Raw genomic sequence first — 144,179 nt, forward strand, 5'->3', positions numbered from 1 at the left:
AGAAAAAAAATAGCTTCTAGGTCTCAAAGTTCTTCACAGCAGACAAAACCCAATTACTGCATGTGCATTCTTCCTTTACCAGCGCTGTGGCTTATACTGGGAGTGCTTCCATGGATAAGAGGGAATACTTTATACTCCTTCCAATAAAAAAAAGATCATATGGAAAAGTGTGTCTTACTACAAGATGCAAATAAAATATGAAAACCACACTGACAAAAAAACCACAAATTTACATCAAAGTGACACTGCTCCGGCATTTCCCAGAGGCAGAAAAACGATCAAACATGAGAGAATGAATAACATATGGCTGGAGGGTCCATAAATGTTCTTAAATGAGCACAACAGATCATAGGTTGTTAGGCAATTCACAATGGCAATGAAACTGTCAATGTGATTACAAGAGGTAAAGTACAACAGTAAGTTACATCAGTTGCAAAATGAGCATATTTACATCCGGGGCTAACATACAGGGCTGATATATACTGTAGTGACATGAGCTCTGTGTTGTGCAGTGTCATCTAATAGATCATGCTCTAGAAATACATAGAGTCTTACGCTGGCAGTTTTAAAAGACATACTGCAGATTATGCCAGCAGGTCCTAATTAAATTTGACTAGGTATTACAGAAAAGCACGGAGACAAGCGTGCATTATGTCTTTAGTGGGCTTCATCCAATGCTAGATGCCAAATGTTCCCTCTCTATCAATTCTGACTTACCTGCTTTAATTGCCTGTAGCCGTGTTAAGACAGAAAGGCGTTTTTGCAACTCGTAGAGGAACATCGCAAAGACTAATCCTCTAAGAGACAAATGCTTAATGGTTTCATGTTCTCACAATGAGAGACTATGAGCCTCTGTCATCAATGGAAAAAAAAAATCAAAGCCATTTAAAACAGCCTACAACAAGAAAAACAACAGTATATCGTATAAAAACAAACATTTAAAACAGCCACAACCAATGTACAAAAATAACCTCATTAATCTGCTTTTGTTAAAACGGCGTTAATCCCGGCATTCTACAAACACGAAGGAACGTTTCCTCTGACAAAACCATGAAATCTGGGTGACAGTGGCAGAGCTGAAGGGGGGTTCACATGGAGGAGGAAATGTCAGAATGTCAGCGGAGTCAGACCAGTCAGGGGCAAAGAGTTTGCTTGTGAGACAGACACTGGATTTGCTTTATTCCACATTTTCTGTGACATCCGAGGTTAAACAGTTCTCCGCCCGGTGCAAGATGAAGCACCACAGCAACATTTTTGTTTCTTTTCCGAACTTGCCTGCAGTTAGCGCTATAATGCAGTCTGATTAAGGGCACAGCTGTATTTTCCACAGTGGCAGTGCTGCCAGCTACTGTATATGTAGCTCTGGGTGTCTGCAGAGCCAGGCAGTAAATAAGAGACGTGCGGAGGGGTTTGTGGAGGCAGCCAAGCAGACGAGATGTGACCACTCGTGCCTGCGCTGTACATCAGCAGCTGTCATGTTCCCCCCGTGGACACAACAAGAAGAGTCGGAGCATATGGGGACAGGCAGTGAATCACAGCCAGCAGGGTCGGTGCACAGAACAGCCCAGATCTGCTGCTTCCTGCAGCGCGGACCTCTTCCTAAAAACGTGTCTCTCAGATTAAGTCGTTATCAAACCAATAAAAAAAACAAAAAAACCTGTTAAGAATTACTTCAGGTGATACTCGGAGGCATACAGGCTGACAGACTGGAAGAGTGTCTGATGGGTGAATCTTGGTGGGTGCCGTGTCACTGGTTAGCCCATGTAGCGACAATGCACAGTGTCTGAGTTCCAAGGCTTCATCCAAAGCAACTAACTCTCCTGTCAACAATTACCTTGGATATAATTCAGAGCACAGAAATTTCTGGTCCCAATGATTTCTGTACTCCTGATAATTCCAGTATATTACGACTTGGGCCTTACTGTGGTAGTTTCGGCCATCACTCTTATCGGTAATGGTACTGTAAGTTCTTTGCAGAGATCTGGAAATGTGGCCTCTAAAAAGAAGTCTGATGGGGAAAGAAGCATAGAGGCTGGCCTCTTGGATTGCTGCCCACATCTCAGACTTTTTCTAACAATTGACAAAAGGTCTTGTGCTCATTGACGAGTGTTTTTTTGGTTATTGGAGGAGCAAATGAGCCAACGAGATCAATGGGGACGTCCTCCTGTGCCATAGTGAGAAGAACAGCCTGTGTCCGAAATCACTCCCCAAACTGCACAGTGCATTTTTTTTTTTTTTTTACAGTTCCACACTTTCAGTATCCGAATTCCGAGTGTGGAACTCATGCCCCACACAATGGCCTCCAAGTTCCCACAATGGATGGATCTAATCAGCCAAGGTAATTGAAAACACCTGTGTGGCTGACTGTGCAGGGCTTTTGTATCAGCATCTGTCGACCGTGGCGAAAGACGGCAGCAGCTCCTCGCAACCGCGTTCGTGAGGAAATGACATTGTCACATCAGAGAGGAAAGTCAGCCCTCCCTCCCCAATGGAGAACGGCCAAAATGAACACAGTGTCACGATGACTGTTGAAATGCTAAAGCAACATGGCAAAAGGCCTTTCTCACAGGAGACATTTTGACTTTTCATAGAAGGAAAAGCACACCACTAACGATGGGTCTGTTCGTATTAAGTGTTCCAGTGAGTGAGCACAAGCAGTACCAGGAACCTGAAATCAAAGCAGCTGAATGGAATTCAGCCATCATACATTTCATTACTTAGACCCGTGCTATTTCCTACTGCGACAAGTCAAAATGTTTTCTGTGAAAAGGGCCAATATGTCATCTGATTATCAGCCTAAAGGAACATGAGCAGTCAGACGATCGTATAGGTTTTTGAAAAAACTCCCACATTAGATTTCACAATTTCACTCTTCACAAAGGTGAACAAACTGTCTGTTGAAAACATCCGTCAGAGTTTCCGGTTTACCTTTGTGTTTTCTGAATAAGATGGTAGCTAATGTGGTTGGCCTGTTCACAACCTGTTGGATCGTCTAACTGCTTGTTTCTTGCCTCGTTTGCCTCACTTGAGTTTACTGTCACAACTGATGACCAATCGCAACCAAATGACGGCCTGAACTGCAGTAATTCTTTAACAATACGCTGTATTTTCAGTCTTAATCAGTGGTAAACAGGCATAAACAGAAATGTCCTATAGGCTTTGTTGCCATACCTATCTGTCTCAGCTTTGATCCTGCTATACTCAACCCCCCCCCCCCCGCCTCCCTCCACCGTGGCTGCAAGAAAAGGAAGCTCACGCAAAATCTCTGAAGTTGCAAACCAGAGTATCTGTGTGATGAGCAGGAATGTCAGCTATTGTGGGTACGTATTGAGCTCATTGCTTTCTGACATGTGGTAAGAAAATTGGGGCGAAAAAAAAAAGAAACATGGAAAGAGGAAGGAGTTGTCAGCCAGAGAACAGAAGAGTGAGAAGGGCAGAGCAAATTGATGGGATCTCAAGAATATAGAAGAGAAGGTCTCTAGTCGCCTCCGCAAACACAATTGAATGTAGCAGGGAGACAACATGTCTGCTCTGCTTTCGCCTCTCGTGCCCTTTCTTTACACCGTGTCCCCCCCCCCCCCTGCAGCTTGGACAATGTGATAAAACCCACCCACACACACCCACACACACACCCACACACACACCCACACACACACACACACACACCCACACACACACACACACACACACACACACACACACACACACACACACACACACACACACACACACACACACACACACACACACATTTGAGTCTGTATTCTCGAAGGGGGAACTGAATCACCCAGATCTCTTCACTTGACAGTCCTGGTGGAGCCCTAATAAACAGCAATTTTACACCATTTGTGTTGTCTCATAGGGAATTGGAATACTGCTGATGTGTTGCAGTGCAAAGTGTGTGTGTGTGTGTGTGTGTGTGTTCACTAGTAGATTTGCGCATGACAATTCATCATTCAGAGAATACTGCAGAATTTGGTGTAAAATAAATCCTCCGATGATTTCTCACACCAACATGACATTCCTCCATCACGCTCGTTTTACCAAAACATCTATAGCCAAAAGAAAAAGAAAAAAATGAATCATGTATTACATTAAACAGTCCCCACATGTCCGTGTCCCTCCACAGCAACATCACGTCAAATCCATCTGAGAGCTCATTGCACTGATCTGTTCCACACTTACACTTCACAGGAGCCTCGACGACTTACAAAAAACCCCCAAAATGAAGACGTTTGACATTTCAACGACAAAGGTAAATCAGTAAAGTAGAAAACTACCATGCCATGTTGAAACTTTTCCATTTACAAGTGAAAAGGAGGCTTGACTTTAATCAACATGAGGGAAAAAGAAACTCCACAAATGTTGAAGGGTATTATCAGTTGTATCTGTTCTCTTTGCCTCAGAGGAGGCTGTGTGGGCATTAGTAAAGTCTTCATTGTCTTAAAGTCTGTCCTTGCTTCCTTTCCAGCAAATTGTTAGTCTAAGCAAGACAAAAAAAGTAGAATATGTAATAGAAATGTACTCAAGAGAAGTGACAACCAATGGGATTCTCTTCCTTGCCGAAAATAGGTGTCCCTTCTCTTCCACTTGTGTTACTCTTTGGCAAAATGAATGGAGCGAGAGGAGAGAGCAGAATGGAGCGGGGAGACAGCTGGGATCTGTACAGAAGGTCTGGGAAGTGGGGGGTGGGGGCAAAGAAGGTTGTAAAGTGAAGGGGGGGGGGGGAAGCTGTATAAATCAGAGTCTTATCCCATCAGGCAGTGGGGCTCCTCTCCATTGGGAGCCTCCCTCCAAGGCTAAGCATCGTACTTCTTCCCTGTTCTATGGATGTGGTGGAACAGCGTCATGGAGAACGCCATGCCCAGGAGCTGTGGAAGAGCGGAGAAGGAGATGGTGAACTTGTGTGTGTATATACGTACATAGAGTCTGTGTGTGCACGTGTTCACGCATGTTGATGCGTTAGGCTGCAATGAGTTTCGATGCGCTGTATATCCTGTGGTGAAGCGCAAGCACTTTTTCGTTGGTTTCACTTTTTGTTTTTTTCCTCAGACGGCCTTCAAATGGGAGCTCTGGAATCTTTGTGGTGGAAAAAATGTAAAGCGTGACCCAGCATTAAGTCAATGAAGCAAATTGAGATGCCACTGAATCAACGTAGCCAGCCATCTCTTTGAAGTTGCCATTACTCCCGATACTTCAACATCAAACACAGTCACAAGGCTGATCATAAAACCATTATCTGGCAAAGTCAGGATGGCAGGGGAACTGCAAAGTATTGTATGGTGCACAGTCTTTCGTGAAAAGGCATCATGGACTTCCTGCAAACAGCCTCCACTGGGGATTCCTACGGGATGCGATTAGCCTGGGAAAGCTTCCGATTCGCTTCCTTTAGTTGAAGTCAAAGCCTAATTCGTGGGGCTGCTTCAGAGAAAATGCTACCTTAAGCCGCTGCCAATCAAAACATGAAGTGACATTTGAGGTAAACATTCAGCTGAGAGCGAGTTCAAACCAATTAAAAACCAACCCAGTTATTTACAAGTGCCTCATCTGTCAGTCTCACAGTCTCAGAGCGGTTTCTTTGCTGTCGGATTCATTCAGTCTGAGTGAGACAGCACGACAGTCGCTCCTACAGGCTCTTCAAAGCTCCATCATCCTTCCATGCTTAAGAATATATAAATACGACTGAGATTCCTGAAACCATTGTGGATGAAGTTATACATAAGGGCTTTTGCCCAAGTCTGGCATATATGCTGCTGGTCTAAATCATTCATAAGCCACTTCCCCCAGTGCACCTGGCAGTTATGTAAAATTGCAGACTTGTAGGGCATCAGCTTTTCATGATGCTCACCTCCATCATATCCCCCAACTTTCCTTAGAATCTGCTAATCTGACAGCTCAAGGTCTGTTCTCCGACTCTCACACATCCCACCTGACGCAGTATGTGGAGCATGTGTGTGTGTGTGGGTGTGTATGGAGAGGGAGAGAGATCATTAAAATGAATGGAAGCCGAGTAGATGATGTTGGGTTTAATTCTGCACAAAGACTTTTATCAGTCTCCAATATAGCGCCAATATTTGTCAAAGGTATGCTGGTGCATACTGTGGCTACGGTCGAAAAATCCAAAAGTTACCTCCTAACGTTTATTGCTATCCACTTTTCCTTGACCATCGATGGAACACGTCATGAGGTAAAGAAAATATGTGTAGGAAAATTCATAAGGCTTTAGGAAAAGACAACCGTGGAGCTCAGAATGGTCTGCAATCGCCAAACTACACCGAAGAAGGTATCGTAGGAGGAATATCTATGACCCTTGCCTTTAATCTGAGACTCGATACTACTCCTCCATATTCAGTATCTCCGCTGATCGCTCCTTATATGTGACTACAGCCTGTTTGGCTCAAATCCAGGAAGGCTTTGATTCTCCCAGACAGACAGGATCAGGGTGCAGGAGACAGTGACTTCAACATTTCAAGATGTGTGGATGCCCAGAACGCCTACTGAGCACAGTCCTCATAACTTCCACGGGAGCAGATGGTGGCACAGAGGCCATGGGATGCACACGTTTTTTTTTAAAAACATGTTGCCAGACAGGCAGACACAAACAAATGCACCTTGACACAAAAACCAAGAAACAGAGAGAAAAGAAAGGGGAGAGAAGCACAAAGAAATGGAGAATGAAAGAGCCATTTATCAATAAGCCTCCTACCTGCACCACCAAGATGACCATGCCTATGGTTCCCAGCAGGTGCTTGTTGTCATCTAGCCATTCCTCCACTTTCTCGAAGCAGCCCTAAGATGGAGCACAAGCTTGTAAAGATACCACTAAAGAAATGTGCATTTTCAGTGCTGCAGAGGAATCATGCCTGTTTGGTCAAGTGGAAAAAAACCCAACCATCCTGTTCACGCCGTTCCACCGGAATGCATCTCTTGCATACGGGATATACCCTTGGATGAATGAACTACCAGGTGAGGTGTTAAAACAAGTGAATTGCCCATGAGTGGTGACTTTTATCTGCAGACTTATGGGCCATATAGACCGTTAAATATATTACCACCTGGGTTCATTCAAGGGTCACTCACTGTCAGGGAAGGTGGGGTGAAGGACTTAATGGTGGTTTCAGCTGCAGAGCGGCACCCCGTCTTGAGTGTGGGTGCTGAAGCGGCATGTAAAGCGAACTGTATAGTGTGTGGCCGTCTCCTCTGGGCAGCATGACGCACAAGCTTTGAGTGCTGCGCTTTCCCAATGGGCCAGCTCAATGTCTGCCTATTCCCGTTTCGGCAATTCGATGAGAGTTTATTACAGTTTTTAATCCCCTACTTTGGACCTGCTAACAAACCACATGCCAGACCAAATATAGCAGATTAGACTTGTAATGGAGGGAGATTGTTGAACGTTGTGCTCCAAGCCTTTTGAGGGAAAAAAAGGCGACTGGAAACAAATCCTGTGTGATCAGCAATAAGACAAAAAAATGAAAAACTACTGAACAGATGGACCGAAGATGTATGGTTGGTATGTCCCTTGTGAATGTACACACTTTAAAGTCTGTGTGTAGATATATATATATATATATATACATACACCCACCAAAAGAAACACAAAACATGCGTCTCTTTGTGGTCGTTTAGCGTCTCTGGTCGTTTTCCATCTCTTTGTGGTCGTTTAGAGTCACTTTATAGTTGTTTAATTGACTTTCCAATGAGAAATGTTTACAGTCACCTCAAATAGAGCCTCTAAGCTAAGGGGCTCTCTGACCCATTGAGCCCCAGTAGACACATTCAATATTTTTGAACATATTACTGCCGATGTGAACTCACCCTGTTCCAGAACATGGTCGTGGAGTTATGCCCACAGTTCTGGTAATGCTCCTGGCAGCAGCGGTCAGGTACTACCTTCTCCTTCAGGGCCTCGTGCCAGTCGGTGTATGCTATCACACCGCAGCACTTCCACTGTGAATGCCACACACACACACACACCGGAACAAAATATGAGTTAATGCTTCCCGCCAAACTAACTTTAATGTAACCAGTATTGTAATTAGTCCCTTTGCTTTAAAGCACTGCAACAATGGAGTGAAGCGTACTTCAGCAGTTAGTTTTAACTTTACATTTGCATTAAAGCCACTGCCAAGCCAGGGAATACATTCGCTGGAATATTTTAGTAAAACTTTGCATTTATGCGTCTCTTCTAGGGTTGCGAGTGAACATTCATGCTAATCTTTCTAATATTTGATGTAATGCATGGCGTGAGGTCTGCTTACCTCTGCCTGGATGATGTTCCAGGCATTTCGTAGGCCTATGTTGTTCTCTGAGTTGTAGAGCGCCAGCCCGTCCTTCAGGTCCTGCTTGGCGTTCTCACTCACCTGAAGACGAAGAAGAAAACAACAGCCTTTATTGGAGACCTTGGTTCGAAGGGGTCGGTTGAAGAAGTGTTAATTGAGTTTTAATATCGATCATCGTCTTTATATTGGAGCAGGTATAGCTTAAGTGTTAGGGTGCATTCAGCGTCTACGTCTTTTTCACACAGATTTACATGATCATCTGTATGATAATGGTGGCAGAGAATGATGAAAAGGGTACATAGACGGCTGACTGCAGATCTGACACATGTCATGTGTCACTTGGCTCCACACACTCACGGCCTTCAGCAGAGCAAGCAAATCGTTTTCCTCTTGACTGAACCCCAATAATATGCTCAGGGTCGTGCCACGTCTGATGGAGATGAATATCTCATCGGATGTGTTCATGGCATACAAAATCACAGCTTTCGTTCTCAGTTTGCGCTGCCCGTGGGGATTTGGGCAGATTGAGAGGCGCTGCAGATATGGGGTAATTGTTACTGGGGGAAAAAAATGACATGCACCGTCAGAACCATGCACACATCTTCACAGGCAAGCTATATCGCAAACAAAACAAAATGCACTCGCTTTAATAGTTCAAGATTAAGGCCTCAGTCTGTGCCCGGGAACAAAAAACAAGTTTCTTCACACAATAAGAGAAGCGGCATCATGGCTGTCACCGCCTGACACAACACGCTGCTTTTATTCTTCAATTTCTTTCCTCAGAGAGGTGGAACTGGTGTTCAGTTAGACATTGTTTGGAGGCTGCTCAGTGAAATACTCCTTGTAGAGAATGTCTAGCCTACTTTTCTAAAAGAAATAGAATCTTAATGTTACTTGACTAATTACCTGTGTAGCTCAGCAGATACCTGTATTCTGTACTGAATATGAGAGATCGACCAAATCTCCATTTGACCAAACAGAAATCTAAATGAAGCTTTAAATTAAATCGATGGGAAGAAAAACCCCTAAAACCCCTGTTTTGTGAGCTCAATGGCATCAGAGAAGTATTTCCTTAATTAAACATGAAAGCCAAAAAAGTTTTGTTACGGAGTAATTAAAGTTCCCCTGGCAATAAAATGCTTTAGTTATCGCTAATCATGCAAAACCCATTTAAAACATCCTTTAAAACCTTTGAAATAAGATTGGTATCATTTCAAATCGCGCACTTGTTTCTCGCTCGGTGACTTTGCTGATGCAGAGGAGCGAATCTGTGTAGTGCACCTCGGGCTGCAGGCCCTTGCAAATCTGTCCTTGTGCAGGAAAATGAGATGAAAAGCAGCATCATCAATCTCTGCCTCGTACGTTGTTTCTGTCCTTCATCTCTTCCTCTCCATCTGGGCTATATGTGATGCTGCTCGCTCATTACTGACTCCTCGCGCTAACATAGTCACTGGAGAGCATCAACATCTTCTGAGTCGCCAATAAGTCTTTGCTGCAGCCTGAAATGAAACGTAATGATCCAGATTTACTGCTAACGAGAGGAAGACAGATGACTGCAGAACAGGGATTTGATGATGCAACTCTCCTTGCAAAAGGAGCGGATACATACACATTGTTGCATGAGCCTATTTCTTCTGATGATGAAAACTAACTTCTTGACTGAAGCTCATGTTACTGGTACAGGACATTGTTCACAAATAACAGTGCTACACCTTACTTTGGCAACATCTAACCCCAGGTTACTTTTCTCTGAGAGTGGCAGACAGGGCATCAGTGCAACTCCTCAGATGTGGCATATTGACAACACCCTGCTCGTACTTTTCATTACACAGATACGCTTGTGGTTTCCCTCTGGGCTAACCAAGTCCATGCTCAGCAATACAGGACAGCACATTCATCACATACATCTAAAGGGTTCAGCTCGGCCGGCGTAGGTGAACACACAACAGTCAGAAAAAGGGAGCAACAGAGGGAGACAGAGCAGATATACAGGTTGACGGGGCGATTGAAGGAATAAGCCTTCTATCCAACTTGGTGTGTGTTTTCTATCACTGTGCACAAAAGCGGAGAACAGAGAGTGGGTGGTGGATTGTCTGATAAACACCTGTCTGCCTGTCACTTGCGACGCTGTAATAATACAATACAGCCAGTCAGTGCTGAACTTACCAAATGGTAACGTCTTAAAAGTATGTTCTTCATGTATTTTTCAGCTTCTTCTTTGATTTTAAACAACACCATTTATTTTCCTCAATTTTACCAAAATCTGACAAGCATATTTTGGGGGGTTTATCCCACAGAGACATTATTAATAATTCATGTACAAGAACTCCTTCCTGACAGACTCTGGTGACAGGTAAACACCCCGGGGACCAGGTAGACTGGGACTTGTCACCGTGCATATATGGAGCAACACTGCCTACTCATTACTGGAGTGCATTGCCATGACTGAGCTGACTGCTCGTTCCCATTTTGCAAAAAATGTGAAAGATCAGATATTTTTTTCTTGGTCATTCAATGTTGAATATGCACCTTGAATCCAATCTCCCTGGTCAGAATGCAAAGGTGACATCTGTGCCACGTAGGTGACACATTCTGCAATAACAAGTGTAGAGATTATGCAGCCCAGTGAAATTCCCTCTTTCTCATTCGTTTTGCCTCCGAGGACGTCTGGCTAACAACTGGTGTCTCGGAAGGCAGTTTGAGTTCCCCACAAAACAGCAGAAAGTATTGCTTGTTTACAGTAGGTGGTGTAATGGGTGTATAAAAGAGAAATTAGTGTATTGTGTTGAGTTTAATTCACTTTTATCCAACCGCTATTTTTCACTTTGAGGGATTACAATCTTCAAACAATGTTCAATTCCAAATGAATCACAGTCTCTGCAGTACAATTCCACTAAAGAAAAGACGACGCAGGAGGTTCAGTAAACATATTATCACTCTGTGAAAGCAGCTAACGAAATGAAAACACAAGCCGTCTGTGAAATGAGACAAATGGTACATTCAGTGTGTAAAAATACAGCCAGATTAAGTTTTAGTAGTCTGCCACCTTCTGTGCACACTCACAGGAGAACAGAGCTTTCAGAAATGTATGAGCCCACCATAAAGTACATAACTGAGGGAGAGACGAGGCATGAGTCAAAGAAAAGACGCAAAGAACACAAACTTTTCAATGATGAATCTCTCAAACCTCTAATAAATATGATTTTATGGATACGGAGCAACATTATTTCTGGCCATGTGGTGAACATAAGATCAATAATCACTCTTCTTTTAGCTCTGGTTTGGTCCCTACCAGCTCCTGAGAAAAATATCTGGCTCCTAAGTTGCAAAATGCGTCACCATATTCACCAGATAGCCACTGACTTGGTGCGTCTGCCGTGTGGTGCTTGGTAGGGAGAGTAAAGTGGGTTTTTAGAGCTTTTTGGCACCAAAACAGTCAAATTGAAGGCTGGTGGAATCGGTCGATAATTCGATGTGGGTGGCAACTTATTTGTACCATTTAGGTCAAGCTATTTTGGTCATGGTCGAGGTAAGTTTCGATGACCATAAGTTGAAAACGGTGAAGAAAGAAAATAGGAAAACTATAACATGGACTTTTCCATTAAAGCAGGCTTCACATTCATGTCAACTGTAAAACTGTAAATGGACACCAACGCTGATGGTCTTCACTGTAGAAGAAAGAACTGTTGACGGGCAAAATGTCCATTTCCAGATTTCTATTGCATGTTCTACAGTATTCACCTCCTCTCCTGCCTTTCATCCCGTCTTCAGTCTTTAAACATGACTCACTCTCTGAAGTCTTATACAGCTGCACATCTAACACTTTACACTGTGCTCCACAATCATTCAATCATTCTTGGGTGTATATTGTCACACTGGCTGTAATTGTCACGTCCTTTTGACTCTCGAGGACCCGAGGAATCAAACATAACAATATTTTACTGTTGCTCTCATCGCTCAACTCTGGACAAGTGCGTTAGCTAACTGTCCGGAAAGTGTAATAAATGATGTGGAGAAAAGCAGCATCACAGCCAGAGGTCCCCAACAGCACATCATTAAAAAGGATACTTAATTCCCTCAGTTGCTCTGCAAGCCTGTGCCCGGTAGCCTGAGGTTGTGGCACTCAACAGAGCGAGGGGAAGACCCCCACGACTTCTCTGTAATTGGTCTGGAAAAAGATAAAGCATGGCCAGGGACTGAACATAATTCTGCCTGTAAACTAGGAATGTGTGTGCCGGTTTGCTGGGTTGTTAGCTAGATAAGTCATGGATGTGGCACAACCTCCTCTGCTCTCTGAACTCGTCTATAATGTGATTGACCTGCCATCCTCCTCCATGACATCTTTGCCTTTATCACATCTCTCTTTCTAAGACTTTACAGGAATGCCTCACCTCACGTTTGTCCTCTTTTGATTCTCCCTTTAGACTATATTTATGTACTTCAACCTCTTTCCTCCAACACCATGCCTCGCCAACCCGTTCATCTTCCCTGCCTTACCTCACTTTACATATTCTCTCACATGTGTCCACCTGCTTTTCCCCCTTCTCCCTACACCCCCATGAACATGCTCTGCTGCTCCCTTTCTCTGCTTGCCAGGTTCTGCTTTCTCATTCTGAGCTAGTTAACCTAAACTGGTGTTCGGATCGGGCATGTTGGTTCAACGGAGGCACAATGTGGTCACATCGTTAAAGACGGATGACTGTAATCTGGTTTGTGGCCCAGCCATCTGCTGCAGTCAGCTGGTTGCTAACTGCAGGCCCAGCCTTTATTCTACTACGGCCTCTACATGGCATTTAATCAGAGAGCTTAACGCCACTGGGCGGTGGAGGGAATGAGTGGGTACCTATGAGCCATGCCTAGAGGCAAGACTGCTGGGTTCAGGAAGAAGGGAGAGAAATTCTCCATTAAGAAGAAAGAGCAGAACCTCTGAAGAAGGATTCAACGAGTGGAAATGCAGAAAGAAGGGGGAGACTAAATGAAAGCAGTGAACAAAATGTCTTCCTCCAGCAAAACCAGATACTATATGTTCGTTTTCTTCCCTACATATCGTCGGCAGCTTGTCACCCGGAAAGATCACAGTCTGTAGAGGCGTCACTCATGACTTAAAGATGACCTATTTGAAAGACTAACATATCTGTTATGCAGACCTCTGACGATACACATTCAAACGCTGCCAACTACTGTACGTCTTCCAGACTTGTTAATAAATGCCTTGTGATTAGAAGATCAAATAGGAGAAGTGAATTAGTGATTCCTCTTATCACAGCCTGCAGGAGAGGATGAGGAGAGGCTCACACGGCATACTAGATCTCACTGGAGAGAGACGAGGAAACAAAACAGAGCAATGTCTGACGGCCTTGTGTGATGGAGAGCGATTACCCTTCATCCAATCCGGACATTCTTAACATATAATGCAGTCTGAGTATCAGCGCCACACAACTTCCTCAAAATTTGCAGGATGTCTCATTTGGAGGAAGTCTGATAATGCCATCTCCAATGACATACGACTTGCTGTCATGCCCTTGCTTTCCAATGACATTTGAAGACCAATAAAGGGAAATATATTGGGTGGTGATTAACATTATCGTGGTTCCACATCCCATTCGAGTCTAGTGCAGGATAAACACTCAATTTGGCAAGATGGGAGAAACAAAAAATACGTTTGCTATCTACTGGTACTGGTGTGAATCAGACAGTTCTGCCAGAGGAATGCCCTATTCGGCACAAATGCAGACTTTAATTTCACATTTAAGAAATACTCAGCCCAGCGTGGCTATCTTTTGCAGACTTCACAGGTGATGGGAAGGCACTGCTGTGAAGTCAAGAGTCATTTTGGAGATAAGGCAACAGACATATTTACTCCCGACAGGGTGCGCCTCCGAGACCTGATCCAAATCTGAGAATGGATTGGTTGCTGAATTCATTCATTTATCTGCCTAAGAGACTACGTTTGAGCAATAACCTCAGAACAAAGAGCGAGAATTAGCCGACGCCCCGGGGGTCTGGGCGACAGAGACTTTGAATGTATAAATAGACAGATCTATCAACGACGCGTCCTTGAATACAGAAAGAAAAAGTCTTCATTGCTTTCCCTGCGCAAGACATTTGTCACGTTCAGGATGAAACATTTGTGGGGCCATTTGATTAACCAGAGCATAATCCAGTCTGCTCTTGGATGTCAGTAATCTCCAGAGCTTTACATAGCATCATCTGTTGCCACCAGGCATTCAGTCAGCTGACTCGAGCCCATGTAGGGGTCATGGGAAATGTGCTGGGGGCCAACTACAGGGAGCCAACTGGTGGGGATTGGGCTGCATTTTGTGGCCTAACCTTTGACCGCTGCGTTAATGGCTGAATAAAGATATTCAACCTCCTGTCTGAGAAACACAACCCAAAAAAAGAGTGAACTCAAGATACCCGGAAGCAACTGGAGATAGATACGTTTGTACCACGAAGACTTTTAATTGCTTCATGCAGTTGCTCCAGTGTGTGTGCTAGTGTGTGTGTGTGTGTGTGCACAACTTTTAAGACATTAACTTTCCAAGGCTAGGCTGTTCAAACTGTGATGTATGCCAGACAGCCGTTGCACTGCGGCTACACACATATGATGATATATGGTCGACTGCACGAAGAAAACGTTACAGAGTTGACTGGAACAATAACAGACGTTGGCTTTAACATCCAGGCTTAACATGGAAAACGGAACGAACTTACCTTATCGGAGTACACGAAGAACAGGATGAGCAATATCAGCTCTGCCAGGAGAATTATCAGCAGGACAATGAAGAACTGTCAGAGAGAGGGAGGAGAGCCTTGTTATAACAATTGCTTTGTCACTATTGGAATTCTACCTTGTCATGTTGTTGAAAATACATCTGAGAGGTCTCTATTGCAGTCATTTCTGTCTCTGAGTGCTACAAGATGTGAGGAAAAACAGCAATTACATGACTGTAGGTGACATGCATGACAGTTTACAACATACATTTTTCAATGTGCGCTGCATCTGGGATTTGCAGTGCTTTTGATTCAGACTCTACCTTCAAATGCAATGTGTGAGTATGTGATTCCTTCTGTAGCTGTGCATAGAAACACCATCAGTCAATTCAGGTCAAATGAATAGTTTGACATTTTGTGAAATAAGCTTATTTGCTCTCTTGCCGAGAGTTACGTGTGTGTATATATATATATATAAATATATAAATATATAGCTTAACTTAACAGAGCCTGGCTCTGTCCGAATGTAGCAAAATCTGCCTACCAGCACCTTTAAGCTCCCTAATTACGGTAACACATTATATCTTCTTTAAGTACAAAGCACAAAGTGTAAAAAGGAGACTTAGTTTTATTGGAAGTAATGTGCTGGACGGGAGTCTCTGCTGGTTGCCTGACAGCCTTACTAACCGTGACAACAGCACTGCAGGATGTTACTTTGCCCAGCCAAGAAATAGCCCAACACCCAAACAAATAAGATATAACATGTTAATTAGCGAGCTGTAGAGGTGCTGGTATACACACTGTGTTACGTTTGGACAAAGCCTGTTTCCCTCCGTTTGCTGTGTTTGTGCTAAGCTACACTAACTGATTTATTTAGCATACAGAAAGAAGAGTGGGATCGATTTTCGATGTGATTCTCGGCAAGATATCAAATAAGCACATTTTGCTCCGTGTTGGAAGTATTCCTTCAAGGTTACAGCCAATGATCTCAGTTTGTGGGCAGAATACACAGCAAGCCAGATTCATCAATAACAAAAACAAGGCAACAATCACAAACTCTAAAACATTCAAACAAGATCAGGAAAGACAGAAAAGGAGAGATGAAGGAGGAGAAAAGGAGAATCCAAGAGCTGGAGGACGTGTGAGAGGAGGGAAAGAAGGCATGAGACCTCCCTAGATTCATTTCCAGCACAGCCTTGCATTTCATCTACCATTCTCCTCTCCCTACTTGACTCAATAGCTCAATATTTACCAAGCTCTTCTGCGCAGCATGGGAGGAGGCAACCAGACCTAGATTCTAGAAAAAACCCATTAATTCCAAACTCATTTGGGAGGAAGGGGGGTAGGCTATTATTTGTGTCCAGGCCCAAATGAAATGGTAACGGCACTTTGCTGTTGGTTAAGTATCTGGGTTGCCAGTTTAGCGTGTCACTGTTGCTGCTGAGAGTTAAAGTGAGAGCTTCGGTACACTAAATTGGTGGTGATCTGATGACCGTGTGAGAAAGTGTGTGTAATCGTATGCACACACGCAGCTTCGTGGGCGTATGTAGCGATTCACACTTTCAGGGTTTTAAAGAGTTTCTGCCAGATATTTCAGTGTTATATCTCGCCCACTTTTTTTTCCAAATTTGTTTAAGTCAACATTGTTTTGGCAGCAAAAAAGAGAGAATGAAAATTGACTGCAAAGGATGTCTGGGCTGTGAATATTTCTAATCCAGAGAGAGTTGTCCGCAGAGAAACTGTAGGGTGGGTGTATAGACAGCCACATATGTGAGAGGTTGTCTCCACAAGACGTTTCTGTCAATATGTGCATGGCCGACACGGGGGAATATGAGAATATTTCAAAGGAGGAGAGTTAGAGTGAGCCGTGTGTGAATTGGTCGTCTGCGTGGCTCTCATTTGTCACGGGGCACTGCGTAGGTACCGCATGTAGATTGAACTCACGCTCAGAAGCAGGCACTTGTTCTCCTTGATGGCACCCAGGCAGCCGAGAAAGCCCGTTACCATGACGATGGCGCCGACGGCGATGACCATGTTGGCAGCCGACAGCGTGGGGAACGAGGGCGAGAAGGTGGCGAAGCTGCCCTGCGACACGGACAGCCAGATGCCCACGCCGAGCAGCCCGCAGCCGCATAACTGCAAAGAGAGACGGACCACAAGGTTAGCAAACCAGCAGCAGGTAAGTTGTTTCTCAGGGTTAGTTACAGCAATCATTTATACAAAAAAAAAAAGTCATCTTCAGCTCTCTCCCCTCTGGCAGGATTTGCTCGTAATGATAGACCTTCTGAACAATACGGGTAGTCGACAGAGCAATGTCAGCTATAGATGAAGGCAAATCCCAGCTCAAAAAGCCCAACGCAACAGGCTCCACTGCCCACACAGTCATCCATCACCAAACACATGCTCAAAAAAAAAACAAGAGGGTTTACACCAATTAAAATTATGATAAGCCAATAACAGCTCCGCAAGAGATTAGAGGAAAAATTGGACTTGGGCCGCGCTGATTTTGTATGTTTGAGCTGATTACGTTAAATCCAGAGCAAACAGAGATGTAATTACTGCCACCCTCTCAAATGAAAACTTCCAAGCCTTCCAAAAACCACCCGCAGTAGACTCGAACTTCACCTAGAGGGAGCAATTCACTAATTCCCCTCAGTCGCACTGCCGGGCTCCCGCTGATGTGTGCGTGAGGTCCATTGATGCAAAGAAGTGTTTACCCAGAGCTCCGATTGCCAAAGCGTCCCATCTACTGATGTGCTGCTCCATCTATCAGACATAAGAGCCATACAGCGTGCCCACCGCTCCGTGAAATATCGGCTAGGAGGTAAGTGGTGACATGTTTGCCTGCAACTAATAGAATGAAATACCCAGGGCAAGCTTGCCATGAATAAAATAAAAAAAGGAATGAGGTGAAATATGGAACGGCACCATGGTAAATCATCACACCACAGCCCTCGATTCACACCGCTCCCCTCTTCCTTTCTTATCTTTGCACCGCTGCTCCAGAACACTTTAACGCCTGTCAGCAATATGTGAAACAAACACACACACACACCTACACACACACACACCTACGTAAGAGTTATGAATACATCTCTGCTTCCTTTTTCTCTGTTAAAACAAATGAATTAATCCACCACACACGGCGTTTCACCTCTGGAGCTGACAACGCTGAGCTAATGAATGGCACCGACTGACAACAAACCTGGAAATGTGCTGCAGCACTTTCACAACAAACACAAACACTCGCACCGCGGTAAAACAAAGTGACTTCGGATCTGTAGATAAATAAACTGAGTTCACGCAGCCCCCTCTCAGGTGTCAGATGAGTGCAGTGGCCCCTCCCATTGACCTGCAACCTTTGAGCAGTGAGGTTTGACTTTGTGCAGCACGGCCTCCGTGTCCTTCGGTAGGTATGGCAGCACACTCGGGCGGCTGCATGATGCACATGCTCTCCTGAGGACTAAGTAACGACTAGATGCAATTAAAAGAGAGGACACGGAGAGAAAGAATCAGGCCTGAGCGTAAATGAGTCAGGATAGATAAAAGCCCTGTTTGAGAGTAGACTGCGCTGCCCAGGGTGTGATTTTGTGAAAGATTGGAGTCAGAGCTCGAACAAATAAAAGTCTGAGTGCTGCTGTCAAGGTTGAAGGCAAGAGAGGCTGTAAACACTGCCCGCCCAGCAGACTCTCAGAAAAAGACACGAGTTTAGTCACATATTAGATGACAGCAAAGTCGCATTGGATTTCTCACCGAGAGTGAACGAGTGGGCTCCGAGTGGTGCTGGTGAGACTTTGAATCATCTCTCATCTAAATAATTCAGAGACAACTGTATTTGCTGGGAGGCCCCCGCTGGCCTTTTATGCTCCCTAGATTTAAAAAAAAAAAAGGTGGAAAGAAAGCGTAGATTGAAAAGGCCGGTAAAGGTCACGTCCCCCATGCAGGGCGGCTAAAAGACGATATCACTGCTGACACGTTACAGAAGGATAGATTAGGGAGGAAGAGTTGGAGGACGCAGGGGAGGACAGATAGATGGAGCGGTCTTAAAGCTCGCGAGGGGAACAAAAGGAGCTTTAAGAGTCCAAGTGGGGAGGGCCACAGTGCCTTCACTTCATTGTGTTTAACGCCCAGTGAAGGGAGCTCATCCAAGTGTGTCGCTCTCTTAAGTGACTGTGAAACCGCCCAGCCACCGGCACAATCTGTCGGATCTGAGCCTCCCAGGAGTAATCTCTCTGCCCTGCTTCCACTACTACGACTACAACAACAACAACATGCGTTCATCGGACCTTCAGCTCTGATCTCTTTGGCTATCCGACCTTGCTTGGCGTGTGCGTCTGAGCTGGACCTGGAGGCTATCCGCTGAGCTCCTTACCTGCTTTTAATCGTGGGGCGGTCGTGTTGTGATGTCCCATCTGCGGGGGAAAGGATCAAGGAATCCCCAAATAGCGGGGAGGCTTGTAAACAGTCACGGAGAAGGCGTTCTATTAAGGCATTCATTGTGATTACATCAATCGGAGCGGCAGATGCTGCAGGGTTATGATTAACATTTGGGTTTAAGGAATAAATTGGCCGATTACCATATTTTCTAGGGACACAGAGAAAAAAAGTGTTTGTACGATGATGTTTTTTGAACTCACTTTTGATCTGAATGACCGATGAGCGATGAAAGTCAATTCACCGGCTGATGCAATTGACCTTTCTGATTGAAGATCCAGTGTTCACACTTAATACATGATCTACTCAGTACAAATGTCCTAAAGTGCTGCTGACCTTGCAGCTGTTTACACATTCCCTCGTTGTTAGGGTCCCTATCTATGAGCATAATGCTACATGCCAATTTAGAAAATCTGTGCAGCTCGCACGGTTGCTCTGGGCCATTACTCTGCTTTCACAAATCATGGATGCAACTTTGCAGAGCGCGGACCCTATCATCAAACAACTGAGGGTGACACACGACGGCTTGCCAGGTCCACTGCTATTTCAATTTTAACAAGCTTCAGTGAGGGACAGTGAGTCTTTTAGCCCTCTGGATTTAAAAATATGTATTTCTGGTTTGGCGACACTCATAACAACTTGGCTGCTTTGTCTCGTTGACAATGGCTCCCCCGTGGATCCACGCAGCGCAGAGATGTTGGAGGCTGATCGGAACATATCTTCCAGCCGTGATAATGACAAATTATTTGTCTGGAACAAAAGAAACCTGCTGACACTGAATTGAATTTGGAAAGTCAACAGGAAAAGTTGTGACAGGAGGGAGGGATGCTGGGCACGTGTAATATTGTGCTTGAAACAGCAAGATTTATTTTCAAAAATCAATGAAAAAGCATTCGAGCCGACAGCAGGAATGTTTGCCCTTTTCACACGCAATGGGCAATGCTTTTAGAGTATCTCCGTGACAGGACAGAATGGAGTCTGGGTTCTAAATGTCATTTGTGGAAGGAGTGACAAAAGGAGCCCAGCAGCGAGGAGAGGAGTAGAGCAGCATTCACTTTCGAGAAGAGGAAATTGGAGGGCATGAGGTGTGAATCTATCTAACTGGATGAATCAGGCCCTGCTGTTTGTGGCCCTTTAACAAGCTCAGGTGCAATAATAGCAGGTGAATCAACTGTAAGGCAACTTTTTTTCAACCAGGAAAGAGAGGTAAAGGGGGTCAAGCCATAAGATGTGTGGAAGAGGGTTAGCAAGCATTAAAGCCAGAAAGATTGGATGCGCCCGTGAGATGTGTGGAAGACAAAGAGAGATTGAGTTCAGAGTCAGAGAAGAAGAAAATAGAGGCTGACCCTTCATCCGACTGGCTGGCTCAGAGAATTATCAGTCGCTGCAGTAACTGGATCAGTGACACGGAGCCACTCGACACGGGACCCCACTTCAATCTCCCCCAGACAAAGGGGGGGGGGGGGTGTGAGAGCGGGCTGTGCAGTGTCTGTCCACGTCGAGGCTGGATGATATTGACCCGTTAACACCCTGGTCGCTCAGAGAAGTCACAATCCTGTCATAGAGAATGACAGCTTTTGTCAAATTACCACAGTCCTCGGTGGCTCAACTCTCCTGTGAAAGAGTTTTTAAACTTTTACTGAGTGAGTGATACGTATGTGTGTGTGTGTGTGTGGCTGTGAGTGCATTGAGAGTGTGTGTGTTGGAGCCTCTTTACTTAATGCTTTAAAACAGAGGGTAAATAAACAAAAGGCGTTTTACACAGAGATAATAAGCCTCCATAGAAATCTGCTGTGCCATACTGAAAACGAACATTTAGTTTAAGTAATTAGAAAGCACTTCTACCCTTACAGCACAATAAACCATAACATTGGGGAACATGCCAACCGTACTGCACTGCTTTAGGATGGAGCCACTTTATCACTTTACGATCCCCTCTGCCCTTTACTGCAACTCCATCTTTCTTTTTATTGGGATACAACTTTCCTGTCCTGTGGCACACAACACATCTTCTGCTTCAGCATTGAAATGAAGACCTCGGATAAAGGACGATTTTTCATTTCTCATCATGTGATCTCGCAAAGGCCCGTGATTCATGTTGCTGTATAACTACGAAATAGCCTGCCAAACTACAGCACGGGAGGGGATCAGAATCACAGAACAACAAACGTGATGAAGCAAATGTAAACATCAAATAGGAGGCGAAAAAAAGGCTGAAAGTAAACACAGGCTATTTGTATTCATACCCAGCAAGTGGAAAAGGTCTTCTTTGAGGCATGGTGTGAAAGAAAAATGGTTCATTTTGAGAATAGACTCTCAAGGGAGTGTTTGTGTGTACCTGTCAGAAAAAGAGTTCCTCCTAATAAATACGTACTTTTACTGTATTTATCCTCCATGGTGGTCATATTGGAGCAAACAAAAATAAAGTTTTTATAGTTTGCTCAATAAGGAACACGGCCATTTGATTCCCTTTTCTCCTCATTAAAGCTCAGCTTCACCACATAGCAGCAGCTGTATCTGACCCACATGTGTGTGTGTGTGTGTGTGTCAATAGAAGCACACTGACACTTCATTTAAATGGTCATTTGTTGAATTTAAGTACAAAATGTGTATAATAATAGGCAAAATGTATCAATATCAACAAGCCACTTAACAGCTACTGACAATTGTCATGCATACATTCAAATACTCCAAAACACAACTCAGCACACCGCTTTGCTTTGTTGTTTGCTAACTATATTACATCTATGTTGTATTATATTATTGCATACCAGTGGAAGCAAACAGAAGCAGAAACGTTTCTGTCCATTTGTAACAAACTGATGGTTTGATGGCATGCTGCAGTTGTGGTTTAGGTTTCTACAGACATTTATTTTTTCCTTCAGAACCTTTAAGCCTACAAGATAAAACACGTGTTTTTCAGAGGAGTATTCCTATTGGATATCCTTGAAATCTTGTTTTTCTTATATTAAACATGTGAATAAATATGGATAAGACACTTGGGGCAAGTGAAGCTGCTTCAAAAAAACAACAACAAAAAAACTAATTTAAACAAGAACAAATCATGAGTAGGTAGTAAATTGTACATTTGTCAGTGAAGCATGGTTGCTTAAAGTCGAATGAAACCCTAACCCTTCCATTATGAGGCCCATGTGTTTCACTACATCTCTTTACACAGTATTTATCTAGATGATGGAAGACATCTAAGCTGTAGGCAATATACAGTTTTCCAGTAAAACTCCCCGTCCCCGTCTCCCTGGACTTCCTGAAGGCATCTCAGTCACTCCCCATTGAAGAGTGCAAAGCTCATGTCAGTTGTAACAAGTGAATTATTCACAGGGTCTGTGATGGTGGCTGGGGGAAACAGTGCTTTCAGGCCCAGAATAAACACTTTGAATTCATAAGGCTGAGATGGATGCAATGCATGTGATTAAAAAGCTATATCTGCCTGGTTAAGATTTAATTTACTTTTGGATTCACACAATGCGAGAGATTACCTGGAAAATCAGGCTGACGGGTCGACTGATAACGCAGCAGGCAGCTTTCTATTAACACTTATTAGACACTTTAATTCTGAGACAATTGAGCTTTTTAACGGGTTTTACACATCTCAACCAGGCAGCTCCAGGTCTGAAAAGGGAAGCCAAGCTGAAGTGCCTTAAACATTCTTAAGCATTCTTTCTATTGGCCAGCAGGGGGCGACTCCTCTGGATGCAAAAACAAGTGTATTTGTATAGAATTCTATGAGAACGTTACCCTACTTTTCAGTTGATTTATCACCTCAGTAAACATTGTCAACATGAGTGTATGGTCTCAATCACTAGTCACCGCCACCGCGGTGTTGTCCGGTCTGAGAGTTGCTTGTGTTTTCGTTTAACCCTTTCACAGTGTGAAAGAAGGTGACGGTCGAAATGCCGAACTTGATGCTTCAGAACCGGTCCACACACCAATGGGTGACGTTGTGGTGACCACGTCCACTTATATACAGTCTAAACTCTAAAGTATGATTTCATTGACTTTCAGGACTGAATTCGGCAATAAAAAAAAAAAAGATAGACGAAAAGACTTGGCTCGCTGATATGTTTCCATATAGGAAGAGTTCCCACCATCCATCACAAGCCTATAGTCCAGTATCCAGAATGGAGCAATTCTGTGGCGGATGCCTTAACTGGGCACCTTGAACAGGGATCCTAGATTACCCTGTTTAGGATCTGGTATTCAGTGATGCACCCATCAATGATGCAGGCTTTGACATGTCTCCTTCCCTCTCTCTCTCTCCCGCTCTATCTCCCGAGAAGAGCTGAAAGGCCTATTCCCCGTAAAGTGACTAAATCAATTGCGCCAGCAAGGATTAAAGACTGACAAGCCTTTTGCTGCCTGTCCAGAGCCATCCCTGCCGTCTGCGCTGACACATCCACACACTTTCACACCTGACAACAGCCTCTATCTACCCTTAGAGGACAAGACGTAAAAAGAAAGAAAGACAGGACAATGGCCTGAAGAAATGCTATTCGACATCCCTGACAAATTCTGCTGTTAAATCTGTACCATTCCAACAAGACTCTTCAATCAGCCTGGGAACCCACAGGCACTTCAATTATGCATTGAGGACAAGAAGGCGAGCACCAGGAAGGGGAAAGTCATCCCACATTTGCAGCCAGAGAGCGAAGAAGCTCTGCGTTAGTCAGAGGGAGGGAAATGGGGCCTGCAAGTCAAGCACAGAGTACAAAGCCCAGTGCCAAAGACCAAAGCCCTGGTCCAAGTACCGGCAAACACTACCGCAGGAGAGCAAAGCTCCTTTACTTCTTCATGCTGCAGAGGCGGGGTGGATGCAGAGATGGCAGCTGTGCTGTCTTACTGTTATAGCATCTCTTCCCAGTCAGCGCAGGACCGCAGCTTAGAAACCCAAAAGCTCTCAGTCCAACCCTTGTGCTGTCCTGGGGTCATTTTTGACCCCAGAGGACGTTTAAGGTCTCTAAATAAATGAGACATCATATTTTTGGTTTAATATTGAATGACTTTTCCTAATTTAATGGGGACAACTGGGTAAACACAAACTCAACATGTTGATATGTAAAGTGATATTTAAAGCCATTAAAACACCCAAAAAATATCTCTTTCCAATTTTAGGTCAATCAGTGAGATTTGATGGTGATCTGCATATTTCTCCATAGTCCCGTAACAGGGATTCTGGATGTGTACGGGTTTGGGTGCTGGGGGGGTTGTTTTATTTAAAGGGATATTTAGGTAGTCAACAAAAAACCTGACACATACACTTTGGTAGCAATTTTAATTCTAATAATGTTCTGCAGGTTCAAATTGCTGGGGTCAAAAATGACCCCAGGATAACAAGTGTTTGAAGGTAACAGGAGGCTTAAATGTTGCAGAAATGAATGTTGACATGTTTTATATGTCAGGTAATGACTTGGAATAAAGTTGACTAAGGAGTTGAAACACAGAGGTGGGTGATAATTTATACTGTACGCTTTATAAACAGTCAAACCTGACGGGGTCATTTTTGACCACAGAGGACAACAGGTGTTATTATGTGCTGCCATTAGAAAAAATCAAATGATTCAAGAACAGCATCCTCACTAAACTTTGATATGTACCTCTCTGTGATCAGTCAAACAGTAAAAAATTATATAAAGTCAAAATAATTCATTGTTTCATTGTATTTTCACTCAAAAACAGGGTCTACATTTATGTAAACAAGGTCTATTGGCCCTAAATTCCAAAATGAAGGGAAACATTTGTGGTCATGTGTTGGACTGAAGTAAGACTAAAGGTGTAAAACAGAATTGATTGACAATTTATACTACCGGTATATGCTTTAAAAACAGTCAAACCAGGTGGGGTCATTTTTGACCCCAGAGGACAACAAGTGTATGGCAGTCGGGAGGACAACACAAGGGTTAAGGAGATGAAGGACCATAAAAGTCCAGTGATGTTCTAATGAGGACAACGAGATATAAATACATAAACTGACCTGATTACAGAGGGAGACGTTCCTCCACAAGGCGCTAATTAAATGTGAATATTGCCGCTTGCTGTTGACATCAAATGTGCTTATGAAGATGTCTTATGAGGCATTTGCATACAATAAAAAGTCAATGCGTTAAGAAGAATAAATATCCATTCATGTGAAGGCAGTGCCTTTTTTTTTTACGAGAGCCTGTTTTCCTCACCATAAACTGCCTCGCCTGTAGAAGCACACCAACATTTGGCCCGTGTAAATATCTCACTCTGGTCTGCCAGTGCAGCCATGCCGAAAATCCTCAGAGGCAGACAGACGGCTGGACGCTCTCCCATTGAGTTTCACTAGTTGAAGGGGCTTAATGAGAATGCTGGCTCAGCAGAGGTAGAGCATGGCCAGAGACTTGTATATTAGACAGGTTGGACACTCAGCCTGTTCCCCGCATAGCACCTGGAGCAGAGGACCAAAGGGCTCAAGGAAATACGAAACCCCCCAATGCACTCTATGGCAGCTGGAGTGTGCTGGGAGTAAAAGAGAAAGCCGGCGTGTTGCACTCAGCACATTCCTCTGCTGCTTCTCACCCCCTCGAAGTATCGAAATATTCCCAAGAGTCATTGTCACCGTGGAGGGCAACAGCTAAAAAGACTTGTGTGTGAGCTTGTCCATATATTTAATACACCCACACATCGCCCCACTTGAGTTCCCATCTCAGAAAACCACAAACAAAATAAGAACCTCCACTGGCAATATAAACAATTGTCATGTAATTTAGTTTTGCTAATAGGCATGGGGGGGGGGTGACTTTGTGGGATGAACTGAGGTGGCCTTGCCTGGCTATGTTTGAGATTGCTGGAGGAGCAAAACATGTCGTTGCAAATGTATTTCAAGTGTTTGACAATTGCCGGGCCAAGAATGAGGTGGAAAGCAGCCCAGGGATCGTCATCGTTTTATCTACAGGGTCAGTCTCTCTGACTTTGTTCAAAAATAGACGGGCTGCAGGGTTCACCGCGAGCTGTTAGGGGAGAAAGGTGATAGCGAGCGTGCATGTGTTAGTGTCCATGCAGATGTGCGTGTTATCTCATATTTCCTTGGAAAAAGCAGAGAGTGGGCGCGTGGCCTTGCTGCAGGGATGGCCTGAGTACCGCACAGCCCACCAAGATCTGACCTGCCGCTGCTCGAGCACAACATCCATTGGAGACACTGGAACAAGCACACGGCCTAACGTTTCACGACAGCGTGATAAAGGCTTACCCCCCCCCCCCCCCCCCCCCCACTCTTAATGAACAGGAATTAATTTGCCAACGGGTGTAGTGACTGTAAACGACAAATGAGGGGGTGAAGTGAAGCCCAACTGTAGCGGTTGCAAAAATACGCAAACATTCTCTGTTTGTGCTTTCAGATGCTGTGCAGGAGGGGGGGGGGGGGTGGAACTAATTTTTAACAAACACATCAGAATTAAGAATATGTTTATTCCTAGAGCAGCGGTACTGTGAATGGAAACACTCCTGTTATGCAATGCGAGGCATTATGCATCCCTGGAGGGACGGAGGGAAGATGAAAACGCAAAATATGCACATCGTCTTCAGCGAAAACCAAAGCACCAGGCAGATGTCTAGCGAGAAAAGAGGATGTTCAGATTGAACGACGTACAATCGATAGTCACTCTGCCTGCCACGCCACAGGGTACATGACTGTTTCCCTGCACTTATTGTTTAAAGGGCTTCTTTGATACCCCTTTCTCTTCACACTGTAAATTATTCACCACACTTCTAAAGGCAGAGCTAAGGGAACATACGGTGGTGGGAGAGGTTTGCTAATGTTAAGACACATCTATGAAGTGATTAAGTAGCCTGACAGTGTACAACTTATACTTTTATTATTGGCCCTGCTCCCCATCCCCTTAAATCGTATTTGTCATTTCAGGCTGCAGGGAACAGTTCTTTCCCTACTCATTTCTACCTAAGCATGTTGCAGTGCATCCTATTATTCATGGCATAATTCATGCTTTATTGCGACAAAAAAACAGAAAAGCTCCAGGAATATTTGCAGGCCTGCTGGAATAAGGGAATTGTGCAGAAACACAGCATCTCCCTCCTTCTCCCCCCTCTCTCTCAGTCACGAGCTTGCAGCGTCACAAATCCTGGAAGGTTGACCTTATTCCGTGTGCCAAACCGACTTGACTTTGGAGATAATAAACTCGGAGTGTGAGAGAACACGGAATGAAAACAACACCTTGCATTAACCAATACAGAGAGCCAATCTGTATTCACGGGAGGTCCGGCGTGTCCGCGGGCGCCATCTCAATGTTTATGGTGCTCCGTCTGCATCTGCTCCTCATCCGGAGGGCGTCTGGAGTGATTCCATTTCACCTTTGGCATGACAGCCGCACTGCCCGAGTCTTGTCTAAAGGCCAAAAAGCTCTGCTCATCCATCATCATGAAAACCTATTCTTGATTTAGACAAGACCGCCAGGTACAAAAAAGAAAGACGATTGACGCAAGACAAAAGCCTTGACAGCTGTAGCGTCAACAGAACAAATGACACTCCTGAAACTCTTCAGCTTATTCTGAAAAAAAACTCAAACTTCTTACTTTTAATGTGCCTGAAATGACATTGTAGTGCCATATGGTGAAGCACAAATCAGTGTTCCCTCTGGTTGTTGCAGGAGCTACCTCCCTTTATACCTTCTCTCCCCTCAGAATCCTATTGCTTCTTTTTATTCATTCAAAAACAGCTCAAGTGGGACGAATGGGGGAGAATTGGGAGGTATTGTGTGCATCTGGGGCTCTGTGAGGATATGAAACTTTTCCTGGAGGGCTCCCTGAAGATATTACCTTCAGTCAGCACTTGAGAGTGGTAAAATCACACGACATACTCATGCCACAAACCAGTGCAAACCAGACACACGCTGCTAGAAAATACTGTCCTCCCCTTTTTGTCGGGGGTAAAGGTCAGATTTTAGTGGACGTTTGATGGCACATGCAGATAAGCTTCCTTGACCGGCTCTGCCCCTCTTCCTCTCCTCTCCTAAACGGCTCATTGGAGGCGACTTCACAGTTGACATGCTAATTAGCGCAGGAGGGAAATGGACTGTGTAAGTACTCTTTTCTGGTCAGCCAACCTCTGAATCCCCATCAGCCCTTCGTCTCAATGCACTGGACCGCACAAAGACACACATCACTAAATAATAGTGGGGCATCAATCCCTGTTTTAATGTTGTGATATAGTAGTAGCTGAGTTATTCACTGTAAACCACCTCGGGCTGAAAGAGGAGACGAGGGGAGGAAGGATTCAGGGAGAAGGAGAATAAATGAGGCTTCATTCGGGCTGTAATGCATTGCATTAAGGACGCTGTAATACGACCCCATCTGTGACCTCCACCGGGAAGTCATCAACCCACACTAATTCCCACAACTACACTTCCAAAATGCTGATTCAGTACATAAAAGATATGTCGCAAGCGTCAATAAAATAACAGTTGAGTAGACCTACTTCTTTTACGTAACAACAGAGTATTCTCGTTTTCAGGGGACAGGGTAAGTAGCTTGGATGACAAACTGAAAAGGAACATATGGATCAATGCCTGCTCAGAAATAGTGTTGGAATAAATCAATACTCATTAGATCTGCATTAAAGTTTGTCAGTAAAACTGAATCTCTGTAGCCCAATCTATGAACTTGCCCCGAGCTCGTCGTCCTAACCCTTTCAGCACCATATATGTTACTCCCCAAAGAGAGCGCGTGAAAGATAAGGAGCCTGTGTCATGCTGCAGAAATCCGAGAAGTGGCTGCCAGCTGGCGGAGAGTAAAGGTGGTGTTTCAGTTGTTTCAGTTGGCGCTTCAATGCACAGCCCCCATCGGTATGTGCAACTGCAGTAAAGACACACAATCCCCACACCCCACGAGTGTGCATATTCTCATCACACTTATCTATTGTGGGGATGGCTCCAAAATGCCCCGTAGGGACAGTTAATATGTGCATGAAAAGTACCACAGTCATTCATTTATGTAAATGACATCGTCTCTCATCTCCTGTAAGGCCTTGATCACCTCTTAACAGGTGTTCTATACATTTATGACATTTCATTGAATATTTCATATCCTAGAAATCAAGAACATGTCCTCTGGTTTTGTCGTCATCTCTCAGCAACTATATTAAAATTGACATTTCTGTTCAGCAAAGGCACAGTTCACTTTGCGAATGCATGGCCGCACTTAAAATGAAGTGTCTGAATGAGTTACTAAAGCATGCGCAGGGCTTCTTAAGTGTAGCTGCAGTTCAGAAAAAAAACTAAAGGTGGGAGTTCAATGAATTACTGTCATCTTATATGGGACGCCATATGCCGAAATAGAAGTGAACACTAGACTCTCCACTCACCTCTTGAAAAACCTCAATCAATCACTGTTGAGCGTATGCAGAGCATACGTCAACATCAAGGTGGATATTATACATACTGTGGACTGAACAATCAAATAAATTACACAGCTTAATGTGCACAAGACCACGTGTGAGCATATGCAATGATTGCATGTATGTGTATTTCACTTTCCAGCTGCCATTAGTGACCTCCAGTCACAACTTGAAGAATTCTGGCGCCTGCAATGGAGGCCAGTCTGTCATCAGACACAAGTTCAAAGACAAAACTAAGAGGGGGGGGGGATTAGTTCCAGCAGTGTATTGTGTGTAATTTCTGTACGTGATCGCAACACCGCCACGCTGACTGTTCGCTGGGTCTTGCCAAATTCACTTTTCTATATTTACAGCAAAAACTGCAGTGCAGGAGAAATTCACTTTCCAATACCAGTTGAAGTTTTATTTTTCAATCCGATGAGTTTTTTTTTTTTTAATAAAAGGTCTCAAGATTAGATGAGATAAGATAAATTAAGATGATTCTGTTTACTGGGCCTCAACATGTTGTGATGATGTATTTGGAGGCTGAGCGGCTCTCATGTGGGTAAACACTTGGTGGCACCACTGTCGTCTTCATTTTTTCTTTTTAATAACTTATCCATAACTTTCGCTACAGGCTAGCGGCTAGCTGAGTGTCTTCTTCTGCTTATTGCAGCTTGTTAAACAACTGACTGACGCATTACCGCCACCAGGTGGTGGGAAGCTATATTGTAACTGAGCGTCTCATGGATAACAGTAATATCTCTGGTGTCTTCAATTGATAACCTATGCAGTCCCGCGGTCCTCTAGGTGGCGCTCGCGGCCCAATCATGGGCCACGGCCCTATCAAAAAACATGATTACAAAGTAACAGGATGGGAAACAAATCCTTTACAAACGGCCGTCGCTACTAATTCCAGCAATCAGCTTCCTGTTCCTGAGGGAGAAACGGAAAATGTAAGCGAGTGTATATTGAAGCTCTGTTGGGAAGTCTTTTCTCTGGATTAACGATGTAATCTTTGCACCAGAAAAAGCTGCATGTATGGTGCCAATCACCACTGTATTTCTCATGCTGTCTCAACCTCTATCCCCCTCGCTCACTGGTGTCAAGCCAGTACTGTTAGCATGCCGGGGTAGAGGGTTTCATGTTGGAGCAGAGGTCACATTTAACTCTTACCTCATATGTAGCAGGGCAGCCAATCTTCAGATGCATTCACAGTTTATATGCTACTCTTTGTCTATGTGTGTGTCTGAATGTGTAAAAAAAACAACCTTTTAGCCCTTCCTGCTTCCTAGAATAGAGATGTGATTATCAGAGCGCGTCTCATGCCTCTCTGGTTGCTTTTGTTAACAGTGTCCTCGTGGGAATATGGTGGCCCCTGGCTGATTTAAAGACCTGTCAAGCACGCCTGTGGTCCAGGTCAGTGTCAGGAGGGCCAAGCTAGGTCAGGTCCCCGGAAGGGGAATGACACAAGTAAGCAACAATCATCCATATCATTTCCAAGTTCTTCTTCCGCAGTGACAAAAAGTCATATAAATGCAAAGTGAAGCTGCAGGCTGTGGGCTTTATGTGGGTGTCGACAGCTGAAGGGTTCATCATTTGTTGAGAGTCGCCTAGTTATAAATAAATACCTGGAGTACAGCCTGCAAAGTTTTGGAGGAGTCAGGAAACTTCTTTCTCCTTGGAACGTAAACAAGAGTACACCACGTTCTAAGAGATGCTGACCTAAGTAGTTGTATGCCCAGTCAGGGACCGGTTGACCCTTGTCCACCTTGAATTTCAAAAGGGTTATTTTTAAAGATTCCCGAACGCTAAATCTTTCTCAGTCAAGGCGTCGTAGCAAGGACACGGCCTATAGAACAAGGCATGAGCAATGATCAAAGGAAGTGTTGTATTTGCATGTTAGTCAGGTTGCTGGTGTTTTAATGGGGATTTGCAAACCTATAGAAACTACAAAGATGTATTCATTTCCCCATATATCAACTTGACAGCCATCTCTGATTTGAATAATGGAAACCACAACATCTATTAAACATGTTACAAGGGATACATTTCAGTTGGGATCGATTCATGAAAATTGGGTTTGTTGTATTTTTAGTTCAATGGCTTTGAGGTCTGCCATCTTTATGATTTGGAATTTCTCAAGCTGGACATTCTGGCTTTGAAGGGGGGTTGGCTTGCCACAAGTAGTTTATGTCTCTCTTAACCAGTGCTTTTTACATCTGAAAACACTACGCATTGATTATAACTTTAATCACAATGATGAGGTACTTGAAATAACACAAAAAATGGCAGGTCGATAAGCAAGTTTTACTGCATTTCTCCCTGCGCTTCTTCCTTGATTACCTTTTTAATTGACAAGTCGACATGCTAGCAATAATGACCGTCATTATCTAAGTTTCCAGATTGTTGGATAGTAATTCTAGAGGCTCAGTTAAACCATGAGACCCATGATGCAGTAGGGTCAGCTGAAGTCCAACCAGCCGCTGAGATGATAAATGTGGTTAAATATAGATAGCACTGGCTAGGTAACATGTCCAGGGGATTGCGCTCGGGCTATGTCACAAGGCCTGCTGTGATTTAGTGCGAGATCTTTAATCTAAAATCAGCCAATGGCGAAATGGAGCCGGACTGTTTTCGATGACACAAACCAGGACAATATTTCCCCGGTGGTTTGAAGAGATGAAGTGAATCAATTAAAAATAAATGGGAGGATGATGAGACATTAATTGTTGGTGCATTCCTAGACCCTCCACCGCCCTGGTGGAGGGTTTAAGAGGCAGACATCAAAAGCAGGGCAGCAGGGGGAATGGTGACGGGGGTCAACCCTTTACCTCCGTGGCTCAAAGGGAACATGCCAGCGGGATTAGGGTACATGGTTTTAATAGCCCAGTATGTTGGAAGATGTTAATGTGAGTAGGGCTATGCAGTGCATGTGAGCAGAGGGTTTCCCGTGTGACCATCTTTTCAATGTCACAAAGCAAATGTCGTCACACCACGCAGCAAAGTGGCACTGTGGGTTTGTACAGGTTCTTATTCTTGCCACGTCCTTCTTAATCGAGTTAAAGTCAATAAAGTCTAAATGTATTTGCTGAACTGCAGCCTCTGTGGCCACAAGTGAGCCGCTGGCGCGTGCTGAAACACAGTGTAGCAAATGCACAAGTAGAAAAAGTCAGCAAACTAACTCAACAAAGTCAGTTACACAGCAATACATCTCTAAAATGTGCTAACAGCTAGCATTAGCCACCATTGGCTAAGGTGTCATACCCAAGCCCCAAGCACTGGGCTACTAGGCCCAAACATATTCTTTTCTCCATATACTTACATTGGGAGGGAGACGTCTGTAAATTGGCGGACTTCTACATCTTTTTTATTTTCAAGGTAAATCAACTTTCTAGGAGAAAAACCTGAATGGTCCTCATTTGAATCATTAGGTCCTTATAATGAACAAATATCCAAATCCAGAGTTATTTTCCATGGCAAAATTAACTGCCTTTCATGATGTAATCAAGCCGAAACCAAGTGGCTTGAAGGAGGTGTTAAAGGAAACGCTAGTGCGCTTGCTCTACGGAGCCCATGGATGCTGAAGATTCAGGTAATTTTTATAGTCAACAGTCGAGCCATTTAGACTTCATGCACCACTGAGCAACTTTCATGACGAGAGGACAGAGGGGAGAAAGAACAGGAGTTTCTTTCAATCTCACTCACTTTAATTTGAAGCTAGACGTTGCAACTTTTAAAACAGTAACACAGTCTTCCCATACATAAATCGAGCCGTGTATGTGGAAGAAAAAGATATGAAGACAAGTGAGTGTGAAGTCAGATATTTGAACTTTTTGTACTTTTTGACACAAAATAAGTACTTTTGACTTTTTCTGTCCTGATGTGCAAAAACATGTACTTTATATATATATATATATATTACAAAAGCCTTTTTCAACGTAGATGGAATTAAGGTCAGGATTTATTATGTCTTTTTACTGCACTTAAGTCTCTGCTCATTCTTTCTTGCCCCTTTCCATTACAAGGGTACCGGTATTCTTTGATTGATGGAATTCCTTATAATAAAAATGGAAAGAGATTCATGAAGCATGATCGTCACACTCTGGACACACACTCATCTCTCTTGAGTGAGTGCGGAAACGAAATTCCATTGATGCACAACTCATAAATGAAAATGAAAGTAGACACAGAGGGAAACGGCAGCGCATAACCAATGAAGACTTTAGACAGGCTGTGATTTTCTCCCCAATGAAGCAAAAATCAGCTGGGGGATGAAAAGACACCATCCATCTCGAACATTACTTATTGATAAGTTCATTACACAGCACATGCCAGACATAGTATGGACCACACACACACTGGCACACAAGCGTTAAGTGTGCAAAGTAACCACATGAATACGTAACTACCGGTACGTAATCAATGTGTTGTGTATGCTGTACACAAGGACTGGCAGAGCAACAGAAGAGGTGGAGCAGAGGTGCATCTCTCTAAATGTCAGAGCTGATTAATTAACTTAAGCTACATCTGTCATCCATGCTGCTCATAGTTAGCGGACTTTAACAGCAATAATCCCCGTTAGCTGAGCCCAAGTAGGAGGAATTGAGGAAACGCAGATCTACACGGCAGCCAGCAGAAGATTAAATCTGAGTTGGGAGTTAAGACGGACTAAATAGACTGAATGATACTAATCGCCACTGGATGAAATCAAAGAGTTTACCTTAAATTATTACTTTTATGAGCTAGATTGAGTATAACTTGGCAGGCGGAATGGTCAGTGTGCAGGCGTCATGTCAGAGTCCACACGCTCCCTCTTTAGCTGTGACTGCTGGACTGGAGGGCAAATAAGGGCATTACTGTACATGACTGAGCCGTCGAAACCCTTCCTCAAATATCTTTTATTATGTCGGTCGATGGGGAGGGCAAAGGGAACCCTTTCATGTTGCCAAGGTTTCACACGTCTCTTTTCGGTGAATGAAAAGGAGAAAGCGAGTCACATTTCTGCGAGGAGGAAAGCCCAACGGATGTGTTTTGCAAAGTTAAGCCTTTCTTCCATTTGAACCAAGACCAAAGAGGACATTTTTTGTCATCATGCCATATCTGTTGGTTTCTCATGAGCACAGCATGTGTATTTACTAGGGGTGTAACGGTACGCGTATTTGTATTGAACCGTTCGGTACGAGGCTCACGGTTCGGTACGCATGACGAACCGAATACGTTTGAATAAAAATAATTTAAAAAAAAAATCTTTTATTTTTATTTTTTAAAACCTTTATTTAACCAGGTAGTCCCATTGAGATTAAAAATCTCTTCTGCAAGATGTAAGTAACAATACAAGATGTAAGTAACAATACTACATAACATTAAGGAGCAGTTTTTGTTTTTTATGCTTATGTGTTGCTAAGAAGACTCCCCAGAAGATGGGTCACTCAGGTATAGTTCCATCATTGTTCAAAGTCAAAGAATAACTTCATGATGTTAGTTGTAATGAATAAATATATTTTAAAATCAAGTACATTTCTGTTATAGTTTTCTACTGTACCGAAACATACCGAACCGTGGCTCCACTGTATCGTACCCAACCGTGAATTTTGTGAACCGTTACACCCCGAATATTTACTGATGTCCTTCCTGTAAAACTTGTATTCAAACAATTTTCCCATGATGAAAACAGAAGCTTACAAAATATTACAGATAACGAGATTGGCAGGCAGCCTGGTGTGATGAAAGGCCTTCTAGGTTATCTTTTCCAAACACCAAACATTCTCCATAGAAACAGACGTGTTTCACCATTTGGAGTTAAAGAGCAACAACCTTTACTATAAGCCAGAGCCAATAACCAAACAAGCTAATATGCTTTTCCAAAATTGAAGAAATGCCACAATGACAATGCTAATTTTCCAAAATGACAAGGAAAGCCGATTTTCTTTTGCACTTACTTACTGTCATCAGCAGGAAACACAAAGCCTGGAGCTTAAAGACTGCACCACATGAGGAAATTACTCATTTGATCGCTTTGCTAAATTCTGAAGAAATAATGTTCAATTAAGTTGAGTGGTTCCCCCCCAGAAGCCCTGCTTTCGTCCCTTGCAGAATCACCCCTCCATTGATCTGATCGTCTCTGTGCTCTTCCCGTGGCCAATCCTGTGAAATCTAGCGTGAACTCAACACCTTTTTAACGGTGGTGTGACCGATTCCCCGCTGACCCAGGGGGTGATGGAAAGACAACTGAAGAGATGGAGACAACAGGAGAATCTGAGAGAGTGAATACGATGCTGAAATAGAACTGTAAGCATATCAGATGGTGATTAGTGAGGCATTCCTGGCTTTGTAAGTCCCCGAGGTCTAGAATGATGTGCGAGGATTCTCATTAAATCAGATCAATACGGGATTGGGCGTTTGTTTGTTCACCAAGAACACAACAAGAGAGAAAATGCAAAGCAAATACTGCCGTCTAAGGTTTTTTCGCTGCCAGAAAATTCAATTGTTTCCTTTGAGCGGGGTGTTTCTATTGCAACTGCAGAGGTCCCGTTAAAGTCTTTTAAAGATTTAGTCTCATAAAACACGAGCAGCCACTTAAGCCTTTGCTTCACTTTACACATAATCTAATGCAGCACAGAGCATCAAATGTTTAGGGGAAATAAAGAGCACATCTGTGTGCAGGGCACATACTCTTTCGCTGTTATTCCTGCTGTGCTGCTTCATGAGTGGATGCTGTGATGTTTTGTAAGAGCGAACATGCTTTAACCTCCCTGACACATGCTCTATTCAGCTCCATTAAAACAGAGATTTCCTGAGGCACTAACACCGAGTTGGGCTGGCAAGGGGAGTGTTAACCCTAAAGGTACTAAAGAAAAGGTACAAAACCGCCCAAATCTCCCTTACAAAAAAGAGGCTTCAAAATTGGATTTGTGTGGTGCAAGTGCCGAGGGCAGAGGACAGAGATTACACAGGGAGAAGTGCTTAACATGTGCAATTACTGTGAAACCTGAGCAGTGTTGTGGCATCTCGGTGTATGTGTGTGTGTGTGTGTGTGTGTGTGTGTGTGTGACGAAGCTTAATGCAGCGGTTAAGGCAAACCTGACGTGAAGTCACTGCTTATGGATTCAACACAAATTCCTGCTCAGAGAAGATCATTTTGTGTGTATTACAGCATGTCGTCCAGGCTCCGGGACGAGGACTCTGCCCGGAGCTGTCAGTTGGTGAGGTCCTCTGGGTCTCATCTCATTTGACATCGCCGGTCAATAACAGGCCGTTCTATAAAAGCACCAATATCAAGCTTATGAAACGGCTTTTGAACTTTTGAAGCTGCGTAGAAGTCGAAATTTCTTTGTGGCTGAAGGTTTTGTAGCTTTATGTGTGCCAAGATGTTCAGGAAAGTAAAAAAAAAAAGAAAAAAGGGTACAGACCGCTTGCTAGCATGAAAATGAACCACTTAAATTGATGAGGTGGCAATTTAAATTACCGGTATGTGGTGGATGTTGAGGATTAAATCTGTAGAGATGGACCTTGAGTGAGCCGTGATATTTGCTTTGAAAGCAGAATCAACACCATTGTCTATTGTGGAGTCCTGTATCATTCATTAGACGGACGCTAACCATATGACAGCTGATCTGGATGGAGCAACAGGCTCTCATTACCCTTTGGAGATGGGTTAATCGCTCTGGCCTTTGCTATAATGCCAATACTGCGAGTGGGGCTGTATTCTTAGGCCGATAACTCCGCAACCAGAGCTGGTCAGAAATAAGCTTTTGAAAAGTTTTGAGTTTGTTAAAATATGCACATGACCTTAAGGAAATGTTGCTGACAGTCAAAATGCCGACCCTGTGTCAGAGCTAGTTGTTGCTGGAGGTGGGATCCCTGCTCTGAGGTCAGTGAGGAAGCCCCTTTCTGCTGCGGGTTAAATGGCTTCTTGCCTCGCGGTGAATCAGGGGGCGGTGGTGACGGAGGGCCGTTTCTCACAACGTGAGGCCCGATCGATTAGGGGAAACCAGAGCCCTCGTGATTGACGAGTTGCTCAACTTCATCCATCAGGCCTGACACACAGAGGACTGACACTGCCATATCCCTCCCATGTGGCCCGGCCCGCTACAACCCTGAGCTATATTTGCGAGCTGACATTAACGCCTCCCTCTTTCTCTGTCCATGAGGCTGCAAATCTATGGCTACCCAATCCTCTCTGCTGCTCCATTACAGCGGCTTCAAAGGGGACGTCATCGGATTTTAATTTCTCGAAATGAAACCTGATGACTTCCCAAATTCTAGGAAGGAAGAGCAATTAAATGCACAACAGTTCCTCACACGTTCATATTTGGGGTTCTCTTTAAGAAGAGATGTAATTTTTATCCAAAAGGTAATTTACACTGCAACACAAAAATAAGGCAGCCACTGGGACTTTTGGGGTTATTGATAAAAAACTGAAAATAAGTGTGCAGATAAAATGTTCTCCCGAGGAAGAGATAGAGAAATACAGTGGGGAGGGATGCCTGTGTTTTATGGGAGTCGTTATTCATCCGATGATAGCTTTCTAGCCTGTTTACTTCCCCGTCTGTGTCTGTGTCTTTATTAAAGTGTACTTGGCTGTTGAACCATGCTATAATTTTAATTAAAACCCATAAGTGAGCAAGGAAGAGAGCAGGTTTGTATTTTCCACACTTATTTTTACATAAAATGTTTGTAAACTGGGGAGTCTAGAAAGCCGAAAGAGCCTCTTCACAGTGGGGAGTCCTGAATAAGAATTTAAAAACAACAACACATAATGCTGCTGTAAATTCAGGTCAGGACCAGGAAACAAAGCTGCTCACAGCTCACCTTGAGCCTGCAATAAAAAAATCGAAATAAATCATATGGGCCAAGGCAGCTGTCTGCGTTCAAACAGCTCGAATGAGAATCTCAGATGACCAGTCTGATTATCTAAAAAAAACACAGGTTTCCATGGAGCATGGTTTCATCTGGACCCTGGTCCTTCCTCCTACCATGGCCCTGCTGACTCCAACTGCTAATATCACTTTTATTATTACTCACATTACTATTTCATATTACCGATACCATGAATGCACATTATTGACCTGCTTCTTCACCAGAGTCTCTGTGCTTTCTCGCCTCACAGGTTCCTGTGTATCCGGGTTTACCTGGACCAGGTGTTGCCTCCTGTCGTGGTTGTGTCATACATTGAATGTGCTGTAATTACATTGAATGTGTTGTAATTCACTATCCTGTTCTACACATGACATCATTGCACTTCTGTCCATCCTGGGAGAGGGATCCCTCCTCTATTGCTCTCCCACAGGTTTCTTCCTCTTTCCTCCCCGTTAAAGGGGTTTTTTGGGGAGTTTTTGCTGTTCTGATGTGAGGGTTCCGGGACAACAGGATGTCAAATGTGTACATATTGTAAAGCCCTCTGAGGCAAATTTGTAATTTGTGATTTTGGGCCATACAAAAATAAATTGAATTGAATTGAATGTTTTAATCAGTGTATAATCACCTGAAACTAAGATTCGTTATGTTGAAAAGACTAGCCCCTAGTTGTACTAAAATCCTAAAGGTACCTATCCCTACCTGGAGGCCACCGTAGGGCTGAGCTGAGGGGTATTTATTGGTTGCAAACTGTCACAAAACGTACACGCTGTCCCTTTAAAGATATCTAAATGAACAGTAGCGACAGCTGGGCTCACCCAGAACCCAAACAGAGTGAGGAATATTATGAACTGGAATGAGCGAGGAGCTACTCGGTCTTAAGTGATGTTTTATGGATTGTCATTAAGAATCAGACAGCTGTAAAACCCAGCTTAGGCATGCTTGCACTTCTCACATTCAGTGGGAGCTCCAGCTAAGTGCAACACGAGGGACATTCAGCCAAGCAATAGGGCACTAGGTCCACTCCGGGGACCCTTGCATAATTATTTTGCATAATTTCCTTGATAATATCCTCCTGCGTCATCTTAATGTAGTGTAATTAATTAGGGCAACTTTGCCCATGGTTAATTGAAAATCTGCAGAGTCAGTCCCCCCAATGGAAGCAGAGGGAGAGAGTGAGTGAGGATGGGGTTTACAGGGAGCGAGAGAGAGAGAGAGAGCTTTGAGCGGATCGCTATCCTCGAACAAACTCAGCTAAAAAGCCCCCGCAGCATATATCCGGAAAGCTCCTTCTGTATTCGGCACCACCTGAACAATATATTCTCTGAAAGGTTTTTTTTCCAAATCCAATTTGAGATGGCATCTCCTGCCTCGGGCTCGGTGTTTGGGTCGTAGCTCACGAGAAAAGGAGGTGCAATTATGACTTGGCGAGGGAGGATTAAGGGCCGAATAACAATAAAGACTTTTAGTTTAGAGACACCACATGGGAGAAATTAAACGAAGGCTCGTGACTTCTGTCAGGAACACTCCTCAGACGGCCACGTCACTGTCTGTCCCTCTCGTCTTCAGGCTCCACATTACCGAGGTTTTTTTTTTCTTTCTTTCCATTCATCCCAGCAGACAGTTGAGGCGGCAATTTGGGTGATGAATAATGAATGACAATATCAGTACCGCGTGTGAGACAGGTGAAACAAATACGCCGTGAAAAATCTGTTTTGAATACGTCAAAATGACTGCTCCTTTATTTCAATGGGTAAACACTTATTGTGGCGGGGAAATTTGACGAACAATGTCGCCGACGCACTCTCAAACTAATAAAGCATTTTATCATGTCACTCGTTCTACTTCACAAGGCTTTAACCTTTTCTTATTGTGCATGTGTTCCAACTGAATAAATCAAAAATATATTATGACAAGAATGCTGATAAAAGCACAAAGAGATCATATCATGGATTCATTCCACAGACCTGCACATGCCTAAACAAGCGATCTCACGCTGAATATTTAGAAAAATGCAATAAAAGCAAATCCAATTCAGGGCAACAGGAACATTGAAATTCTTTGGGGCTATAATACTGTCTGTTAGTCACATGCACCATGATTTCATCTGGACTTATATTCATTACCAGAGTGAAACACTCCATTTGGCATTGACGTGCACACTTCATTTTCCTCTTGATTGAGACGGCCTATTAGTGCCTTCCAACCGCACCGCAGTCGGGCACACCAGGGACAGAGGATTGCTGAAGAAAACGCACAAGAAAACAAGATGGCACAACGGAGCCAGCCGAGCCTCTGGCGGTCCGGGGCGCACACTTCGACTCCCGGTTCATTAACAGCGTGTTTGAAATGATTTTAGTTTGTATTTTTGGTCTCTTTGTGGAAAGAAAACTTTCTGGTTATGAATAAAACATTGCAGTGTACGTTCTCATGATTATACGAAGAACGGCTGTCGGCCAAGTGGTTCTGCAGGAGGCAGCCTTTTGTTTCATTCCTGCCTTTGTGCTGCAGACGCATGCACATCAGGATTCAGCTGGATAACTGCAGGTCGGGATCCAGGAACATGCCGAAAACGCCGAGCATGATAGAATCACTTGCCGTCACCTAACACTCGCTCCAATCCCCGGATCTACCACATTCAGCTGGTCGATACTGGCGAATGATAAGGCACTGCACACAATAACCGCTTTCTCCTACATCACCTCTGTCAGCTGGACTTCAAGACAAAAGTACATCTAAATTGGCATCTTTTCAGGGCTGTTTTCTGATGCCCAGCCCTGCAATGTTCTCCCGCTTGCTGCATCTCTAGATCCCCGAAAGAAGGATCCGTGTGACAGAGATGATCTGTGAGTCTGCGGGCTGGACCGAGGCTGACGGGGATGCAGGCTGCTGTAGCAGGTAGAACGCAAGAAGGAACGTATACGGTAATGTTGTTTAACATTGAGGGGTGAGAGCTGTGGAGATATATACTGTGGTGATTTGTATTTGGTCATTGTGAGACTCCAGGTAACCAATACCAACGCAGCTCCTCTGGGACACAACAATGAAATGCTTGGACTGGCCATGGAGGATGAAAACGGTCGAGTTATAATAATCTGCATCTCCGACCCAGCAACTCTGCTTGACTATCATCTCATCCATTCTCAACACACACACACACACACACAGCAGAAGATAGAGTACATATAAAGGAGTCTGTGTCAACATGTCAGGACTCTCCTCCTCCCTGTGGCATCCTGATCACAGCTGCACAGTGTAGATAATTGGGTTGTAATTAGATGAGAATACAGTACAGAAATACATGTAGTGTTGAAGTTGGCGCATCGCCGCTGGATATGGGTTGCGAGAAACAGAGCACGATACACTGTAGCCATTCTGCATGATTGCCTCTCGAAAAAGGTCATACGAAACACACCAACAACATACACAGATGTATGCGTACGTGCACACAGATCCTTCTGTTTGTGGGCTGCTGGAGGAAGTTGCTCTTGACGCGTCACTGCATTTGGTTTCCACATTCTGCCCGAAGGGAAATGGCGCCTGGCCAAGCTCCTTCCCGCTGAAATATTAAGGCTACAACCCATTGTGGGCTGCTAATTTGAGAAAGTGCTGAGAAGGGACAGAAAGGGAAGGTAAGGAATTATGCTCCCATTTTCTTTTGCGCTCTCTTTTCCTTCCCTTTCATCTTTGCACAGAAATGATCACCTACATGATTACTGAGATTAGATAACATCAGCAAAACTGCCCTATCACATCCAAAACTCTCATTATCCAGCCTCAACATGGGGGAAAAAAGAGACGGATTGCCTCAGTAAGCATGACTGCACACACATTTACATATTCTCAGATGCTTGAAGTCATACTGTTAAGTGTGAGCGACTGGCCAGAGCTTGTAAACAAACTGTGGGGCAGAGCGGAGGCTGCAGATCTCAGGGTCTTTCATTCAATTTACGTGATACATTGAAGCCCTGCAGGCGAGTTACGCCAGCTGCCTGATCGCTACGATGCTACACAATCTAAAATGTCTGAAATATAAACACTTCCTCGTTGCTGTGCCCGATCAGCCTCATCTTGAAATGAACAGGTCATTGTCAATAACCTCAGTCGGCATAAAAAGGACATAAAAATAGTATCTGACAGAGCGTTAACAAGAACTTTCCGGGCAGATCTCACCTGCACCGACCTTGTTCTCACTTCTCTGCTATCTGCCTGCATGGGTATCAATAATTAACGATCGTGGCTCTGCCCCTGCCTAGTTACATTCCACTGCAGGATAACTACCACTCTGCGGGCTGCAGGAAACTGATGACTGCCTAGAGTGCTCCATTTTTGTTTTTAGGCTTTACGACGTCTATCGTAATATTTCATTATACTTGTTCTCGCCGGAGTGATGAGGCTGCAAGAAAAGCCTGGTCGCTGATATCTCCCCGTTTTGTTTATTCACAAGGAGGATGGGAATTAAAAAAAAGGTGATTTACGTGCCGGACAGTGATAAGGTAAAAGCCTCTTGCCGGTTCCTGTTCATCTCTGTGAGATAACCGGAGGCTGGATGTGAGGAGCATCCCTTCCGGTGCAAAAGCGTTGGCTGCCTAGAATACTCGGTGATCTGTGAAGCTCTCGAGAAGACTGATCAAGACACCCCCATCTCAATCAATACACTCCAAACAGTGTTACTATTTTCTCTCTGACGCTCAAAGAAATCACTATCCGCTGCACCGACACAGAGGAGGTGTGAAGCTAAAGCGTATATAACAGTGGGCGGCGAACGCGGTCAATTCAATTATCCTTCTGTCAAAGCACGTTTTCTATTCTTGACAGCCTGCAAATCCTTTGGGAAAAGAAATGCCAAACACTTTGGATCGCTTTAAATATCAATGTGTGTCAATTACATGTCACCACCTTCATCGAGAGCCATTTTCATGTGAATTCTGTGGGAACGTATTATTTTTGATACATTAGGATGTCAAAATCCAAATGTCAAGGGCTGTGAAACGTCAACAATGCTAATTTATCCGGTTAATAGGACACTTGGATGGATAGGTCTTTTGAATATTTGCATCCATTTATGTCTCTCTTTGTGTGCGGTCGGTGACACGGCCCAAACTCTGTCTCTCTGTTGGGGCATGTCAGGGGAACATGAACATCTGGATTTAAGCAAACTTTAGGGGATGATAATCCATCATGAAATAAGTCGAGATCCATTTCTAAAACAAAACTGTGTCACTGTTTCCTGAACTACATTTGGTCAATGTTACTGGCCACTTTGAGTGCCTGCTCAACAACAAAATAAGTGCTCACAAGTTCGTCTTGCCTCTTGGCATTCCAAGGAAATATATTTTCTCCTACATTATTTATTATAACCAACATATGAATTTCCTGTATGCAAGTTATTATGCGACAGTAAAGCTGTAATTCACTAGCCTGGTACAACCATTTCCCCCTCGGACTTTCTTGTCTTTTGGTTTTTACTTGAAGGATTCTATCATTTCTGAGAACGCTCTTGTACAAAATCTTTGAGTAATGGGCTTGGACGTCAGTCCTGTTAGCTGGAGTAGTGTGTACATGACAGGAGATTCACTCACTGCATTTTAATCAGATATTGAAACTACAGGATGTTAATTATGATTTTGTTTTGCTTTTTATAGAAGCCAAACACAGTAGTGTTAAAGCAATAGTTCAACTGTTTTGGGAAATATGCGTATTTGCCTTCTTGTCGAGAGTTTGATGCGGAGATCGCTACCTCGCTAGTGTTTGTACAGTTAATATGAAGCTACAGCCGGCAACCGCTTAGCTTAGCTTAGCATAGCACCCAGTCTGGAAACAGGGGGGGGGGGACAGTTAGCTTGTCCCTGCTGGTGATACATAGCTAACCCTTAGAGGTGCTGACAGGAGGAGTTTGTTACATTTGGACAGCACCAGGCTAGCCGTTTCCTCCTGCTTTCAGTCTTTATGCTAAGCTAAGATAACAGGCTGTTGGCATTAGACACGAGCGTGGTATCAATCTCAACTAATGTGTGTGAAGAAAGCGAATCACCAAATCCAAAATGTCAAACTTTTTTTTTTTGCAATTGGTGAATAGCACACATTACATTACAGCTGTGGCTGAGCTGTATTATGATTCATCAAAGCTACCATCAGTGAAGACACTGGTTCCTCTGCTTAATGTGAGAGTACAAAAGGTACATCTTATAAATATATAAATAACACGTTTCTATTAAACTCAGGTGCAGCTGCAGATATGTCTTTGTGAGTTTTTAAATGATTCAGGATAAATCTTTCTATTAACTTGTTGAGAAATGTCCTCATGGGAATAACACACGTGGCTGTTAAAAAAGAGGTTTCAATCAACATCAAAGAGGAGCACGTGGTTTTAGTTGCAAAATTTACTCCAGAGCAGCACCAACTCCACATTTGGTATTTGGTAAAAGCGCAGATGGTGGTATCCCAAATGAATGCTTTCTTTCCGTTTTGTGCAATAACTCAAACGAGATGGGGAAAAAGTCACACGGAGGTAACAATCATAATAATTGCAACGAATATGTTTCTATTGTTTGTCGACTTTCAAGCAGATGCTAATCCAGTCCAGGTGCTCTGTACTCCACCGCAGCGGGGTAAAGCAGTGTTTAACCTATAATGTGGTGCACATCAGAGAGGAATTCCGAGATATACAAAGCAGAAGGATGACAGAATGGCAATAGATTTGACTGAGAAGGAGGCTGCTGTAAACACTATATCCGAATTCCCAAAGGCTCTTTATTCCCCCTCCACTATATACTGTAAACACCTGTCTCGTCTCCAGTCTTCTCCTCCTTCCACCCACTCCATACAGGGACAGCTCATCATCCGGTACATCTCATATTCCATTCACGCACAGTGTAAACCCGAGCTTTATGTGACTGGCCTGGGTAAACAACATCTGACATTTTGGCCCGATCTGCAAACAAATGCAGAAGGATGACAAGGCACTGGGATTTATTATTTTGAATTAAACAATGCTTGCCACATGCAGTATTTTGCAGCATTTGGATTCAATGTGCTGCAAGATTGAAAGCAGTGAAGAGCACAAGGTGATGTCATTGAATGTCTTGTTTTGTTTGAGAATGACTTAAACAATGAATTCATTATGAAAATAGTTACAATGACAATGCTAGTATGTTGACGTTAAGCAGGTATAATGTTATTTGTCGTTCAGCGTGTAAGCATTCAACATTTGCCGATTGGCAGAAAACCCAAAAGCACAGAGGCCGATGGGAATGTCATTCTTTTTGCGGGTATTTGGTCATAAAATGAATAATTTAATTCTGATCTGATAGCGGTGTAGGATGAAAAATCATCAAATTAATCACAATTGATCCAGAGGCGGACATGAACGCGAGTACCTAATTCCATAGTAATCAATTTCATAGTTGTTGAGATTTACTGTATATTATGCTGCTAATTACAATGTGTTTACAATGTATCCAATCAAATCCAGATTTTTTTTCCCTCGATTAATTACGCTACTCTAATTGACTGACTTTTCAGATGATTCATTAGGATGTTAAAAAAAACACACAGTTGACACAAAATGAACGGATAAAATTAGCATTTAGAGAGATGTTTTCAGTCTGAACATCGCTCCTAAAGACGCCATGGCTATTTGAATATTGCATTTCTACAGAATGAAATGAGCTCCAACAAGAAAGTGAGAAAAAAAGAGGCTATTTTCTCCTTGGCTAAGCCTGTAGGCTATTCAACACTCAAATGTGCATTTTGTTTTTGTGTGTATATACGTTTGTGACTGTCCGCATCAGTCTCCTTTTAGAGCATGTGGAGCTTGGCGCTGAAATTTCCCCACCTATTTAGAGTCACTGACGGAGAACTAGTTCTGAAAAGGTAGAGCCTGGTGTCTTACCCACAGAACGTTGTGTAAAGACATACAACAAAGCTATCGCACTGCAAGCAAACATGCACCGAAGACGAACCGTGGAAGTGTTGATCCAGAGACTGTAGAGCTAACAAGAGGAGGAAGGGGGACAGTCACAGCACGAGCCACTGAAGGAATAAACAAACAAAGACTTTGAGTTGCTCAGTCCTTGGTCCTGCAGCAGCAGGCCTACTGAGCAGAGAACGTAAAGTTTAAAGTCCAAGAACAAAGCAGAGGTTCCCTGATAGATTGCTCCTCACTGCGGTCGGGGAAACACAGAGATCCCATCTGCAGCCGCAGGCAGCAGTTAATTGAGGAAACAAATCTCTTGGATTTGGTCTAAACGTAATGAAATGTTGCACCTAAAATTGTTTTATTTGCCTGCCCCGACCTGTCTCACTCTTCATTTCCAGTGTAACGGAACAGCCGGCGGTGAGAAGATTGTACCAAGATGTGGATAATATCAGCAGATCTGCCACCACTGCTGAGTCTGGTCGTGCTACAGCGCATGGCGACTGGAGCTGATAACCTCGGCTGCCGCACGCAGGGCAGCACAGTAAATATCAGTTTGCTCTTCATGAGACCTTTAAAGTCTACGCCGAGGTACAATAAGTTACAGTGTCAACTGCCGTTTAGTACAGAAGTTCACATCATGACATTTGAAATATACACCTCTGTAGAGTTCCTTTTTGCTAGATCATCAGAACAAAAGGGTAATTTGGCAAAACTCTGCTTCATGTTTGGAAGAAGCGAGGTTGGGACTGGCAGAGTGAAACATATTAAAACGGTGTGAATTCACTGGATGATACAGGCACATCGGAAGTGCACACGTCGTCTTCATTACACCTGGATTCGTTGGCTGCAGCCAGCACTACAGCCAGCCAACTTTAAAGAAAGGAAAGCGGAAAAAGACCTTTGATGAAAGTTGAGGAAAAACACTAAACTCTCAGGAGGAACGCGGAGAGATTGAGCCAGACTGCTCAAAGCACAGACATCCACCAGCCACTGTTTCAACAGGTATCATGCTTCTCCCTCCTCGCTCCTCATCTTCTTCTGCTTTAGCATGCAAATAGCCCTCCTTTATTTACCAGAGTCTCTAGAGTACACACACACTGAAGCGAGTGCTGTGCAGCGCGTCTCTGAAGTGGGCCACCTCGGACGGATCCAAACTCCTCGCTGAGCGGCCGCAGCGATGCGCACTCTGCTCCATCTGACGCACCTGCGCTGATTGCCAAAGCGACGGGACATATGCAAGAGGTTTGAGCCTGTCGAACCGGGGTGACAACATCAGAGGTGTCGGCCCCCCCCCCCCCCCGCTGTCCTGACGCTGTCCTGTCCAGGCTTTGTCCTCTCATTGGCCTCCATCCCTGGAGTGTGGGCCCGGATAATAGTGGAGTGACAAGTCTGCTGTACTCCACGAGTGCCACACAGCCGATGCTTTCACAGAGCCCATCGCATTGTCACCGTGTCACCGCGGGACGGCTGCCAGCAGAGAGCCGTTGCCTATCTCGTTTGGACAGGGAACAAAAGATAGCGCTCACGCTGATCCATGCCATCCTGACTTATCGTCTGTGTCCAGAGGCCGTTTCAAACTGCCGTCTGCTGATTACACTACTAGCTGCTTGTGTGCCTCATGTGCACATGTTGAAATGAGTCAATAGAGGTGACAAGGTTAATTATTGATCTCTAACAGGCAAATTAAATGCCTCATATAGTATGTAAAAATGTAATTTTAGAACTGCACTCAAATCTCCTGCAACAGTTACCTTACTTTACCCCGACTTTCCATTCCCTTAACTCACCTCAAAGAAGAAGAAGAAGAAGAAAGAAGACGACAGGAAATTAATCAGTAACAACTACTAAGAAAGAGAAGAGCTATTCTACAGCGGATGCATTTCATTGAAAAATGCCGACTTGATGTCACGTTGTAAAAAATGCAAAACCCACACAATTGGCTTTCAGCGATGTGACCGATTTATGTTCCCTGTGCCAATCAATAACAGGACACGTTACCAATGAGGTGCAGACAAAGGTCTGAATTGTACAAGAACAAAGCATGACACCGCGAATTAAAGGCAACCTACTTTTTCACCTTTCCTCCTATCGCACATCCTCTCTCACAGAAGCTTTCGGAACGATGGCAGATCCGCACACCGGCTGAGATGTATTATCAGAATGACTGCAAATGGTGAGATGCCCTGACATCGAACCATTTGTCAGTGACTGACAGCACTAAAGCACAGCCATAAACGGGAAATGCTGTTCATGCGCACACAGCAAATGCAAGCATTTAAATGTACATGAATTGAACGCCATGGGTATGAATATAAATACGCACTTTCCTGACCTTGGCTGCCTTCTTGGCATACTGGAAGTCAAGTGGATTCGTTATGCAGACACACAGCGAACTGCAGGCATCTCTGTGCTTATACTCTCCTGCAATGCCTCCACGCTCACCATCTTCGCGGGAAAAATAGCTGTGAATCTCAACAGACACGACAGCCCTGGTATAACTCTGGTATAATGAGGATCTGGATACCTGCAGCTGCACTCTCCATCTCCCTGTAACCAGCGCTGACTCAGAGTCAACCCATTTCAAAAGAATATTGACGTTTTGTTTTTCCCCCCCTTCCTTGCCAGAGCACATCCTCTGCAAATAAATGCGTCTTTGAATGAAGTTATTCTTGTCTCACCATGAAAATGGAAACTGCTGATCACGAAGGAATCGTATGGGCGATAAAGCTGACCGCCCACCACAGTTAATATGAAAAACAGCCAGATTTCCCAGCTAGAATTGCGTTCTAAGGCGATTTCGGAAAAGCAGCTAAAGCAGGCTAATAAAGCCACTCTGATGTCAGCCAGCGTGAAATGTGATCGCTTTTGCGAGAGATTTGTCACAACAATGACAGAGACGGCCCTCTTGTGGCTCACACGCATTCAAGTTTTGCTGAGACGCATCTTTAAAAAAAATGGAGAAGACGGGGGTGACTTGTCTGAGAAATAGTCCGTTTCGCCTATTTCTCCTCAATGTTATAATTACTTACTTGTTGTTTTCACTTGTCACAGGTGTCTGTGATGATTCATTAGAAAAGACTCACCGACCCTGCCAGGCAATTTTGGATAAAAAAGAATGGCAAGACAGAGAAATCCCTTCATCTCTCCAACAGACGATGCAATAATTTAAGACAGAGTGAGAACATGCTGCAGCACAATATCTTTTCCCCTCACGTCTCTTTTGCAAGGTAAGCACTTCAATGAAAAATGAACTGGGGGGGGGGGGGGGGGGGGGTGCTTTTAAAAATAGGAGAACGCTTTCCAAGTGAAGCTAACGGAGGTATGCTATTTATGTGCCAATTACTGGGCTCTCAATAATATCGACAGAGGCCAGCAAACGGACATGTCAGCCTTCACATGTGAGATGAGGGCTGCCATCGTCTTCATCACGTGGAGATTTCATTCATCATCTGCCTTTGCAACTATACCCTGTTCCCAGTCCTGGAATCCACCGGTGTTTGATTCTGCTGCTTACATGAAATGCACGTTTTGCTACAATCATGCTCAACCATAATTTATAATACAGCTACAGCACGCCTATGGAGACTACACTATGCTGCAGAATATTTAAAGGCTGTTGCATGATTTTTCTTTGTATGGGTAATAAATGAAGGAGGTCCGTTAATTCCATTGTTATTGGCTAATTAGTGGCGTAAAGGATAGAGAGAGACTGGGACCTGAGAGTGACGTCGACTCACCTCTCGGGGAGCTGTCATCAAATATCAATGTGTTCACCTCTCTTGCTCTTGGGAAGAGGTCCTTCCCCTCCCTCCCTCCCCCCTCCCTCCCTCCCTCCCTGCCTTCATGCTCCGCTTCCTCCCACCCAGGGAAAGGACAGCGTTCTGGGTCTGCCAGTCTGTCCTCTCAGAAGGGGACTGGGGATAAAAAAAATCTGGCCGAGCCCATCTGCTCAAGAAAAGACTGTCACAACGCTGTCACATGGAGACTGTAAGAAATTTGAGTAAAAAACTGTAGTTAGAAGATATAATAAAAGTGTTTAATAATTCATAATTAATAATTCATAGTTAGTCATAATCATAAGGGTTTTGAGAATGCATAATTAAGATAAACATAAGCATAAACATAAACATGCAGAAGCATGAAACTTCTGCCAAGTTGCAGAAGTATAACTTTCATTTTGAAGGATTATTATAGAAGGGTTTAAAACAATAACTGACAATCATTGAATGTGTTAGCTGCTCAGGAGAGAGAGATGTGAAGACAGGCGTTTGCTGAGCTGAGGGTGGGTAGCCAATAGAAATTGAGATAGACGGAAGGGAGGAGTCGTGAATTAATATGTGGGCGGGTTAGAAGCGTTTTTTCTGCCTCTTTTAGCTTGTGAATCTGCTGGACGGCTGTGTCCTGGGACCAGAGGTAGTTTTTTTCCAAATGGGGTTTTATTGTTTTAATATGTCATAGGAGTGTACACTCCAATGTATAACTGTAATCGTACTTACATCAGTGGAATTAAATTCCTTATAATTGTAAATCAGTTTGGTAGCGTTATTATTGCAGCGTGTGACGACGGCACAAGGAAGCCGGCCACATGGCTGGCTCGGCCTCCTCTTTGTTATGAGGTAAAAAATACTATCTTAACAAATTTGGCGACCACGAAGGGACAGTCTTGCCGGCCTCGCTGTGTGTGCTGACGGCGGCGTTAGTCAAGCAAACATCCCGGGCCCACAATATCGGTAGGCAGAGCCGTTTCATGAAATCTGTGAGTTAGCTTCTAGGAATCTTAGGGGAATCTCTGCTTGGCTAAGCGCTGCTAACGGCTAACGCTCCGTTGCCGGTGGGTACGTTCCACGAGGGAGGCCACGTTCCACTGAGGTAGGTACGATTTACTGTCTGAAGTATGATGAACTTAAGGGATTAGTCAAGAGTATAAGGATCCTAAGAATTAATTAAAGACGGACAGCGCTGTGTAAGTAAATCACCACATTGGAATCAAACAAGCTGTGGTACAGGCGAACTGCTTTGCTCATGCTGGGAGTCTCCTTCGGCCCAACATAAGTATTGTTAGGCCTGCAGATAGCTAGTTTAAAGCAGTTATGTAGCGAGGCGAACTGAGATATTGTGGCTTTGAGGGGCTTAGGTGTGCAATCCTTTGTGGGCTTTGTCCACGAATGTCGGGTCTCGTCGCATAAGCTGCTTAGAGAGCTAGGCTAGCGGGAGTTAGCTTCTGAGGCCGCAGGCTCCAGGAAAGACACTCTTGCTCGCTTTGGCTGTGAATATAATTAGTGGGTCGTGTGGGTGATTCAGAAGACGTAGAATAAGGGCTTTTGGTGAAACTAGACAGACTGGGTGAGTGGTTTGTGGCGCTGGAAGTGAATAACTCGCGTTTCATATACGTAACGATGACCTCAGGTCCGGATGAGCTAAAGCCTGTTAACCGGAGGTTTAAGGTATAATAACAATAATACGTGTGACTAGTCTGTGTTTTAGCAGCGTGGAAATACGTTTAAAATGATGACTAAATAAGTCCAATAATACGTGTGACTAGTCTGTGTTTTAGCAGCGTGGAAATACGTTTAAAATGATTAATATTGCATGATCGCGCTGTGGGGAGCTAACGCTAGCTACGTGTAGCTCCGGCGTTGCGGTACTCTGTATGTAAAATAAGTGCTTATAAAATAAAATAACGGCTGGATTGAGAGAGGAGACAGAAGGCGTATGAGTGGAATTAAAGTGTGGGATTTTGGTGATACTTGTGTGTGCGTACGCTTTATTAGAAGCTCCGTTTTTGTCGTTAGCATTGCGGTTAGCATATCTGTTACAAAAAAGCCGGTTTCATGACAACTTCCGGTTTGGCGCAGAAGTCAAGGCAAGTTTATTTGTATAGCACATTTCAAGGTGCTTCACATAAAACCATTGGAGGCATCAAAACATAAGGCAAAAGAAAAGGAGATTTAAAAACAATTAAACAGAAGGAGTAACTGCAGATAACTGTAAATGAGTGAGTAGAATCTGAATTTTTCAGAGATTCATTGTCTAAGAGCTGTGAGCTCATATCCTGACCTTAGTTTTAATTAAGCATTATAACTTTAGTCGATGACTTTGGTTTTAATTCAGCATTTTAACAAAGATTAATGGTTTCAGGTGTTCTTCAATTCTTGAACTTAATTGTGACTCATTATTGTGCAGACCAGAGTGTAAGTGCAGTTCAACAGTTTGACTTGCATTGGTATTTCTGATTGAATAGCTTTGAACACAGTTATTGATTTTAAAGTTGAATTTAATATTTAATTGATTAATTATTCATTGTTTTTTTAAACTTCATTTTACTTCCAATTTTAAACCTTTCGAATTCTGATTTGGAACTGGATTGTGATTGTGATTCTGATTTAGATGTTGAGTTTGATTTCGGAATTCTAGCTTCAATTTTGGATTCAAGATTCCTTCACATATCCAGTATTGACTAATTTTGGTACACTTACTATTTTACATAGTTCCTAAGAATCAATTTTGACACGGACGGCGCAACATATTTGAGAGATCGTTGACCTCTCTTACACTACAGACGTATGCTAACATTTACTGCTGAACTTTTGGCAGTTCTGTGTTTGTTTTAGTCAAGGTGCGTGGTTGAGTGGGTCCAGATCTGGGAAGTGGAGCAGCGGATCCCAGTTTTGGAGTCAGCGGCCACACGCCATACAGCACAGAGGGTGAGTTGATTTTGATTCATGTGATGACAAGCATGCACATGTAATACACACATTTGAATACTCCTAGGCTGCATAATGTTTACATTAAAGAAGCAGAGTAAGGAAGTAGGAGAGCTGGTAAAATCCAACGGACAAGCTGAGTTTGTGCCATGGGGACATCGAGACATGGACGCACTGGAAAAGGCGTTGCCACCGCTGGCAGGTGGAGCCAATCCGTGGATCCGTGTCTTTGAAAAACTCACAGCAGCTGATAAATTGGCATTGGGAGACATCCGTGCCGTGATGATCCACACCGAAGGAACAGCCAAATTGAACATTTTGGAGGTAAGTACAGGAACGACCAACAGGGGGGATGAAACCCCATTTGACAACTTTCGAGGAGTTTTCTGGTCAGCAATGCGGAGAATCTGGGCCAAGAAACAGATGATAGCAGCAGAAGCCCAGCAGCCACCAACTCCAGCAGAGCCAGCCCCCATGGTGGAGTACTACCAGCCTCCGCCCTATAGAGGCAGAGGACGTGCACGTGCATCTAACAGAGGCAGAGAATATGGAAGAGGCAGAGCTTACCAAGCAGGCGGATATGGCCAACCAGGAAACAGAGAAAACCCTGACAGGTTTGGTGAGTGCTACGTATGTGGGAGATGGGGCCATTGGGCCCGAGACTGCCCAAGGCAAATGGGAAGAGGAAGACAGCCCAATGCACCACCACAACATGCTCCGTTCCCACCACAACATCAGCAGTACCTACGACCAGGTCCAGCTGGACCTCCTCCCATGAGACATCAACAGATGCCCATGCTGTCACCAGGACCAGGAGGAGGTTCAGTGTATAGCAAGATACATAGATGGTTGCCATGTGATCCCTTACAGCAGAGATATCGAGGTGAAGGGGGGATATGGTAAGGTGTCAAACATTTATGGTAAGGTGTCAAACATTTTTTGTAGATCCACATTTAGAATAGTTTTCAGTAAAGGTGCTACTCACAAATTTTGAGATTTAATAACGTCATGATAAACCACAACTAGACTTGTTAACTCTAGAAATTGAGAAATATACGGGAGCTCTAACTAACATGAGCCGAGTGTTGTTTCCTCAGGTGACAAACGCAGAAGCAGCAGCTGACGAAAGGAAGCAGGCTGACGTGTCACCAGGCAGTCTGGTGTGGATAAAAGTCCACAAACGCAAGTGGAGTGAACCAAGGTGGACCGGTCCATGGGAGGTAGTATTGGCAACCTCACATGCAGTAAAGGTGAAAGGTAAAACTGGAGCTACTTGACACCACCTCACTCACTGTGCAGCAGCGAAGGTAACGAGTGTGACACTCGCAGAGACAGGAGTGAACATCAGACAGGAAAATTTGAAGCCAAAGACACCTCAAAAGAGGGGTTAGACAGTACTGAAGATGACGTTTTCCCCACAGTTTAAGCGAGGGCGTCCAGTAGGAGACTCTAGGTTCAGTGGGTTATGGAAGTCTGTAATTATTTTATTCCTGAGTTCAGTAGTTTACCTCTTAGTATGTGGAATTAACCACAGACAGGAACCAGAACACATGCATGACTACATCAGGATTCGACATTTAGCCTCAGTAGCTAATCAAACCGATCTTAGACCACGTAGAGAGGCTTCTCTGATGACACTCACCTATGAAAATGTAACTCTCACTCTTATGTTCAAAGAAGGTACAACATCAACGGTCCAGTTCGACTTCTGTGAAGTAGTCTCCTGTCCCAAGTATGAACACACCCACGGGTGGATGTCCAAAACCTTGTGCATCATAACTGACGAGTGTGGGCCTGCCACACATAAGTATGGGAAGCTGTTATCATATTATGCCTGTGATGTGTACAAAGGGGGTGGGTAGATGTAATCCTTTAAGACTTACCTAAATTGACTGACTGAGGACTTTACGTAATACAGGGAAAGGCTACTGATAGTCCTGCCCCACAAGGGCTCATTAGGATTATTGTTAAGCCTGTAAAAAGACCAGGTTCGACATACGACTGACGCAGAGAATGAGGTAAGGGGTGGAAACTGGAATGGCAGATGGGAATTTATGGTGGGTACAATAGACGGCTTCAAGTCAGTAGTACAGATTGTATTGTGTGTTCAGGACCTAGCAACACCAGTTCCTTTAAGATTCAGACTCATAAGTCCTGAATTTAGTTGTATTTTAACTCTGTTTACTGATGACACTTTGCCCCTCCATCACACTTGTCAGAGGCTACACTGAGATTACCCACCTGTATAATATAATACCCCACCTCTGTTCAAGGTTACAGAGGGTCTATTTGATTGTATAGTCTCAGATACAGCTAAAGGGCCCAATGTAGGTAGTATTATTGCAAATTATTGCAAATTGTAGCAACAGTCACAACGCTAGCGACTATCTATATAACAGTGTGTTAAGACAGACAGCACCTAGAGCTGATTTAGGATGGTGGTGTGGAGGAAGAACCATATATCCAATCCAGCCTAAAGATTGGACCGGTAGATGTGCGTTGATGCAACTTATATTGTCATTCTATATCCTGCCTGTCACTGATGCACCTTATGGAGAACTCATCTCTCCACGCCCACATGCTAACAGAAGATCCAAAAGAGATGCCGGTGGCCCGAAGGGAGCCTTTGATGACCAAGTGTACATAAGATGTCATAAGACTGCCAAGGGGGGTGTCTAATGACTTTCAAGCCAGAAATCAAATAGCAGCAGATTTAGAATCTGTTTTCTCTCAGAGGGTGATGATTAATAAAAATGTCGATTGGATCAACTACCTTTACTATAACCAACAGCGTTTAGTAAACTTCACCAGTGACGCCATATCAGGACTGCATGCACAGCTGGCGAAGACTAGTTTAATGACCTTGCAGAACAGAATGGCATTAGATATGATTTAGCAGAGAAAAGTGGCGTGTGCCAGATGTTTGGGTCTGCGTGCTGTACTTTCATTCCAAATAACACAGCTCCTGATGGATCGGTGACCAGGGCTCTGGAGGGACTGACAGCACTCAGCCAAGAGCTAGCAGACAACTCTGGTGTCACGAATCCGTTCACCGACTGGTTGGGAAGTATGCTTGGCCAGTGAAAACATACATTTTTGGCAATCGTAATTATTCTGTGTGCTGTCATCATAGACCGCCTAGTTGTCTGTGGATGGGGGTTCCCTTGCATCCGTGGACCTCTACCGGGGTTTATTGCTTCACCGATGAGCCAGACACCAGTCCAGGCAACCAGTTATGTGACGAGGATGAGGACGAATTGGAGCTTCTGATGGCCACAGGCTAGATGAGGCCACCAGAGGGACTTCACGAGCGGTTCCTGACCATCCTCTCGGAGATCCTGAAGGACCTGCTAAAGGCCCAGATGGACTTCTAAAACATCCAGTGAGATGTTGGAAGTTTGGAAAATAGACGGATTGATTTGGATGAGTATTTGGAGATTAAATTTTTTTTGTTTAATTGGGTTATAAAGGGATTTTAAGGTGTAAAGATTAAGAAATGCAATTTTGTCAAGTGTAAATGAACAGTCAAGGCTTCTCAGTATGTGTTCTCTAGCCTACAGGCTGTATCCTGATCCTGCCAGCCCCAAGACATGGAAGGCAGTGACTTTCAACGCACTCTATCTTGAAACGAACTGAACAGAAATACTTGAAATGATATCTGTGTGCATGAATTGTTTGCCTCTGTTTAGATAGATAGGGAGCCTCTCCCTGGATTGAGTAGGGGGGAGGTCTCCAGGGACATTTGAATAACTAACTACATTTGAGTAGCTAACTCACAGTGAACTGTGAGTTAGGGGGGAATTGTAAGAAATTTGAGTAAAAAACTGTAGTTAGAAGATATAATAAAAGTGTTTAATAATTCATAATTAATAATTCATAGTTAGTCATAATCATAAGGGTTTTGAGAATGCATAATTAAGATAAACATAAGCATAAACATAAACATGCAGAAGCATGAAACTTCTGCCAAGTTGCAGAAGTATAACTTTCATTTTGAAGGATTATTATAGAAGGGTTTAAAACAATAACTGACAATCATTGAATGTGTTAGCTGCTCAGGAGAGAGAGATGTGAAGACAGGCGTTTGCTGAGCTGAGGGTGGGTAGCCAATAGAAATTGAGATAGACGGAAGGGAGGAGTCGTGAATTAATATGTGGGCGGGTTAGAAGCGTTTTTTCTGCCTCTTTTAGCTTGTGAATCTGCTGGACGGCTGTGTCCTGGGACCAGAGGTAGTTTTTTTCCAAATGGGGTTTTATTGTTTTAATATGTCATAGGAGTGTACACTCCAATGTATAACTGTAATCGTACTTACATCAGTGGAATTAAATTCCTTATAATTGTAAATCAGTTTGGTAGCGTTATTATTGCAGCGTGTGACGACGGCACAAGGAAGCCGGCCACATGGCTGGCTCGGCCTCCTCTTTGTTATGAGGTAAAAAATACTATCTTAACAAGACCTACAATGATTCTGAAATAGTGTGCGACATGGAAGGGGGCGTTAATGGGCTGACCCCGAACACGCTGCTTTGTCTTTTGCTGAAATGATCACAGAGCACTTTTGTCACAGAGCACTGCGCTGATGAGAGTATACACAAGCAAAAGGTCTCTGTTAATAATTACCCTGGCTCACTATGGCTGAATGAGATCGTTCACTGAGGGTGGCTATGACCCCATCATCGACCTATATAATTAGACTCCTTTCCCGAAACCTGGTTCTGCCCACACTGAGCCCTCGCTCTTTTGTATGCCACCGCCGTCCTAATTCACCCATTACTGAAGCCTGGCTGGCTTAATAAGAGGAAGGGAGACATCTGTGCAGAAATAATGACAACTGACGGGGGAGCGCAAGCGCCACATGGCCAGTGAGGGAGGTCTCTCCATCAATTTCTCACTGTACTCGATATTTCATGAAGACAGAAAGTTGACAAAATTGTGAACATAATATACAGCTTATAGAATATGTGGTCAGCGTTTTGCCATGTTAAATAAAAGATGTTCGGTTTACTCAAATCATAGCAAACAAAACAGGGGCCACATTCATGAGTTTGACATTTATTTTTTCTTCATGAAAGGTTAATGAATGTGGGCTCAAGGCAAAGAGATGCATTTTTTTGCTGCTGTTATTAAATATTCATACTTTGTGGCAGACGGAATTGAGAACCCGGGCGTGAACACCCTTCTCCTGATAATTCATCACATGTAGGTGAACATCTGCAATTACTGTCAACGTGCAATAAAACTGTCATGTCCTCTCTAAAATATAAGATCGGAGACATCCCTCCGTCGCAGAAAGAACTCCAACGTGATGGAACAAGGCATGGCTTTGCATGATTAAGACTGCAACAGATTCACCATTGCATTGTTTCAACACACAACCTGATATTTCCACTGACACAGAACAGAAACGCGAAGCCAATGGTCTTTCATGGTCTGGAAAATACCATCTGTAATTGCAAATTGGTACAACATTAACAAGCAGACCCATTTGCTTTAGTCACGATAAGATGTGGGCGAAGTCAGGAGAACAGTTTGAAACTCTGATAAGGAAGAGGATGGATCTGCACGCGGGGAAGATTAGGTTTACACAGTGTGTCGGTTATCTCGCTACTGTAGCAGTGCAGGATCTTGACTAGTTGCTGCATTTCCCTCTTCAGGGAGAATATCAGAGCAGCGTTGCGAGCACACCTCATGCACATCAAATAAGAGTCAACCTCAAATTGGATCAGACATAACGAGAGCACCGCAACAACCGGCTCTGATGAAGATCTGGGTTTCGCTCCGGAAACAACATAGGCCTCCATTTAAAATCCTGCCAAAATCCTGACATGTACAGTGTGTGCAATTGCCCCATTAAAAAAACAACTGTAAAAACATGTCAGGCATTCACAAACGATCATCTAGTCAGCGTATGTGCTGGTGTGTTTCCATCTAGAAAGCACCGATATGTTGCATTTTACGGCTGAGTTATAACGCAGCAGTAATCTGCGGCGGTTTGGCGAAATAAATCAATACGTGCTCTAATGGGAAAGGCATAAATCTGTCTCTCATTTGTCACGGCTAACAACGTCGACGTGACTGTACCTCATCGCGTGTTGAAGCCCTGCTGGAGATGTGCCCATGGGCCTGAGTCCCTGGCCCAAATTCGGGATGACACTTGTAAAATAGACAAATTCAGAGTCAATCTGCTGCTCATATTTCTTATGCATTGTGGTGCGGTTGCCCAGTGTGTCCCCGGGTCTCTAAATGTTGTTTAAAAAAGGGGGAAGGAGAAAGACAAGTGGAATCAAGCTCTCGAGGATGCTATGTGGGTTGTTTGAGCGGGTTTACGGTGGGAAAAGAACAGAATCAATTGAGCTATGGCGGCCCAGGGGAAATAGGTCTTAAAGTCAGTCATTGATGCATCCTCGGCCTTCAGCTGATAACCTCTGGAGGTCTTAGGGAGCCAGGACAGATGGACTTAACTGCAGCTTTAGAAGACATCCGGTATTTCCAGGGAAACAGCCTCTCCGCGCGTCAATCCAAACCCGCGCATCGCTAAAAACTACTATTTGAAACACCGTATGTATACAGCTTACAAATATGCAGTTAGTTCACATATACATCCCACATACTGTTAATTAAACATGAGCAAGGTAATCTAAAAGGAATAACAACAATGATATTCTCGAAGCCTCCTCATCAGAGGCGGAGGTGGATGCTGACTGGGGAAACATGGATTTCACTATAATTTGCCTTTAGGTGTCAGAAAAAAACAAATGCTGAGTGGTTGAACTGGCAAACTGTTCCAACATTCTACGTGTATTCACTGATTAGGTGTAGATTAGCATTGATTGGTCTTCCTGGGGGTGAAAAGAGAACGCGAGGAAGACGTAGCAGTTTGAATTCACACCTGCCGCACGGGGACACGAGCAGCACCGAGGCATTTGTCATCTGCGACGTGTGAAAGCTCCAACATGTTTTTTATTGCCGCACTGACATCGAATCAAACGTTTTGAAATAAAACGGGGGGGGAGCAGCATGAAGGTGACGTACATTCAGAGATATTTTTCACAGGCAGAGACTGCAACAGCACTTCAAAAAGCTTAAGAAGAGCCAATCACAGAGCGCGGTGTGTTTGTTTTAGTGGCTCGCAGCTCTGCTGAATCCCTAAGTCCACAGGCGCTACAAACTGCCACCACATGACGTGTGAAATGTTCAAAGGCAGATGAAAAGCTACAACGATCGCACTCATTTTCCAACATGGATTTAGCCAGACTACTGTATTTTTGTACAACAGTTTACTTTATAATACCGATCACTTTGCACCAAATTGAATTCCATTATGAATGTGAAATTGCGCTCGGCTGTGAGGCTGCACAGAGAAACTTGTTTCCCCCGATATCCTCTGAGTGGATGCCTTGTTTGGGCTGTTGTCAAATATCTAACAACAAAGCAAGGAGTCTCTGCATGTAGGTACGGTAAGTGTGTCTGTCTGTATCCTTCGCATACATCCAGAACCTCTCTTTCAATGGGGACGTTCAGGTCAAATTTCTTTCAATATGAATAAACTTTGATAAACAGGGATGGGGATTCAGGACTCAGGGATCATTGACTGTAGCTCACGCTTGCTGCTGGATGCTGTAAAGGCGAACGTCATGACCGAACTCTTCCTCACTGTCGCGGTTAAGGAATGTCCCTTGAGGTAATATTGATTGGCTCAACAGAGTGATATGGGTTATTATTGCCTTTTCCTTCTTCTGCAAATGACTGAATTCATCCTGAGTTTAGTACTATATAAATAAGCGTTATGTTAGCCTATTATTAAGTATGTTGCTGCTTTTTACAAAATCATCTTTTGACGAAGAACAAATCTGTTTATGTTTGAATGCAGAACACAGAAGAGCAATGAGACGCAGCGATTTTTATTTCAGCTGAGACGCTGCGGTTTCGCCTGGTTGCTATGATCCAGAACATGATCTCCTCCATTGTTGCTGTTGTTCAGCACTTGTAGCTTACATTGTGTTTAGACAGCTGGGCGAAAAGTACAGAAACGAGCTCTACCCAGAGTAAAACGCTTGTAGCACGGTGTATAAATGCAGCGCTCCCATTGAAAAAAAGAAAAGCAAAGATGAACACGGCGGTTGCGGTTGGCTTGTGGATATCACTGATTTGGCGACAGCCCTACTGCAATAGTACACAAAAAATGACCAAAAGGAATGGATAAGACCTTGTTTAATCAATAACCCAAAAGCATGACCTATGAGGATAATTTCTCCTCCTCAGTTCAGTATTATCAACACGTTATTGACCACACTACGACACTGATGCTATTGCCTGAGGTGCACGATTTGGCACATAGTCATTACAAAAGATCCTGCTTATGTATGCAGAACTAATGACACTCCTCCCCCCCATCTTTCTCACATTCTCTGTGCTCTGAACTCCTCTGGCCTACATTTAGAAAAACAAGATCTCTGTGTTTCATGTGCCTGGGCAGAGAATAAAATATATGATGTATAGTCCTTCCGGATGACCCAAAGACCCTATAGAATTTTTTAGATGATGGATAGATGTACCAAACACTCACAGTTTCCTATATGCTGTAATCTGTAGCAGCTACTGTTCGTGCCACATAGCTGACACAGTAGCAACTGGGCTAAAACTGCACCCCTGTGGGTCAATGCAAACTTAGAAGCAAACGTCATATTTGATGTCAAAAATCTCCAAAGCCATTTATATAACCAGTAATAGCTTTACACCTGTACTGTGTGCTTGTTCTGTGAGCATGGTTTATTTAATCTCCGCCTTTGTAAGTTATTAACTTGTTGCCGTCTTCAGCTTCTCATGTGTGCCGTAATCACCCTTTAACAAAACCAACTCATCAAGTCTGAAGCCCACCTCATTCAAAGAGTGATGGGGGTGGGAGCCTTAATTCCTTTGCAAAAGCACCACCTACCTACTTGCACACCTCCGACTCTCATGCTCCATTACCTCGACCCCCTTGAGAGTGAAACACAGGCGCTCCGCATCCCGGTTGATTTGCAGCATGGGCTAATGAGCTCAGCGGCGCGCGCACAGCACGGTTGGGAAATCGAAGCAGCCGGAGAGACGATCAGCTGGACAAAGGCAGGTATACAGAGATATTTACCAATCAAGGCCAGCCAGTCTGAATCAAGGCCCGGCGATCTATAGGGAATGCTAATAACAAGGCTTCAACTGATTAATTAAGATGCATTTACATATAGTGAGGTTTTTCGCTGTAAATGCTGCAGAAAAAAAGGATCTCAGGTTCGGCAGTGTGGCAACTACATATAGTCAATGGAATTTTAGCAAATTAATATCGTATAAATGCTCGATACGGATGATTTTGAAGACATTTAATCTGTGACTGCTTGTATTGACCGTTGATTAGATCCGCAGATGACCTATCCTATCATGGCTGGAGGCGTAACATTCAGGTGGACAGGCTGGCTGAGGTTGACTCGTTATTCTGCCATTTCAAACTCAAATCGAATTCAACAGCCAGCCCTGTCACGTGGATTGACTAAATGAAATGCATGTGACAGCACAACACATACAGCTTGTTTCATCATCGCGCAGAGCCCACTCAACCCTCATCTATTATCCTTGTTTCACCTGGCAGTGACTGATGGAGTTCAGCTGTGCCTCTTGTGAGAAAGGAGAAGACGACGAAGAAAAAAATAAATCACAGGTACAATACATACTTTCTTGAGCCATAAAAGATGACTGAACTTTTTTCATGTGCCGGTATGGAGAAGTCAAAAACAGGCAAATTGCTTCAGCACCTCGGATCGCAAATGCCGGGGGAAAGGGACAGCTTTTGTGAAATGCTTTAAGGAATTTCATTCAACCAGACGCAGACAGAAGTACACTTCTTACAAACCACCTTGAGTCCGTCAATAGCTCTGCTCTTTGTAGCATCACAGCACAGATTTGAAACCGTAAATGTCAAACACGGTGATTAGCGTAAATCGATGTGGAAACTAATCTTCTGTTGCCTGGGACCAAATGGTTTATAAATCCCGCAGCAATCCCCTAAGTAAGCACAGGAATTCATGAATGCTAAACACATTTTGGTTTTCTCTGCTCTAACAAAAGGAGCGGCTTTGATACTACCACCCCTCATGTACTTGTAGGACAAGACTACTGAGCTTTCTTTTAAATATGACTATCAAATGAGGCTTTAGCTTTTGATATGGCATGATGATGGCAAACCTTTGGACGGGCCCATTAAGCTACAGTGCAACCGATCTCTTACAAAGGAAAAACGAGCTTGTGTGTGATGTCGCTTGTGATTTGGCAGAATAAAACCCTGTGGAGTGTTTTCGGGCCTTTTTTTTGCTTTTTCTTCTACTTTTTTCGAAAGGTGCTCCGTATCACTGGACGAGACAAATACGTGCAACAGTGGAGAGTAAATTGAATGTTGAATGGACGAGATTAACAGGGGAGGCTGCGAGCACAGAGGACATACTGCAGAGCAAGAGGCTGACGGAGTTGCTCTTAGCCAGAACACCAACACTAATATGCTCACAAGGCTGACACCAATAGGGCTTAACATCAATCACTATATCAGGCTGGTCACAGTCCCTGTATGTGTGTGTGAGAGCACAGCAGCACCCCCCCCCCCCGACCCCCTCCCGACTAAACGACACAGCAACAAAGGTTTTGATGATTGTTGGCTTTCAACTCCTAAGGAGTCGTGATCTCAATCCTAACAGCACCACCCAATACTTTTCTAGTCTGCCGGAGACTCCCCCTCCAGCTCAGACTCCTCTAATCCCTTATAAGAAAGAGGAGCCAGATGGTCACAAACAACTGCTGGGGGGCCTGAGGATGAGCGCATATATGGAGATGCCTGGAGTGCCTGCCGCTGTTTACCTTGTGCTTCAAGTTACCACCGTAAGCCCCGTGGAGCGGGTGGTGTTCCAGCGTGTGTACGGCAAGTGTGCTCGTGCATGTGCGCAGTCAGAAAGAAGAGACGCCCGCTGTACCTGGCGTCGGGTTACAGCGGCGCATCATTCCCCCTTCGGTCCTGAGATGAGATGTCAGAGCTTCAGAGGCAAACCTCCCTACCAGCTGCAGTGTCAGTCCCAGGGGTGTCGGGATACAAAACGCCTCTCAGCCCTCCCTCCGCTATATCTCAGAGTGCTCAGGGCACCCCGTCCCGACCCCGTAAACTGTCATTAAAGTGATCTACTAGTGGGAGGAAAACAAGAGTATCAATCTGCAGGAACAGAAGAGGGGAAATGCATGGTGGGTGTTCATGAAGTGAACATTACCAGAATGAAAATTAAATTATTTCACAGCAGGGGGATGTGCTGCGCTGGGGTAAAGTCCATAGCCTCTTAAGGTCCCTATATCCCCCCCCCCCCACACACACACATGCATTACAGTGAGAATCACTATAGCGAGAGCTTCTGCACACTTTCACGATGGTTCTAATGCATTTCCATGGAGGCCAACAAGCTAGGCTACACATGATTTTTGAGGCCACCAGCCTTGAAATCCAAAGCCTCTTTTCCACCTCCCTATGGAGTGGTCTCACCGACGTCACGATCTCCTTAGTTACGAGGTCGGTCGGCCATGTTGGAGTACATACAGATCCTACATGGCGGCGCGTAAACAAGGAAGTGCGGCGAAAATACAATACTTTGAATCACTGGATAGTGCATCAAAGGTTCGCTACCTGGCCAAATTGAAGGTTATTGGTAACTTGGATCCCTATACGATGAGTGCAGATCGTTTCAGTGCCGATCCTATTTATCTTCCATCGGTAAACTACGCCAACATCTACGCGTATCTCGTGAACACCCCCAGTCCTCACACAAAAGACGAGTTGGAGTGCTACAAAGGGCTCAACGCTTATAATCAGTTTGTCAGTGGATGGGTCCGAGCCGTCAAAGCAACGGTCGTCGAGAATTCTCATCTCGTCATTGGAAGGGTAAATATATACAGATCTGGTCCGATATTTAGCAATATTCAATGTTTACTCAGCACAAACAGACACGTGTGTTTGTTTACATTGTACGTGCATGTCATTGTGTGCGTGTGTGTAGGAATTCACTTTCAACTAATTCCTAACTTCATCCCCCCCCACACATATATATATGTATACATATATATATACATATATATATATACATATATATATATGTATATATATACATATATATATACATATATATATATATATGTATATATATATATATGTATATATATATATATATATATATATATATATATATATATATATATATATATATATATATATATGATCCGACGTTAAACTCATATCAAGCAATGCTGAGGCTGCATCTATGTGTTTCGCCTGTTGTACACGCTCGACATGTCTCTGGTACCGACTGCTGTCACGGGCCGATGAAGCTTCGGTAACCTTCTCATGTCCAAGTTTAATTTATATTTCCTTTATTAAATACTGTTCACAAACGAATTTGCAAATAAAATCACTGACCACTTATAAAGTGATCCGCACATACTCTAGTGTACGCCAAATTCCATTCCTTTATATCTCGAGAGATGCGTGACAGCCATTTCTGGCGACGTCGCTTGGATAGCTCCTTCGTGTCATTTCCTTGATGTGTAATGACCGCTGGCAAACCAAAGAATGATTTCTTGTCTCTATCAGCTCTGCTGCCACAACCAAAGACGGCACAAAAGTTCACCACCGATAGGTTATGCGACTCAGCCGTGCATGCCAGTGGCTTTGTGTGTACTCCAACATGGCCGACAGCTAAACTGTGACGTCACACGAGACCACTCCATTAGTGGTGCGCAGCCAGTTGAAGCACGAAATGAGCCTGGAAAGAACCTCGGAAGCAAAACGCCCCCTCACACAAATCCCCTGTGACCGCCCCTTAAGAAGATAGCGGATCATAATGACCTGGTGACCACTGCCAAAGGTTGACCCCATAATAGCGCACTGAGGTCGCTCCTGAGCTATTAAAAGAGCCAAGCGGGCCAGAACTGACATGCAGGTGACGTATGGTTTCGCTCTGTTAATCTAGGGTGTAATAGGGCCTTGATCTGTCATATTTCACTTGTAGTTCAAAGAAAGAATATGATGATGATTTTATCAACGTGGCATGTGCCATGATCAGAACCTGTGACACCATAGCATATGCAATCTTATATTTGACAGAACAGTAGTGGAACAGCTGTGGCTCCCATTGATGGTGTGTCGGAGGTCTGACTTTGCTGGGAGCACATGTCCCCTACAGCTCTTCATCTTCCGGGAAGCCCATTTTGACAGGCATTTATATGTTCTAGCCCTTTTTCTGCAAATTCATTTTTTGACTCAAGCATCTTCTTTACTGAGGCTCTTCTATGAGAATAACCCATTTCACCTGTTTAATTTCAATTTCAAAAAGTTACAGAAAACATCCGTCGTGATTATTAACCCGCGGATCGATCATCTATGTGGCTGGCAATCGATTTAGGAAATCGCTTAAAGTTTCCCTCACTTGCTTGCACTGTAGATGTACTGAATGAGTTCAAAAGGAGGTGTCCCGCTTCCCATCAAGGTAAGTCAATGTCTGCATTCATGAATCCAACATCAGCTCATCTTTTCAGACCCTTTCCTTCTCATAAGCAAACATTGCATCAAGGCGAGGCCCGCTGAAGAGCCCCTGAGCCATTTGTCTCTGCCAATCGCTCCGGCCTTTTTTCCTCTGTGGACTGGTTAATGATATGAGTAGATGGAGATGTCGCCCCGGGGCATCAAGAGACGTCCACAGCTTCAGGCCACAGAGCCTGGCCACTGTCAGTGCTGTTGGTTTTAGTATATGGAGCGGACAAAGGGATGGATCTCGGTTTGCGCGGGCCATGTGTACGTGTGTGTGTTTTCAATGCTGGCCCTGATCACAGCTGGGCTCAAGCTAATGCCCACTCTGATGCCTCCAATGTGCCCCAGTTAGCAGGGCTCACAACCCAGTGACATGGTGGCCCGGGGCTGGTAGAGTCCCCAGTGTTTGGGTGTTTTTACGCTTTGCTGCATCCACACAAAAGACTTGGCCCCATAACCTATAAGCCCTTTAATCCATTCTGTAAATATCCAAGGGATGCCCACTTTTACTACAAATGCCCATGCATGGGTACACAGCGGAGCCTGCCACACGTTGGCCAGGTCTCTGTGGGTTGAATCTATTTCTTTTTGTCCTGGTGCATCAATTCTGTACTTTATAATTGCCTTGATTATTGATGTCATCTTAACCCGAGAGCAAAGACATTTCATTAAAAGAGAGAATAATAAAATGAAGCACAAATATCAGATCATCTCCAGAATCACCCACAACTCCAGCTGACCAGCTCAACTCCCTTGGTGTCATAATGTGTTGCTGCACTGTGGAGGCATATACTTTTTCACTTGCATGCCTAAAGCTGCATTTCAACTCCCATGTTCACCGTAAATCATGTAACCCTCTGAATGAGTGACCCCCCCCCCCCTCCGCCCACATACAAAAGAAGACCTGGTGCAATGCCACTGACTCTGTCATATCCAGGAATAGCAACGTGCACAGGGAGAAACAGGCATTTGCACTGACATGACTGCACTGACAACCATCCCTTTGCCATCATCTTTCCCGATTAACATTTAAAGAAAAGATACTTATCACACACACTCACATTTGTGGACGTGGATAATGATCAATGCTGAGTTACTAAAGCCAGATTTACTGCATCATCTTTCAAGCCGTGTCTACACATCTGTATCATCAACATCCAACTAGATTCATGTGAAGTGTGATGAGAAAATCACCGACAAAATGATGAGCCACTTACCCAGAAGATGAGATTGAAGATGAACATCATATACTTCAAGCAGCAGAGGCAGCCCCTTGCCATGTTGCACTTCTTGAATTCTAAGAGGAACACAAAGGATAGATCCAGGTAAAAGACCACGTATTTGCTGCCTTTGGGTGAAGTGTACTTGTTGTTGGTCTTGTCCCCTGCGCTGGCGTCAGCTGCCACTCCAGCCTGGCCCTGCTGTGCGTCTTTGCGTGGCCCCGTGGAGCCGTAGAATGCGCCGGCAGTGAAGCCGCGGCCGCCAAACGGGCGGCCAGACGTGGAGGCTTGGGCAAAATCGGAGTCACGGCTATCTACGGAGGGGCTACGGTGAATGGCTGACTCCTCACTGCTGGACTTCTCCATGCTCTAGGGCTGCAGCTGCTGATGAAGGGCTCCCTGACGCACAGTCGACCATAGTCTCCACTGCTTCACACTCCGAAGCAACACGAAGACATACGCCTCACAGACGCACGACTACATCCACCTCAGAGCACACAGCTGGGTGAGAAAGTATTCAATGGAGAAGTGAGTATAGAACTGCACATTTCAGGCACCTATGGCAGGCTTAAGTGTCTCCAGCGTGCTGCTGCTGTCTTGCTGTGATGGTCATGAAGTGGCAGAAGAGACCTGTGAGAAGCATTACCCTCGCCCTTATGACAGGAATGTCTCTCCTGGGAAGAAGTTACAGCACTCCCTCTGTCCCCTCTTGTGGTATCACTCTCCTCCTGTCCTGCTTATTGCTGCCGGGCTGCTCCGGTGGGAAAGAGAGAGGTGAGTCTCAGCTGCTCCACTTCCACACTATCTTGCTGACCTGGTAACTTTCCTCCCGTCCTATCTTCACTGCCCTGCTCCTTCTCTGTCCTCCCCTCCTCTGATGCGGTCCCTCGTCCTTTTACTCTGCCTCTCTCTGACTCTGCCCGTCTTCTCTAGTGTACCATTCTGTGCTCCGCAGCGCCGTCCTCCGCACTGCCTGCGCTCTGCTCTCCCGATGGCAGCGGCTGATGCGCTATTATTGGCAGACGCGACTAACGGGCATTCCCTATCTCCCAACAAGAGCACTGCCTCTCTCTCTCTCTCTCTCTCTCTCTCTCTCTCTCTCTCTCTCTCTCTCTCTCTCTCTCTCTCTCTCTCTCTCTCTCTCTCTCTCTCTCTCTCTCTCTCTCTCTCTCTCTCTCTCTCTCTCTCTCTCTCTCTCTCTCTCTCTCTCTCAGCCCCTCCCCGCTGAGCAGACAGCCAATGCAGCAGCTGCAGCCTGACCAGAGCTCCACCTCTCCACTCCCCTTGTTTTAACGAGCCCATCACTGTGTTTGCTTTGACTATAACATGTTCAGCAACTTCACGTTTGCTGTCAGGAGAATTGGGGTGGTGTGTGTGTGTGTTTTCACTGTCAGTCTGCTGCAATTTAACACCCTGTTGTAATTTGTAATCGCTAATTGTATTGATTAATGTTGCCGTTAACAACCCATAGTTAACTCTGACAGACGGTGATTTATCATATTAAGATGCTGAACACTCTCTGGGTGAAACACTGAACAGATTCCCACGACAAGCGGACAAGATCTTACAGAGCTTTGACTTTTTATTTACCTAGCACCCCAAGTGTCTACATGTGCATCATTAGAGAACACTGAACACTAATTATGGCTGTATTCAAGTTGTGTCTATCTGTCTGACCTCGCCGGAGCTTAGTTTTAACCTCAGGTGAGAAAACAATTGGAACAATAATATAAATACCCTTATTGACTCAGAGAATCAACCTTTTTCTCCAGGACTGTCCAGCTAAATCAGGCCTACCACCAGACTGCACATTGTTCAGCTTTGGAATTGGTTTTCCTCCAGTGTATTGCAAGCCCGCCGGACCAAATTTGACTCCCCGCCGGAACAAGAAAGTTTGCATTAGGATGGACGGGTCAAACAAACACAGGACTTACATCCCAGAGACTGTTCGAGTCTCATGTGAAACCAAATCAACGTTTCAAACTTTACCGTAGTTTTGCGGTTGCATAACAAAAAGGTACCCAAACCACAAACGTTTCCTTCGCCAACCAAGTAGTTTTCTTGCGCAAGTAAAACAATAAACTAAGTCAACCTACATTGGAAGTTTATTTTTGAAAAGAGACTGTATGCATGTAATGAGTGGAAACCGTACATTTCCTGCCAACACAGAAGTTTATTTTCAAAAGAAAGCATGCATGTAACAAGCTGAACCTTGACACGCCGTCCCTGACACATCCTGCATCATAGCGTGACATAGTTTGAAGAATAGACCAAGCTGTGGTATTTGACGACGTTAGGAGTTGAGAACATGTTGGTATGTTATGCATATTTGGTGCGTAACGTTAGCAAGTGTGCTGTTGAGGCAGAGAGCGTGTGAATAAATGCTACAACTTCTTAAGACCCAAGAAGCCAAGTTCATGTGTCTTGCTCACTACCTGGCTGCCGATTAAAGTGCAGGGGGTTAGCCCCGAAGGTGGACTGACCTTTGAGGTGCATCAATTATTCTCATTCTAGTGACAAGCTGCTCCTTTGCCTTTTTCTCAGCACACTGAGGGGGGATGGAGGAAATCCTCTCCCAAGATTTTTGTTTTTCCTTTAGAAAGAGCCAAGCTAGCTGTTTCACCATGCTTCCAGTCTTTATGCTAAGCTAAGCTAACCAGCTGCCGGCTATAGACTTATGTCTACCGTTGGTGGAAAAAAGCACTTTTCCAAATTCTCGGAAACCAACAAAAGATGTGCCTGTTTTTTGCCCATGCAATTTTTTTATTTTATTTTTTATATGTGGCTCTGAAGAGCTTTTATGAACTGAAAGATTACAGAATGTGCAGAATCTCAGACATTGGAGACCAGGATTTTAACAGATAATTTGCTTTAGCCTCAACACAGCCTTGAGATGCTTTATCCACCCGTTTGCAGTTCTGGAGCCAGATCTATTATCTGCAAAAGGTAGCAACTCCAAATTAACGAGGTTATCGAGGTAGACGTCACACAATGAAAATAGCTGGTCATAAGTTGCAAGGGACAAGGATTCCCATCAGTCCTTTTGAATAAATGTGAAAACCTGCAAAGACTCTATAGGCGAATCTAGGCGCTTTCCATTTGTTGAGTTTCAGGCCCTTAACTCCAAATTCAATACAATTTACATCAGCGCTGCTCTCTCTGAGAGTTACACACATTCACCAGAGCTCAGTGGGGCCCTGTGCTACTGATTCCACAAGTAGCCTGAAGGACACATCTGAGCCGGCTCCCTCCACACACAGATCCATCCATCGTCTCGGAGCAACGGGGCTCTGCGCTTCTGCATTACGGTGAGGGGGTAAAAGCGAGAGAGAAAGACACTAAGCGAGACCCGGGAGAAATGGACGTCTGGGGGATGACACAAGAAGAGTTGAGGCACGGAGAGAGAAGAGGAAAAATATATCCGGAGCACAGCAGAGCAGGCCAGAGCAGGGATCCTGGGCTGAGATGGCGAGTGTGAAGGGGACGGGACTGCATTCAAACATTCTCTATGATGCCGGGTACAGCTGGGAGCTCCTTTCGACATATGTACGGTGCAAAGACAGACGGGGTTGAAGACATTCAAGCTCATAGGGAAGCAACAGGGCTCTCCAGACAATGTATGTGGTTTAGATTACAAAGATATTCCAGTTTACAAGCAGTAGGGGGTAAAGTGAAATGTACCGTCTCGTTAGATAATAAAAGACCTGAGCAATGAAATCCTTCATTAAAACTACAGCTGAATGACTCCAGTGTTACCTTGAATGTAAGCAAACGTCTCTCTCGAGTCTTCACATTTTATCTCTAAAATATAACCAATTCCATTTCATTGTGCTGTCAAATAATAACTGACACATAAATGTTTTATAGATTATTATAGTTCTTTGTTATAATGGTAGCTGAGAGATGCATTCTATAATTGATCAGGATTAGAAGAAGACTATAATTGTACCCACCATCAGTAACCAGTTGCCTTAATAGTCCTGTCTCTGTTATTTGCATTATACAAACAAAATGATTATTAATTAATTAATAATTGTACAGTGGCATAATCGGCCTATTGTCCTGTTCAGAGGTTTGGCTGCTACTGGTGGCAATGCAAAGCTGGACACTGTCTGAGGACGACTGGTATTCCAGTACAACATTTTCATAAAGTTGGGGACTTGGAAGAGATAGATAAAAAAAAATAAAAAGAATGGTCAGAATTAATGCAGCAGGGGCCAACAATACTAGATCCTACATTTCCCATGATGCAACTCAATTAGAAGGCTTTCATTCGACCCTCCCTAAACACCCACGTTATCCAAACTCCACCTCACACTTTAAATGCAGATTTATCAGTAGCACTCCTCAGTGCAGCAGCTCAGTGCTCCTGTACTAACAAGTATACCAATCTTCACGTGTGGAATTGGCAGAGTGCACCTTTAATGAACAACCCCGATCAAAAACACAGCATCCAACATGTGGGTAGAGTCTGGCACCAACAGAACATTTAGTTATAGCCTGGTTTTATTGACCGATTATACCACATTACCACATTAGAGGCCACAGCTGGAATTCTTCGTCTCCATCAACGTCTAGTTCACAGACATCTACTGCAGTTTAACACCCAGCATATCAACAAGTCATTCCTTTTAAGACAACACTTTATTGTAAATCTTAGAATCCAAACACAACCTACACACCATCAGTTACAGCCAGAGAGAGGTTCAGTACACCAGGACACGATAGAAGGACATCATATAAATGGGCAAAGCTAAAACAATATGAAACCCGCTCACGTTACTAAGGTCTTTGTATTGTGAGCTGAAATCTACGTTTGATTAAGTGCGTTCCTGGTGCACTTTATCTGTGACGCCTGCACAAGATGACAGAGCAGTTTGTTTGTGTGAAAGCCGAGTTTTATATTTGTTCCTGTTTGTTATCGGCTCTTTCAACAATTAGCAAGACTCTGGTTACTTATAATACGATTTTGTCATTATTGTTTTGACATTTTACAGACTGCATGACTAATTAGACGAGTATGAAAATAACACTTGATAGGTTTATCTGTCAATTAAATGCAGCCCCACTCATCTATGAAACTCATTTTCCCCTAAAATGTCACCGGATGAAAGATCACTGTTGCTTTCAACACAGCTGAGATGATTATGCATGCAAGACGAGGGAGTGCTCTACCTGAGGAAATGTGTGAGGCTGCAACGTGGAGGTAATCTAAAGTAAATTACACATAAATTGTTTTTACATTCAGCTTCTATGATACAGAAGTCTGCCAGATATTTACCTCCCTGTTGATGAAATCTGCTTCAAATCTCCTGGTGTTGTGGTGGCTGAGTCGTTTTCCGTGCAGGGATAATTCAAATCAAATTTTCTTTTTCATCCAATCTGTAAAAGTTGTTTTCATGCCTCTGAGACAAATTAAAATTCAGACCTTCTATTTTACGACGGATTAAGGAACAGATTCATGTCTTTCATGAGGCAAAACACTATTATTTATTTTAGACGTCAGTCAGTCTCTGATACGCTGCCAATGAATGTCTCTGATTTACTGACTGCAATTGAATCAGGACAATCACAGCCGCAGTCACAAGGTCACCTCACACATGACAGCGTCCCCAAAATAAAACACTGGCTCGGTTAAAATGTCAATCGGAGAGACTTTAAGAAAATTGATGTCTTTTGCCAGAATGACAGCATAAGGCTGTAACTGTGGCGTAACATCACTGATGTTGTCTGCAGTGCAGTCATTCGAGCATTAAAAAAAGGACTACTGCTCTTTATACGCGTAACAAAGAATGTCTACTAGATAATTACTATTGCCAATATGCCTTTGCTCATATTACACAAGGAATTAGTGCTGCAAACCTTTGACCAGTCAATCTGAAACCATATCCGACCTGCAGAGATACTGTGAATGACATGCGACAGCACATGATCCGAGTGTGAATGTATGATCAAGGCCTGGGCATAAGGAGAGGATTTGAACTACAAAGGGCCAGTGGTCCTTAGCTCCGAACGTTTGTCCGAGTCTGTTGCCGTGGACTCAAACAGACACGGCGTGTCCTACGGACCACATACTACAGTGACCAGTTAGAACTAACTAATCAAACAGGACGATGAGAACAGGTTTGCATTGACTTCTGGTCAGAGAATATGCATCGATGTGCTAACACGCATTTACTTCTGACGACTGCCTCGTCGTCCTAATCAAATTAATATCAGATGTCAATCTGCTTTGGTATTTATGGTTCTATCTTGGCCTTTTATGACCCTCTGAATATTACCCTCTGGGATGAGGCTGGCTAGACAGTGCCGCCATTCTTCAGTCATTCTTGGGTGATTTGCAACCGAAAAACTCAATAAAAGGTGTCTGGAACTGGGTGTTAATTAGGAATTTATGACATCACGCTCGCTCGAAGATCCAATTGTGATGGCATGTGAGGACTCCAGATAAGGGGCACTAAAGCTGGAAAGGATCAAATACTGTTTCTTAAAGTCAAACACACATCCAGAAGTATCAAGATCGAGTCGACTGACCATTTACAAAGCTCAACACTGTTCCGTCGGACATATTGCGCACACTTCTCTAAACTGTTTTGTATTTGTTTATCCGGTCTCTCGTGTGGGAAAACCCCTGACAGTGACATTGTGAGAAGCGAAACCAACAGCTGAGAACGCGCTCTTGTCGGGATTTGAGTGAAAAAGCAGCAGTTATGACGTTATCCATAAAGCTACAGACAGACACAGGTGCACTCAGGGCGCCCACACACACACTCACACGCACATAGAAAATTAAAGACACGTAAAGCCCCAAAGCCCCAGCAGCCAGTCCTGCAGCCAAGCCTCAATCGAAACTTAATTCCTGCAGGCCCCGTTCATCAGAGCGGTGGGAGATACGGTTGGGCAGGAGAGGCAGGCAGGGTTTTACAAGGAAAGTGAGTATACGCTGACTACAGGATACAACATTAGCATTTCGATCAGAAAGTGTCTGTCGTCATTGAAATGCAACGTAGTATCACAGTGCAGTAAAGTCCAGTTCAATAGGGGCCGTTTGCAGAGAGCCAAATGCCTGCGCTGTCTGCAGTACGACACATGAATCCCAGAATAGCCCCCCGCAGATAAATCTGGAGTGACACCGTGTTTTGATAATGTTGATCAAAGGAGCGGAATAGCTAAGTCCACCAGTGGCCTAAGCTGTATGTAATATTTAAGAGAGCCATAACTCTGTGGTAAAGATGGAATGTCAGCAATATGAATCTTATCCAGTTCACTGGGAACGTGTGGAAGGAGAGTTTAGCGCTCGTTTATTGATTTACTGGCTCCGAGTTAATTAAACTTGACTGGGGGGGGGGGGGGGGGGGTCTCTGAGAAGTACGCTCAATTTCTCCACTGCTAGATTTGAGATAGTACATTTGAGATTTTTCAAACATTGTCGAATGGTATCAGTCATTGCAACAGATACTCTATATATCATTCACACAGATATATATAGAGCTATGATTAAACAATCTCTGAGGGCAAAAATAACCATTTGAATCATTTATTGAATCATATTGTGATGACGTGAACAAACACTGCTGTCTCAATGAATAACTTACAGCTATTACTGTACATTAGAACGGACAGTTTGGTCTCATGTTTAACAGGGAAAGAGACCTTTACTTTCAGTTTGATGGTTTTATATATGATTTTGAATACAATTGTTTAATCCTGACATAATGACATCAGAAAACATCATTACTGACTAGTTATGTACACACAATTGTAAGATAATGCAAAAACACTCCACTGTGAGGCGGGTAAGTAGAATCATGCCATCAAAGGTGTAAAAAAATCGCATTAACAGATTTGGCCTTCTGTCGCGAGGAACAACACATTCAATGTGCGAGAGAGCTTTTGTTTCGACGTTATGGTGAGTTTACACATGATTAGCAAAGCCATGCACTATTAAAAATATGATGACAAGTGAAAAATGTCACACTGGCACTGTTTCTGCTACTTTTGTTGCATGCACTTATTAGCAGTTTGTGTGCTGTACAGTATGGGTTAGGCTACTGACTCCAAGGCTCAGGCTCGTATGTGCTTTAAGAGGTGAAAGAGAGACGGGACGGAGAGGATGTCGTTATCTCCGAGTCATATGGAAAAAATGGCAACCGCAACGGAAGCGATGCCACTCTGAGCTCAAGTTTCCATAACCTGCTGTTGCCGTTGGCGCAACATAAAAACTATTTACGCCCGTGGAGGAACAAGAATATATACGGTGGTGTGATCTTTCTTTGTGTGGGTAAGTTGTGTTTGTGTGGTACTTCATCCAACACATTCTTAAATTTCCTCCAGTGCTTCAGGGAAACAGGTTATAGGGCGCGCTGGAGAGCTTGAAGACAAAAGTGTCCCCTGGCTACTGAAGGACTTGGACAGGGAGAAATGAGACGCACAAAACAGAAAGAGCAGGAGGGAGATGAATAGGCCCCATTAGGAGACAACCAGGCATGTAGCCTGTGGTGCTTTCTTACAGAAGTCCTCCGTGCCTCCGTTATGCGGCTGGGGAGGGTCGGACTGTTTGTTGGTCACCAGTCACCAGCTCAAATCAGTGTGTGATCTCTGTCAATCCATGTAGGGGGATTAAAGAGGGACACTCTCCGCAGGGACTAAAGTCAACATCACGGTTTCATCTCTGCTTCCCCAACCCACGGGAGGTTGGGAAAGAGCTGGCGCCGCACACAGCACGTGTTTGAATCATGCGAAGTCCGTCCAAACATGAGTGCTTGTCAACGGGTAGCTGAGCGCCGCGCCTCTTGAAAGGAACATTTAAGAAGCTGCTGACACAGCGCTTGGAGGTCAGATGGGGGTCATCAATATTTTAGTTGGCCGCTGCTGAAATGCAAACAAAGGAGGGGATGCCTGCAGCGATGTGCTCAGAGAGAGATAGAGACAGCTGGACAAGAGGGAGCGCAAGACACAAGATGAGAGAGGCAAGACGGAGCATCGCTCTGCTCTCCGTGCTTCATGCGCTGCAGCTCCTGGCTAAGCATTCAAAGGCGAGGATGGATTAAAGGGCACAACAGAATGCCAGAGGAGTTTTCCCCCATTGTGTGCACCACAAAGACATCTCATCTCCATCTTCCATACTGTTGTTCGGGGCTGTGATGATAGTATGATCTTGAGCTGCCAAAGACATTTACCATCTTCCAGTAACATAATTTCATCATAAAACAATATTTGCACGCCCACATATGACAAGAAAGAGAGAGCGAGACAGATAGAGGTGGGCGGGGAGATGAATTTAATCTAAAAAATAAAAAAAAACCAACCAAGCAGAGAGCAGAAGACGGCCCGCAGGACTTCAGCCCTGATCCCACCAGCTGGGTAGCACCTCCCCACAATATGCCGTGTCCTGACTAGTCCATATGTGTGTGTGTGTGTGTGTGTGTGTGTGTGTGTGTGTGTGTGTGTGTGTGTGTGTGTGTGTGTGTGTGTGTGTGTGTGTGTGTGTGTGTGTGTTCAAACTAGAGACATGGGGTCTGGCCCTCAATATGGTTCTGGTCATTCATGAGCAGCCGCTCTGTCACTGCCGTCCAGAGAGTCATGGCAACGGACCAGCAAAGAGTTACATCCTCAGAGGAGAGGAGAGGAAAGGAGAGAAGTGAGGAATGAAGGAAGCAGACTGTGGCAAAATGCCCTGAATCCCTTTCAGGAACTGCCCTGCCGCGGATTAATGCCCTCCTCCGAAGACGCAGCTGCCATGTCGTTGTGTTTGTGGGAATCAACAACTGCTGATAAAGCAACAGATAGAGCCTCACTTCACACAGAAATCACACTTTTAAGACATACCAATGTCTGAACACGTCTTTTTTTCATAAAAAAAAAAAATAATAACGACATATGTATATATATATACACACACACACATCTCCCTGCTGTAATCTAAGAGGCAGCTGGAAGGTCCTGTCGAAGCACACGAGAATATGATACAGCAAGCAGTGGAGAGCAAACTGGAGCTGATGGCTGTTTTATGTAAACAACAAGAAGCCACGCACATAGCTTCTTCAGCTCCATGGCTGGGGGATTGAAAACAGCAGATGTCTACGGAGCTGCATAAAGGTGACGAACAAGGCAAGAGAAGTCTCCATTGCAATCTGCTAAATACTGCAACACAGGGTCTGAGCGTCTTAAAAGAAAATAGCGTTACTTGCCAAAACAATATCCATCCGTGTGTTTCTGAAAGAGCACACACGGCATCTTTTCAATAATTAAGTTAGCGGATGAACACAAAATACCCAAAATATCACACAGAGTCTCACCGGGGATATACAGACACACATAACAGACAGTATAATTACCAAGATGAACACACACACACACACACACACACGCCATACAATAAACATAAATAGAGTGGTGGACCACATTCCCTGTGAAATACCATGTGGGGATATAGGTTCATCAAGTAGAAAATGGAATTTGCAGTCCTGCAGTAATCTATTACTTTGAGTACCTGCAACATACCAAAACATCTGTCACACACACACACACACACACACACACACATAGAAAGAGAGCGTTTGCTTAGCTGCCAAATATTCTTAATTAAAGTCTGCAGACGAAGTCTCTCCAGAGTCCGAGCTGAAATTGGCTCCGGCTACTTCTCTGATTTCACCTACTTACACATTTCATGCTGATGGCTCCCAATTCTGCACATTCCCTTTGAGGACAGATGATTATAAATTAACTCAATATTCTTCCACCCCATGTCATGCTTTTTGGCAGCGCGATACTGTAGATGATTTAAATGAAAATCAGTTTTGTTGTTGCACCACAAATCCCAAAAACACAATGAAGAAGGCAAAAGCAATTTATGCGGAGCCTTAATGAGTTGAACATTATTCATTGTCTGCTTATACATATAAAGAAACACAATGCAAAGAAGCAGGGTGAATTAATGTATTTTCTCAGAGGAAATGATTGAATATGAATTCTAACAAGATTAGCCGTGACATGCTGCGAAAACTTCAGAGGCAGAGGGGGCCACTGGGAAGGAAATATGAGCCACTCTGCCAACTCAGTCATCAATTTTACATCACTTTCAAGAGCACAAGGTTTCCCTCAGAATGATTTAAGGCCAGAAAATAGCTTTCCTCTGACCTAACACCCGTGGCAATGGAATATAATATCCGCTTCTCCTTCCGAGTGTTGAAATCCTAATCTGCTCACATCAAACAGTGACGTTACGTTGTGTGACGGGAGGTTTCTGCATGGAAACAGCTTACTCAGGGCGACGTGTTCATGCCAAGCGCAGGAGGGCACCGGGTCCCACGTTATAGGTTTTCGACGGTAATCTAATTTTACGAAGCAAGTAGTCACATTTTATACACTTGAAAACGTGTGATAAAGTACACCAGCTTCTGTGCACAAAATGAACCCCACTCAGGTTATCACTTCTTTGTGCTACAATCTGATGACGTTCTCCCGCAGACTCAGCCTGGTAAACAAACTACATTCTGCAGCTGTTGCAAAGGGGTGACACTGGTGCTCATATACAGTAAAGACTGTGTCACTCCCAAAGCACAGCTATACCGTCACACACACACACACACACACACACACACACACACCACCGCAGGAACAGAGGAGGTCTTTAACTCTATGTCCCCCACATGAGAAACCAAATATCTCTGCCTGCAGAGTTACATTGAATGCAGTATCTCTGCTCTCTCTTCAGTGCACACACACACACACACACACACACCTGTATACTTTATGCAGTCCTCTCTCTCTCTCTCTCTCACACACACTCACATATGCTCAGTCCACCGTCGTTCCCCATACACACACGCTGAACTTCAGCTGAGCGAGAAAACAGCCTCAGTAACTTTTTTACTCTGCTGATTTACATTCACTTATGAATAAATAAAAAACTCTACGCTGTCCTTCCAGGGACAAGGCACCGTGTTCACGCCACAGTAATAGAAAGCTAATCATCATGCATGCCTGGAAAGCCATTAATACTGCATTTGCAGCTCAATGGCAGACTATGAAATGGACAGAATAAGGAAAAATATCGGTGAAGCTCGGGCCAAAGAAATGAAATGATTCAACAACTGTCAGTCTGCAGCCAGAGTGCTGGGTCTACATGTCGCCATTTCTCTCGACATAACTGACAATCGAGGGACCGTGACCTTCATATTAGCCCGTCAAAGTGCACTTAATGTGACAATGTCTGCGTGTGGCCTGTTTTTTGCATGTGGGTTCATCCGTCTGTCTGTGTGCGAAACGAGGGATCTGCGCGAGCTGGGTCGGCAGTCACTGTGTTGAGTTGGTCGGGAGTTTTATTTCCTGTTCAGAGTGCGCTCGGCTCCAGTCTGTCTCCACTGTGGTACTCGTGCCACCGCACAGGTGGAGCCGGAGAGCAACTGCACGCTGCACAGAATGTGGAAAAAAAAGCAATAAGGGGGAAGGGGACCGTCCTGCTTTTTTTTTGCTCTTTCAACATAACACAGAACCATCATCCTTTTCAACAAGCCGGCACCTCACATGATGACAAGCGAGCGGCAGTTTGTGACTGCTGAAGAGGCCATGGGATGAACAAATTGTTCAGGCATCCAGAGTGGAAGACATTATTTGAATTGTCCAGATTTCGCATCATAATTTGTGATTATTCCTGATAATACCACAGGCTGTCCGCACACATAAGAAGCAGCCCCAGCCGTATGACTCATGCCAGTTTGTAAAGAAGCAGCACAACCAATAGGCCTGGAGTTAAAGGCCTCGCTGCCCTTTATCGAAACTACTTTTTTTGGTACTAGGGACGGCACATATGTGACTTCCAGGGCAAACAATTCCAATCCACCCTCACTGGCTCTGTGCTGCATCGACATTAATATTCATAATATCAGCTCAAATTTCCTACTGCAATTCCTTACAGCCAAGCATTTTGTTGCTCAAGGTGACTGAGGGAAGGGAAACATAGATTTGAAGATAATGTTGAAGCAAAAATATTCACAACACGGCTCTTTCAACCTTGTTACAATGTAGGGCTAAATGAAATGGAATCTGCTGTAATAGCTCATGCTGGTAAACATAATGCTTCATACTTTATGTATCCCTAACCACTAAACCAAGGAATTGAAAAACGCAAGGACCAGCAACACTGGGAAGAGTATTACTGCGGTGCATTCTAATTATGATTTGTCTATCATTAGTTGCCTTGTTAATAGATGCTATTTTTGCCTTCAATCACTATTGTTTTCAGCTTTTTTTTTTTTGTTTTTGTAATGGTTTCAGATTTTTTTTTAGAAACCATCAAAAGGCAGCCTCTGTGAGCTGTGATTGTCTTCACAAATCACAGTCATGTAGCTGACACATTCAGTCTGGGAGCTTTAATGGATACGTGATACAGGCTATTAAACGAGCCACCGAGCTCGCTTTCATGAAGCTTCTAGAAATAGCAGAACTGATCTGGGATCACTGTTTGGGCCACCTGACCGGGTGAGCTGCACTGTATGATATGTAATGATTCCCTGTTTCTGTGTCTAGATTTAGGTGTGCCCTGAGCTGCAAGCGGCACGGAGTGACATTGAGGGTTTGATTATCTGCATTACAATGACAAGCTGAATACACAGGGTGCCAACCCTGAAGTCAGAGGTTCTCCTCGTCTGGTCCACAACATGCCTGCAGCTTTATATGCCATCGACAGGCCTTTTTGCCAACCCCCACTCCTCAAAACCCCAAATATCACCCCCACATTTCTGCTTACTGTTGCACCTTTTCAAGCATAAAGCAAATCGAATCAGCTTTTAACCTGTGCTGACAAGGAATTTCAAACTGAGATTAGGGCCTTACAATGTTCTCTATTTGTAGAGGGCTTGACACACCAATCACAAGCGATAACATGGAGATGGAGCGGCAGAAAAACAGAGTGTGATTAGACAGGAACGGGCCCCGCTACGGTACAAGCATCGGCGATAATGAAATTGCGCCAAGATGACAACGTCTCTGACAATGAAACGTTTATTATGGAGAGCTCTTGGGTTTTCCTTTATTGGTTACTGAAGTAACCAAGTGCACAGTGGGAGTCCAGTATGTAATGAGATGCCGCATGGGTAATTATTCTTCAAAAATAACTAATACTCATTTCTCTATACTGGGCTTCCAGAGGGACAAACGTAGCTGCAGGGCATATTTAGGGCGTCTGTTTCGTAAGACAAATGTGGAAAACACTCAATGTGACACTCATTTCATACGGCTCATGCTGGCAAATGTAGGGCCGTGATTGGTCAGGCAAGTATCCTGTTAGGAATTAATAACTCACTGTAAAAAGGTTGTAATTAACCAACAAATACCAGCAGTGGATTTGGAAAATACAAAAAAGCGAATCCCTTTGCTTTCACTATACAAACCTATACAACCAACCTATACAAAAACGATATATGCCAACACAGGCACATGATGCAAAAGGTGATAATTCAATCTGAGCCGATAGTCTGTGTTCTGGCGCTGGTTAACCACAGCTCAGATGTCGGGCTTTTGGTGAGAAAAGGAATGATTTAAACAGCTGTTCGACAAGAGAAGCAGCTCTTAAGTAACCACACTAAACTAAAGGAGGGAGCCTTTTGATCTGGGATAACACTTAGATCTGCAAATACTTAACAGGCTGAGCAAAATAAGCACAAGCTGTTACTTAACTACTGGCTTAGTACGTCCGATGCTGGTCATTCTTTAATTAATATGTTATAATTATGAACAGAAGTATACAGTCCATTTTTCACTGCACTGAGAAGTTAACTTGGCGATGTCAGTCCTCCACATGATAGCATTGCTTAACTTTGAGTGTAACTCATTACTTGCTAGTATCTGTAAATAAATGATGGCCTGCCGGAATGAGTGCATGAACGACAAATGAATGTTAGAATCCCTCTTCAGTTTACATTCAGCAGGACTTTGACATTTGAAGTCCGTCTATGAGGACACTGTGGCTAAAGGTAGGCATTTGAAGCAGGATAATCCAAAAATGATCACAGCAAACGAAGAGGGATCACAGCGTCAAGTGTCATCTGTGTAGATTGAGCCCTCGTCCACATGGGAGGATTAATGCGTGGGTTTGAGCTGACTGCCCTCTGCTCTACGACTTTCCCTGATAAGAGAAATCTGAGCTCAGCACCCTGCGCATGCAGAGACAGATAGAGCTGTGATTACTGTGTGGATGAGAGCTCTCTGCCAGGACCTTCATTTAACTGGCCTTCCCTGTGCACGCATCCATGTTTAATGCAGCCTCGAGCGGATCTCAGGCCCCGCCACATAGACAACTTCAGCAGGTCAAATGCAAGATGACAGAATAGTATACCCCCACTCTTGTGCCAGAATACTGCAATGCAGTTTTCTATACAGTTCTCTGGTATGTACCCAATATACCCAACTGGTAGATTGGTGAATTATAGAATAACAACCTAATCGTGTAGTTTGTGTCACGGCATGAAAAAAAGAGATGACAGAATATTGCAAAAATATTTCAATAAAGACAGTCAATCGTTTCAAAAGACAGCAGACAGAGACGAAGACAGAATGGGAAATGTCAGGTCCCACATTTCCAAATGTTTATGAAGGATATACATAATCTCTTTCAGTCACAGCCTACAAAGCAGAAAGGATTGTGCAACATGTGAAGAGAGTACATTGCCCTGAGGTGGCTTGACGTCTTTGACAATGTACCTCTTAAATCCTCTTTGATGGTTGTACCCCACCGCCAGATAATATTAAGCAGTGGGTAGAAAGCAGCTGTTGCCTCATTCCAAAGGAGATTTCTTCGCTTACCTAACAGAGGGGTGTCTGTGTGGTCACGGACTACTAACGGGATGGAGGCAGCCATCAGCAGGCATCCTGTTCAGCTAGTTTACCCGTCCTCACTATAATCTCAATTTTCCTTGAAATTTAGTTTGGCTTTCGTCAAAGCAATTCTCAAGTCGCTAGGTATTTTTGGCTTGTTGTCCATCGGTCCCTTCGGTTCACTGGTCACTGTGCTTACAACTAGTTAACCGTAACAATATCGTTCAGCACCATTCAACCGTAGACTACATGTAAGAAGTAGACGTAGTCATCGTGACGTCACCCATTGCTTTGTGGACGGCTGTTATGAAGCCTTAAGTTCGTAGATTTCGCCGTCGCCATCATGGAATACGGTGGTTGCCATGTTGTTGTTTTTTTTTAACTGATGACCAGAAGTTACCATATTTGGAATGCAGAGTAGTGACGTCGGATATGGCTCTGGTAGCGGCAACAACATGTCAATCACAGTAAGCTAGTAGTAGCTTACTGTGTAGTCGCCCCCTGCTGGTCATAAGAGCTATTGCGCGTTATAAGACACTTCCGAATCGGCTTCACTTGACACAACCAAAAGGTTTCCGCTTACATTCAACTGGCTTTTTTTTCACAGGCTAGCGCAAAAACAGATTTGACGCACCAGACTCTTTGGATTCGGACTTTTACTACAGCCTCGAGTGCACGGCTTCAACGTGTGCAGAAATCCGAAGCTTCCTGCTTGGATACAGTTCCTATGCCATGAACGAACAATCGCTGTTCGGGGTAGGGGTTAAGCGAACAGTCAATTGTGAGGCTTTTAGCAAATAGAAGCATGTTGAGCCCACTAACACGTACATTTTCATCTTGCATTACCACAGACCTGTATTCACAAACTTCTCATGCGAGTGATGTTTGTGTCAACACCATATCCTGGTGGTTTATCATCGATGCTATTGTGGATCATGTCATTACACAATAAATAGATGAAAACATGATGTCTTTCACAAGGGCCTTCATGAATTCAAAAGACTTCGCAGGAACGTCATTGGAGTTGCCCCAACGTAGGTTTTATGGCAAAGTTTAACAGTGATGAACACGACTCCACTTCACTTCAAAAATCATCGACTGACTACTGCAGAGAAGAGCATCTGTTGAGTGGCCTATATACTGCAAGCAGCTTTTTAGAGTGGCCTAATAGTTCACATCCAGCTGCATCGTTCTGTCACTTAGCCTCTCCATCTTCTTCCTTCCTTCCTTCCTTCCTTCCAATAGCCTCAGCCACTCTCTCAATAAAGCATCATGCTGCCGGTTAAAATAGACAACTCGGCTTTAATGTGAGTCTGAGATGGACACAACAAGTTTGTGACGTCCCTCTGTGGGACCCAAGTGCTGACACTCCTCTCACATGCCTTGCCATCTGACGGTGGCTTTGGAGATATGAGGTTTAGAGCGTGGGTCATTTGAGGTAGCTCTTCACTGGAGAACGGATGCTATGATGAGCTCCATGAATTCATGATGGCATGGGTGCAAAATAAAAGATAAGGAAATAGAATTTGCAATGCCTTGATCATCAGATTTAAGAGCGGCTGAGTAGATGTTGAGGGCATCTACTGCCATTTACAACCCACAACAACAACAACAACATCAGCAGCAGCCCTGAAAGCTGTAAGGCAAGGCAAGTTTATTTGTATAGCACATTTCAACAACAAGGTAATTCAAAGTGCTTCACATAAAACCATTAAAAGCATCAAAACATAAGGCAAAAGAAAAGGAGATTTAAAAACAATTAAAGAAACAGTGTAAGAAATAAAATTCAGTAGTAAAAAGTAAAGGAGATTTAAAACATACATTGAAACAATAATCGATGTCTCCCTGAGACATTACGCTGCACGCAATCAACCATACACTGCCGCAATTCTGCAATTACTCGCACACAAACCACGTCTGGAAAAGATCTCTGCCGATCTGCGTTTTATAGTGTACGCCTTGCACGAACTCGGTCCCGGAGGAAATGGCGATATATTGTGCAGTCCTTTTAAAATCATTAAAAGCATCAAAACATAAGGCAAAAGAAAAGGAGATTTAACAGCAATTAAGAACAGTGTAAGAAATAAAATACAGTAGTAAAATGCAGAAATGCAGGAAATTGAAATTGTACCAACTTTAAAACTGCAAACTACAAAGGAAAAGCAGTGGCACATCTTCTGCAACTAACCAGTGAATTCACAGTTGACAATGAGCGGCAAGAAAATTACGCTCGCAGTAATGGACGCTCGTAAAAGAAGCAGACTTGCTGAAATGGTAGCGGTAGAGTACACTGATGAAAACGACACATTACGATTTTGGTCAATTAAATGAAAAATAAATAAATAATGAAAGGCTGAGACTCAATAAAAAGTAAACCTTGAGCTCTTTCTCTTGTGACACCAGCAACAACTCCATATGCACTCTGCACAGTTACTTGTTTGTTTGTTGTTTTGTACCCTACCATTTAATGCTGACCTCGTGCTCCTCACTCAGGAACGAGTCAAGCAGAGTGTGTGACCTTGTGACTGTAGTCAGCCACTCTGCCATTGAAGTGTGTTGGATGAGGTACGGTGCTCCCGCTGATGAGTAACTTTCTTTTCTTTTTTTGGGGGGCCAATAAAAGGCTATGCGGATGCGACCCTGCGCCGTGATGCAGGTCACCAAGCTAAGTGGATGGCTGTCGGACATGCTCACTGAAGCCATTTTTTTTAAACCAAATTTCGCCCCCAAAACATATCACCCAAGCATCATCCTCTATCCTCTATCCTCTATACGAGTGCTTTCAGCATCCCGCCAGCTCTGGGAAAGTGAGTTCACAACACTGTGAGATGTAAGTCGCTATTATTCCGTGTTACCATAACTGCACTCGTTTTAATTATCCCTCTGTGAATTGCTGGCTAAACACACAGCATGTCACGCTGTGTGTTTGTACGAGTGCATGTAGGAGAGGAAGAGAAACACGCGCCTGCTTGTTTGTACTGCATTTTCTTCTTTACTCTTTTTGTTGAACCACTGTGTGTTCATGGATTTGCATGTGCATTCATGTGGATTTTCCTTTTTTTTTTGTCTGTCTGCGCCTGGAAGGTCCCACACTGTCACATTTGGAAGGCTCACTTTGCCTCCCTCCTGTGTACTCTGTAAACAAAAACCCTTGCCTATCCCTGCACCGCAGCAAGTCACGCATGCTTTTTGCCACCTCTGCAGTCGGAGAATAACAATCAGAGGAAGTGGAAGGAAAGAAATAAAACAAACATTTGGCACATATAGGACTCCGACACCTCCACAGGATCCACTGGGAACAATGAAGCCCTAAGGGTTTGGGGGGTAGGAAAGCCTCCCCTTCATCCCTGCTGTGATTTTCAACTATTTGCTTTAAAGTGTTGCTGGCACTGCTTGCACTGCATCAGAGCCAAATATTAGTTTTTGCAGGGCTGCAACACAAACATTTATCGCATTGCCGCTGCAGACATGTTTGTTTTTTTGCGATTCAACAATCAAAATGTTCTTTCTAACGGTTCTGAGATGTCAAGCCTGTCAAGTGGAAACGCAGGGGCGATCAACTGTGTAATTCTCCAGTTAGTTTGAAACTAGGAAATTATCAGCGATGATTAATTTAAAAACGTTTCATCTTCGACATCCTGGCATTTAATTGCATATACTTGGCTTCACTCGTCTAACACCTTGTGCATTACTCACCTTTGAGACTGTGGAGTGCCTGAGGTTTAATCCAGCACTGAAACATTTTAACATTCCGTAGCTACTGTGGAGGTGTTTATGTTTGTCAAAGAGACACCGGAGTGATGAATGGAGTGAGAAAATACACAACTCCTGAGATGTGTGCTAAACCAAATCCCGATCAGCTGCCAACGTTTACAACGCCACCTGTTCCCTGGCCCGCATGGTCTGCACATTAGTATACCCTGCATTCATGACAAATGACTGGCCAAGCTTTCCGCACTATGCCACGTCACCTGGGAGGGTGATGCAGAAATCGACATGAGCCTCTACATACACGAATGAGCACAGCGGCTCTCCTTTTCTTTTTTGTTGTTGTTGTTGTTGCCAAAATGCAGTTTTTTAGCATTGGCATATATTCTCATCCGATAATGACCATATCATACGCGTGCTCTGAGTAGAAATGCATTTCAATATCTGGGTTAAGAACTAAGCTCAATGGACAAGGGATTGACAGGGCTTGGTGAATTTGATACAGTGAAAGGGCTTATGGCTAAGTCTCCTTGTTTTCCCCCTCTATTGCACACACTACTAGCGTTTAATGTACCGGTAGTCTTCTTCCCCAGTGTCTTCATTACAGATGCAGTAATAGAATGTAATACCAAGAAGCAAATATACTGTATGCATGCCTGTGTGTGTGTGTGTGTGTGTGTGTGTGTGTGTGTATATGATATGGGTCCACTGAAGGCTGGACTCTTTTATATGAAGCTGCAGTCAGCGTTCACACAAACTCCAGTCTAACATCGCAGTTCCAAACACAACGCCGCTAAACCACATAATTACAAAATATAAGTATCAAACAGATAAAGCTTCTCCAAGCAGTTTGCATGACCGCCGGCCCACTCTCTCTGCTGCTCTCTGTGTCTCCCCCCGTCTCTTTTTTTAGATGAGTCGGAGAGCAAATGTTATTTCAAGACCAAATGTCTGTTCACCAAAGCCACGGTCCAGCTCAGGCTGAGGAAAAGAGTTTGAAGTGTTTCCATAACAGCAGACACATACATTTCAGCTGTGCTACATACTATATATACATATATATACATATATATATATAAAGATATGAGACTTGCTCGTCATAAGATGCACTGTTTATAGGAGCTCAAGGGTGGGTTGGCAATAGAGGAGGAAAAGTTAATGTGAAGGAGGTGGGACCAAATGAGTCGTCTTCAGGGCTGGTGTGACACCAGGACACAGAGTTGAAGAGACAGGATATGCTGCAGCGCATCTCCCCCGAAGCTCATCAGCTGGAAAGGTTACCTGAGTCCATGTTCATTTACAGACTTGGAACACATCATGTGTGTGTGTGTGTGTGTGTGTGTGCACATGCACGCGTGCGGCTCGGCCTGACATTGTTTTCACAGGGTGAAGGAGCAGGGACATCTATTCTCCCTGATGGCAAAATGGTTTTACATAACATAACGACTGATAGCTTGTGACATACGGGGGGCTGTGTAATCGGGACACTTTTTATCTACGACTTGGGAAGGCCTGGTGGCACTGGCGCTAAAATACCCTCCGTGGTCATCTCGGGGGCAGGGGCAGATCCACTTCATTGATCTGGCCCAATCACAGCGTAACAGATGGAGTCAGGTAACTTGGGATATAGCTCTTAGGTTCACCACTATTACACATTACTCCCCACTCTCCCCCTTCACACTGCTCCAAGCTAGCAGGGGCAAGGCCGGGTGGACGGATGGATTCGCTGCCCTTCTGTCCAAGTGCCAAATCTCATCTACAGGCCCATTACTCTGAATGATGTGAGCTGCAATGTAAAATAAGCCCTGCAATCAGCAAGGGTAACCAAGGCTGCAACGGAGCCCACATGTTCCGTAATTGCTATCATATTAGGAGGTTGATTCAGCAATTTATGAAATGGCATTGCCTGCAACAGTAGAGACGTATGGATCTGAGCTGAAGTAATAACACAGAAGATAGAATCTTCCCCTCAAAGACAAGAGCGATGGAAGGGAGGAGTTCTCCCTGAATCTTTCAGCTTTGAAACTGTGAGTTAACTACAGATGGCTATGCACTTTACTTCTCAGTGATTTTAAGGTGAGACAATGTTCAAAGGGCAAACATCTTCCCCGTTGTAAGTCCTTTCAGGGGGCGATACAAATGGGCCTGGGGGAAAACTTGACACGGATTCTTAAAAAAAGGTGGACGCAGAGAAATAAAATAAGGTTTGGAATCTTCAAGAAAAAAGGACTTGCGTGTCATGCAGCCAGAGTAATTGGTTGACATCTTATCAATCTTTTCACTTGAAATCTAAGGCAAATTCCCTTTTGGCTCCTGTTTAATCAATCACTGATCCTAATTAAACGAGTTGATAAGATGGAGCCAATATCTGATGTAGTGGTTAAGACTTTATTTGTAAGCCTTTCTCCCTCTGTCTGTCTCTCCCACCTTGTTCCCACCCTTTAGTTGTGTTTTCTGTAACATTACACTGAAGCTTTACACCGAAAAGGTGTGAAAACCTGATCTCAATATATGCTACTTTTTTGCCCTTTTTTCCCCATCAGTATGAAAACGACAGACTTGTACTCTGTTATCAACAAGCAATGTGTCTTTGTCGCGAAAATATAAACTAACCCTTAAAACGTTACACGGTTTCGGTACACGCTGTAATTACATCGAGTACAGTATCCGCTCCCAGCTCTCAGCTAAAACCATCTCAGCTCAGGTAAGATGAAAGTGCCACTTGTACTCCAACACAGTCATGATGTATGTAGTTGGAGAGGTGCACGGCTCGCTCTATTTCCAGTGATAACCATGGGTTTCAACCACTTGATTACACTTCATAGTAGAAACAGCACATATGCGACTCAAACAGTTCAACCAAAAAGGGATCAAGTGTTTACAAGTTAAATTTCATCGGGTGTCAAGATGCTGGCAAATTAATAACGGGGCAAAGTTGAGTGCAGTTGGAGTTCTGCGGGTTTGCAGACAGCCCTTAATTAACAATTGACCGCCATCTCACGTTGCCAACTAACGAGCTAGAAAATCGTCTTTCTGTCGTGCACACTGACAGCTGACATAAATGGAGATCCATAGTTTATTGAGACCAATATTGAGCAATGTTTCGCGATAACAATGAATTAGCAGTATATTTGGATGTGACCACACACACTGGGTTAGTCACGTGGTATCATTGTTTGATTGTTTTGATTGAACCATTTATTCAGCTTCATTCTGCACCCATTTGTACCCATTTAGCTGATACGTTTTTATGGAATGAAATCTTGTTATACAACGCATTTATTATCCTCGTCAACAAGTTAATATTTCAATCTATTTTCAATGCCAAGATACTATGGAACAGATAAGCCTTGGCATTTTCTAGTACCTTCCTGAGAACATTGTAGACACAAACACAATGTAATATGTTTAAGACTTAAAAACACTTTTTTAACCCATGCTAGCAGTCGGCTCTAAGGATGGCAGTGTTGTTCTTCAGTTGGTTCACCGTTTTACGTCAAGACTGAAACATCTCAACAACTATTCCCATAACATTTGGTGCAGATATCCACTGCGCCCAGAGGAGGAATCCTAATTCCACTACTTTGGAGATCCCGAGACATTGCATCTAACGACAGGTTCAAGTTTTCACTTTCCACATGAAATATCTCAACATCTGCGAATGGATCGTCACAAAAGTTTGTACTGACATCCAAGTTCTCAAGAGGACAAATACTAATGGCTTTGGTTGTCCCCTGACTTCTAATCCAGTGTCATGAGGTTGACATTTATGGTTTTGGGCAAGTTGAGTTTCTCCACAGCTGTTGGATGGATTACCAGACAATTTGACACATATTAACATGTCCCCCTTTTGCAATAACTTCCATCCATTGACTCTTAATTTCCTGCCGTACAGTAAATTGCTATTCCAGTTATTCCAAAGGCGGTACACAAATCTTACATCGGGTCAGTAAACAAATCATAAAGAAAGACCATTTCTCGTCTGTGCTAAGGGATTACATCCGTTGTTGTTTCCATTTCGCCCAAATGTAGGATCTGTTGACGGATGCCATGAACCGGTCATTGGGGTTAGAACTGTGGTCGGCATATGAATTTTTGGCCAGATTATCTTTGATAAAATAGTCAAACATAAAATGTTAAAATTCTTTACGAAGCATAGATGCATTGAGCAGTTTGGCATTATGTGTTAAATAGAAAGAAAGATTTTCATATGTTTTTATTCCCTGAGCTAAGGTATCGAAACGTGCATTGTTTAAGTGTGTGTGCCAAAACTCAGATATTGTATTGAACTCGTTATGATTCCCACCCCCTCTGGCCCTTTGGAGTGGCTGCTTGACACCGTTAAAAGCCTCCTGCACCCAGTCCACATGTGACAATTACTCAGGATAAACAGTTAACACTTGAGTTCATTTTGAAGGCATTGTTTTTTCCTTGCAAGGTACTGGATGGCAATACTACAACCCCAGGACCAGTGGCACACAGTGGTTCTCCCTGCTTGGCTGCCCAGTAGTCGGACCTCATCCAGGTTGAATACTCTCCCACCAGCAGTGCACAAACAGAGGCTGTGGACCAGCTCTCTGGGCACTTTGGCACCCCTACAATCCTAACAGCATGCCTCACTGCAAAGTCCTCTCGTTTGTCCTGTAGTTACTCAGTCAAATTGGCAGGTATAGTTTCACCTTGTGCTCCAGCGGTAGGGGAAGAGAACAAGCTCTGCTTCATTGCCTCAAGAGTGCCCCTCAAAGTGGCGCACTCGGATGTTTCTGCTTTTAAATACCTCTTCAGTTTAGCGTTGGCAACATTAAAGCCTATAATCCCACCATTGTTATTGGGAAATGGTCTTGACCTGGTTCTTGAAATGCCAGCGGGGAGGAGGGAAATTTGCCCACATTAGTCATGTGTTAAGAACTAGACTAGGGGGGGGGGGGGGGGTAAAGCAGGATTTCTGTGGAGTACCCTGTAACTTGGATGTGGGGTACCAGAGCTCAGGAAGTGGCAATTCATCGTTTTGGACTGATGTAACCCATTTTGTGGTGCAATAAAAGCCTGTTGTCCACATTTTTTTTTTTTTTTTCAAACAAGATGTACACAATTTGTTCAAGAAATTTGTATATGTTACGATTATATAAACCTTGTGGTTTACCTAAATATTCCCCAAAACAGCTTGTTACATGCTGTGATGCTATGTACTCCTATTGTGTGAGGATTTAATATGTTAAAGTAACATGAGGTTGTCATTATTTGATGAAGTTTGGTAATTAATGAGCCAGTTCTGTTGAGGTCAGATGGGACCAATGCCAGCTCAGGTTAGTCTGAGATTGTGTTTCCAGTCTTCACCGTGTCTGCAGTGTCGACGTATTTGGAAATGACAGGGATCCTCCTTCTCAGTAGAGGTTATTTGGCTCTGCTGCATGAAGAACAAAATACACAGACTTGCAAATTGCCTTTAACTTTGAACATTGTACCTCCATTTGCATTTGTCAAAGTATTGGTTTAAATCGCTGTTCCCAGAATGGAGTGGTCTCACGTCAGTGCGTGCATTACATTACACTCTGCCTGCTGTCAGTCACCTGACACCCACAGGGAGGGAGGGTGCGAGTCTCTCCCAGGACTTAATCCCAAAAAAAAAGTGAGTGAAAAAGTATTTTGTGATGTTTTGAGTTGTACTGATGTAAGAGGTATCCCGACGCTCAACAGTCATGCACACAATGCGACTGTTATCATTGTCATCATTGTAAAGTGCACATGTGTTGTGTGAATGCTGGAACATATAAAGTCATATATAATCTTGATGCCAAATCCCTTCCAGTCAATGACTAGCTTATGTATTTGACCTCCAGACAGACGCGTGGTATTTTCCGTGACGGTGCTCTACCCGGCTTGTATTGAATTCTAATTTCACTTCTTGCTTGTTTCAGGGACTCACGGCCTACAGTCTTGGCCTTTAGCAAGTGAAACACATGATCAACTGAACTGGAGTCAGATGGCAAATGTGGCCAGTTGAGAACACGCCGCTGCTCGCCCATAAAACGTCTCCTCGGCCGCTTAATCTAAATGTTTACAGCAGATGTTCAGCTGCATTGGCATAAAGTTAGGGGGACTATATACAGCATAAAAAGGGGATGATAACAACCTCAACAATTTTCATTGTAAATCCAATGTGGTGGAGTAGAGCCAAAACAAAGACGAACATATCGCTGTCCTAACACTTTCTGACTGCACTGGCTCTAAATGCAAAGGTACGAGATTTAATATCAAGCTATTTCCAATCCTGCAAAACAAATGAAGACGTGGATCAAATAATGTGTGAGCCGTTATCCTAATGATCATTAGAGGTGTGTTTGTGTTTTAAAGGGTAAATTAAAGCCCCTGACCACAATCTAACACGTTCCCTTCATGAAACAAACAAAAGCACAGCAGCGCCCGAAAGAGCATATGGAGCAGGCTCAGTTCATATTTCTTATTTATCGCTCTCTGCTTCTGCAGACGCACTTGCGTGAGGTTTATGAACAGATGAATTACTATGCAAATAGAACGCAATGTTTCCTTCCTTTTTATGTAGTTTACTCGGGTGTTCATGTAACTGTACCATATCATCTTTGAAAGCCAAGAGTCCACTCTCTCATGTGTATCAACTGTTCTGGATAACATCCAGCCTAAAAGAAGAAAAAAAACAGTTCACTCTTCCTGGAACAGTAAGAAATACAGAGGACAATTTAATATCCGGACTGATTACAGGAAAGAGTAGATTGCCAGTACTGACCCAGATTAATGTTACTGCTGTGAAAGGAAAGTGCTCCAAATACCCTCATGGACACAGAAATCCATCTACACGCATGAAAAACACACAGACGAGTCTGCACTGCATCACATGTCCGTGAGCCGGATGACAAAGACAGAGAGGCGAGTGGTGAAAGTCTCAAAAGGGCCACTCCTGCTCGGGGGAAAAAAAATAAAATAGCAAGAGCTAGCAACATTAGAAAATTATCTATCAGGACATCTCATCAATTTGCTTCACCGCCATCTCCCCGGAGGAGGGAGGCGGCATGCGAAAAGGGAAGCATGAACCGAGGGAAGTGAGGTCAGAGGTTCAAGAATACCCATGGGCTTCGACATTAGTGAGATGAAGAGAGGCGAAAATGAGCTTCAGCTGCTGGTGCTTTTCAAAACTGTCAGTTTTTTTTTTTTTTTTTTTGCTGACAGTATTGAGGATTTTCTTTCATCTTTACAGTACAATGTCCACCTATCAGGAGCCACCCTGCACCCGCAGCACCGTCACAACTCCAGAGCGATGCATGAAAATGGTTCTCTGTCACCTATTCAGCATAAAAGTTATTTCCATTTTGCTGAATTCGAGGCCTGACTTTTGCAGGCTACATTCATGTCAGTCCTGAGCTGCCTTTTTAGAAAAAAGCATTTCAGAAGATTGAGTTCTCTCCTTGGAGTTAGTCCTCTGAGAAACACTGTGGGCCAATTGTGGATTCCTCCCTCGCCATGACTGCAGCATTGGGTAAGCATGAATGAGAGAACAGGGAAAAGGAAACACACACACACACACACACACAGGCAACAGTAGTAGCGTGCAGAATACAAAATGAACAGTGGCACAAGAAAAAGCAATTTTTGACATATTTGGCATAGTCTTTGTGTGGAAAAGGCAATAAATGTGTTTGAATGAGAAGAAAGTGAGGGAGTGAGGAAAAAAGTGAGCCTGCGAGACAGAGAGAGTTTGACAAAAAAAATCTCACGGGATAACAATTTGACTTCCAATATTTGGTCGAGCGCGAGCCTGGGCGTCTGATTCGGAGTCAGCCAATGAGGGGAGCATTGTCTTATCTAAACTACAGAGCGGCGACTGATTGGCTGACTGCTGAGGGGACTGGCGGCAGGCCTGCTGAGAGCACTGAGGAGAGAGCAGGTGTGTGTGAGCTCAGTGCTGGTAGGTGGTCGACATGAAGAAAGCACTCTGCAGAATCATAAGAGCTCAGGCTGAATACCAAGTCTTGGTGTCTGTGAGGTAGACAAACGAGCAAGTACTGTAGCAGATACTGTTAAAGCGGCGACGTACACACACGGGCCTCATAAACAACCACTCGTATGAACAGACTTCTTCTTAAGTGGCACCAGTGATTTAAGAGAACTTGTCACCGCACACTTAGGATTTCATGTGTGGTACGAATAAAATTCACCAGTTGGTCGAATGAAAGATGCTATTGAGTTACTGGCGAATATAAATTAGAATATCTCAGTGTGTGCTGCTTCGGCTCAAGAGATGGCAATGCCGGTCGCTCTGCCGGTCGCTCTGCCGGTCACACACCAGAATTCCTGCAAATCTGACACTCCCATCAGCCTCAGCTGTGATTTGTGTTCAGTGCCATTTAGCATTGTCATTGTGCACATGTAAGCACGCTCAATTTGCATTTAGGTCAAAAGCTTTGCTGCACTGAAGTGTAGCCCCCACAGAGCAGAACTTCATATCACCATCATCACAGCTTGCCAAGTTACTTTTTTTTTAGCATATTTTGACATGCTAACCTCTACGCTTCAGTGTACTATGAAACATTTCTCAATCCAGCAGCTTCCTCGGGGCCTAAATGAAAGCCGCGTCAGGTGATCACACTCTGCTGTACCCGACAGTGTGACATCAAATGCTGTTTTATTCATTGAATTGTTATAAATGTTTCAGGTCCCATCTGATAACTGCTAAGCGTTCATGGGCTGATTTTTGCTGTGCGGTGCGTTTCCGAGGCCGCCGATAGTCGGGCACTGACGACGAGACTCACGAAAGCTTATGTGCACGAGCATTCTCAAGTTTGGAATAAACAGCTGACAAATCTGAAACTAATTTGCCCACCACTTACTGTGTGCTGTATTAGTCAACAGGTTATTGATGATACATCATGCAGATGTTCATTCGATCTGTCCTCAGAATCAGCAGCTGTCAGTTCTTTCCCTGCAGAGAGGGTTTGTTTTTATCTCCTTACCTTCACATAGTAAGTTGCTGCTCAATGCACACAGGACACCACCGGCTTTATTTTCATGAGCCCAGCGGCGAAGTCAAATGCACCCTGCCAAGTCTGCGGGAGCGTGCCAAACACACTTTTTTGTCATTTTGTGGCCAGGCTCCCTTGGCGCACCTGTGGCGCACTTGGGCACAAGGTGGGATCAGTAAAAACACGTAATTGTGGGAGGCTGTGACAAGCATGGCCAATCACATTCACTACTTCCAGCCCCTTTAATCACTGGGCTGTCCCTGTCATGACGCACTGACAATTTGGGAATCCTATAGAGAGTTTTCCTCAGAGGAAACTTATTGTAGTTCCGGACTTCGGTATGAAATAAGGCTATTTTGTAAAGTTTAGTTTTGACCAATGTCGGTCACACATTTACCAGTACTATCATAAAAAATGTGCACCAGCAGATCTGCAGCGCGTAATTGTGGCTCTACAGTGAAATCCTCTCTCCGGGTAGAGACTGCCGGTGGAACGGATATATCTGCTGGCTTCATACGGCTATAAAGAGTCACCAGAGTAAAGGCAAGGCCTGCAGTAGAGTGCCTCTAACTGTCCTGACAGATGGTTTTAGTCTGTCTAGCGGGCATTAATGCCATAACCACTAGTTAGACAAAATCAGCATTATCATATTAAGAACACATATTACCAAACTAATAACAAACAGTGACTGAAACTGGAAAATAGCATTTTAGATGGGACTCCAGAACAACAATTTATATTTTGAAAAACGGCAATATTATAACATTGATTAAATTAAAGCGGTCCTCAATTATTGGTATCGTAGCTTAGCTTAACCATGCCATGTGATATGCTACTTCAGTACACTACAGAAAATGATCTGTGTAACAACTTGGCCACAATTAAGCACATTGACCACACACGGTCCACCCGTACACAAGGTTCCCACCTAGTCGTGAGATTTACCCTCAAAATGTGTCGTGATTCTGGAAAACACAAAGGGGACGAGCGCAAACAGCACAATCATTTCAAACTTGGAATGACTGAAAGCAATTAAATTAAGTATATACATAACCCCTGTTGACTGGTATCAATACAACTGCCTTTTAAAGTGCATGAATCTGCCTTCTGTCTAATGGGGGTCTACAAAACAATCACCAAGTATACAGGCAATGGACCCGCGTTAATGGAAAGCTATTAGCAGCATTCTCAATCTGAACAGCACAGGCCCAATCAATTTAGACGCCTGTAAGCCCCAACCTGCTATGTGGTCACAGGGCAATGAAAGGAATATTGGACGAGTGTCCAGGCTTGTAGGAATGAGTTAAGGACACAAAATAAGTAGCTGGACCATGTTCACAGATATATTTCTCATATTATATATTTATTCTTTTTGTAATTAATGCAACGTTTGGGTGTTTCATACTCTCGTCCTTGTCACTAAAAAACAGTGTCGATTTCAACACCACTTAACACTGCAAAGGCACCCAATTAAAAAAAGAAATGAGCTACAATTCAATGCGATTGCTTTATTCAGTGTGAATAATGCAGATGATCTTTTAACTGTGGCTTTAAAACCCTTGAATATCTCACAGCAGTATGACGGATGTAGCTCCCACAATTCAGCAGGAAAAATGACTCTTTTCCCTGCAGCACCATGTGGCTGTCACACGGCAACCACGCGAGTTCAGCTTAGCTGAAAATCCCCTCACAAAGAAGTAATTAAGTAATTAATCCACGACACACAGGTCCCTGCATCACTTTGGTCAATATGCTTGACTGCTGTCTTCAATACTACTTAGTTTCACGCACACAAATTATTTGGGGTAAAAATCGATACATTTTAAAAACAGTTCAGATACACTTTTAAGATCAATCTACTCTTTTGCAAAAAAATGATATTGAAAGTAAAATAATTGTGTTTAAGATTTTCTCTTTGTATTTAATCCACCCTGAGCTTGTTGCAGTTTTTCAGCTGCTTGTACCACCGAGGGCTATTCAGCGAGCCACCGACAGCCACAGGAGAGTCCGCAGAGAAAGAGCACTCTCTATCAAGCATACAAATCACAGGGTGAGAATAATCTTTATGTTAAAAGGAACTCAAGCTAATAGCTTTGTAAGAAAGAAAGAAAAAAGCCTCCATTCTCCTTGGGAGTTGAAGGACTTGCTTCGTTAAAACATCAGTTTCAGTCAAGATATCTCAACGGTACGGGAGACTATGAGTAGGCGAGAACAAAGTGCCGCGGCCGTAGAGCTAGTGCATGTGAAAACCAGCTGGACACATCTGAGCCTCGCTCCCCACTGATCTCTAGCTGCTAAGTCAATCTAAAAGTCAAAAACACTCTTAAAAACGAATAATGCCCACTGCTGAAACTATTCCCTGCGCTGCATCCGCAATGCTTTTCGCACGCGTCCGTGCACGAGGCTGATGGGTTTAATCGCAGCACAGGTCACAGTGCACACACAGGTGTGGCCATACAACGTGTGCATGTGTACGAGGGCCTGGTAGAACGCTGTAACAGAGGACACATGACTCTCATCAAGGCGTCTGGCTGAAGCAGTGCAGAGACCGCACCAAGCCCGGACCAAAGCCACTGAGCAGGTAGAGACGCTATAAATCACTGTTCAGTCAGACCAGGGACAGACGTAGACGCAGACAGTCTCCGTCTGCTGTCACACCAACTAGAACTCACCTCATAACTGGCTGCAGCTTTACGCGCGTGCAGTACATTCACACACATACAGGATGCTGTGGTCAACAAGGATATAACACCGTCCACTGGGCCTGAATACATAAAAAAGGAAGTTTATGGGCCTAATGCAGACGTCAAGGGCATTGTAGTTTTGATTTAGTGTGGCCCTGTGGCCAGATTGTGATGTATTGCTGAGGCGCGACAGTTCACATTGTGATGAATACTGTTGGGTGCGGGACCAGATAAATTCTGAAGACACTTTTCGGGGTGCTTGTATGCCAGGCGCTCTGCCGCAAAGGTTGCCAAGGAGAAACCAAACTATTATTTATAGGAATACCGGGACTTTTTTTTTTTTTTTCCATTCTTCTGCAAGCCACAAGCCAAACAGTCACACATCTTTCAGAATAAGGGCGAGTGGGGAGGAGGACGTTTTTATAGAGGTGTAATATAAAAAGGAACAAAATAATAAGTCCACCTGGAAGACAGAAATACATTATTCGGAAAAAGGTTGGAGACGAACAAAAACCAATGAATTTCTCAAGGACAGCTGGAGTTTAAATTGCAATGAATGTCGCAGCTCATGACAATATGGAGCACATGCACACTAAATCCAAACTAAAAAGGAAAAAGCTCTTGCCAATTGGTTGCTCCTCTTATGCCTCCCTTTCACATCTCATCCCACTTGTATCCCCCCCCCCCTTTCAACTCTCCCCTTTCTCTATCAGCTCTGCAAACGTGTCGGTAAAATGCATGATGCCTTGATGATGCCTTATGTGGCGGAAGGCTTGTCGTCGTCAGAAAATGATAACTGGGCTCCAAGTTCAACATCATAACATGTGGTAATCCTCTTAAGGCCAGATGATCTGCAGACAAAGGGAGACTGGCAAGGGACAAGCAAAGCCGCCGTACCTTATCCCCATCACTTTCATCATTTATTTGAGCAAATCTTACCACTGGACCATTTGTCCAGTCCATGTTGATTCACCCCAAACAGCCAGCTAGAAACCATTGACTTTGTTTGCAATTGAGCCGACTCCAAATTTAGTTTAGCAGTCTGAACACGATAGCTATAATTCTTTTGCTGTAACCCCAATCTTTCTCTAACCTTAACCATACTGGAGTTGCTATTCCCAAATAACATAGAAAACAAGAATCTAAAAACAATTCTGACAGTGAATGTAAAAGTTATTGAATGTAATCTTGGGTTTTGCAGAATCATCTGATGTCGACATTCCTGTCTGGCGACAGGGTTGACCAGCGCTGGAGCTTTATGTACTGTTTTGGAGCTCGCGGGCTGAGTCCCCTCTTCCCCTCAGCCCATAATGTCAGTCAAGGTACGCAGAGTTTCCACTTGCATATTTCATTGTAAATTTTTTCAAAAAGCACAGTAATTGAACACATACAGCAACCAGGTCAGCCTCCTTTTGTCATCGACATTGCTTCGGAGGTGAAAGGTTGCCACTGATCCCCTTTGATCCTCGGCATTAGTGGCGATATTCAACAGCCTCACGAGAAACAACCCATCTGTCTGTCTACATGCTCTGTTCACAGACCTCTGGGATTCAGAGGATGATCGCTCTGATCATCCTGAAAGCTGCCACAGACCTATATCACTGCATAATCCTGAAAGAATTTAACATCACGACTGGGTCAACATCCTCTCCGGGACGGAATAATCAAAAAGATTATCATGTAGGGGACGACCGAATTCACGGGGTCCCTTTAAGGAAAGGGGCGTAACCCTGGTGACAGAGGGGGTTAAAGGGTGACAGGAAGTGAATGTGTGTTATGTTTTGTATGGATGGAAATAAACGGCCACAAGGTGCAGCCAAAGGGAATACTCGACTCCTTGTTTGTTTCCACACACCTACATTGGTGACCCTGACACTCCTGGACGTTTCCAGAAGAAAGAATGACGACGCACGCAGTTTCGCTGAAACTGCCGGAGTTTTGGGAGACGCAAGCGGCGGTGTGGTTCGCTCAAACTGAGGCACAGTTTGCCCTCAGAGACATTACAGCGGACGCGACAAGATATTATTATGTCGTGGCGGCTCTCGGCAGTTCGACAGCAGGCAGAGTGGTGAGCATTCTGGAAAAGCCGCCAGAGAGGGATAAGTACAATACCCTGAAAGACCGGCTGTTGAGCATTTTCGGGCTTTCGGACTCTGAGCGAGCTCGGCGGTTGCTTGCTCTGAATGGCCTCGGCGACAGCACGCCGTCCCCCCCCCCCCCCCCCCCCCCCCCCGCCACCTCCTCCTCTCACACTCAAACACATACAGACCACATGCCGGGCTTAACGACTGCGCTGCTCTTTGCTCCATCACCACTTACTTCACCACTGCAGTCTGAAAACGTTTCCAAACAATCTTCAGTGGGAATGGAGAGCGAGCTCAACACACAAGTGGAGTGCATGGGGTTGAACACAGGTTGCAGCACCCAACATAAAAAGAGTGAGATGTTTTCTGGGTTTTTTTGGATGATGCTGACAGTTGATATTAGACATAGTGTGTCTAATTAGATCCCACTTATAATCGTTCTGTCTCCTGAAACTGCATAGACTGGGTCTTGAGATGTTTTTTTCCCTGCAAGAGAAGGTGAGCAAATAAAAAAAAATTGAGATGAAAGAACTTCATTGTCAATTCCAGTCAACTTGTAACCTTCTTTCAGCAAGTGCTTTCTCCTGTCATTGTCTCAATGCCAATGGATGGTGTGCTTTGTTCTGCCTCGAGACATTACTGAACGAATGAAGCTGCATTTGAAACGTTGGGACTCCATTCCACCCACGTGCATATCTTTTTAACCACAAAACACATCATTACACGCAATGATGTGTTAAAAACGAACATTTTCAAAGTCTAGTACACCGAGGGGATGTCGGGGGTTATTCCAGTCTTTTTTTTTCTCCCCGCACAGCACTACATCGAAGCCTGCGCAGGGTTCCACCGAGCGAGGTTGAAAAAGTCATGTTAGAAGTAAGATTGAGGCTCTTCAATCAATATCGATGCATTTTCTACGACAACAAACAAGATCATCTGCGCCATCTTGGTTGATCCCTCTGCGGTTATTGAAGCTCTCACAGAAGGCTCTTGCACCTCTCAGCCTTGTTCACGGTCGATATATTCCTGCAAGAGACGCTTTTGATTTGGTAAACCTCTGTGTAAGAAGAGTTGTCCAGCTCAAAGAGGAAGTAACCTTTTGTTATTGGTGTTTGCGTCACAAAAACACACACTGTGTTGTTAACAGACAGCTACTTTTTTACTTTTTATTTCAGCTAATTAGATGATTAGTGAAAACAGTCATCATTTACGGAAATATAAAATACCTGCATGTGATTATAGGCATGCGGCATAATGTGCATGCGGTCGTAATCATATGGAGTGTTATTAAGGGAGGACATAAGCAGCGGGATTTGATTGAGTTACAGTATACAGCCAAATCTATCACCGATGTACTGCATATATCAGTTACATTAGAAATGGAAAACAATGACTCATGAGAAACACCTTAATTCTCCAAACCTAACTGAAGCTGGATTGAACCTTATTGAGTTTCCATCCAAAGTCCATTATTAAGAAAAGTCCCATCATACGGATGATTGATCCCACAACATAATAACTCATGATGGTACAGGCTGCCAGGCAACGAGAATCATTTTCACTGAAATGATCACAGTGGTTCCAGACTGAGCGGCGGATAATTTAGAGGCGTGGAAAAAGACTTTGGCTCACGACCTTTCTGGAGTTTCACCCACGAACAGGTGAAAGCATTTCTGAATGTAACGAATCAAATGGCAACAACGATAGGTTTCCTATAAATAGGGCGATAATTCAATTTGATCATTTATTGTCTTTCAATGGAATCATGATCGTGATGAAATCATATATTGAGATTTTGTGACAATAACATCGTCTAAGAACATAACTCAAATTCTCTCAGAAAATCTGATCATTTTGCACTTACTTTCTTAATTAAAAGAAGAAAAATACTCTGAACATTTGTCAAGTATTTCATTCACATAAGAGTATACAAAACATGTTGTCTATATTGTGATGTATATCATTATTGGGACTTATTTTGGGATAGAACATTCTGGCGATATCGCTCAGACCTTTTTTGACAGAAACCTTCATTTGACTTTTAGCTGTTGAATAAGAGATTTCTCGTACATCAGATGTGAATTTAAATCGATGAACATCAGTCATTTTCCAGGTCGAGCACACAAGGCACATGTGTCGGTGCAAAACACAGGTCATTCGTCCGTTAGCGAGGGGAAAAAATGGAACAAACAAATACAAATGGCCAACGTCGACCCATTATCGGCACTTCTACTTTGCTAGTCGCGGCGGCTCCACACTGAGGTTGGATGTCATGAAACGTTTGAACCGAGGCACACGCAGAGACCCATCAGCGTGTTAAATGTGTGGTGGGAACAGATTTAAAAGATTTAGGTGAATGGAATAATCACTGTGAAGGAGCACGGTGGAGCGGAGTCATGCAAGACCAGTTGTGTCGCCCTTGGATTTCATCAATACAATCAGCTGTGTCTGTCTCTGTGTCTGAAACAACACGGGGCTGATTGCCTTTCAGACAAAACCCAATCTCTCAGATCTGATTACAATGGATAGATTTCATACCAGAGGCCAGTGAATGAAGACAATAACAATGAGGAGCATGAAAAAGTAGCAGTGACTTAACATCATACGGAGGGGGGGGGGGGGGGTGGGGGGGGGGCATTGTAATCGGCTCACTTCTCATCCTTATCTTAGCGAAGAGACACTGTAACCTTTGAAGTCGTTTTGCAGTCATCATGAGCAGCGCTGCTATACGTTTCACACACTTATTATGTGTCCCAGGAGCTATGCACATGTGTATGTAGAGCATATACGTGGCTGTAAAACACGCGTGTCATTTAATCGATGTGGATCAGTCCCGTGTGCTGTCTGAGTGACGTGTAATTGTCTCACTGAGGTGTGGAGAGAGCTGCTGGGAGAGACAAACACAGAGAGGGGGGGGGGGGGTTAAACCATGTGGGTGGTCATGGAGGTGAAAAGGTCTGCGCAGTGTTGTCTTCACCCACGGGTCCTAAAAGAGTATCTGTTTTACTCAATCAACCAAGACTGTGGGGGAGTGAATGGAGGGCAGCTTTACCACTCAAGACATCCACACACATGCATGCATGCACACACACACACACACACACACACACACACACACACACACACACACTAAATCTTTCCCCAACTCTTATTTCATGCTTTCAGCATCCTTCCGTCTGCCTTGCTTTCCACCTCTGTGACTCCCTCGCCCCTCCTCTCTACCTCTCTGAGTGGGATTTGCGATCTAAGATCAGTGCGGCCGTAGTGCCCTTCTCGGTAGACTGACAGATGATACAGCCTGCCCTTTGGGCTCCAGTTGGAATGGCTACAGATCAATACCCGAGCTGGCTGCCTGTCAGCATTCACACAAAAATGCAAGCTGGCGCACAGCACATGCACACGCACACACTCGGCGTCCACGAGCAAGGCTACAGCATCAAAGCTCAACTGAGCCCGCTGGCATTTACCGGAACAAGACCTGGATGTGTGCAGCACAGCAGGAGGGGACATTCCCGGGATAGTTCCCAGCCTAGAGGAGGATGACGGAGCGAAAGAATTCCGCTCACAGATTCCTCCGGCTCCACTGGCTGGTTAAATTAAGCGGTTCGGATGGACGAACTGGCAACAGGTTGAAGAAATAATCAAGAGGTTGAAGTGTGTGTGTGTGTGTGTGGGTGTGGGTGTGTGTGTGTGTGTGTGTGACACCACGTTGTTGCTCTGTTGCGAATTGTGGATTTGGTGGTTTGGCTCCATTAGCTGACAATGTGCAGTGCAAGTTAAATGTATAGGTGGGGATACAGTCACTAAAATATACTATATGTTCAACATTTAAGTCACACACTACTCTCATTTATCTCAAATTAACAAAAATATAATTGTGTATAACACTGGGTTGATTTTATGTTTGTTAAAATATATATTTTTTTGATAAAATCACACAGGAGATGTTCCTTGATAAGTAATCGTTAACTATTGACTTTGACTGAAAAATAAAAGAGGTTAAAATGGAGCTTTTTAGTTTTGTACAGCTCTGGTGAGCACGGGCACAACGAGGCAGAGCAATTACCCTCCTGGCTGGAGAAATTAGAAATCTCTCTCCCTCCCAAACACCATTCTAGCTTCGAGTTATTAGAAAACTGCAACGGCATTAGACCTTAACTAGAAGTTGTTCATATTCATGTTTTCGATACATTCATTGAGAATAGCAAATCATCATATCGCATTGTTATGAGACATCCAATTCATACACCCTTATATGCAAGCACACATGCAAACACTTGCACATATACAGTATACACATTCATAACGTGACATTATTTAATTCCACAATGCAGACTGTTGTGGAGGAAGCAATTTATTGCCAAATGCATAGGTTCTCGGAGACCCACACTCATTTGCTCATCCATTCCAAATATGCATCGTCTCTCTCGGGGTCATACCATCTTTCCAAACACAACCAATGAGCGTTGAGCGATGCAAATACACTGTGTCCAAGAGGGAGCCTGTATTGCCATTGTTGCGTTGAGTGTTGCTTCACTGATCTTCACCACATAAATATAAATGAGGCGACGCAGAAATAATACAACCACAGGTTTGACACTCAGGATTAGGCTGACACCCCCCCAACACTCAACTTGTCTTCCATCTCCCTCTCCACAAGCAGGCAGTCATTTGTTGTCTCTCCTTGGCATAGCAGAGTCAATCAATAGCCAATTAAAGACAGGCATATAGTCTCTGGTGGCCACCAGTGCATGTGGCGCCGTTTGGCCGGGGAAATGAATATGTAAATGCTTCACTGGTAGAATAGAATCAATCAGTATCTTTCAGCAAGCACAACAGGAGCGATATCAATAACACTCCCCCCCCACATACACACAGCAACACCGCCATGGAGTGTGCCGCAAGGCCACTAGTGGTTATAGAGGCCCGAGGGGGCCGCCACCCAAGGCTAACTGAATAATATGCCGTTTGAAGGGCCGACACGCATTAAAAACAAGGATGCAATAATTATGGATGTAAAGCAACATAGTCAGTGCAAAACAGCCCCGTTTCCAAATGCTCTGCCGTTGTTTTTTGCCCAATTGCACATTTAATCACACTAAATACACACCTCACGGACCTCATGGGTAACTCTCTTTCTCTTCTCTTAGGCCACGCCCACAATACTACCTTTTTAAAAGGCATATCTTTGGCTATGTGTACTCTGAGCGTCCACACTATCCCGGAGATTCAGAGCACCAAAAAACGGTTACGTTTAGAAACGCTCCAGACGACGGTTATGATTGAAAACTCCGGGGTTAACTGCTGGGGTGGACGGCGCAACCGGAGAAGTTTGAAAACTTCCCAATATAATCCCCGATCATGTGACCCTTTACCGGAAGAAGACAAACAACAGCAGCCTTGATTACCGATCGACTACCAGGTTGAGCCCACATGGATAACTGATTACAGGCGTTGCTGACTTTGTTACTGTTGTGAAGTCCACACATAAACTGTAAAGGAACAAAAGCATGAATGTACGACAGGGACTTCAGCCACCAGCAGAGATACGAGTGAAAACAACGAAACCGAGAGGAAACGAGGAAGAGCAGCGAGTTGACCACATTTATTGAACCATAATCTAGTGAATTTGTGTCTGTAAGTGTTCATTTTGAAGTAAATTTGATGTGAGAGAGAGAGATAGAGCAAGACCTTTAAGTTTGAAAGATAAAACTTTCCACGAAACGTGTTTGTTTGAGTTCATAGAGGAAGATGTTAAGTATCAAGCGTGACCTTTTATTATTAAAGACGACTATAATACGATGTCGTATTTTCTGTAACTAATCAACCAATCTACTTCCTGCTCACACCCACATGTCCGGTGTACGTGAATAGTCATGTGATATTTGTTTCCAGGCTTGCTAGTATGGACGGAAAAATCATTTCACAAACGCTGCTGAAACGCCCGTGTGGGCGGAGATCGTTTTTGTTTTCAAACCCTGGTTATAAGCGCAAACGTATTAGTGTGGAAGTTGCTTTATTCTGCTGCACAGAAACTCTCTGAAACCTTGGTGGTGGGAAAAAGGGACGAGCAGGATACAGCTATTTCCAGAGATGTAGATATAGATTCAATCTCTGACAATCCAAAGGAGATGAATGAGTGAAAAAAAAACCCACAGTAGCGCTGGAGACATGAAAGCAGCAACAGCCAACTGAAAATACAAGTGTTTACCCGCAGACAACGTTGCAAACATAGGACGTTGAGGCTGTCATCTGTGATATGCAAACACAGGCGGGAAGAGTCAATGAAAATACAAATGATCATGAAGTAATTACTTGTTAATCCTTTATTTTTACAAGAGAAATCTCAGTTAAAGCTCAGAATAATACGAACATTTACGAAAACATTGTTCTGAAGTACAAATGTATGTGTCTTTACACTACTCTGCTACATGTCTCTGGCAACTACAGTTACCAGTTACACTCTGCCCTCTTAAGAGTACTTTAGTTTGAAGATCTACTTTGGACACTTTTACTTCAGTACAATTCCAAATGCAGGTCATTTTAACACTGTATTTTCTTTATTAAAGTAAAGCAGGGACTAGTGGTTCTTACAACCAGTGTTGCCAAATGTACTACAGTTATTGTCTTTGTACGATCATTTTTGCCCTTTGTACGATCAATAATGTCAAAAGTGACAGAAGCTGAAAGTAATGGATACATGTTGGAAACTCCTTGCTTCTGTCACTCGTAATATAACTTGTAACAACGCCCTAAACAGCTACAAATATTTCATATACCTACTTTTTCGTACTGAATAATATCTGGTTTACAATCACTTCAACAGATTACATTTGGAACACGACAGGTGGAAAGAAGGAGCACTTGACTTTATCGGAAAGAGCTGTGCGAGTTCTTCTGAAAGGATGCTGGTTTTAAGGTGCAGCACAACGCGACACACTGAGACGCATTACACTGGAAATGAGCCACCTGTCTCTCACACACATGACGATGTGATTAAACACCCCGATGACTGCACAGCCTTGTGGGGACATTACGATTTCTGAGTAACAGTAACACGTACTGTTGGAGTGAGAGCGTGATGTGCAACACAAAAAACCTTGACCCCTTCAATCCAAACCCCCCCCCCCCCTGTGGATAATCTCCTGCGGTGGAACTTTACACCTCGATACGGGGCCTCTTGTACGCTCATCCCCATTGCATGAATAGCATTGCAGCCTCTCTTACTCTCCACCCATCTCTGTGGCTGTCTCTCACTCTACATTCCTCCTTCTAGTGGCTCGGCCGCCACAGGCGCCCGACGAAAGAGCCTGACAGTTCAGCACCGCTTTTATCTCACAGGTTATCTGTCGCATGGCTAATTTTAGGGAGCCCCTTTAAGCTTGGCCTCTCTTTGAAGAGCAGGTACCATGCAGCAGGATGTTCTGGGTGGCAATCAGTGGGGCCGCTACACTTTCAGGGAGCGGGATTCACCCTCACATCAATGAGGGTCGACTGTAATCTAGAGAGGAGTATCCACTTGGCTACATCTGTATCTTAATCAACTCTGCTTACAGAGCAATCCCAGCTGCAACAGTGTGGAAATTAAAGACATGTTGTGTGTTGAAGTGCTTTTTCATCCGAGGGGGACTTGGTGATTGAACAGAGCAACACACATAAGGTGTTCCGAGGGGGGAGTGCTGTCGAATCCTCTGGGGCAGGGGTGCCCAATACGTCGATCGCGATCGACCGGTCGATCGCGGAGGTAGTGCGGGTAGATCGCATGCCATTCAAAAAAAATGATATGTCCTCATGGCATTTGCCACTTGATTTTCTAACACACCGGTCACCACGTATGCGCGGTCAACCGCGCGAGCTACTGGAAAACTCCGGCGAGCTAATTAGTTAGCCTTCCAATTTATTTCTACTAAAGAAGCTAAAGCTGTAGCGCCATGATTTGGGAAACGTCCAAAACCTCACGTCAGAACTGGAGACTCAACGGAAGGTGTGTGCGTAACTTGACAGAGCAGATTGACAAGTGTCTGTCAGAGTTTGACAAACGCTTTCGAGACTTTGCTTTACTCGCGCCAGTTGCTACACTTATGTGCTGCACATTTCGGGAAGATATTGAGGTTGATTCTCTCGCATCAAAAATTGCAACGCCGTTTCACCTGAACTCGTCTGGAGTGGAGGATGAGATTTTGACACTGCAAGCTGACATTCAGCTGAAGTCCTGGGCTCATGGACAGTTTTCTCACAGAGGAAAAGTACCCAAACATGAGGAAATGTGATACCTTGTGATACCTTTTTGACTGCATTATTCGGCTCTACTCATTTATGTGAGTCAGCCTTTTCCCACATGAAGAACATTAAGTCCATACACCGTTCCACCATGACTAATGATCATTTGGTAGTCTGCTTGAGGCGGCTACCAGCAGCTACTGTCCGGACTATACAACTCTGGCCAATCCCATTCAGTGCAAGTCATCAGAGTAAGGGAATGACCAAAAATGTACAGAATTGTATTGTGCCATAAGGGTTCATGCAGTTATGCAAGGTACGCCAACATATATTGTAAATATAAAGTATACTCAGTGTATGTATATATATATATATATATACATATATATATATATATATATACACATATATATATATACCTATATATATATATATATATATATACATATATATATATATACATATATATATATATATATATATATATATATACATATATATATATATATATATATATACATATATATATATATATATATACATATATATACATATATATATATACATATATATACATATATACATATATATATATATATATACATGTATATATGTATACATATATATATATATATATATATATATACATATATATATATATATATATACATATATATACATATATACATATATATATATATATATATACATATATATATATATATATATATATACATATATATATATATATATATATATATATATATATATATATATACATATATATATATATATGTATATATATATATATATATATATATATATATATATACATATATATATATATATATATATATATATATATATATATATATATATATATATATATATATATATATATATAAATAAATAAATAGATATTCAGCATTTTTAATGTAGGTAGATCATTTTGACTTGGTCATTTTAAAAGTAGCTCGCAAGCCGAAAAAGTGTGGGCACCCCTGCTCTGGGGTAATTAGAGTCTCACAGTTTCATTTTGCTGCGCTGAATGAAACTGTGAAAATGTCGATTAACAATGTCTATCAACAGCCTGTCATAGCATACGGAGGAGGGGTGTGCTAGGTGAAAGCAGAAATCTTACCTTTACGGGGTGGAGGAGAATTGAGAGGAGAGACTGTTCAAAAGTCTGCAAAAACAAACTGTGAGTCAGTCGTTTCAACTCAAACCTTGTGTGTTTGAAAGATCAATCCTGTGGTTTATTTATTTACAACTTTGTTCATGAAATGTGTCAACCAGTGAGCATTGTCCACCAAGCTGGTACTTCCCAGCCCTGCTACACCAGATGAATTATAAACTCCTGGAGAAAGACATCTTATTCAAACAATAAAACAGGAATATAATCAGGCTTGTGTCTAAATAGCTCAGAGTTGTTGTTAAAATTTGAAGAGCGTTCACAGTGCGACCTCGGGGCAGAGTGTGTGTACAGCAGGTTACACAGCAGAACACTTAAGTTGTGTCCATGTGATGTTACAGAATGTATGGCCCGCTGTTCTCAGCCTCACTCAAGACAATAAAGCCCTTAGACTGGGACCTTGGCATGCTCCAGCAGACAGCCAAGTCACAACACGAGCGCGGGGCAACATGTTCGAGGTGAAAGGGCACGTTTCCCACCCAAGTAGCAGTGCACATATACAATTCTCTTTCTTGATCCTTCAATGCTGTCTTTGTCAAGCACACTGCGGAGATCAAACACACGCAGGCATACAAAAAGCAACAACACATGGGGCACACAGCGCTGCAGAGCCAAGGAAAGCTACACAGAATATCAAAGCGCTCTCCAGCATGAATGATGGTTCTCCAGGAGCACCTTCAGATGAGAGGACCAGGAGGTGTCTGCAGGCTGATTTAGCGCCTCAATCTTGTACAAGAGGGGTCACTTTTCCCCCCCAACAGGATGACTTACGAGGGCAGAGTTGCTGCTTTCATTTCCATTTTATTGTGAGAAATGGTGGCTAAAGTTTCCCTCCGTCTGCTGCCGAAGCTGTTGCATAAGCTCACCGAAGGACAATGGCCGCCGTCAGTGCCACAGGGGCCATTTATGTATGGCAATGTCATGTTCTGTACAAGGATATTTCTTCAATTTCCAGCACAATCAATTGAAGGTTTGTATGTACGTAGGAAGCAGGTCCGGGCTCGAGGACATTGCAAAGTCAATGTACATTCAAGCACAGAGTCTGAGGCTTCTGAGCACGATTGATCGGGAAGCAGTGAGTGCACATACTGTATCAGGCGACAATCTTACTATGCTCGTCAAAATTGACTTAATGATTTTTTTTGTCTCTCCCTACATCTTCTCAGAACCTCTTTCCATTACAAACACATTCATTGTATAACGGCAACGACGAGGCTGAGTGAATTGGCTTCAGGGTATTCAATTTTGATCAAAAGATACAATGTCAGCAGACGTAAGGTCAGGCCGAGAGTGAACAGCACAGTGTGGCTGGGCGGGCAGGCACAACAGGAGACGGGAACAGAACTAATGTAAGTAGTGAGAGAGGAGAATGAGCATACTGATTGTGTGCCAGCATGACAGGAGGTATGATAGATAACAAGGAAACAGAGCAATAACAAGGGGGGGGGGAAACAGAGTGATCAATAGAGCGGCAACACGCCAACCGCTGCACAGAACAAACCAAAGAGCGACACAGCAGGCAAAAACAAGACAGTTTGTTCCTCCCATTAGCGGGCACAATTAATTCAGGCTCCATTGGCCCACTGTGTAACCAGACAAATATAATTACGTTACATCATTACTCCTCATCATTACAAGCCCGCCTCCTTCCTGTTCCCTGGGGGACTGCAGACAGCCAACTGGACGGCCAACTCTAAACCGTGGCCACGGGAAAAAACAAAAACAAGATGGCTGTCAGTATTCATTTAGCACAACGCTGGGACAACATTTCCACAATAAGTCACGCTCCGGAGATGGATGTTGGTTTCTGGTCATCAGGCAGAGTTAGTAATGTTCCAATGGCTGTAAACAGACTGCAATTTGGCTGGAGATGTGATCACTCACCCTCTATGAGCTATATTTACCATCTGTGGCCTTTTACCCTGTTTGTGTGTTTATGCAGCATGTGGAGCATGGGCAGACGAGTGTGTGTGTTCAGATGTGTGCCGACATGAGATCCTGCAGCAACCGTGTAGCTCGTTATCCTGAGGGACATACGTGGCATTCTGCTCCACTCTGTGGACGCAGAGAGTCTTTTCACAGCTTGGTGGTCATTTGCATGGCAGCATTCATACACAGCTCCTTAAGATCCTGCAAGGAAAAGGAGGATGACCTTGGCATTCCACCACACACACACACACAGCCCTCTGTTCTCGAGGCTGAGACGAATGAAGAATGTAAATAATTCGAGTTTTACACTCAGTGGGCTCTCAATGTGTCATTGTTTCTTACAGAGTGGATGTGCAATATATGTGGCCTTGCCAAAAACAAAGAACCTTGTTTTAGTAAGAAAGCGAGACGAGAGGCGTCGAGTTGCCGCTGTGGTGTGGAAATGGGGTATCATTTGTCTGATGAGAGAGAGCGCAGAGCCCTGCAGCTGTGGCAGACACAGAGCTCACACAGCTGTGAGTGAGGCGGTGACGGCCAGCGCTGGCACACACCGGCAAGTCAGCTGAGAACGCCTGGCTTTACTTTTACCGAGGAAGACAAGCGTCGAGGAAACGCAAGCCTTGGGGGGTGAAACCCTTTGTGTTCAACGGAGCTGGATAATAAGGTTCCAGATGAAATGTTAGTTTAAAAAGGTATCTATTCAAAGATTCTATACAATCATAAAAATGGACTTCGAGCTGACGATAGCGCTGCTATGTTGTAGACTCGCCTGATTCGATTCATTTCAGTCAGTTTTTGAGGCAGCGATGCCGGAAGTCCAGCTGAAAAGCATTTACTGAATTAACTGTGCAGCAGAATGGCTTTATTCATGAACGGTGCCTCCATGAATCACGTCATCCTAGGTTTAACACCCTGTGAGGACAATGAACAACATGCTGCAAAAAAAGCCATCAATTCTACGCTCAGTCTGCCTTTCTTGCACATAATCTTAAATTAGGAGATTGCAAAGCTAAATCGGTTTTGTTTTGAAAAGATACTCTGCATCTAAGGAGTGGAAACTGACACGCCGTCCCCGAGTCCAAAACTGACACTAGAGGGGTACGTAGATCGTCATGGTTTGAAGCTTTCTAACCATCCCTCACAGCGCTGCATGGATGTTTGTGTAGGTAAGTAGAGGTGTAAGAAATCTATCGTGTACTGCAGTTGCTGTCTGTCAAATTGACTCTGCATACCTTACCCCTCCTTCTACTTCTCTCCATCTTTCACCCCTCCCGTCTCTCTTTTCCTCCGTGGGACGTTTGCAACCAACAGCTGTCCCTCCATATCTGTCTGCTCAGATCAATCTCTTTCCAACCATCTTTCCCTGCCTGTGTCCTCTCCTTTGCCCCATGACAGGGTTTCTTCGGCCGAAACCACCCAACAGTAAATGCTGTCCTGGCTTAATCCTTCTCGGAAGCGCCAAAGGGGAGAAAACTTTATTTTCCAAAGCCACGACAGCTGCACTGGTAAGATCGGGACCCTCAATACCTCGTCTCTTTGCATTGTCGTCGGGCCTCGATCTCGCCTGTTTTCGTCCTCGTCACGCCATCGCTCACATTGGGATGGGGCATGACGGGCATGACGCCTCCGCCCAGGAATGATGGAAAGTAGCCAAAACAGATCCCCTTCCATGGAGCCTACAAGCAGCGTGGATGCTAGTGCAAACATGTGCGCCCAAACAACACACACACACACACACACACACACACATTGTTCCTCTGGCACCACAGGGATGTGGAAAGGGAAAGCAGTGGGATCTTGGGCTGAGGCTGACAGCTTAACTTTGGCTATACTTTTCTTCACTCCACAACTTCTATCGGAAATCTGCATGACTAAGGTGCAGGTACTCTGGTATCAGAGTGAATTGCTGTGTAATTCAAGACAGTGGGTGCCTTGACAGTGGGCCAAGCTCTGATTGCAGGCTGATGTGCGTGGATGTCAATTTGGAAGGGGGGGGGGGGCTACTTTAGGCTCTGGCAGTGAGCCAAACTGTGTGGCATTGCTGTGACACATGCCCGGAGGTTCCTGCAGAAGGTGAATCATAAGAGGCGGGACAGAATTCAACGGACAGCTTTAACCGATGCCATTACTTCCTGCATGGAGAGTGAAAAAAAGCTGTCAGCATAGCTACAGTACAGAGCCCATCTTCAATTCAACTGCAAGGAGAACAGAGGGGGAATCCAGTTTGGGCTGTGGTTGTAATAATAGACTACGTGTTTCTGTTTGCTGGTGGCCTACGTCTTCAAATTTCCATTCGCTATTTTCACATATGGAGGAAGCGTCAATGTTCATGTTTTTAATTTGAGTCACAGTTCATCAGCTAGAGACTATTAAGCTGAGAAATAACTGCTTCTACACTTTCATTCCTTGAGTATTGTGATGTTGTCTGCAAAGGGACACGCACACATATATACGCTGTTAGAAAGGGTCCAGGGGTCAGCTGTGGGCCAAGGTTCATGGTGTGCTGGTGAGGAAGAGTTATGACAGCCCCGCTCCATCTCATCAGCCCGACTGTCAGCTCACACAACATCATTTATCTGTGAAAGCCTCACGGCTGAACACAAAACGCCACCAGTGGGCAAATCACCACTACGACGGCCCTACTTTACCACTCACACTTAAGTGATGACTGTCAAATAGGCCACAAATTAAATGTACAAGTAGTACGGGCCACCGGCAAACGTTCATAATGTAGCTGGTCAGAGTAATATGAATGCGGTTGGTCTTTTGATGTGTGTGTGTGTGTGTGTGTGTGTGTGTGTGTGTGTGTGTGTGTGTAAGAACTGGAAATGGAACTGGAAATCGTCTAACAAGACTCCCACAAAAAAATGCACAAGACACAAACCAGGACAGGGAATAAAACTTAATTGAACAGATATTTTTTTATGGTTAACTGGTCTGACAAATTGGTTAAGAAACGTTTCACAGCTTCTCTTTGTACGGAAACTATAACTTTTAGTTTACGAGAGAACGCTTGCCCTTCAAAACTGTCCTCAAGTTCAGGTTTACAGCTGGATGTGTCGTGACTGTGGAACAGATGGCTATCTCACTGGGAAACATGTGGCACGGTGCAAACGACGTTAGAAGAGGGAGATACTGTACGATGCGGCCTCAGGCAGGCTTGTTGTGTTTATCGACGATTAGCCTCTCATTGGGCAAAGAACGGAAAACTAATCTACAAACATTAAAAGTGGCCCGTACGCCCTGTAGCAAGGTTCTGCTTTGTCATCAAGGCGGCAAGAGCCGCCTCAGCGCTAAATGGTTTCTATTCTGCCTTTTTTTTTAACTTAGGGTGTGCAATCCAATTCAATTTCCCTGCGACAACACTGCCTTCTGAAGCTTACGGATGTGTAATGTGTTGAGACGATGTCAGAGATGATGTCGATCATGTGGTTTGCGGTGTTGTTATGTGTCTCCCCAATAGAAATAGAATCGGAGTAGAGTGGACATTCCCATTCAAATCAACGTAGCAGGACGGGCAGAGCGGCGGCCATTTTTATTCGTACAGTTGCCATTGCGACCATTGTAGCGGGGAAACTTCCGTGACGGACCGAGATGTGTTGTCACGATAACAACTATCTCCATTTTCTTTTGCACTAGACAGATGACCATGGGAGACAGTTCAACCTCTCCCATTCTATTTCTGAGGTCTCCACCTTTGAGGGAGGAGTAAAATCAGGTTTCAGGCTCAGTGTCTTGTGCTGTGAGTCTGAGGTAAATATTTTCGTTTTTCATGCAGTTTTCATCCTCCTTTTTCTTAATTCTGGTCACACTGTCTGAGATGAGATTGTGTGTGGGAGGTGAATAAACAGATGCACTCTGAGGACGAATGCAGAATGCAAAGCGAGTGCAAAAGAAAATCACAATGCACCATTAAAAAAGGATAGCAAGTTATGACAAGTGAAATAGAACAAGTCATTGCATCAACAGAAATATATTATAATGAGATGATGTCCATACAGATCCCATTCTCTGGAGTCATTTGTATGTAACCATGCTGTACATGGCAGACACATATGCCATATGCTCATTCTGCATGCATTATTTTTCATCTGTAATGTGTGTGAGGATGAATCCAAAAGCCATGTATTATCGATCTAGACCTAGGGGGGGGGGGGGCTTAAGCCTGCAGCCTATGACACCAATGACAAACTGAAACCATTTATCCACGTGAGCTCGGCTACAGCTGCAGAATCCAAACCCACCTGTTTTTACCGCCAGCCCACTGCCATGTTCTCAATGTCAAATGCCAATTTATCCGACGCAGTGTTAGTTTGGCACAAACTAAATGCCAACTGTGAAGCACCAAACATCCCGTGCTACAGCACGATAGACCCATCATCTACCCTCTTGTCCCATCCAGCAATTGCGTCGCTGGTTGTTAGTTCCATGTTCCCCTGCAGCTAGGACTTATGTCATTTATAGAAGAAAAATGCTGAGCAGATTCCAATGCAGGTCTTATTGATCCTCACACCCAACTGCATATAGAGATTGAGGGCTGCAGATCTCCTGAATGCCGAACATATCCCAAAGTACTCAACCTTCCTCTGAGGCCCTGCTTCAACAAATAATCTCTCTTTCCCAGTGTTCCACTTTGCACAACCCCCCCCTCCCCATCCCAGTATCCCCTGTGGCACTGGCCAACCGTGACTTAAATGCACAAGAGAAGGTTTACAGTCTCAGGGGAGTCATGAGAGCAGAATATCACCTCAGCTAGTAGATAAACAGCGGCCATCGTGTACAATCATCACCAGGGGTTTTGGATTGGATCCAGGTCTGAAGTGGTGTGTGTGTGTGTGTGTGTGTGTGTGTGTGTGTGTGTGTGTGTGTGTGTGTGTGTGTGTGTGCCTACATGATTAGGTCACCCACGTGGATACGCTTTGCCTGTGTTCACCGCGGAAGCCATGCCAAGTTGGCCCGGCAGGCTCTAGCAGCAGATCCTCTGTCCTCGTCCTCGAGGAATTTCCTTCCTGATCCAGCATGCAATCAGAGGCATCTGCAGTCTCCACTTTGCCAGGATTCCTGCGTGTCCCCCAAACGCACACTCAGACATACTCCAGCATCTGTCGGGACACACGCATGCCAGGAAGAGGTGCAGCTGTGCACCCATCAAACCCAGACACACACACAGACACATTTTTGGAAACACACTCACTGGAGATCACTGCGCTCAGAGGATTGGGAAGTGAGAAAGTGTTTCAATGCTACTGGGGTGAGCTGTCACCACCCATGACCTCACACAATCCACCGCATCAGTGACAAAGGCATATCATCACCAGTTGGCAAAGGTCAGACTTCTGTTCTGCTCAGCTCAGGACTTCGAACGCTTCCTGAGATTCCGAAAGAATCTGAGATATTTGAGGCGTGATTGATTTAATTTGCCTCAGATAGGCCATTTTACACTTTGGATGAGCCTATTCCCTCACTGATTTCCAAATGCGTAACTGTTTGAACTAGAAACCAAAAGACGAGAAAAAGCGTCTGGTTCCTCCTCTGCTGAACATGCAAAGCCTCAACCCCTGTGCCCTACTTCCCTGATAGGGCGACTGAGAAAGTACAAAATAGATGAACAGATTCTGGGTGAACGACAAGAAGCACATCAGTCTGACACACGAGATGTGGTATTCGCGGTTCGTATTCTTTATGTTCATTTCCAGAGAGTCAGTCTGCTCTAAAGTAATGCCACCGGATTTATAGCTGATAAAGCCTCTATTATTCCATTTCTCTCCCAGAGTTTTAAATGGCAACAATAAGCTGGTGGTACAGTCTCAGGGAATTAAAGCGGGGGGCAAATGAACAGGGAGGAAGGGAGTATGATAAGTGCAGACAGGGAACAGTGAGCAGCAGATGAAATATGTGCTTGGAAAACATAATTAGAAAAAATGGCTGATGTGCACTCCTGTCGGTCAGCAGTGCAGAGAACACATGCAGCGGGCTGAAGCAGTCCAACAACGGTTTCATCTCAACGCTCGAGACATTTAGAGAGGGCATCATGTTCACGAGGGAGCAAAACCTTTCACACAGTTATGCAGCAGGACATCATGACAAAATGCTCCTCGGTGAAGACAACTCACAATGATCACACGTCTCTGTTCCACAGTGTCGTCCTGTCCGTGTGGATCCACATAGATTCCAGAGCTGCTGTTATTTAACCCCTTCCTGCTCTTGCTGTTGTGGGCTCATTCACGCCTGATTTCACATACTACTACTGTATTTCGTGCCTAATAGCTTCACGTGTAAACATCACAGCGTAAATGGCTTAAATTAAAGAAGACACTTGTACCATAAAATGTACAGGCATAAATGAGCTAGTTCATTCATCTCAATGAACATATAGGACATAGAAATGTAATAAATGTAATTTTTACATTTACTGTTGCCAGACCTCTTCTCCCCACCTCAGACAGATTATTGAAACTGTTCTGTAATCACAGTATTTACCATGATCTGGATTACGCACAATGTCTGGCCTCTTTCGTCTACTGACAAGTAGTTTGAAATCTTGTCCATTGTCCACGCAATCAGGCTTCTGGCATTCCGCTGAATAATTTGAAAGGATTAGTAATATCAACCCACACATGCTCATTCTTGATTTGATATGCGCATAACCATGACAAGTGCCCACTGCAGTTTTAACTGTAATCACCATCCTTTCAGTTTTATATTTCATCTCAGAAGCTGCAATCTTCATCCCTGCTATACCAGTCACAGACTAAACTGTTCCACACACCCTCGAGTTGTCCAGTTCCTTCATATTAACACTAAAGGGTACTCTGGGAATTATCTCCTTGCAACCGCCAGACCTCTGCTCCCCGGCTCTTACCCGGCTATACTGAGACTTTTCAAACATGACTCACCTTCTGCAATTAGTATTACACCCTATTAGCAAGTTTCTATCTCCCAAAACACTCCCAAAGTTCACCTCTCCAACTTGCCCTCCAATGATTTTTGCTAGCTTCAGCGGATCGACTTTCTCTCCCCCCCCCCCCCCCCTCGACTCTTACCGCTACATTGAGCAATCCTGCCTTTCGGGTCGCTCTCTGCGCTCACTCCCCAATCAGCTGAACAACTTTGGCCTTCAAACGAGGGAAGGATTGCACGGTTATTCCATATTTCAAACAGGTTTTGGTCAGCGTAGAGACATGGTTTATTCACACACGAAAATCTCTTGTGGTCATCTACTTATGAGTAAACAGTAATAATAGAACACTGTCATATAAAATAATATAGGAGCTGAAGAAGAAAATGATTTAAATCCCTTTAAATGGCTTTTGATGTGCATTTGGTGCACTTGCTTGTAATAAACGACATGCACATAAACTTTCACGTATGATGAAGACCTTAAGTTTGGGTTAATGAGCAACTTGTTTCACATGTAAACAAATTGAAGACGCCAGCGTCCACACACCAGGGAGCATTGCAGGAAAACAACCTTCACAATCTCCACGCTGACAGGCAGAAGAGATAGACGGCATCTATATGTTTTCCCATCGTGCATATCCCGATGTGCATTTGTTTGTGTGGGCATAGGCAGACGCAGAGAAGTGCCAGCGCGCGACAATGTGCGGCCGTGCCATCCCCCCCCATGTTTGCGAGTGTTTGTGTGTCTGTGAACATCTTGGCAATGCTCTCAAGCCCCCTGCAGGTGTTTAGATCTCCACAAATCCCCACGTGTCCTTCCCAGCTGAAGCAGGGAGCACGAGGCTCGCCCTCGCCTTGCCTTTTCCTCTCCCCTTTCATTCCCCGGGCCATGCGAGGCAAGAAAGAAAAAGGCTGCCAACCCCAGGTGTCTGGCATCCGCTCGGCACTGTGTCAGCAGACACGGGAGAATGTGGGAGGAAAGATGAAGTGCATGCAGACAATGGTGAAGGATTTCAGAGAGGGAGAATGTAAGAGAAAGAAAAGTGAGAAAATTAGAGGCGCAGACGAGGAGCAAGTAAGGTTTAAGAGATTTAGGAAAAAGAGGACAGTGAGAGTAGGTGGCAGTGAAGAGGAGGGGGAAAAAAAAGAGAAGAGTGTATTAACAGTTTATAAACGGGAAAAGTAGATGTGTGTGACCTTTGACATGTCATGGGTTGCACAATGCACCAAAGCCACCTCCAGAGGGTTTTAACAAGTCTGGTCAGACATCCTACGTCTGCCCTCTCAAAACAAACAAATACAGTCACATCCGCTGAGCCATCCACAGGGACTAGCATGGACCCCTCCAAGTGCATTACTGGACTTCATATAAATTCACAACAACCGCGGACGACACTAAATAAGAGAATCTGGAGTCAGATTGCATTGCAGAGACACATGGGAACAGCTCTGTCCGGCATCGTTACTTGTCGCAAATTTCCTGTGATAAATAGCAGATGCACATGAAATATCATCTTTCCGCCATTTGTTTTGTCTGCCAGGACTCTCACATTATTTAGGCTTGAAGTTGTTGAAGAAATGAGATATAGCTTGAGGAAGTGCATCTTGGCAGGGACATTAATTGTGGAGCTCACTGCTGGATGGAGACATGGGCGGTCTGATGGCATTCTACACTATTGGAAAATGAAAAAAAAAAAAAGATTCACTGCAGTAAGCTTGCTAGATAACAGCAAATTGGAGAGTCCTGCATGTACAGGGTCAGGTGATTGAGGGCTACATCATTTGAAGATGAGGGTTGAGCAGGCCGCCAGAGAGCGAGAGAGATGCATCCGCTTCCGCAGCTGCCTTGTGACTGAGGGAGTTCTGAGGCACGTCCACACATCATCACACAACCTGCCCCGCTCACTCTCTCACTCCCCTTCGCTCTGCACCCATCTTCTTACTATCCGCTCATACCAAGGATAACAGGATAAGACAATTGCACGGAGACGACACATTTCAAGCCCTCTTTCTTCACGCCCCCATCTCTGTGGTTCTTATTTATCAGTGTATTGACAGACACGGTGAAGAACAGAGATGTCTCCCTCTCCTCCTTATGGATAAATCATGTTGCGGATGGGACAGGTCGTCTCCGGCGGCTTTGATCACCACCCCCTCAGGGTTGACAGTGACTGATGGGCCCAAGTCAGTCCTGCTGCCTATTCATCTCCCTGCAAGAGCAGAGACAGAGAGAAAACAGGCCGGAAAACAGATAGGAGTTTGCAGTGTTGTAATGATAAATCCACAGCGAGACTGTGAGCACTTTTAAATTTTTCGCATGTGGGAGTCTACAAGGACTTAGGTGGCTTGCAGCGGAGGATTTTTAATGACACGCTTCATGGCTCGGATTTTAATGTGCCCCGCTAATTATGAAATTGCCATGTTAGCCTTTTCCGAGCTCTTCCATGTGATGACAGAGAGAGAGAGAGGGAGAGAGAGAGACAGAGGAGAGACATGAACATGGAACACTATGTGTGGGCGTCATTCCAGTCTGTCGCTCAGCGCGGGGTAGTGATGAATTAGGCGTCTTGCCGTCTCTCTGGCACCTGGCCACTGTTTGTCCTTTAGGTGCCCTGGTCACCAAAACGTCTCTCAGAGCTCCACTGGGGCTCTTCAGGGGGAATCTAGATAACCTCTGATGTACAGTACCTTGTGTTTGCGGCGGTGGTGGCTATTCTTTCCCCAGATGTGCACATTTGTGTACGTGAGTCAATTTTCTTTTGTCCAATATCATGAATCATAAATGTGCCTCAAGGGGCTTTACAACCTAAAGAATACGGCACCCTCTCTATCCTTGGTCACTATAGGCATGTGTGTGTGTGTGTTGGACTGGTTTTCTCATAGGATAAGATTCATTCTTGAGCTAAGGGTCACCTTCATCTTTCTGTCTTTGTATTGTGCAAATTCTTCAGGGTGACAGTAAAAGAAAGCCTTGGCGCTATTATGAAGAATAAATAAGTTAATGCAAAGATGACTTATGGAGACAATAAATCTAGGTCGAGCGTTTGGCCAGGAACGACCTATTAGAAGATCTCCTGAATGGAAATTCAGTACAGAACTCAGAGCATACATCACGGTGTTATAAATAGCTATTAAAATGCCAGACAATAGTGGCCCCAGATGGTGGGCAATTGTACTGAAAGGTACACACAGTACTGCAGTAGTGAAGCAGCACTGGTCTGTATTTGTTGTGGGAGTCGCTAACGGACTCATGGCATTCTGCGCGTGACAGAGATGAAAGGAGCGGCGGGCGCATGATGACAGAAGCCACACATTGAATATAGGCTGACTCGAAGTGTCAGGATCGGTCCGATCCCTCATCACTCACAGCCCACTTTCTCCACGCTGCTCTGCGCAAAATGCCAGGTCTCTTCTTCCACACCTGAGCGCTGAGCTTTAATGCATATTAATTCACTGTCTGGCAAAGACGCCCTGGCAGAGATGGAGCACCAAACTGTTAAAAATCAGAGGTCGGTTTGCATGAAAATCCCAGTGTAAAACAGGTTTACACTGTAGCCGATAATAACAAATTCAATTTGCTGGCTGGGTTACTTTCAGTCACAGCATTTCTGTGCTGCTGATCGTGCCTGTGATTTGTCAAAAAAAAAATATATATATATATATATATATTCTAGGGGTGTAACGGTACGCGTATTCGTATTGAACCGTTCGGTACGAGGTTCACGGTTCGGTACGCATGACGAACCGAATACGTTTGTAAAAAAAAATATATATATATATATATATATATTTTTTAAAACCTTTATTTAACCAGGTAGTCCCATTGAGATAAAAAATCTCTTTTGCAAGATGTAAGTAACAATACTACATAACATGAAGGAGCAGTTTTTGTTTTTTATGCTTATGTGTTGCTCAGAAGACACCCCAGAAGATGGGTCACTCAGGTATAGTTCCATCATTGTTCAAAGTCAAAGAATAACTTCATGATGTTAGTTGTAATGAATGAATATATTTTAAAATCAAGTACATTTCTCTGGCATTTATAGTTTTCTACTGTATCGAAACTAACCGTGAATTTTGTGAACCGTTACACCCCTAATATATTCCCTGTCCACGGATTTATACGTGTGGACTTTCATTGGGACAATAAACAGCATTGTACTACATCTTAAGGATGGTCATCAAAACTCAGACTGACTTATTTAGTACCGCAGTCTGACCGACCCTCGCTGACCACACAGGCACTGACCAGTTGGGTCGAGGGGGAAGGCAATGCAGAGAGCTGGAGACGTCTAAAACAGGAGCCTATCACACCTGTGGCTCCAGAGCTAAACAGAGTCTGAATGAGTCAGTCTAGAGTCTAGACAAAGGGTTATTGAAGGCACTGGCCAGTGTTGTGTAGTGATGGCAGGACCAAAAGCAGAAACGGGGCAGCTGATGATGAGCAGCTTTAACAGGTTCTAAGATGCCCCCCCCCCACAAGTTTGTGTTTTCACTAAGCTCTGCATGAAAGCAACTGAAGCTGCCAGCTTCAAGTGCTAAGATACAACACTGTAATTCTCACACGTTACAGGACTCAACAGGAAAATGGCATTGTGGGTTTTGTACCATTTTCAATTTGATGCTTCGTCGCCTTTGAAGAGGAAGAGTTCCCACCTTATTAATATCACAATGATGTTCGTGTATTGTCATCTTAACACAACATGTCCTGAGAGTTGATTCGACTTCATACAGTACGGTTTAAAAACACGTCAAATAAACGAAGAACATAATAGGAGCTTAAAATGTAGGTTTAGAGCTAATGTTAATAAAACGTATTTCAGGTTCCTGTTGGAAACGGATGCATAAAGAATTAGCGTTGAACAGTAGAGAGAAATGTCGAGGAGCTGAAAGCTCAGGTTCAACTACTACCAATACAAACATTTAGTTCTGTGGGCTGCCACGGCTGAAAGGCTGAGGTAATAGAGACTCAATGAGACTAAATGTGTTGACAGTAATTATAGTATGCCTACAAAATACAGTATCTGTGTAATTTGCAAGTCTGCTCCTATATTTACATAAGGGTGAACACATTAGTTTCATGCCGGTTGATGCTCCATGCTTATAGACTTATAATGCAGAACATTTGGCCTCAGTCTTTGGACACACCAAACATGCCCCAAATATTTCTGTGAAGACTGTGACTGTCTCTAAATACATCTGTTCCATCATGTAATGTGCTCCTCTCACTCAATTCATTGTTCATTTTTGTCAAAAGCATGCGATTTATGACTTTTTTTTTTGTTGAAAAATGCCAAGCGTCCAAGTGCATCATCTGTTAATCATGGCATGTATTGCTACTAAAAGCAGATGGAAACCAGGTTTACTTTCTAATTGTTCTCTTAACCGTTACTTTAATGAGATGACTTAAAACAAAATCTTAATCACGCAATTCCAACGAGAATCTTCCAATATTGAAATGAAAATGAGATCGCCGACAGCCATGCTTAGCTGTTCAGGGCTGTCGGGAAGATTTGAAATTCAAGATTCAGGCCAAGGAGGCAAATACTCACCCATGCCAACGACAAACAAGAAGCGAGGACAAGAAATAAAGCAAGCTGTCGAGACTGCATTCACTCACACAACACACACATCGTGTTTCATCTAAACCTCGAGTCATTCCATCGTCCATATACTCAGCTCTGACAACACAGAGAAGTGGGGAACATTTGGTTAGCATTGAATTATATTTTTTATGGCCCGAGCACTGTCAGCGTCATAGTTTTCGACAAACTGCACAGATGGGCAGTCTTTGTTATTCAGGACCGCAGCCCTCATCGGAGATAATACGGCTATACCACGAACCTGCAATTATAAACAAGAAGCGGTACAGTCTAGTGTTAGCGGCTGCTGAAAAACAATACCATGTGGATGATCGACCACAAATGGATTGAGTTTTGACAAGAGGTCATTGGCTCAGAGGACTTTATTATTTATTATTTGATCTTCAGCAAAGTAATTAACGCTAAACTGTGAAGATAGATGAAAAATAAAAACTGGTGAGGAGCAAGCCTCTCAGAACTGATTATGATATGTTATCATTTCAAAGCGCAGAACTAAATATTTGCATGACACTCCAAAGTCAATGACACCGTCTATGAACTTCACCCAATATTGCTTCAGGATGTATTACCAAGGAGACAGGATATGTGGAGGGGGGGGGGGGGGGGGGGGGAGCAGGGCTCGGATAGTGCAGAGGGAGGAATGTGTGATGCATTTAAGGACAAAACCACTGACATTGAGAGACGCCATGTCTTCTGGGCGTTAACTGGCGGAATGACTAACACCGAAGAGCAACATCTGAATATCAATCATGACAGAACTGTTCTATGATCTGTTCCATCATAGAACATCAGCTTGTGACATGCGCTGTTGCTTTTGAAATCCAATAGCCAAACAGATGCTCCCCTAACAGAGCCTGGAAATAAAGTGTGGCTGACTTATCTCTCCCCCCCCCCACCCCCCACACTGCCATCACATTGCAATGTGATACTTCTCACCATTTGGCCGTTAAGCCTGCAAAGGTATGGAAAGGAGGTGATTCAGATTGCGATTGTAGCACTGCCCAAAGTGACTCCTCCAGAAGGGTAGAGAGGACCAGAGAGGGGCAGCCAGAGAAGGCCCCAGAGCGGCGAACATCCCCCCCCCAGTCCTGCAGAGCTGCCTGCCTGCCTCTGTGGCTAAATTTACTCCCCCCCCCCCCCCCCCCGCCCCAATCATCCCAGCACATCATGTTGGGATTCTGTTACTCCCTCGTGCCCCGGCATACAGATAGTCATGTGAAAGCCGGCCACAGGCGTCGGCGGCTGGCAGTGCCCTTCCTGCCCCTGCATTCAGCACTCAGTCCAGTTAATGCTATTCGTCTCCACCCAGCTGCCCAATCGCTCTCTCGCACTTTCTCCGTCTCTGTATCTCCCTCGTTCATTCTCGCCCCTTCTATGGCGTGCCCCCCTTCTCGACCTTGTTCCCCTCCCATTACGGCTCCTCTCATCCTGATAGCAGGGGTCAGAGGCGGACGAGCTGGAGGGCTGATTTGGCAGGTAACGGAGAGGGGAGCGTGAACCCCGGCCAAAAGGAGATCAATAAGGAGACGGCCCTGAAGGACGGCTCCTGTTATGGGCAGAGAGTCGCTGGACGCCAGGTGGCGAAGAAATGCCACTATTGGCACATCAGGTCGGATCACATGTTTGATAACCCAGTATGTCTCCTCCATCGCTGGAGTGCTGTCAGCAGCGTGACACAAGGCTCAGTGATGGTTTGTGGGCATGAGGATGAAGAGCCCTGCCCTGTTGAATGCCACTCGCCCGACAAACCAACTGCTAGAGTGATGTCGCAGGGGTCGATCCAGCACGCAGGTCATCAGCTCTTACTTGGCCATGTTTGAAAGCGTGTTCGTCGTTGAGCCTGAAATAGACTGACACGCGTCAGTGAGTGCAACGGAGTCGTCAGCTATTCCTTTTGAACAGCTAGCTCACTCTGACTGAGCAACATGCAGGAGTAAGCACAGATTTTTCTGAAGGCAGCTTATGCAGACTGTATACGGACAGGTTGATCGCAGGTGGGAATGCAAGGCAATGAACAGATAAAGAAACGGGAGCATGGGAAGGGGAAAGAGACAGAGGAAGAGATTTTGTGTGAAGGAGAAAACCGCCAAAGATTTGCACCACGCATGGCATTCTGCAGACACGACCATGAAGCATGCTGCAAACTCCCCTCCTACCCATCCAAGCAGTACGTGACATCTTCACTCCCTCAAGTGCACACTTCAGGGTCACACTGGCCTCTAGTGGTGACAGGAGCACAGGGCTCATGACAACAGGCCACGACTGAGAGATCATTTGTGCGTGAGGTAATTGATGGGAAAATTGATTTTAAGTTACCGACACTGGTCGAGTACCTCTCAGGTGATACGGATAAATGGCCGCGGAGAACAGCCTATTTCAACACCTCCCTGCGTTTTCAATTATCCACGAGTGAACAATCATACACACACACACACACACACACTCTGTCTCCCCCCCTCACTCTCTCCATCCCTCTCAGTATCTCTTTTTTTCCCCTCCTCCCGCTTTTTCGTCTCTATGTCTCTCTCCAAAGATTCCTTTGGAACATTTTGATTTGAACACTATTGATTTTGTGGGTTACACCTACCACAAAGCCCTGGCAGAACTTAAAAACCACTCTATTCAGTGGGGGGGGGGGATGAAAGTGTGACCTTTCCTTGGAGTTGTTAAATGAAGTGAGAAGTTTGATGGTGAGTGCTTTTACGAGATATTTTTAAACCACAACGTAAGAGCCTTGAGGGTCGGATAACGTCTTAAATCGAATTTCTTCAGAGACACTGCGAGATAATAGTTTTGTTATTTAACTCTGCAAGCTGTCTTACCTTTCCAACTATGCCTGTATGGTAGCGCAGTGCTACCGCTCACTTAATCAGAAGTGTAGCAGGATGTTTCAAAAACTGTAAGCATACAGGAATCATGCAAAAGACACACACTAAAAGTTGTATCGTCGATTAGTTGTTTAAAATAAATCATGTTATAATGCTCAAAATTCACTAGATGGCGCACACTGCAAGGAAACTTATTCATCAGCACTGTTGTTTCTTCAACATATTATGCCAATAATACGGAATATTAAAGTAATCAATTCTCATTCCATGAACTAATCCATGCCGCAACACTGACATATCCTCAACAAATTGAAAAACACAATACAGAGAGTACAGTATACGCCGTGTCGCTCTACTACAGATATGCGATTAGAAGAAGCGTCTCTACCAACAATCTTTTCAGATCAGCCCTGTTAAAGTGTCCTTTGACTGGTTCACGTCAAGATGGCTGCCGCAGAATATGCGATACGGTGAGATAAGGTTGTCACGGTACTCTGGTTGACTCAGCTTGCGGCCCTATTACTGTCAAAGCTGCCAGAAGATGACGGCATAACTATGTTAGAGAGCTGATCTGAGGCAGCGTTACAGTGATTTGTCAAATGATTCAGAGCAGCTCCTTCCTCCAGAAGAGCATGCATGACTCGGCAGGTCCCCGATTTAAGAGACCTGCTTCTTCAGCATCCATATGTAATGAGGAGTGGGAATATTTTGATGGAACACTTTGATTATGAGGTGTTCCACTGTACCCTCTCTCTCTCTATATCTCTCTAGCTTTAGCTTCAACTAAGCCTATCAAAAATCATCAACAATCTTCTGCTGTTATATTATGTTATGGTAATAGTATTTGACAGACATGTAATGGCTTTCACCCATCACAAGTTGGGACACACACACACACACACACACACACACACACACACACACAGTGCTAGCCAGTAGAGCCATTAGGTCACGGTGAGCAAAGACTAACCCGTGACAGGCAGGAGGCTCTGTGACACAGTCAGCATGAATATTAATCCTGGCTCCCTCTCAAACATAGAGCTGGAGAGAGAGCGGGAGAGAAGTGCTCACAGGCATTGTTAAGGTCTCTGCTAGCCACCAACACGTCACTCATCAGTGGCTCGGGGGGCTTTATATGCTCTCCGGGTCCTCGCAGGAGACCGAGCCTAGATGTTGGAACAACCACAACTGGCACACAAGCAGCGAGTGCCACTTTTAGCTGAATGAAAGAGGCCCAGGCATTACAATGTGGGCTCGCTGGGGAGTTCATGCAAGCGAGCAGAGACACATTCTCAAAAAGTTTTGGAAAATGTAAAGTATAAGTGCAACACTCAGTGACCACGATAAGCTTCGAGTTTCGACAAGCTTAATACAAAGAATTTTTATTTTCACATTCAATATCTTATTTTTTATTGCTCTTGCTTTAAGTCTTAAATCTCCCGGTAAATGGCTTTTGAAACACTTAAATCTCCCGGTAAATGGCTTTTGAAACACGTAAAAAAAAACCAAACACTTTGGAGTCAAAGCAGCAGAGGGCACTTGAAGAGCAAAGTGTTTCTGCTGCAGAGGAAGAGGAAGATAAATCAGGGATTTGATGAAACCAAAATTGGCCGGAGCAGTCGTGGGAGATTAATACCTGCTCATCTGTGTCCATCCTGAGAGCTCATTAGGCAAGCTGGAAGATATGGAACTAGAAAATGCATTTCCTGCTGAAAATGCGTTGGAATGCTGAAATTTGAAATTAATTGCAAAAACATTGCTGAAAATAGATATCCAATTTTTTTTTAATTGCAAAAAGCTTAATAATTCCAAAAGTTTAAAGATTCCAACGATGAAAAGTCATATCACACCTCTCCTGAAAGAGCTGAACATTTTGATATTCTAACGGTTTCTGTGGCTTAAAAAATTTCATCAGTGGTGATATTTGTAGTAGTAGAAGTTGGAGTAGAAGTATTATTAGTAGAAGTATTAGTAGCATTAGAATAAGTACTAGTAGTAGCAGTAGTGATATTTGTAGTTGTAGTAGAAGTATTAGTAGTAGAAGTATTAGTAATTAGATGAAGTAGTAGAAGACGTATCAGTAGTCATAGTAATAGCTGTAGTATTGGTCGTAGTATTTAATATAACAGTAGTAGTAGAATAAGTAGTACTAGTAGCAGTCGTACTAATAGCTGTAGTAGTATTACTACTTTTCGTAGCATGAATAGCAGTAGTAGTAGCAGTTGTCGTATAAGTAATAGTAGTAGTGGTAGTAATAGCAGTAGTGGTAGTAATAATATTGATGGTAGCAGTAATAGCAGTAGTAATAGTAGCAACAGCAAATGATATAGTAGTAGTAGCAGTAGTAGTAATACTATATTAGCAGCAGCAGGAGTAGTTGTCGCAGTTTTAGTAAGAGCATTCATTTTTTTAACAAAAAAGCCTCATTTTGAGCTTGTTTAAATACAGTTAATCCATGGGGCTTTTATTTTGAAAGGCTGGGGCTGGGTGGGGGGAAGAGGGCGAGAGGAGACATAATCATAAAGTTTGACACACATAAACAGAGGTTATTAAATGCCTGGCTTCATCACAAGCATTTCAGTTAGAATTCACTCTTTTGGGCTTTTATTTTGAAATGGGGGGTGTGTGTCTGTGTGTGTGTGGGGGGGGGGTTCCTCTAAAAGTCTCTAAGACCTAAATGACTGTATGAGACAGCGAGCGAGAGAGAGGGGAAAGAATTAGTGAGAGAGAGAGCGAGAGACACAGACAGGGAGAGAAAATAATTCGTGAGAGAGAGCGAGACAGGGAGAGAAGAAAGAATTAGAGAGAGACTCTGATAGCTCTGGCAAACTTTCTCATTTGGAGATTGTACTATGTTTTATCTTTTACAGCTTACATGACTATTGTCCTGCTCTGCCATGTCTTTCCTCGTCTCTCCCTCTTGTGTCGCGGTGTGTGTAAATGTCAGTAGAATTAGGAAACTCATCAGAATACTCATATCTGATTGGCCGAGCTGCAACACGTAACAGCTGCAACAAATCATGTGTGTGCGGCTTTTATTTTAAAATGGGGTGTGTGTGTGTGTGTGGGGGGGGTCCTCTAAATGTCTCCAATACCTGAAATGACTGTATATATGAGAGAGCGAGAGAGAGAGAGAGAGAGAGAGAGAGAGAGAGAGGAGTGCATGTGTGTCTGTGAGTCTGTGTGTTTATCAACATCACTAATTGGCTCAATCGCAAACACCTGTGTGCCTGAAGCCATTTCATGGAGAAAAAACAGGGAAACACCTCTCAAACAAATCCTACAAACTCCCATAACCGTAGCTCCTATTGCTCCGATATTAATAATTGGGAGGAAGGATGAGTTGAAGAACAGATCCTGTAAAAATTGTGTCTGTAGTGTAAAACATGTGGCTTAATTGGAGATCTAGAAATGGGGTACCGTGTTCTGTGGAAGATGTTTTTTAAGCAAAATTTAACATTGGTCTCTATGGAGCAGAAAGTTGGTTTTCCTCTCAATTAACGGCTTCCGTGTCAAATGTGGAAATCTGTGGGATTCCACAGTCATTTTTCTACGACAAGGACAATATTAGCTACTTCTACATCCAGAAAGTATGCATGAAGAGTGAAGATTGTGGACACAGTGGCAAAATACAAATGTTTTTTTCACAAGAATCTCAAGCTGCTCTTCACTCTAGCGGTGACATCACGCACTCTAAGCTGCGCAATACACACCCATTATAAAGTCAGAAAAGGGCTGAAAAATCATAAAAGTTAAATTGCTGCAGTTCAAAAAGTTTAAAATATATCAAAAAAGCTGAATCATGTGGCAATAGTTCAGGGTTTTCTCAAAATTTGAAAGTTGAAATGGTGTCTGTAGCTGAAAGTATGAGGACGTTGAAGGATTTGAAAGTTGAAGAAGTTTAAGAGGATTTGAAAATATTCTCCATAGAGATCCCATTGAAAATAAAAAGCTTAATAATTAATAACAATAATTGTATAATTGTTGGAATGCTTAACAGCATTCCAACAATTATAACTTACTTACATTATATCAGCATCTGGAGTTGCTGGTAGAGGGTTATGGTAAATACTTCAAAAGGAAGGAAGGTGTGCAGATGGGACACTGAGAAGTCCTAAAACTAGGAAATGTTAACAGTGCAAAGAAATCTTGCTTTGACCCAGATTGTTGCTCTTGATGTCCTAAAAAACAACCAGAATGTATAGTGAAAGAAGTAGGACGGCTTGTGTTTCATCATAAAATGAACATAATTTGTAATGTGTCCACACTGTTTGAGCAGATCACAAACTAAATTTGACTTCTTTATGTCTGAAGTCCTTATTATTGCAAAAGAGACATGTTACATTTGTTAAATTGATCAAAAAGGAAAAGATCAAATAAAATAAGGACACAACTGTTTATTCAAGGTTGACATGCTCGACATGTACTCCATACTGACAAAAACAACATGTACCGCCACCTCAAAACGCATTTCAAAAAGATCAATCTACAATATGACAAACGGGGCTTTGTGACAAAGAGATGTGTGTTTTTTGTACAACAAAACAAAAAACACCATTCTATAAAGGCAAGTCAACATCCAGCTGTACCCCTTACAGTTTGATTGAAGTCCAGAATCCCATTTGAACCCATTTGACCCTGCCATAGCGAGGGTGTTGTGTTGTGGTCTGCTAACAAAGCCATCAAACACGGAGGCTGGGGAGCCGTTCTGTGAAGCGCAGTGAAACAACGCCTTGATGTTTTTACAGAAACAACATAACTGGGGCAGTGAAATACAGTGCCCTTTCCCCTCTCCGTCAACCCCCGCTTCCTTCATCCTCCATTTCCCTCACTCCCCCCTTCCAGGGTTTACTGGGTACCGAGCGGTGTTGCCTGAAACCCCACAACACTTTCACACATTTCAGCTGAACCTGTCATTCCTCAAACTGAGCCAAAAAAACATCCAAACCAACGTCACAGACTGAAAAATGCAACACTCGGGTCATGTTGGAATAAGACAAAAGACATGGAAACCAGCAGCTATGAGCTTTTTACACCACTGTGGTGCGACAGCTCAGGACAGCTGCCTTTAGTTCTGTTATAATCAATGTTCTTCACAAGGCGCAGCTGCACTTTCAACTTAAGCGAAAATGTGAGAACAAAGAACTGAACAACTGAAGCTCACAAAGTGCAGCTGAACCAGATGCATTAGAGCCGAAAGATCGATGAGGTACAGATCAGAGTTCTTTCCAAATTATTTAATCACTCATTGACAATTGATTTCCATTCAGAAAACCCTCCCATAAATTACCAACACACTGAGTCATGCTGTCAGGGCGACAAGCTAAACTATCACAAAATTCAATACATTTTTCAATCCTCATATAACCAATACTGTCAGTTCCCAGCTGTGGGAAAACATGTGTTCGAAGTCCCGCTTGTGTGGACGGCACAAAATGAAACCTGAGCTGCAAGCAGAGCAGAACCACGAGGAGAGATGTTTTCTTTTACTCGAAGAACAATGAGGGAATTACGCCCGACTGCTTTTGTTTTTGGAGCCCGTACTTAGCAGACCTTTGAGACCATCCAATCTAGAATCTGTGAGCCTATTTATGAGGGCCTGCGGGGCAAAATTTGATTTAAGATCTGAATGAAATTACGAAACTTCACTCTTCAATACACTCCGCCACGCTGATATTTCCACTGTTAGAATACGTCTTTGTTGAATATCTGAGATTGAAGCTTGAAGTATGAAAGGAAAACGTCACTGGATGCAAATTTGGCATTCACAGTAAAATGTGTGATAAGAATGAGCATTGAGTTTGACATGGACGCTTGTAGAATTGGATTGATTTCATAATACTACCAGCTCTCTGGAGGGAGGTTGGATCCCCTAGCTCTCAGTATAAATGGGTACAGTAGGCAGGTCTGTGGGATATTCCCTCGAGGTTTCAGCTGCTTGTGATGAAGGGAAGAGCGTGAGAAGCTCTTTCAATGTATTCTTAGTATCTCCCTTCCTCCATCCATCGTGTTCAGGCTATGCCCATCAATCATGTATTTTTCCACGTCTCTGTGACACTGGAGTTTGCCAGCAAGATTTCACAACACTTAGGCTACTTAAAGAACAGAGTATGAATCTGAATATCATATCACATTTCTATCCAAACACAGCAACGTGCAGATGTAAACAAGGAACTAAAACTTCAAAATAAAATACAAGTATGAGGGAAAATAACCATTTTGATAATCTATGAAATCGTTGAAATCATTTCTAAAGTTTGTGTTTGGATAGGACATTTGATTGCATCGATGTGCTTTAGGTATTGTGATCGGCCTTTATTCCTATTGTAACTAACATGTTATACACAAAATAAATCGATAATCAAGAAAAGAAGTCGGCAGATTCATCAATAAGGAAAATTACAAATAGTTGCAGCCCTAACACATTTACTCTGGGCTAGGTTTTGACTCAGACTCACCTAAACCTGGTCGTGGACTTGACTTGGACGCCTGGTTGCAGTCCTAACAAACACATTGATCAAGTCAAATGGTGAAATAGTGATATTTACAGTAAAATGGCAACCAGAGAGAAACATGGCTTCCATTTAGCTGCCTACAAGTGCATATAATTAGAGTAAATCTGGTCCTTGTGTAATGTGGTCTTGTGGTCACAACAGAGGATCTGCCTGTCTGCCTGCCTTCTCCCCTGCTTTGCCAAACTATCTGCATCCAAGCCTGCCTGAATCCCTGTGTGCCCCCTAGCCTGCCAGCACATCTGAGGTTGGTAAGGACTGAAATTTCCCCCAGAAAAAAGGACTGCAGTGCGGCCAGACTGACCAAGACAGCTCTGTAGCTTCAGGTATAGTCCACGTTCCAAACAGGAAGACTGAATCAGAGATAAAACTCTATTTATATTCTCCCCGGCAGGCATCCTGATCAGATCGTCAAATATGATCACACAAAGAGCTGCTGTACGGGGGACATGATCTCATGCATAACACAGACATATTTTTTTTTCATACACTGCCCCCCAAGATGGGAGAGATTGGTCTGTCGGCAGGCACCGAGCACTCTTCCCCAGACGGCAATAGTCATAGCATTTGGCAGCTTTCAGCACTCGCATGCCCGGCACATAGTACAACTTACATCAATTACTGGGAACTTTCCTTCCATAAATAATTGATCGTGATGCAGAGAGCACAACCAGACAAATAAGATTACAAGATATAGCAAATGCACTTGCATCTCAGAACATATGGCCTGCTGGAACGGATATGCCGCAGCGGTTTTACTCAGCTTGTCTAATACAGCCATGCGGGTCCGCTGTATGTCTTGCTCAGCTCATGCAGGACAAGACGATCTCTGAAGCCCCGGCCATGCAGCTATCGGTGTGTGTGTGTGTGAGGGAGTGAGAAAAATCACAAGGAGGGGTTACAGCAGGTCAGGCTGTTGAACAGGAAATACCTGTCTCTCTGTCTTTGTTGACATGATAATTTATTCGCTGCGAAAACATCTTCGTGCAAAAGCATCTCGATGATTGCGTGACTCAACAACCTCCAAATGTACCCACAGATATATTAGTGTACAAAATGATATGATTGTAGATTCTTGTGGTGTATAATTATTAACTTTTCAAACTTGCCTCATATGCACAAAGTGACATTTTAAAGTTCATATTTCACAGCAAAGCAAAACATGTAATGGCAAAGTCCTCTCGTTGGAACCTGTTACGATGTATTGAAATGCCAAACACAAGCGTGGATAAGTTCAACACTAAGTAGAGTGATCATATTTTATTGATTGATTTGTGAATTATTTTTGTGCAGTAGAAAGTTACTGCTATTTTACAATATTATGGTCATCTGTATAATGCTCAATATCACCAATATCATGAAAAATATAGTTGCTTTATCAGATAAAACATGACAGAATTGTATCGTAAAAGAAAATGTTGGCCTAACTAGTATTTTTCACTGATTCATAATCAATCGAAGATGTTCTCGGGTTAATTCTCAGTATTTACCATTAAAAACGAAATAAAATACCACATTTTAAACAGACGTGAGCCCTAATGAGAACAACATGTTTGGACAAAGTAATACGTCAAATATAAAACACACAGATCAAAACATTCAGTTAATTAACAGCAGCTGCAGTTTGTTTGTTGCAAGAATTGTGTGTATATATATATCTATATATAGACTTGAGCTGATGATGCCTCAGAGTTCAATACATCTTGACTTGTTTGTATGATGACACGGACCTATAAATCACATAACTATGAATGCACTGAGCATACGAAGCAGCTAAAAGGAATTTGCATCCATATTAAAAAGTGAGCCTATAGGCAGTAGTAGTAGATGGGAACATGTATGCACACAGCGATGGGAACTGCTCATCAGCAGGACATTACCAGTTGTCTTGAGTCAGGAGAAGCCAAGTCTTGAGTCAAGTCCTCCTTAAGGGATTATCACAGCGCACTGATTACCCTTGAGGGACAGGGAAGCTGTTGAAAAAAACTCACAAGCTTGTGTATCGCGCCTCAACCACAGCCTTCAGTCACTACGCCAACGACAGCCCGACTCTGCCACAAACCCAATCATTGGAACAAACCTCAGTCAGCAGTGGAAACTGGGTTTGACAGGAGAACTATTGTGCAAAAGTCAACGCTGCTGCGTCTTAAATGACACCAGTTATGTTGTTTGATTGTGAATAGCAGCTAGTAGGCTCGTTAGAGATGAACTGCGCCTCGCAGAAAAATAGGATTTTCTACAAAACGTGGTGTTTGCTGTCAAATCTAAGGGCCAATCAGCTCTTCGATCAGGCGACAGCCAGAGCGTTTCCCATCAGGCTTTGGGGTCATGCAGTCGGTGGAGAGAAATTGCGGCGTCTGGCTCTAAAAACTGCGGCCGCCACGTTCTCGTGAGGTTATCGTTGCCGACGTGTCGAGAGTCGGGATTGAAGTCCGACACAAATCTAACCGGCGTGCAATGTGCGCCGATCGATTCTGCGCAGGACTGGCTCATCTGGAACGAGCCTATTATCACAGTTTGGTTGTGAAACAAGAGGTTAATGGAAACATCTTTTTTCACCATACATCCACTTATATGAACATATGAATTAGTCAAGAGAAATACACACAGGTATTTGCCTTTGAACAGAGGGAATAAACATTTGTTCGCTTGAACTTATTACTTGGGAAGCCGTGTACATGATTTCCATGGAAACTGTATCCTGAAATATTACAAAGTTAATAATAATAACAACACCGCACGCACTCCTGTGTTTATAAGCTCTTCTCAGGCTTCAAGGTCATGATGGAAAGTACCTCTGATTTACAATTAGACAGGCCCGCCCGCCTCCCACAGAGCCAATCTCATGCTTACAGTACCGTCAGTCCCCACAAACTCAAACACAGACAGCAGCAGTCTGTCTGTCACGTTGTTTACAACTACATCTTCTTGAGAAGAGACCTAATAAGCCAATGCAAGAAATATGTTGAAGCTAGTCAATGACTTTAATACAGATAACTGTCATATTTGCTCAAATTATCACTGTAACTTGACAGAGACAAAAAAACAAGCACTATGTTTTCAGAATCATATTTTAGTTTGCTGTAAAATGAGAACGTTTGTGGCCGCCATGTTGAAAAATAATAGAGCCAAATCCACTCACTGACCGGAGCAAACGTTCTCACTTTCCAACTAAACCGTTCACTGAAATATATATTTCTGAAAACATTCAAGGCGTTTCCTAGTTTGACAGAGTTCACAAGCTTCACAAGCAGTGATTGACACCGCGTTAGAGGCTTCTTGACTCTGATTGGTTGGTTTTCTTCGGGCGCAGTAGAATCTTGCAAATGAGAGCTTCGGTCAGTCGAGTCAGCGTGGTCAGTAAGAAAAATGTAACATGAGTACAGTGTCTAAAATAACGACACTCGTGGAAACACGTCTGTAAAATATCTCCATCCAGAACTTTCACACAGTTCAGGCAGAAACTAGTGTCACCCTGCATGACCTCCTCTCGGAAAAGTATAATGCAGATCTCAAAATCTCACCTCCAAGTGTCATCACACCCACAATGAATACATTCACACAGTTCACTCTGTCCCACTTGCAGGCCCAATCCTGAACCCTGAAAACTGCTCTCAGAGTGAGCCGAGTATAAGCCCATTCAGCATGCAGGCTCTGGGGCCGTCTCATTTGCATGTAAAACGGGATCTCTCACAATATGTGAATGCCTGTGTCAAACAGGCTCAGAGACCAGGGGAAGAGAGGTCCCCTGTTACCGCCCCCCAGTGGTGCTTGGAGAGACGGCGAAGAGAGAGGGAGGGGAGAGGTTCACAGGTCAAGCAGACTGCGCCATTTCAGCAGATGCCAAGCAGTTCGTGGGCCAGGACTGCGAGAACAAGAACCTCCTGTGTGCACAACAGTCCTGTCAGCAACACCAGCGCCCTACAGGGACGTGTGACTCTGGCTTTTATTTATCATGCAATGGAATTTTTCATGGATTTACACAGTACGTCCAAACCCAAACATTCAGATTTCCATCACAAACGGCAAAGCAAAGCAGAAAATCCTCACAATTGAGAAGCAGAGTTTGATCATTGTGCAAACGGCTTAACCCTCTGAGACCAGCTGGATCACCGGCAAACCCGGGCCGACATTACGGTCTTTCAGAGGATGTTGGAATACAATACTCTGGTTCCTTGCCCTGAATCTAAATGCATCACTACCTCTCAAAATAGCACTCATTCTGACATTTGAATGTATCCCTTCAAGTAAAACACGAGATATCCACTTCTGCATTTCGTACAATCAGAAATCAACAACATAGTCTGTAAACAATTGAAAAGGTTGCAACATATACGGAAACAATATATTATAGCTTCTCAAATACCATTCCCTTTTGAGACAGGCATGAGACCCCTAGGGATGTGTCAGGTGTTTACCAGGTGTCCATGCCTCAGGGGTTGGACTTATGTCTGGGTGATACAAGTTAATACGAAAAGTTCATTTCTCAAAACAAAGACAATCAGTTTTTTCGGGCTATGGCTACATTCAGCCATGTGGCAGCTGAGAAGATGTCTGTTAAATCTTAAGTTACAAAAATATGGGAAGGTTTGTTGGAGATTTACAAAAATCTACTTGACATTCAATGACACAGAATTACACTTTATCAACATAGAAGCACATTGTTTTGTATCAACTAATTATTTCAACCGTAGTTCGATGTAATGAGCTCAAACATGAATTGAGGAATTTCCATAAAATGACTGTTCCATTTAAACATCAGTGAATATTTAATATTGGAAACTTTATCCTCCATTATTTAAAAACTGGTTGTCAGTAAACAAATGTTGAGCTGAATGCAATTCCTGGAATAATTTATCGGTACTCCAACTGATCAATGTCTTTATTTTCCCAAAACAATTTACCAACTCACACTTTTTCAAGGAAGCTTCTTAAGAAATGAGTAACATATCAATTCCTTTCTACGGAGTTTATTGCATAGGAAGTCGTAAAATAGCATGTTATCCAAAGTTCTGTGCATACACAGAATTCTGTCTCTTTGATTAAACAAGAGCTGAATACAAAGTCAGAATTTGTGTGGTCTTAGCTTATCTCCACATGCATTTCAGTGTTATTTCCTCAAGTCAACTTTTGTTCACACAGAAATTGTGTTTTGTCCCCTTAAAGGCGGAAATATACAGCATTTTGACATGCTACAGCAGGAAGCACCGTTGTAATTAACAACATTAACGATGCCTGCATTCCATATCGTCACAGGCGCCCTGCTAGTACACATCCTCGCTAACTAGCATAGCTTACTGAGGCACTGAAATATTTTTAATTAGAAAAGTGTTTTTCCTACTACGACAAGTCAAAATGTCTGCCATGTTATTTCCATGAGTAAGCAACATTAAAATGAAAACAAATGTTCCACCACGCTGCTCACACTTAGTCCGTTAGCTGTAACTTAGCCTCGTTCGGGACAGTTCTGTCCGTCACATGGCAAAGCAAACATTTCTACAACACTTGAAAGCTTCCAATTAAATACTATAAACATATTTATCAAACATTGAAACTGTAGTGAAAGGTGTAATGTTCATGGTACGATGTCAATACGATAAGCAAAAAGATCATTTTCTATCCGTCTGCAGTGAACAGTGAGCGTCACACGTCACACAAACTGCTGAGAATCTCTAGATGAGCCGCAGCCATGCGTGTCCTCTCTAAGCTGTTAACATGGCCGGCAAAATTGAATACTGATATTGCTAATAGTTTTGTCTCAATTGGAATATATTTAAAAAAAATGTATTGTGTCCTTTTGAGTTTAACTCAACTAGCCAAAATCTAAAGCTGTCCTTGGAAACAAAGATGTATGAGTGCAGTTAATTGAAATGATTATATATATTTTTCTTTCACTTTTCAAGGGCAGGTTTCTGAAAAGCAGCATTTGCAGCCTAAAATGTGCAAAATTGCTCAGTGAAGCTTTCAACAACACGCAGTAAAATGTGCTGGTTTTATTAAGAGAGTTAAATTGTCCGCCCATTGATAACCATCCTGGGTAACTGAGCATGGCCTGAAGAAGTCCTCAACCGGCAAAATGGAAAAAGGGCTCAGGCAGATTTCAAAAAGTTTTATTTCTATTCCCCTCAACACAACACCACACCAAGAGCTTAGCTTGAGCATTAAAGGTGCAATTTGCCATGATATATCTGTTTTTTTTTGTCTGTAGCATGCCTACATGCTTGGCTGAAGAAACTCATTTTGTAACAACAATATGGAGAAAGTGCCAGTTATGCAATGCAATGTAGGCTTTGGTGGCATCTAGCGGTGAGGTTGCAGATTGCATCCGTCTCAATACCCCTCTGCTCAGTCCTCCCTTTCCAAAACTACGGTAACTTGAGGCGTCGGGTGCAAATTGGCGGCTGATGGGAATGTCATTCGTGTTGCAGGTATTTGACTATAAACCAAAGGTGTGGACAAATTAAAATTCAGACCTATTGGTGGCGCGAGATATCAGTCATTCAAATTTATCTTCTAGGTTGGTTAAATATCTGCCAAATTTCATGGTAATCCATCCAATAATTGTCAAGATGATTAAAGTACTGCTGTTGGTGCTGGAGGAAAAGTCAAGGGTTCACAAACATTGGCAGGACTCATCCTCTGGGGACAATGAGCGTCTGTTTAATCTCATGCCAAACCGACTAGTAGTTGTACAGATATTTCAATCTGGACCACAGTGTAGGACAGACATTGCCGTGCCTAAAACCACACCGCTGGGATGGCTAAAAACACACTCATAGTACGAATTTATAAAAGCCTCCGTAGGATCAGATCTGAAGAGCCTCCATGAGTGGATGATTGCACCACTCCAACAACTTCACAGAGGCAGTCAACCGGCAAAAAAGGTGCAGAAGTGTGTAGGATTTCAACACGTGTTCAGCTTGCCATAGCATGACATGAATACAAATCAGAGTAAATTGAAAAGCAAATGACCCATGAGACGGGAGCCTATATTCCACTGATGGTACAGACTGGCCAGAGATGTGTGGCTCCAGACGCTCTGAAATAACTACATCCAATGTGTTTTATGTGCATTGAATGAATCATTAAAACAGAACATTTGGCAGCACAGGGAATGTGTGCTGGCAGGTTGATATAGAGAACGACAACGACACATGTTTCTGCCACAAACTTCAATTTGGTATTTACCGAAGAAACACCCTGGTGTTGATGTAATAGCCACTGCTTATTGTGGCTTTTATTGAGCAGCCTTTGGAAATGAGGGTTCCTTTCATTCACTATTATATTTAAAAGTAACTGACACAAGATTCTTCAATTCCAATCTATCGTCCTTCCCAGATTCATCGTACGTGGAACAAAAAGGGCACGTACTCTTACAAAGGAGCTGTATGGATGAGATGTAATGACTTCCAGACATGTTTAGTAACAAGTGGGTGCATCACGTATTGCTGACCTCGCCCCTGACTTGATTCATCACTGATGAAAGGAAGAGCCGGGTTTCAAGACAGCATGTCACAGATGAAGTGGCCACTTAGCATCTAAAGCAGAGCGGATCATGTTTAAAGAGTTCAACTGCCATGGTGAGGACTCAATCCAAGTGGCACCAGGCTCTGTAGTGACTCACAAAGGTGCTTTTGAGTAGACCATTGGCATGAGGCAGGAGGAGAGCTGGCTGTGCCTTGCCAATGAGGCTCCCTTGTGTGTAGTTAATCGCAGCAGGTTTCAAAGCTGGTGATGAACTAGTCCTTCGGGATCGTTTTTATTGTACCAACAAGCATTTACGGAGAGCAGACAACACAGGACGGGACGGGCCGCCACCGCTATGTTGTGCCAACAAAGCAGGCAGAATAGGAAATGTGACATTGATTTTCTCTTTTCCCTTAGAGATGGATAAACCTTTTGCAACTCAAGAGTGCTTTTCCAAGTGGAATCCAAATATGTTTGACACCTTATAACAACTGCGGTGGGATTTAGAAATGTTGGGGACTAACCATGGAGAAGAAAGGGTGTGGGAGTCATTTGGGCGTCAGGGATTACTGGTTTGAGCAAATCTCGATGGGTGGCGGTACAGGTAGGCCTTTCATCTGCAGCCTTTAATTTGAGGGGGTAACATTTAAGATGGTATTTTGTCTTTTTAATTTGCAGTATGAAGTCACACAAATGTCAAAGGACAGAAAACGACTTACTATTTATTTACACGTCTGTGATTTTTGTGCCCCAAACAGCAGGATGCAAAACAGCCACATTGCTCATCTTCAGAATACTTGAGCAGATTTCCAGCCGAACAAGCAACAGCTCACGTACAGTAGTTCACACAACCCTGAGGAAGATCTTCTCTGTCCATGTCAAAAATCAAAAACAAAATGCTCCTATTGAGAAGACAGTCTTGAATTCCCATTACACACCAGTCTGTTGTAAACAGGAGAGCATTGCCTTGAAAGAGGATTCGAAGAGAGGAAATGTGAATGGCTGTGATTGATGCCAACCTCTGTCATATCTGATAATAGTGTAACAATTTCAAAACAAACTAACGCAACTGCAGTGCGAATGCTTCTGGTTTAACCATAATTTATTATATGAACATCATGTTGTATTGAAGAAGACTTGAAACTAACGATTGAAATCATGAACTCATGTTTACTGAGGAAATAGATCAAGTGAGAAGTAGAGTAATTTCTCATACTTCCATACAAACCGACTTCTTTTTGCAACCAGAGGAGTCGCCCCCTGCTGGCCATTAGACGGAATACAAGTCCAAGGCACCGCTGCATTAGCTTCAGTTTTCAGACCCGGAGGTCCGAACACACCGCCTCTTCTTGCTTTTTACTTTTAGATGTACCGTGACCTTTTCTCACACTTCTCACAAGCTGCCGGTATTTTCTCAACACATTCACTCTCGCTCTATTGCTTTACCACACACTCGCCAAGCACACTTGATGCAACTCTTAAACCAACGACATTATATGTAAAGGGGTGGATTGCATTTAAACCAATGCGGGACAGGAGGTACTGGACCCCCTACTTCCATCAGCAATGTCTCCTAGTATCTTGTATTTGCTCGAAAGTCAGATGGCTCAGATGATACCGTTCAATAAACACAGAGACATATGAATAAGGGGAGTACTGGCACGTATTCCTTTCCACTTTCACGCATTGCTCCTTTTAGACAGCTGAGGGTTCCACAGATGTGACACTCATTGTTTTCCTGATCTGCCTTAAATGTGTTCAAAGGCTAACTAAAAAACTATGCATTTGCTTTGTTTCCTATGTGTCCGTTATGAGAGACAAATTCTAGAGAAATCTCCAAAAAACAAAGACAGTTTAATGTAATGTAATTGTTCTAAAAAACCCAAAAGTCTGTATGGTTAACAGCTGAGACTCTTGTTCTTTGTCCCTTTTCCCAGAGTATGACATCAGCTGCACTGAATAAACTGTCACATTTTATACAGTGCAGTTATACGGTTAAAAAGCTGAAAGCGCAGACATTACATGTACAGTATTACTCAGATATTCCATGATCAAAGTCCTGTTTATAGTCACTGGAGCCATCCCTCACACATAAAGGAGCAGAATAATAAGATACACCCATTCCTGGACTGGTTACAATCATAGACATTAAGAGGGTTTTTAA

General features: G+C 43.8%; 1 protein-coding gene across 2 annotated transcripts; it reads right to left on the reverse strand.

Annotated features, from left to right (window-relative positions):
• Window positions 1–3,819: 3,819 nt before the first annotated feature.
• On the reverse strand, window positions 3,820–68,961 carry tspan9a (tetraspanin 9a). 2 transcript variants are annotated; one of them, XM_079271007.1, is made up of 8 exons: window positions 68,726–68,961; window positions 68,077–68,156; window positions 16,938–17,129; window positions 14,994–15,068; window positions 8,259–8,360; window positions 7,816–7,947; window positions 6,707–6,790; window positions 3,820–4,871 (listed from the first exon to the last, which is right to left on the reverse strand). In XM_079271007.1, exons 2-8 carry the CDS (start codon window positions 68,137–68,139, stop codon window positions 4,800–4,802), a joined length of 720 nt encoding a protein of 239 aa, XP_079127133.1. In that variant the 5' UTR covers window positions 68,140–68,156; window positions 68,726–68,961; the 3' UTR covers window positions 3,820–4,799. The 2 variants fall into 2 exon arrangements, with proteins under 2 accessions (XP_079127133.1, XP_079127132.1); XM_079271006.1 differs by having other exon boundaries at window positions 68,077–68,961.
• Window positions 68,962–144,179: the final 75,218 nt, after the last annotated feature.

The sequence above is a fragment of the Melanostigma gelatinosum genome, assembly GCF_949748355.1.
Source record: "Melanostigma gelatinosum genome assembly, chromosome: 1".
NCBI classification, from domain to species: Eukaryota; Metazoa; Chordata; class Actinopteri; order Perciformes; family Zoarcidae; genus Melanostigma; species Melanostigma gelatinosum.

Coding starts and splice junctions, on each gene's coding strand:
- tspan9a (XM_079271006.1), bottom strand. CDS start 68,445: ATGGAGAAGTCCAGCAGTGAGGAGTCAGCCATTCACCGTAGCCCCTCC. Junction 7,948..8,258: donor GGAACATCATCCAGGCAGAG/GTAAGCAGACCT, acceptor TGGCATTCACAG/TGGAAGTGCTGCGGTGTGAT. Junction 4,872..6,706: donor TGGTCATCTTGGTGGTGCAG/GTAGGAGGCTTA, acceptor GCTCTTCCACAG/CTCCTGGGCATGGCGTTCTC.